A 110221-nucleotide genomic window follows, 5' to 3' on the forward strand; every position below is an offset into this window, starting at 1 on the left:
AGGTTAAGTGCAGTGGCTGGGAAAGCGGCTTCCTGGCTCTGCTACTTATTAACTGTGTGTTTTCCAGCAAGTGACCTCTCAACACCTCAGAGTAACAAATACATGTACGTTGAAAAAATGAACTTGCACTGAATTTCTCAAAATTAATGTAGTACCAATTACATTCTGAGTACAGCCACTCATTCTCATTCTTCCAGTTTCTATTCCCAAAAAGGATACATGGCAACAATTCCTGATGTATCCACGTGCTACATATACCTAGGGTCTCAGCCCCAATGTGCGGGGGACCACAGCCCCTCAGGTACACGTCACAAGAGCTCTGTCCCAGACAGAAGCATCCTCTGCACTGTGAGCTGAAGGTCTCTGGAGGCTGGCACCACCCCGTGTTTCAGGTAGGGCTTATCCACTGCCCTAGAGAGCTTTACCATCCTTGGAACCATTGGATGTGGCCAGCAGAGCAGGAAAGGCATGTGCTTTATCACTGGTCTCTTTTCAGCAAATTCCAACTGTTATTCCACTTTACAGATGAGTAAACTCAGGCACATACAGGACATTTCCATCAGTTGCCCAAGATCATACGACTATAATCTTGTGGGATCAGGTCTCAATCCACAGCCCAAATTCTTAACAGCTCTGCTATATTGAATATTTTATAATCTGTTTTTAACCTTAAAGTTAAGCAAATACAGGCCTCAGAAATGTTGTGGATTTGGTTCCAGACCACCACAATAAAGCAAGTCATGAAAATTTTTTGGTTTCCCAGTGCATATAAAACTTATGTTTACGCTATACTTAAGTCTACTATGTGTACAATAGCTTCGTGTCTAAAAAATGTACATGGCTTAATTAAAAAAAAATTTTTTTAGGGCCACACCTGAGGCATATGGAAATTCCTGGGCTAGGTAGGGGTCAAATCAGAGGTGCAGCTGCCAGCCCACACCACAGCCACAGCCAGGGCAATGCAAGATCCGAGCCACATCTGCAAGTTACACTGCAGCTTGTGGAAACAACGGATCCTTAACACACTAAGAGAGGCCAGGGATTGAACCTGCATCCTCAAGGACACTATGTCAGGTTCTTAACCTGATGAGCCACAACAGGAATTCCTGAAAATTTTATTGCTAAAAATGTTAACCATCACTTGCACTTTCAGCACGTCGCAGCAATAACATCAAAGGCTACTGCTCACAGACCACCAAAACAAATATAATAATGAAAAAGCTTTGAAATATTATGAGAATGACCAAAATGTGACAGAGACACAAAGTGGAAAAACGCTGTTGGAAAAAAATGGCATCCATAGATTTTGCTCCACGCATGGTTGCCGCAAACCTTCCATTTATAGAAAACACAGTATCGGAGTTCCCGTCGTGGCTCAGTGGTTAACGAATCCAACTAGGAACCATGAGGTTGCAGGTTCGATCCCTGGCCTTGCTCAGTGGGTTAAGGATCTGGCGTTGCTGTGAGCTGTGGTGAAGATTTCAGATGCGGCTTGGATCCCGCGTTGCTGTGGCTCTGGCGTAGGCTGGTGGCTACAGCTCCAATTAGACCCCTAGCCTGGGAACCTCCACATGCCGAGGGAGCGGCCCAAGAAAATGGCAAAAAGACATACACACACACACACACAAAGAAAGAAAACACAGTATCTATAAAGGACAGTAAAGCCAAGCACAATAAAACAAGGTCTGCCTGTAGAGCACCTAAAAATTCTCTCAGCCTAAAGCCTCTCTTGGTGGCATAGCGGGTTAAGGACCTGGTGTTGTCACTGCTGTGGCTCTATTCACTGCTGTGGCACTGGTTTGATTGCTGGCTTCAAAACTTCCTGATGCTGCGGGTGTGGCCCAAAAAAATTTCTCTAAAAGTCTATAAGCACCTCAAAACCAAATTTATTTTTTTAACTATGCAGCCACAGATAGAAAATGAAGGTCACCACCTGCTCTGAAATTCGACAGATGGGAAGAAGAATGTTCTAGAACAAAAGTAGAACAGTCTCTGAAGTCAGGGTGAGGTTCCTGCTTCTACCATGAATACCACGCCGAGGGGCCAAGAAATGCAGCTCCGGGAGACAGTTCAGTGACAGCTGACTCATTTGTCTGAGATGAGATGAGCAAGGGAAAGGCTGCACTGACTACTGGTGCCGATGACTTCATTCCATTCTGTGAATGAAATTTTACCCGTTTCCTGCCTGAGATGCACAGATAAGTGTGGCAGAGGCTGCAAGTTGCTGTCCGAACAGCCATTCTCCCCTTCTTGCTTCCTAACGGAACCTTGATTTTATGACAGGTGCAATGTGCCTGGCCCAAAGACTGCATTTCCCAGGCATCCTTGTAGCCAAGTGTGGCTAGTAAAGACTTCGAAGGGGCTAACTCAGCAGGAAGCTTTTGCTCTTTCCACCCCGTTTCCTCCTCCTTCCTGCCTGGAACAGAACGTGATCAGGGGTAAAACTGAGGCCACAGGTCCAGGATGTGAAGCAGAATGACAGAAGCCTGGGTTCCCGGATGACATGAAGCCTCCACACAAACCCCTGGACTGCCTACTGCACCCGTGCAGCTAACCGGTACACACTAGCAAAGACCTGGGTCCTCAGCCCCAATTTCTAGAACCACCTCTCAAAGCTCTCGAGGCAATTTAGTAAATTCCTGTGAGATTCCTCTGTAGGGCTGATGAGCACACTCATCTAAAATAACTAAAAGCAGACTTCCCGTCATGGCTCGGTGGTTAATGAATCCAACTAGTATCCATGAGGAGTTGGGTTCGATCCCTGGCCTTACTCAGTGGGTTAAGCATCCAGTGTTGCCCTGAACTATGGTGTAGACCACAGATTCAGCTTGGACCCCGAGTTGCTGTGGCAGTGGTGTAGGTTGGCAGCTGCAGTGCCAATTCAACCCCTAACCTGGGAACCTCCATATGCCGTAGGTGCGGCCCTAAAAAGAAAAAAGATGAAAAGTAAAACAGCTAAAAGCAACACAGTCTTGTGTTAAGAATGAAAGGAAACCTAAAATGCACCTCTAATATGTTCAGAAGGGGAAAGCTCCCAAACAGTCATGAACGCCAACAAACAAGGTGTTTCCTTTTAAGGTACATTTTCGCTTTAGAGGGGAAATGACACCAAAGTCCCTTGTTTGAAGGCAGCCCTTGATCAGTGGCTGAATGCAGTCTTCAAATGGAGTAAAAAGACCAACGCTGACAGGAAATTGGCAGAGTATCACACAACCCACATGGTGTAGGAGACCAACTGCGGAGAGCAGGAGGTCAGAAGCTCACCTAGAAAAAGGAGACAATGGAAAGACGTGGGAACTCCTTTCAGAACCAGAGCAAGGAGCACCATCGCTTGAGAGACAAGAACACCTCAGCGGGTCTCTGTAAGAGTACTGTGTGTGGCCTAAAAAACTTCACCTTGCTGTATTTTCATTACATTCCTGCCTCAGAGCACCCTGAGAGTAGATTTTTTTTTTTTTTTTGGCTTTTTATGGCCACACCCGTGGCATATGGACGTTCCCAGGCTAGGGGTTGAATTGGAGCTACAGCCGCCAGCCTATGCCACAGCCACAGCAAAGCGGGATCCAAGCCATGTCTGCAACCTACACCACAGCTCATGGCAATGCCAGATCCTTAACCCACCGAGTGATGCCAGGGATTGAACCCGCAACCTCATGGTGATTAGACGGATTCGTTTCTGCTGTGCCACAACGGGATCACCAAGTGTAAAGTCTCTCTTGTTCACCACTCTACCCCTGGGACTCAGGGCTCAATAAAAACTAAAAGTCCTCAGTTACCTACTCTACTGGCCTGTCCCCTCTCCCAACCACTTTTTATCCCATTGTGGCCAGAGTGGTCTTAAAACACAATTCATTTGCATCTCTCCCTTCCCCTCCCCTCCCATCGCTCCCCAGTAATTAGGTCACGGGTGAGCATTAACCTCACTATAATTTTGGTACTTTTTTACTTTTCTGTATCCACCAACAGTCTATAAGGTCCAGGAGGCCAGGACCCTGCTCCTTCCCAGTGCCTGGCACTTAAAAATTCCATGAATGGTTGAAGGGGGCATATCCTGCTACGTTAAATACCTTTTGCTTTTATCATGCACACATATGCTTAAATTATTAACTAGCATGAAGCACTTTGCACTTTTTTGCACAGGCAAAATTCCCTCACACCCAGGAGCCTATGCTTTATTATATTTGCTAGACGATGCACAGGAGTGTAACACTTCGGGGCAAGAAGTTTTTTGGAAAAAGAAAAAAACCCTTTCTATCATGTGTGTATATTGACAGAAATTCCAATACAGCTTTGTGAATGGATTATTCTATCACTGTCCCTTAATGCAAACAGTTTTTGTTTTGTTTTTTGCTTTTTAGGACTGCACCCTTGGCATATGGAAATTCCCAGGCTAGGGGCTGGATCGCAGCTGCAGCTGCTGGCCTACACCACAGCCACAGCCTCAGCAACGCCAAATCCGAGCCACATCTGCGAACTACACTGCAGCTCAGGGCAACACCAGATCCTTTAATCCACTGAGTGAGGCCAGGGACAGAACCCGAATCCTTGCGGATACTAATCAGGCTGGTTACTGCTGAGCCACAATAGGAATTCCAATGCAAGCTGTTTTTAAACTGTGCATCTCAACTCATCAGCAAGTCATAAAACCAACTGTCTTGATGAGCATTAACCAAATAATCGAAAGTATCAGTATCAGAGTACAACACATAGGCATTGGTTTTGTAAAACTTGTTTCAGAATTAGATACTTTATGTGCATAAAGGGTAATATTCTTACTGGTTACCAGGGAAAAAAAGGAAAGCATGCCATCTGCGAAGCGCTGTTTCTATTTGTTGGGATGTTGTTTACCATCAAGTCTCTACTAGGGGGCAAGGGGCATCAAGCGGTTTATTTGAAGGTGCATTTTCAGTCTTTATTTTGCTATTACAGAATTCCATTATTTTACTTCTTTGGTGTTTTCTATCTTTTCCCATTTTGGGTGGAAAATGCATCTTGCCACTCTGCAAATGTAACAAACCTCAATTACCTGGATGCCTAAAGAAATACACCGATTAAAAAAAAAACGTACACCAACAGAGTTCAAAGCACACTAAATTTAACTTTTCTTGATGACTCAGGACTTAGTCATTGGGGGTAAATTCCGTTCAGTACCCGAGAAATCCTTATCTGCCACATTTAAGAGGGAAGGTACTTCATAAAATAAGGGAGCATCCAAGAGGCTCCTTGGGAAGGAAGCCAGTTTTCTCAGGAGCACGTAGGTGTTGCTTCAGAGGCCTGAGAGTCTGCATTTCTTACAAGCTCTCAGGTGATGCTGATGCTGGCTAGAGACCACGCTGAGATTCTAGAGAATCCCAGATGCTGCAAGGATAAGCGGTGATGCCAGGCCTCGTCTACACCCCCTGGACGAATGGCTCCAGATGTGGCTGGTGGGACCCACAGTGAGGACCCATGGGTAGGAAACATTCTAAAACCTCCGGTAAGAGTGAATCTCTCTGAAAATATACCAAAACAGCACAAACGGATCCTTGGTCTCTACCACCTTAGCTTGTGGTGGAATAAGACAACCCATCCCCCGTTCCTCCTTGGCAGGGCTGAGTATACACACCCCACTGCACCAGCAGCCTGGGCAGAGCTGTCTCGGGGGCCCCCCCTCCCAGTCACACACTACTCACTTCGTCAGAGAGTCCCCGCCATCCTCAGGGTGAGCATAAGGGGCAGGAACCGGTAAACATTAACCCAACTCCCCCCCTTAGAATCTGGGGACGGTGCCCACCTACCTCTGCTTCTCATCCTACTGGTGACACAGAAACAGGATGAGATGGTGACAGATGTTTTCTTACCTTCTTTACATGCAGACCCTTGGCAAATGCAGACAGCCACGTTCTCTTACCTCCACATTCCCTCCCCTCATACCTCTGGCACCTGTCACATTTATACAGACGGGTTCACAAAACACTTTTCAAATGTGCATTTCTTTAATTTTTTAAAAATATACACAGGAGAAGCCATGTGTTTTACATAGGAATACACACATTAACAAAGCATTTCTTATAGTTTTCCAAAACTCTATTATATCAGTCTGAAATTTATAAATTAAATACATCAGAACCTTTTAAGTTAAAATGAAATCCCTGAAACTACTGGATATGCTAGATTTTTCTCAAGATCAAATGAACAGAGAATGTGAATATGGTTTGTGTTAAATAAGGTTTATTGTTAGCTTTATTGCCTATAGTCTATAAGATGCAACTTTTATTGTGCCTTTGCAAACAGGGTACATTTCTTAAAAAACTGATCAAAATTTTCCATACATATAGCTCTATATGATAGATTACAGTGCAACACTATTGTTACATAATTATAGAAATACTATAGAACCCAAGAGCACAGGGTAAGCAAAAGAAATACAATCCTGAGCCATCTGAACAAGATGATTTGATGAATTCTTTTAAGTTTAGAAAACATGGATGGGGAAAAAAAATACATGCACACTGCAGTCTTGAGCAAAATACATTAAAGACCTGTTCCTTGCTAGACACAGGTGGGGGTTAAAGGTGAATTTCAGACCCATGCACACTCACTCACGCTGCCATTATCTTCTCCTGCTTCCCTCCCATCCCCAGTACATTCACTCCCACCCCTTCCCCAAAGATCAGGCACTACGTCCTAGTGAACCCCCCATCTGCCTTGCTGGAGAATAGTAAGTGACTGTTAAAATAAGAATGTAGGTCATCAACCATAATATGAAACAAAGCATGTGCTCGAAGCCAATGCCAGCTGCTTCTGCCTCTTTGGAAGTCAATGAAGCAGATACTCACTACAGTTTAAAACTGCAGAGGAAAATGTTTTGAAAATGAACTTGTTTCTCTCCCTGTGTCATGACGTAAAATCGACAGTGGGAAAAACTCACCCTAAAACTAATCTGCCTCATCTGCTATTAAAATACATCTGTCATTCTATTTTTGGTATCTATTCAATTATAGTTTAATAAGAACAGTTCATGAAGCTTGTACTTTCCCAAGGTACACACCACCGTGCTAAACCAAACCTGCCACAGCCGGACAGGCTTATGAAGCACCATCCCTTCCGTGTATCACGCAAGTGTGCTCACATCCCCTCAAGACCACAGCCTTCTAGTGTTACCGAAGGTCATGTACGTAGAGTTAAGTAATGAAAGGTATTTGGTTTGTGTTTTCACCTTACACGTCCTGGCGATGAAATGAACCAAACATGCCTCCAGGCCTTCCCTGAAAAGAACCTGAGTCACTGACTAAGCAGACTGACCAGCCTGATGGTCAATCTACTTCATCAGAGGTTGAGCTGGAAAACCAGAGGGCTAACGTCTACCAGCAGCTTGTCTCGTGCAGATAAACCAAGAGTTCTTGGTTTCTGCAGTATTTACTGTCCCAGAGGCTAAAGCCTCCGAGGCGGAAATAACTCACGGCATAAGACACACTGAACTTAAACTGCACACCCCGCGGGACTACCTGGAGAGAAAAAAGGATCCTCGTTCCCCACATAAAGTGGTGTGAGTTTTAGTGTCTCTGTACACATCAGCTGCTTCAGAAAAAAAAAAAAAATCAAAAGATTGACTTCATAACTTTCTTAGTTTCAATTAAATGCTCATACACTCACAAAATACACACCCTATGAAGATGAGGTGGCTCTTTTCTTCAAAATTTTAAAAATTAAGAGGCACCAATACCCGTTCATTTATGGATTAGAAATGTCAAATAATCACCACTAAAACAACAGAAATGGCATCATCTGTGACAATCACAGAAAGGAGAAGAAAGATTGAAAGACAACCTTAGCCACCGTGCTTCAGACTGTACTGGGAAGCACAGATGCTCTAAAAGTCAGAATCTAAGGATCTGATACGGTTTCATGGGTTTAGCGCAGTCCCTTGGCCTTTGTCCACAGCTGGTAAGTGGCCATGGTTTCCTAACTGGAAATTTAAGGAACCACTCTGAAATTCTGTTTTCAACATACAGTTACGACTGTATACATCTTTGCTCTCTCACAAGCTTTTGCAAGAGGGCAGAGCGTGGCACAACGCCTCCTTCCACACTGCAGACCTGCAGCCTCAGCACTGATGCGGTCCTACCAACACCGGCAAAGGTATTTCTAGGGTAGAAAGGACAGCATGCTGAATTTCAGCATCTTTGGTTAAGGTCTGGCCTCTTCAAAGCCACCTGTCTCCTTCACATTCACATGCATTTAAAGAAGGTCGCAAGATAACATGTGCCTGTTTAACTGTCACATCAGTAGAGTTTCAAATTGGTGGCCCTACCCCTACCCTTGCCCAGTGAGACCACAGAGACCTGGCACAGGAAGCTGTAAAGTCAAATGCTTCAGGTAAAGTATGTTCTTTCTGAGGTTTCATGAACTGCACAGAAAACCGTCAACAGGATTCCCAACACCGGGGGAGGGACACAGCAGAGCTCTCTCAGGCTTCTGTCCTTGAAGGTGGCCTGAGCCAGCTATGTGAAGTGTCTGGCCACCAAAAACATTTACCACCAGTCTAGAGCAATGTCTATACTGTTCGAACCTTACACAAAGCCTAAATGTTGTGTAGGTGTTTGAGGTGGAAAGGTAAGAACAAGCTGTGATTAAAACTAAATCTGGCCTAATGAAAAAAAAAAAAGAAAAAAGGTGTGTGTGTGTGGGGGGGAGATCACACTCTGGGTTTTAATACAAAGGAAAAAATATATAATAAACCGGTCTTACATCCTCAACCAGAGCGCTGCCTGGAATTTTCTACCTTCTCCTTCTGGAGTCCAAGGAGCTTCTCTGCTTTCTTCACTGAATTAGTGGGGAGAGGATTCCACCAGGAAAGGGGAATCACGGGGCAGAAGTCACTGGGCAGCCAAGCCAGAGATGGGGCAGAGCGAGCACTCTGAGCCGGGCCCATCACCCCCTAGCTAAGCCCCATGGCACACGGGAACCTCAGCAGAGGCCTGATCACACACTGCCACCAAACAGTCCCCCCTCCTTCACCAAAAGACGCCCGCTCTCCCAGGTCAATATCTCGGGCTACACCATCCAGGCCTGTCCATCAGAGCAGATGGTTTCCAAATGACTTAGCACCAAGTCTGTTATCTCCCTGCCCGGCAAACCAAGTCAGTCCGCAGTTTGAAATGCCAAGTGTCCCATTTCTCTTTGCTTCAGTGTACTCTTCTCTTTTCATTTTCTCATGGAAGGTTCCTGGATTTGATATTCAGTTCCATGTCAGATGAAATCGAGTAGTAAAGTATTTGGTGATTTCCATAAGACAGGCTTCTCAAACTGAAGTAACTTCATGGGTTTAAGTCAGAATTATGTCCACAGGAGTCTTTTTCCATGCAGTTCGTGATACAGAGAAAGACTCGTACACATGGCTGTTTTTGGACAGTGCATTACATGAAGGTACCTCACAAGAGAAAAGACCATTATCTGTATCCATTAGAGTAATATACAGATTCACAGTCAATGAGATGATACACTTTGCAGAAAAGAGGCATTGAACAGTATATTATTCAAATACAAAAAGGGCATAAACATATTCTGCACTACAGAAAATCCGCTAGCTTCTATCTTCAAGGACTGAAAGCGATGAGTCTGGAAACTGCGTCTTAGGACTGGAACATGCTTCTTCCCTTCCAGATACACAATGTTTGATGCTGGTGCACATATACACACGCGCACACACAACACTGTGTCTGTAGTGATATACAAATGCAGGAGACAGCCAAGTCCTGAAGGCAGATTTCAGAGAAGAGGGGTCACCAAGACCAAGAGAGCAAACAGCCACTGAAGAACATTCTAACTTCGGAATTTGTTTTATTGAACACACTTTTAAAACGAGCACCTCTTGGCAAGAAAAGCAAAGAAACAACGGTACTGCTTCCACTCTGTTCTAGTGGAAGCCTTCTCACGCCGACCTGCTAATAAATTTGTGATGGAATTTTTTAACGGGCAGCCCACTGGGGCTACAGGCAGAGCACAGATGCAGGTCTGCTGACTTCTCGGCGAGAGCTGGAGCAAAGGAAAACATCAGAAAGCAAATGTAGAATCTATCACAGCTTTCTTTCATAAGCCAAAAACAAACAAACAAACAAAAAAACAAACGCAAAAACAAAAAAAAAAAAACCTGGCAAATTCGTTTCAGAACCACAATTCAGTTTTTCAAACTTTTTTTCTGAAGAATTTTCATTTAATTATGTATACGTAACAGGAAATAAAACCTTTCACAAACATCCTCAAGGCTTACAGTTACCAAGAAAATGACAAAAAGTAAAAGCAGGAGAAATATTAAACACATGGCGGGGAGGTCAATTTCTGTTTCTGCTCTTAAAAAGTAAAAAAATCACCATATAATTAAGTACAAAAACCTGCATTGAATGACAACTGCTGGTGTATTTACTTGATCAGAAATGAAGACCAAGAATATAATAAAGCCCTATGATAATATTTATCTGGAGCACACTCCCCTCCGTGTGTACACACTAAAATGTTGGCAAAGTTTCTGGAGCATTAGCTTATATAAACATGGGAGTCCTTGGTTAGCTGCATTAAATGGAACGTTCTCTTCTGAAATGCGCCCTCGATTCAGTTTCACTTACAAATTGCAAACTAGAGTTATTTCTTCAGAAAAATATCTGTTTGGCATCTCCTGGACTTTGTTCCATTGGGCAATATGGACATTTTAATCTAAAGACAAGAAAGAAAACATCGAATCAAGGAACAGGATCAGTACCGAGCATTCAATTTTCATCTAGGTATAGCAAACCTTTAACAATTACACACACACACACACACACACACACACGTCTGTTTTTTCCTTCAAGCGTAAAAAGTGTGCTTTCCCTTAATGTAACAGCCAAGTTTGAATGGTCACAAATACACACTGTCCAAGCAAAACTCTAAACTGAAAGGCTCTTTTTCAGTGGATGAGTGAAAATTATTTTGTGAACAAAACAAAGACAACTGTTCTGAAAATTGCTTTGGGGGTTTCAAAACTCAATCCAATTTTTCTTGTCCAAGGCTTAGCTTGCACCTATCTTGAAAAGACTTTCAGATGCATCGGTGTCACAAGCCACACCCATGCAGGAAATGTGACACCAGCTGCTAAGCCGACAGGGCATGCAGCCTTTGTGCCCCATCGTGGCACACGATGCCCTGGAGTGGCGCACAGAACCAGCATGGTCTGAACCAAGATCAAGCCTGGAGCCTAGGCACCCCACCCCCTGCAACCCCCTGGGTGCTTTAGTACATGCCAGTTCCTCCTCTCAAAATAAAGACTTCACCATAAGGGATGTGAAATGAACTCCAATGTAAAACTGTCTCGCTGTCTAAGGTAGAAATGGCGGGGGGAGTTAAAGCTCTTTTTTTAGAGCCACACCTACAGCATATGGAAGTTCCCCAGGCTAGGGGTCAAATTAGAGCTGCAGCTGCTGGCCTACACCACAGCCACGGCCACAGCAATGTGCAATCTGAGCCGCATCTTCGACCTACACCACAGCTCAGGGCAACGTCAGATCCTTAACCCACTGAGCGAGGCTAGGGATCGAACCCCCATTCTCTTGAATGCTAGTCAGGTCCGATACTGCAGAGCCGTGACAGAACTCCTACAAATAAGGTTTTAAAACTGTTTTGTAAAAGTTGGGTTCCTTACGTATAAAAATCATAAATGTATATACGCTATGAAGTAGTCATTCTAATTCTACAAATTTATAAATCACATATTGGTAAGGTAATTCACTTTACATTAACAAAAATTAAATGTTCATCATCAGGGAACTGGCTATGTAAATTGTATTTCATATGGCAGAATACTCTGCAGCTTTAAAAAAGAACAGGGGCTCTTTCTATATCACAAAGAGGACCTTCAAGATGTATCACAAAGTTACAAACAAAAACCAAAAAAAAAAAAAAAAGATATGTCACTAAGTGACAAATGCAAAGTTCAGAAGAGTATATATAGTACGTTACCATCTGTGTAAGTGGCAGGGGAGGGGCTGGGATGACAATATACCATTCACCCAAAAAGTTAAGAGTTAAAGACCATGCTTATAAATCTAATCAATAAATCCATGAACAAATTTAAGACTGACAAAAGATATACCGCCCACTATGCTAAATGAATAGTTAAATATATTTTTGAATTCTAGCTGCATTTATTTATCCTTATTACTTATCTTCTAAGTTCCAAAGAGTATTCTTTTATACTCATATTTAAAAAGTCAGACACTTACTTGCTACCATTAAACATTTTATTCAGGGCATCTCTTGATATAATATGACCACAGACCAATTTCATGGGTGGATTGTTATCTGTTGTTTGCTGACGAAGAATAGGACAGGCAAATATCGAGTGATACCAGCACTTTTTACCAAGGTCCACTTCAATCTGTTATTTTTTTCAAAAGAGTTAAAAAGCTCAAGTTATATTTCAGAAAACCATCTGCAGGTTAATAATGCATTCTGTAGCAAAGAACATTCATTAAGCCTACTTATCTGAAGGTAACTTTTAAACTCTTCTAAACTAGATGGATGGTCTCAGGGATTCAAAGTAGTAGCTCATAATTCTAAACTAACCCTCACAATTATCTGAAATAACACTCCATAACAACCAAATTCTGATGTCTTAGAGCAAGAGTCAAAAGCAAGGCAGTGCCCTAGAAATCACACACTAGAAAACTCAGGATGTGTGGGAGAGTAAATCCGCCAGATATCCCGACTGTTTTTAGGACACACTTAGCAAGGTGATGCAATTCAGTGTGATAATTCCTTTAAAGGCAGACAAAACATCGTTTACTGCTCTGTGGGCCTCAGATCTGGGTCTCCCATGTTTTCTGTGGAACTGTCCAGAGAAATCACCTGAAACAAGGGCTTTCAACTAAAGTTCAGCAGGACAAGTCACAACCCATCCATCTGAGCCCACCGCACTTTTATCACCTCTCTTTGCAGTGAACAAAACAAAAGCTGTGAAATCATCTTAGCAAAGAGGGTTAGCACGTTACAGAGGCTCCATGATGTCAGTTCATTATTTTTCCTTCTAAATCTAAGATGGCTATTAATATGAAAGACTGTCACCCAGACTCTTTTCTGTGAGTGCTGTTCATCGCTTACATGAGCAGCAGCCACGCAGGGCACTGCCTGTGTCCTGACCTCTCTCAGGACTGGGAACACACCTGCGCCTTTAATCATAACAGATCTCTGAGAAGCTGGGGCAACGCGACAGTTACCAGCTGGCAAGGTAACTACAGACAAAGCTGCGCACAGGGTGGTAGAAAAAAGCAAAAAGCCAAACGCGAATTAGCCCTTCAGGGTCGGTGACACAGTTGTAACAAGAACAGTAATTCCCATTAAACTGTCAGAGGCCCAGTGCAAACACACACATGATGACCTCTGACCTCTGTTATTCCATGTCATGACTACTACTTGATGACCTACTACACGGCCCATATTATTATTCTAAGCAAACCTCTATCATCTCTAGCATTTAACAGCCCCATAAACAGAAGGATGGTCCCCATTTTAGAGATGGACAAACTACTGCTTTGACAAGTTAGAGCTAGCAAGTGACTGGAGCGGATATTTAAAACCATGGCCCGTTCCTCTACAACAGTGGATGCGCAGCACTGGGGGTCACTGATGACCGCAGGTGTCACTGGGGTGATCTTTGACAGCTATATACTTATTTTAATTGGTATTAGAAACATAAAACTGGCACAAACCAATGAGCTCATAAATATCAATGTCTAAGACAAACTAAATCCAATCAAGTTGACTCATCACTTTTAGATTTTAAAAAATTAATGTTACAAGTGTGATTTACCAATTGTGCCGTGGAATATACCACGTGCTCCAGTATACACCACCCTCCTCTCTTCTAATACTCTCCTCTTCCGAGGTTTCCTTTCCTCTGATGCCTGCCACTCTAAGTCTGAAAGGTAAGAAAACTCCAGTACCTCCAGAATGTCCTAGCTGCCCACTTCCATGTTTAATCATGTCTACATGGACATAAAAGAATCCCTGCCGTATGGTTACAATAATGCTCCCTGAGGAAAAGGCAAGACAGACATTTTAAATCCTTAACATCTATTTTCTTCTAATGACAGGAGAGGTAATAACCAATAGAAATGGAACTCACGGGTAGTTCATCTTTCTGGTTCCAAACTCCAGTGCACTGCCTCTGTTCAATCACAGCTTTGATATTAATTAAAGCTGGCAGCGCCACACAACCTGCAGAGAAACTGGGAGGACAGGAGAGGAAATGTTAATGCCAGGCCAGGCGTCAGGAAGCTTGGTCCCAGGACAAGACAATTCTTCCAGATTCCGTGCTGCATGTAGAGGGCCCTGGTCGCTGGACTCAGAGCATCACAAAGCCCCCTGTTTTGCTAAACGAGAGCACATCCATGTGCACACATGCATGTTTACAAAACCACTAGACTGAATAAGCTCTGTTTACCAGTCATTAGTGGCCTTCCTGACCTTCATGCTACTCTGACACATTTTCTTGCCCAGTTCTTTCCACACCCAGATCACCTCTATCCAGAGCAGAAGCACACACTGCTCAGCTCTGCAAGTGCTGGCTGTCAACTCTCCCTGTAGGACTGTCCTCAGTTGAAGACAGAGACCTGACTGGGGTCACGTTCGATGAATGCTCCACACGAGGACACAACTCCAGAGGCCACCACAGCTGCAGAGCTCCCTGGGGTGGCCCAAGGCCTTCGATGACTCATCATAGTCCAACCTGTCCCTCTGCCTGACCTGCAATCCTGGAGCTCGTTAGAGTTAAGGGCACCTGTCTGTCTCCATGTGCAGATGGGCTGCACCTTATTCACCTCTCTGTCCTTCATAATGCCTAAGGTGCAGCAGAGATTCAAAACACTTGAGGAATTAAACGAACACTGGAAAAGTTACTTCTTAAAATGGGGTTTTTTTGTTTTGTTTTTTTGCTTGTAGGGCTGCACTGAAGCACATGGAAGTTCCTAGACTAGGAGTCTAATCACAATGACTACTGCTGGCCTATGCCAGAGCCACAGCAACGCCAGATCCGAGCTGTGTCTGCGACCTACACCACAGCTCATGGCAAGGCCGGATCCTTAACCCACTGAGTGTGGACGGGATGGAACCCACATCCTCATGGATCCCAGTCAGGTTCGTTAACCAATGAGCTACAACGGGAACTCCTTAAAATAGGTTCTTAAACTTTTTGATTTCAGGACCTCTTTAAAGGCTTAAATATAAGGATCTCAAAGAGCATCTGTTTTTGTGGGTTATATCTATCATTATTTATTGTACTAGAAATTAAAACAGAGAAATCCTTAAAATATTAATGCACTTAAAAATCATCAAATCATGTTATCATAAATAACATTCTCACAAAAAACAAGTCTCTTTTCCAAACCAAAATTAGACGAGTGGCAATGTTTTACATTTTCACAAATCTTTCTAATGTCTCCCTTAACAGAAGTCAGGTGGATTCTTACACCTTCCTCTGCATTCAACCCCCTGCAATGTCATCTTTTGGCTGACGTGTAAGTGACAAAAATCTAGCCTCACACACATATGCAGTGTTTTAATCGCCTTTCCAGATAACTGTGGATATTGTTCTTTAATGCCTCACCAAAACTCAACAAGAAGCAGTTTTTCAAAGGTTACGTGCAAAGTGGAATCTGAGTCTTGCCATTGGATTTTTGTACCCTGCTCCACTAAAACCCAACAGTCTTGTTCTCTGAATGAGCCTTTTACCCATGCGTGATCTTCTAAGATCACAATGATTTCCCAAGTGGTAGCACATTTCATTACATAATATAAAATCCAATTTCCTTATTACCACCATCAATCTCATCAGAAATGTTCTAAAGCACTGGGAAGCTGCCCAGCTCACAGAGGTAGGGGGCCCACATTTTCCCAAAGTCTATTTTAGCTTAAAATCTTGAATGTATTACTATGGCAAAAGATACTACCAGCTGCTTTCCCAACGTGACAGGCTTATTACTTTACTCATCTGACAAAAACCTGAATGTGAATAACTAGAGTCTGTCTTTTAGTGGTTTTTCAAGTGAAACCTATGTTCCAGGGAAAAAAGCAACTATTTTTTTAGCTCATAACTCAAACATCATACAGATGCTTTCCTTAAGACAGTGGCCATGCTGCCTCAGGAAATGGCGTGAAGCTTAAGGGCTTCATCTGAACTTCCAATTTGGGCAGAGTATTCAAAAGATGTGTATTCAAAGGCAGAGTAAAACTAAAACATCTGCAAGTGTGTGGGGGTGAGGAATACAGCAAGCTCCTGTGGGGGTTGGGACCACTGCCCCCATCTGCTGAGGCTGAAGCAGTTTAACCCACAGCGTGAGCACAGAGGAAAAGGCTCTCAGAGACCCTCGAAGGATCAGAGACCACACTGATAGCTGCTGCTCTAAAGCTCTGTAATACCAACTGTGACGATCTCTTGAAATACCAACTATACTCTTCCTCGGAAAGACAAATGTTCTACCAGCTTTAAACATCAAGAACTAGACAACAAATTAAGCAGAACTGACCAGTGCGGTGCATATTTCAAGAACGGACAGGGCCAAGCTCCATACCTGACGCTGAGTGGGGACTCCACAGAGAGCCCCAGAAGGGCACAGGCATCCCGTGTGAAGATGTCACAGATGTCAGCCCACTGGTTTGCATCAAGCAGGTGAACATACGGTGAGTTCTCAATCCCTTGTCTCAGGTACACGAGGCTTCCCATCAAAACCTGAATGTCTAAACAAAAGCAGCAGCAATTTGGGGGTGTGAATGTTCACCTAAAATACAACCTTCGAGTAATACACTGAAAAAGGCAAGAATTCCCCCAGTTGACATGGCCTAAAATTACTTCTCAGTAACACCTTTGGAAATTCGGGGGGGGGGGGGCGGTTCTTGGAGTTCCTTCCGTGGTTAACGAATCCAACTAGGAACCATGAGGTTGCGGGTTCGACCCCTGGCCTCGCTCAGTGGGTTAAGGATCCAACGCTGCTGTGAGCTGTGGTATAGGTTGCAGATGCGGCTCAGATCCCGAGTTGCTCTGGCGTAGGCTGGCAGCTACAGCTCCAATTTGACCCCTAGCCTAGGAATCTCCATATGCCACGGGAGCGGCCCTAGAAATGGCAAAAAAAAAAAAAAAAAAAAAAAATTCTGGAGGGGTTCTTGCTGTGGCACAGTGGGTTAAGAATCTAACGGCAGTGGCTCAGGTCAGCGCAAAGGTGTGGGTTTGATCCCTGGCCCAGCGCAGTGGGTTAAAAGATCCTGCATAGCTGCAGCTCAGATTCAACCCCTGGCCCAGGAAATTTCCATATGCCATGGGTGCGGCCATAAAGAAAAAATTCTGGTCCTTGAGCTTGGTTTCTATTAAAGAAATAGCAGAGAGAAAAAGAAGAAGAAAAGGAAAGCACTAAATACTGAACCTGTAATTATTTTATTTTTATACACACAGCACAGTATAATTACCTTTATCTATAGGAGTAACAATTATGTCATAAACGGGGCCATCACATATCTTTGGCTGTTAAACCAGCCGGTGCTCCCACCCTGACACTTGGGGTTAAATTACTGTCACCCTGTTGCACTTTCAGACACTCTGTGGTGACAGTAACAGCAGCATGGGGGCAGGAGGACAAGCAGGGACTTCAATTGTTTGTTTATTAGCAAATATACAGTAGATCTAGTTAAGATAAACTTAAATTCCAGTGGCGGCTATAGGCCTGTTCCAAATATTAAAAACATCTGACTCCAAACTCACCTTTTTGATGATTTAGGGCAAATGGCTGAAAATTTTTAGCATATTGTAATGCCTCTCGCTGATTTGTAGTGCCTCCCATTAACAAGCTAATAAAGTACAGTCTGTGTAGCTTAAACTCCAAGGAGCTGTTCTGGGCTATGAGCATTTCTCGGTTTGATACTGCCCATCTATAAAAAAGCAAAAAAGATTTTAACAATAATTAAGAGCACAGACATGTGTGTTAAAAATGGTTTGAAACCTCACACATACCAAAAAAAAAAAAAAAAAAAAAAAAAGGGCCTAGGCTGCCATCTTGTGGAAGTTGGTGGTATCATCAATTCCCAGGCCGAGACTTGTAAAGAAACAAACTACACTTAAAGACACTCTTTAGCCAGTGAAAAATTATTAAGTTAGATGATAATTATGTATTTAATAAGGCTTTACACCAAGACAAGACGGATTCTGACATATCTGGAACTGCACAAGGCTACACTCTGAAGCGAACATCAGCCATAAGACTAGTCTAGTCCTGTTAAACTGACATGTTTATAAGTGAGTCACAAGATTCTGAAGGGAAACCAGCTATCTTTAAACTTTCACTGGTGTGAGACTTGGTGCTACTTGCTTTGAGGTTACAAACAGTAAACTCAGGTATTTACCCTTAAGGTGCTTTCAGACTATCAGAAGGATAAAGCTATATAAACACCATTTAGCATATCATAAAAAGATTTGTACAAACAGTGCCAATGAGGGAAATACGCAGTTTTGAATGATCCAAAGCATAGTGACGCAGGCCTCAACAGCACAAATGATAGGAATAACCAATCCTGAGCTGGGACTACCAGTTAAAAAGGTGAGCACTAAAGCAGAAGTCTATCAGCCAGCTGTTAAAAGTCAGATTTGTAAGCAAGTGGTAAGAAGCACTGCTTGGAGTTCCTGTTGTGACTCAGCAGGTAATAATCCCAACTAATATCCATGAGAACGTAAGTTCGATCCCTGGCCTCGCTCAGTGGGTTAAGGATCAGTGCTGCCATGAGCTGTGGTGTAGGTTGCAGATGTGGCCCAGATCTGGTGTTGCTATGGCTGTGGCATAGGCTGGCGGCTACAGCTCCAATTCCACCCCTAGCCTGGGAACCTCCATATGCCACAGGTGCAGCCCAAAAAGACGGAAAAAAAAAAAAAAAAAAAAAAAAAAAACAAAACAAAAAACTGCTTTATTTCTCTATACATATTAATGTGTAGAAGATGTTAGTATCACATTCTTCTTTAATCTGATCTTATAAATATTCCCCACTGAATTCAACTCACCAAGAACCCCTCCGAACCTGAACTACTGATTTCCTCCATGGACTCTTACAAGTAAAATGCTTCAGGTTACTCACAATGAACTGGCTGGCTGGTGGGATAAGACTTTACAGAGCTGCACTTTCACTGGATCCTACCCTTCCCCAAAGAGGCCTGCACACCCTTATGAGTATTCTAATCAACTTGTTGATGTATCCACATCTTGGAATCAAATCACGAAGCATCTCTGACCTCAAAATCAAAGTGATTTCTAAAAATACTAATCACTTGGACCTTAGACATTATTTACTGACATTTAAATAAGCCTTGGACCCACACCTAGCACTAATTTAATGATGTTGTTCAGCTGGTAAATCCTTCTGACACCAGCAAAGGGCCTCCAGGGGCTGTCTTGTATGCATGCCCAACAGAAGCCACCAGCACCAAAAGCACTGTGCTTGCGGCAGTCTCCGGTCTGCCAGGTACCTTCCTGACTTCCAGATCCAGAAGTGTCTTTAAATCAGGCCACTTACATATACACACACATATGTATCTATAAAATAGAGATGTAACAAGAACCTACACTGTACAGCACAGAGAAATCTACTCAATACTGTGTGACAACTATGTGGGAAAAGCATGTAAAAAGGATGGGATATATGTGTACCTATATGTAGAACTGAGTAACTCTGCTGTACACCTGAACTAACACAACTTTCTAAATCAACTATACTCCAATAAAATTTAATAAATAAATAAATCAGGTTACTCACCATTACCCCCTCTCACTCATAAAAGCATGAGTATGTTTTCCCACTAACAAGTAAGAAGAGGTGGTGAGCTTTTTCTTTTTTGTTTCTGACATGAGATATGTGTATATGTGTGTATCAGTTTTCAAGAGTCAAAGAAGGGAATTAACAGAGAGTAGCTATAAATTTTAGTAAAGGGCAAAGTCCATAAGTGGGCAATTCACAGAACAAGAAAAAAAATCTATTTCAATTTTAAAGGCGATGTTCATGATAAAATGTTAAGGGGGGGGGGAAGATGTGAAAACAAAAATTTTCCTTCCAGTCATCAGAATTCTTAACAGCAATGATTTCAGGAAAGGTGGATTTCGTGCATCAACTGCTGTGGTGTGGGCTACCACCAATCAGAACAGGGTACCAACTGTTAGAGCAGCACCAACCAAGAGGATGCACCAAGGAACAGCAATTAGTCCAGATGACAGTGATTTTTAAGAACACTGACCTATATGGTTCCCGTCGTGGCGCAGTGGTTAACGAATCTGACTAGGAACCATGAGGTTGCGGGTTTGATCCCTGGCCTTGCTCAGTGGGTTAAAGATCCAGCATTGCCGTGAGCTGTGGTGTAGGTTGCATACTCGGCTCGGATCCCAAGTTGCTATGGCTATGGGGTAGGCCGGTGGCTACAGCTCCAATTCGATCCCTAGCCTGGGAACCTCCATATGCCATGGAAGCGGCCCTAGCAAAAAGGCAAAAAGACCAAAAAAAAAAAAAAAAAAAAAAAAAAAAGAACACTGACCTATAATGGCATATATTACTGTCATACCTAAAAAGCTTAATAACTTTTAAAGCTACTGCAAAAGTAAACAAAATTTCTTAACTTTCCTTTCTCATCAATGAGCTAACAGTAACTGCAAATTACTTTTCCTAAAAGTAATTCAAGCTATGAATACGAGTTCATAGCTTTCCAAGTTATATATATATATTTACCTTGATTTTTAACTTAAAGAGTCATTTATTTAAACAACGTAATTCCTAATTTACTACTTGAATTTATGTTTACTACAATCAGCAAGCTAAATGTAAACATTCAGTTAACTTCACCATGGTTTTTAAAAGAAACTCTGCTCCCAATCTCCAATGTGGGCCACAAGAGAACGAACTGATGGCTTTGGAACCTTGTTTAAAGAAACACTGTAGAAAGACCAAAAAAATGACACCCAGTAAGGTCACCTATGTCACAATTCTCTTCGTTCACCACCACGACTACATTCTCCTAAAGAAACCTTCTGGACCTCTTCCATAAAAAGGCCCCAAACAACACTACTTACGCAGGTGACTAAGTTAGAGGCAACCCACGTCTAGGCAATTATCTCACAGAAACAGGAAGCATTAATTATCCTCACTGTCAGGCCTCCAAAAAGACTTGGCCCTAACAATGCTCCATATTTAGAATTTCCATATTATTCCAAAAATAATTAAAATAAGATTCCACTTTCATAGTTAGCTGTTCTTTCTTCCCCAGAAACCTGACAGCATCAGTCTGTTTCTCCCTCTGCTCTCACCATTTTGCCAGTCTGGGCTGGTGTCTGTTTCTGGTTAACAGTGAATAAAAATGCCTCTTGCCAGTTCCTACAGCACACTCCACCACAAGCTTTCCAGCTTTTTTTTTTTTTTTTTTTTTTGAGAGTTATAAATATCTTGTTTTTTTAGTCTATCTTAGGGCTATCTTTCTTGTGGTTAAAAGCTGAAGTTCACAGGTATGGACTTGGCTAAACATTACTGGTGACCAAACCAAGTGCTTAAAAAATCCAGACTGGGAGTTCCCGTTGTGGTAATGAACAGGATTCAGGGATAATGAACCTGACTAGTATCCACGAGGACGTAGGTTCAATCCCTGCCCTGGCTCAGTGGGTTAAGGATCCAGTGTTGCCATGAGCTGTGGTGTAAGTTGCAGATGTGGCTCGGATCTGGTAATGCTGTGGCTGCGGTGAAGGTCAGCAGCTGTACTTCTAATTCAACCCCTAGCCTGGGAACTTCCAGTTGCCATGGGTACAGCTCTAGAAAGAAAAAAAAGAAAAAAAAAAAATCCAGACTGGCAAAAATCAAAGTGCAGAAAATAAAAATTTTTTTAAAAAAGAAGAACCCTGTAACTTTGCTTTAGGATAGCTAACATTTCATTTCTGATATATTTTTGAGTGGTAATTTCTCAGATAGGAGTTGAGTCCATTGCTAGAGCTACTAGCATTTTACTCATCTCAGAGCTGGGGTGAGTATCTGTCCTTCTTAGATGCTATTTAATAAACCACACAAACAACAGCCTTCACGCCTCAGCTTCACAGGGTCTCAGGAAGGCAGAGCTCAGTATGTGGCCAAACAACAACACATGACAAGTGGTCACCATGTCAGACAGTGCAGTTCCACAGATTAGTGACCTTTTACTGCTGGTTTCCCACCCACAAAATCAAGGGTTTTATAGCCTAAATTAGTAACAGGTCAGCATTTTATAAGAACAAATTCCAGAGTCCCCTTTAGCTCCCCCTCCTGGCCTAGTTTAGCTCCTTATTCTTTTATTTTATTTATTTTTTTTAGGGCTGCACCCAAAGCATATGGAGGTTCCCAGACTAGGGGTCTAATCGGGAGTTGTAGCCACCGGCCTACACCACAGCCACAGCAACGCCAGATCCGAGCCGAATCTGCAACCTACACCACAGCTCACGGCAATGCCAGATCCTTAACCAACTGAGTAAGGCCAGGGATCGAACCCACAACCTCATGGTTCCCAGTCAGATTTGTTTCCACTGCACCATGTTGGGAACTCCCTTATTCTTTTAAATGCTTCATCTCAGGAATAATTTGTTTCAATTTTCCCTTTTTAATTTTTTTAATGGCCACACCCCAAGCATACTGGAAGTTCCTGGGCCAGGGACTGAATCTAAGCCACAGCTGTGGCAATGCCAGATCCTTTAACCCACTGGCCAGGGATGGAACCCACTCCTCCACAGCAACCCAAGCTGCTGTAATCAGGTTCTTAACCCACTGTGCCATAGGAGGAACTCCCAATTTTCCCTTTTTTTAAAAGAAGAGTCTTAATCTCTCTACAGTCATGGCTTGCCCACTCATTTCCCAGGATGCTCAAGTCCTTGGTGAGGCTGGATCCAGGTAAGAGACAGGCATGTTAACCTGCTCCCTGAGGGGTAGCCACTGCCTTGGAACTTCATACACACTCTGGCCAGCAACAAACACAACACAGACATTGGAAAATGATGACCCTAGATACTTTGCTTCCTTTGGCTTGTATATTCTTTTGTGTTTTCTTCTCCACTGGGCCCCTCTCTCCATTTTCAATTGGCTTCTTTTTCACACGGTAGCTCTTCTCGCATGAGACTCAGTGTGTGGGCACAGTGAGTTAAGAGTGGATCCCTCATCTCTTCTGCCCACTCAGAATTAAGAACCTCCATCCCTCAACAAAACCAAAAGAGAAAAAAACAAAGGAGAAAACCCTCACATGGTGGGGAGAACAGTCAAACTTGTTTGAACCTTGGTTCCTTTCCTCCAACAGTCCATCTGTCAGAGTGTTCTTTATTTGGGGGTTCTATGTGGCTTTTAAAACTGCCTGCGTCAGCAAGACTGCCTGCCAGGAAGACGGACTAACAATGAGGGAACACATACCAGAAACCCGCTAATCACTGCCACCCACTTTCCAGTGGCAGTCAAGGCTCTAGGACCAGGCACCTTGGCTTGTTTCCTTCATTTCATTTTCTAAAACCTTTCTCTACTTATGAATTGTGTTCTTCACAATACAACAATTTCTCGAAGTCTAGCAAGCATTTTTTTCTCCTCAGAGAGAAAACACACACACTACTGAGAAATCACACGCACCACCAAGAAATCACAACAGTAAGCCCATGTCACATCCCTCTGTGGTTTTTATTTCCAGCCTCATCTAACAGCTAGGAGACGACTCCTGAGGATGGAGTCCTCTCCTATTTCAACAGCCTGCCTGAGACTGTTCATGGCCTATCCAGTCAAAACTCTTCTCTGGTCGAGACTAACAAAATAGTTTCTCTTCTGTGAAAAATCCTGTAATGTTTCTCTCTCTCTCTTATAACCACTCATTAGTTTCTGTTCCCTTACGGCATTCTACTGAGGCTGTGCAAACAGAACTGCAAACTCCCCTAAACAAGTTCTATGAGGGCACTGGGCCGCTCCAGGTGTTGAAAAAAATCAGCTTTCCAAGTCTGCTAGGTTGAAAGTCAGATCCTAGACTATGGAAACCCACCAAGGCAGTATTACTCTTTGAAACACCTTCAGGAAGGCAATCAACTGGCTGCCCCTCAAGACAGCACTTTCAAAATGTCAATAACTGACACAGAGTTACAAGGACAATTTTTATTTTTCTAATTTTCTCCATCTTCCCATATTAAGTTATTGTTACTTTCTTGTTGACACCAGTTTCTTTGGCTCCTGATTCTATCCGCCATGTGAAGGAGGAAGTCATGTTTGTTCAATGTTCTCCTTCAAACTATTCCATCATTTATTGAGTGCCTACTACAAAATAAGCACTATGATAGGTACCACGAGGAATTCAAAAAACAGACAATGCAGAGATCCCATTGTGGGGCAGCAGAAACGAACCCAACTAATATCCAGGAGGATGTAGGTTCCATCCCTGGCCTCACTCAGTGGGTCAAGGATCCCGTGTTGCCGTGAGCTGTAGTGTAGGTCTCGGACACGACTTGGATCCCACGTTGCTGTGGCTGTGGTATAGGCCAGGGCTACAGCTCTAACTGGATCCCTAGCCTAGGAACTTCTATGTCGTGGGTGCGGCCCTTAAATTAAAAGGGGGGGGGGAAATAGATAAAGCAATCTAGATGAAGAGAAAAATCTGCACACAAACTCAGAAATACAGAGGCAAGAATAAAAGAACAGGAAGAGTCCCAACCAGACCCATATATAAAATTAGCTGTTCTGTCCCCTCTCTCTACCACATCCATTACCATTCTTTACTGCCTTCTTTCCACTGTCTCATTATCTGTAGTTAAGAGCTAATGCTCATCAGACTCTCCTCTCATCCAATCCTCCTATGGCCTCTGTCCACAGCAATCTTTGTGGCTGGCCTCTGCCTCAACTGCCTAGGCTGCCTGGAGGACCTGCTGTGGCCTTTCACCTTCTTCCCTCTCTCCTGGGTGGTTCCATGAGGCTTCCTCCCAGGAGAGGCCTCACATGAAACACGAAAGATATTTCCCCCCTTGGATCTAAACCAGAATTCTCCAAATTCACGCCCCATATCTTTCAACTTTTGGTACAAGTTGAGTACAGTGGATTTTCTGTACCTTGCCCACAAAAGATGTTCAGTAATTACTGGCTTTGCACTCACCAGTAATAGACAGGAGCTGGAAAAGTTTGAGTTGCTGTAATGGAGATTTCTACTAAACTAACATCTTCCAAACTTATGTTTTACAGAACTCCAATTCTGTGAGTTTTAAGGTGTTACTGGGAGTGGGAGGAGACCAGGATTCTTTGGTTAAATATGCAAACACTGGGTTTTATAAAGTCAAATGAGTTTCTTTACTGTGGGACTGTTGATGGCCCATCTAATATGCTACAGTGGTTCTCTAAGAGGAGAGTATCAGGGAATATCACACAAAGCATTTCTTGACTAACCTTCTAATTCCACATTCTTTTCAGGGAACATCTTCCAGGCCTTAATTTCTCCTTTATAAAATGAATACTTACTTCATAGGACTATTACAAGGATTGAATAAGCTAATATATGTAAAATACTTAGAACAATGGTAGGCAAATAATAAGCAGTCAAGAAGAATTAACTGTAATTATCACTAATTTTCCCCCCATGCTGATATTTAACATGGCAATATTCCCAGAAAGGTGAAACAAGAAACTTTTTACTGTACAGTTGGTCCAACGTATCCATGGATGCAGAACCTACGGATATGGAGGGCCAAATGTACCAGGGCATTTTATATAAGGGACGTGAGCATCCATGAATTGTGGTATCCACGGGGCTTCCTGACATCATGTCCCCACAGACACCGAGGCACAACTGTACAGTAACTGCCACTGCTGCTGCCAAGTAGATGGAAATTAAGGCATGAGAAGCACTGCTTGAGGCTACAAATAAAGAAGACATTTAGAGAAATAATTGATAGATATGGTAGAGTTATCAGTAAGACACTTAGATCTTACAGGAAAAGCACAAAGTTAAAAGGATCTTATAAATTTTCTTCATTCCAAAAAGGAAAGGCCTTGAGTATTTTAAAGGCTAAGGCAGTGCAAATACTCAGTACAGTCTCCAGTACAAAGTAAGCACTCAATAAAAGCTTGACAGAAAACCTGAGAGATTAATGGATAAATGAATAGTACCTCAAATAACTCATATATTACTTCTAAATCACTATAAAACAACACTTAGGTGGAAGATGAAAGTAGAAAGAAGGTTGCCATATTCTGTTTAAGAGGTGTTAGAGGCACTTGATTACATTTAATACTGCAGGTAAGTCGCAATAAAATCTGCTAAAAAAAAAATCAAATATACTATAAAGGTAATATTCATAGTACACAATGGTGCTGTTTACATGACATTTATCTTTAATAAACTAAAATAAATTAGTTACCTCATATTTATAATTTATATAGAAATTTGTAATTTATAAATTTACACCGGAATCTATCTCTACCTGTTCACCTGCACTGGTTTTAGAACTTTGCAAAATTTTATAAGAACTGAGAAATATCAGAAACAGAAAACTAAACTATGAATAATTAAATGGTTTAGTGGAAGGAAAAAAATGCATTTTATAAAAATCACCAAGGCTCTTCCCAACAAATTTTTTTCTTGGTAACAACAATCTCAAACACTCCGGGTTTTAAAAAAAAAATCAAAATTCTAAGGCTATGACCTCACAACAATATCCCTGCTTCTGTCTTCCAGCTTCTTCCTTTTGATAACTCTCCTTCCTTCCTCCCCCTCTCTCCTTCTTCCTTTCTTTCTCTTAAAAACAAATAACCTGATAATCTTCACATTAAAAACTTTCAGCAAACTATAGGCCAAGGCCAAATGTGGCCTGCTGCCTGTTTTGTATGTCAGATGAGAGATGGTTTTTTGTTTTTTCTTTTAACAGTTTTAAAGGGTTGTAAAATAAAAAATAAAATAAAGACAAATACGAAATGGAGATCTTAAGTAGCATGCAAAGCCTAAAACGTTTACTATTTGGCCCTTTATTGAGTGCTGACCCTGCTCTAGGACAATATTTAGCAGCGCTTACTCAGCAATTTCAGATAATTCACATCGATGTAAGTTCACAGTGAATCGTTCAGTTTTACAACGGTAATTAGAGTAAAACCATAACAATATTTGTTCTCATCATGTATATCACTTAGTTCCAATAACCAACTACATTTTTTTGCTAGCACCAAACCCAGGAAATTATGGAAGTTCACATACCAGACTCAGACCACCCGGACAACAGTACTTCAGTTATAAAGCTAGTCCAGGGGCTGGGGTATCCTGGACACAGGAAACCCTTTCCTCTCATGGGAATTCAGACCAGCTGATAAGGGAAGTATGTTCTAACCATTTTCTCTTACTGCACATTCCCCCAAATCCACTTAGCTAAAAAAAAAAAAAAATTCTCGATTTCTCTGAAGTCTACCCCAGTCAAGATATGTATACATTTCGAAATTTCCACTGTACTTTCTAATTACATTTTCTGACAGAGTTCTCTCAAAAGTATTCAAGAGAAAACAAACTCAGTGACTCACTCCAGAGCAGGTCTCAGAACTCTGACTTTTAATGCTTCTAATATTCGATTTAACTCCACAAATGGTTCTTTCTGGCTTGGGTCCACAGAAAGACCAGATTCCTGAAAAAAAAACAGAACTTTTGTTAGTAATCAGAGTAAAGAGGTATGGTAAAAGCATATTCTAAAGTATAAAATATGAGGAAAGACATTAAAGATACCTTCTTTTCATGGATATATGCATAACTGATTCACCTGACTATATACCTGAAACTAACACAACATTCTAAGTCAACTATACTCCAATAATTTTTTTTAAAAAACATAATTTCTTTTTAAATGTGTTTCTCTTGATGATTGAGCCCTAGTATCATTCTTCCTCCTTTTTCATAACAGTAAAACCCCAAATTTTAACTGGGCACAGAACCATATGGAATAAAACTGGGCATGGCTTCACAAGGTATTAAGTCCTAGCCAGCGAAATATAAGCATATACTCTTTGCCCCTTCTTGGAATACAGTACAGCTGGAGTTCTGGCTATCCTGGACTATGAGGACAAGGGACACCTGAGAAACAGGAGAGCTACAAGGAGCCTAGGTCCCTAAGAGCTTCATGGCGCACAGCTACCATAAGTGCTGTGGGTGGCGTACTACCTCCTATTTCTATGTAAGAAAAATAACTTCATTTTTGTTTAAGCCACGGGTATTTGGGGTCTCTGTTACTTGTAAAAAACTTAATCCCAAATGACACAGTTTACTTTAGGAAATTCATATAGACACACACACAAAATCCCATAAGATATAGAGAAAGACCCGAGTTCTTTCTTATCTGAAGTGCTTAATATTGAAAAGACTTAGAATAAGTTTGGTTTACACACTGGCTTTAAATTATTTAACCCTTATGGTCTACGTTTTTCTAAAAAGGAAGATACAATAGCACCCAGTGCCTCAGGAACAGAATTTGAAGACACATGAACTGGAACTGAATCTTACTTAGTTCCTCCACTATGGCTTGTAGGTCTTGGGCAGGGGGCTTCTCCAGACCTTAGATTCCTCATCTATAGAGCAGAAGCAATAATTGCTTCCTCTCAGGGTTGCAGTGAGGAAGAAAAGCACAGCTAGGCTGGTGGTAAATACTCAATACAGGGCCACTGCTAATATTCTGATCGCGTGGTATTGGTAAACTGTTCTGAGATCCCTAAGTTCGCATCTAATAGAAATAAAAGACAGATGCTGCTCACTTGAAGTAAATTTTAGCTTTAATTCATTTGAGGAACAATTCTTTCATCTGGGCCAGATAAGAAGAACAAATATAAACCTCTTTGTCCTTTTCTTCATCTTTGCTATACTAACCTTCCCTATCAAAGGGAGAAATGTTTCAAAAAGTATTATCACTTCTGACCCTTCACTGGGACCAGTGTTGTGGGGCAGGAATAAGGACATAATCTGAGTAACAATTTCTAGGCCTATCATTTTCACCAACTTAAAAAAAAAAGAACAATTCCTGCTGTGGTGCAACAGGATCCAACAGCATCTCTTGAGTGCCAGGATGCAGGTTCGATCCCCAGCCTGGCACAGTGCATTAAGGATCCGGTGTTAACACAGTTGTGGATTAGGTTGCAACTACACCTAGGATCTGATTTCTGGCCCAGAAACTCCATATGCTGTGGGGCCTCCAAAAAAGAAAAGGAAAAAAAAGAAAGAAAAAGATATACTTCCTAGTAAAATGAGGTTAGCCCTGGTGATTTAAATACTAAAAATCTACCTATGGCTAGAGACTTAAAAATGGCACAGCTGCCTGGTTTGTTTCAGCCTCTTGAAGTTGGCACTGTTACCTGGCAGAGCTCCTCAGCTACATCCAGCATCCCTTGTCGAAAGAAGTGCTCCACCATCACCTCATTGAGGAGCCTCTGGCTGTCTGCCTGCCAGCAGCCGTCTATTCCCACACTGCTAATGTCAGAATCAAAATTCTGAAAAACAAGAAAGTGAATCATGAATTGACCAGGATACATACTTTATACGTTTTCACCCCACTTACTTAAACAGAAAAAATGGCACGCGTTTCACTCTGAGACACCTCCAGTAAGTACCCAATTCCAATTTATCTGAAGCCTCTGACAGGATGGAATTTTCTCAATGCTCTTTTCTAAACCTTGTCACTCTCATTGATTACTGCTGGAAGAGTAATAAACAGGTGCATTTTTTGAGGGTATTTGGGGAAAATACATAACCTTATTAGTGATTTCTGTGAATAAATTGATTTCCAGGCATTATACGATTGCAGTGTTTTCAGAGGTGTGCAATGATGCCTGTAAAAGCATGTTCAATGCAGCATTGTCTGATAGGGAAAAAGAAAACCCATAATGTCCAGCACAGGATTATTAACCCATGGCACATCCCAACAACTGCAGAGCCCAGGTGGGAGTTGGGGAAAGAGGAATGGCCAGACGGTTAAGAGAGCAGGATCTGGGACCAATCGACCTGGGCCTGAATCCTGGTTTTATCTTATCAGCTGTGTGATCTTGGCCAAATCACTCAAGGTCTTTGCACCTCAGCTTCTTTATATTTAGTAAAGAAAATAACAGTACCTCCCTGTTATGGGCTGAACTGCATCCTCTCACAGTTCTGAGGCTGAAGTTCTAACTCCCAGTACCTTATAAAGTTAAAATGACATCATTCGGGTGGGCCCTCATCTACTAGGACTGGTATCCTTATCAAAAGAGGAAATAAGGGAGTTCCCTAGTGACCCAGCAGTTAGGGATCTGGTGTTGTCACTGCGGTGTGGAATGCTGTGATGTGGGTTCAATCCCTGGCCCAGGAACTTCTGCGTGCCATGGGCACAGCCAAAAAAAAGGGGGGGGGGTGGTTAGGACACAGACAGGTAGAGGGGAGACCATGTGTTACAGACTGGATGTCTATGTATCTCCCACCCCGTCCCCCAAATTCCTACACTGAAGCCCTAAAAACCAGTGTGTATTTGGAGACAGAGTCTGGGAGAAGGTGATAAAGGTTAAATGAAGGCATAAGGGTGGGGCCCTAATCCAGCAGGGCTGGGGCTCTTATAAGACAAGGGAGAAACCCCAGGGCTCCCCGTCTCTCCACCACATGAGGACACAGTGAGAAGATGGTCATCTGCCAGCCAAGAAGGCAGCTGTCTGCCCTCAACAGGAAATATAGTGGTCAGCCACCCTGATCTTCCCAGTCTCCACCAACACGGTGATCCGGAACTTCTACTCTCCAGAACTGTGGGAAAATACATGTCTGTGAGCCACCTGGTGTGCGGTACTTTGTTAAAGCAGCTTTAGCAAATCAACACCTCCCTACTGGTTCCATGAAATGGTAGTTGCTACTGTGCTAGTTTTTGCTATTCACAATTAAAAAGTGAGGCTCACTGCTCTGTATCTACTGGCATGGAAAAATGTCCATAACACTGTAAGTGAAAAAAAGCTACTTCTATATAACTAAATGCCATTTCTCTAAAAAAAAGCAAGAGAGCAAGAAAGAAAAGAAAACTTGCAAATGCTTATAGAAAAAAATCTGAATGAATAAATACACTAAAGTATTATTAGCAGAGATTATCACTGGTGATTATCACTCTCCACACAAAGAGCCGATATTCCTCTTAGGTCAAGCTAAAAGATTTTGTAAAGCACATGTGTGGTTGGTTTAGGTTCCAGGTAACACGGATCCCACCCAGTCTCTCCCACCAGATGCAATTACAAAATCAGGACTGAGCGGATAAGCTATGTGAGGAAACTACAAAGTTAGCAGTATGAAGTGGGTTGGGGAAGAAGGCGAACTGGTGGCGAATTCACTCTTTTTCTCCCTCCAACATCTCTCAGCCTGGATGCAGTGTAGCCAAAACCCAGAACTGGGCGCCCAGAATGCGGCCGGAGAGCTCCAGGAGAAGCTCCAGTTGTGGCACATGGATCAGGAGTGGGTTCTCCTACCAAGAAAGAAGGGGAGGAGTTCTGTGAGGCAGCAGGTTGATGATCTAGCATCGTCACTGCAACAGCTCAGGTCACTGCAGTGGTGAGGGTTCCATTCCTGGCCCTGGTACTTCCACATGCCTTGGGTGAGGCAGAGGGAAAAGGAGGAGGAAGGGACAGAGGGAGGAAGAGAAAAAAGAAAAGAAAAGAAAAGGGAAATCACATGCTTTTTTACCTCCACTTTCTTGCTCAAGTCAGCCTGCAGTTAAATGAGTTTACATTGTAAATAAGTCCCTTCCCAGCAGTACCTAGATTATGTTTGACTAACAACCGGGGGACAAGAATCTTGGGAGACCTTTAGAACTGTCTACACAGCAGGCAACCTAAAACTCTGAGAGAAGGGATCCTTTCTTTCCAGTCAGGGGAGCTACGGTCCCAGGAGGGAGGGACAGGACAGTGCAGTGCTGGTGGGATGGTGGTGAGCTGGTGAGGACAGCTGCCTACCAAGAGCGAGAGACAAAAACCCCCACTGCATATTTTCTGTTCTTCTACCTACCTTGTAGCCCAAAATACACAATAAATGTAATAGAGAGCAGGGGTATATAAAGTCCCAGCCGCCAGGCAGGATGATGAAAAGACAGCCCCAGGGAACTATTAAGTATCAGGGGAGGGAGATCACAGAGAGGAAGGAACTCAGAAAAGTAACCCCCTTCCCCACCTAATGTAGTTTTACTAACTTCTGGGCTCAGCCTCAGATTGACTCTCACACCACAGCCTGAAAACTGAAGGAGGGGACAGACCTAGTTCCTAGGTCCCAGAGTGGCCGCTGTTTGCACACAAACAGGACATATCTCAATAGCTCTGTAATGGCTTTGCAAACGAAGCTAATATTAACATGACAACAGAGAAGACTGATCAGAACTGGAGCCTGAGCCCAACCTGGTCGAGTGCCCACTAAAACAAAAGCACTCGTATTTCTGTAGAATTTAAAGAGGACTCAGAGTCTCAAAACACACTATTAAAAATGTCCAAAATACACTCCAAAATTATTTGGCATATGAAGAACCACGAAAATCTAAATTTATGAGAAAAGATGTTCAACAGACAACAATACCTAGATGACACAGACGTTAGTATCATCAGACATTATAAGTTTATTCAAGTTGCAATTATAAAGTTAATTCAAGAAGGAAGAGCAAACACTTTCAAACCAAAGACAGAAAGTCTTAGCAAAGAAACAAGATACAGAAATCACAAGTAAAAACCCTGCGGATGGACTCAATAGCAGAACGGAGGTGACAGCACAAGTCAGTAAAGACGCATAAAAATTATCTAATCTGAACCACCAAATAAAGATAGGAAAAAAAAAAAAAATGAAAAGGGCCCCAGGGACCCATGGGACAAAAACAGAAGATCATGTCATGTTACTGGAGGGCTGCAAGAAGAGTGTAGTGTTGAAAATTTTTTTTTTAGTATTTCCCAAACTTGGCAAAAGACATAAATCTACAGATTCAAGAAGCTCAACCAACTCCTAAAGGGATAAATTCAAAGAAATCCACAATCAAGACACCTCACAAATCAAACTGCTAAAAACTGAAGACACAAAAAAACTCTTAAAAGTAGTTAGAGAAACATGGCACAAGGCTTACATGGGAACTGTGATTCTTTGCTTTTTTTTCCTTCCCTTTTTTAAGGCTGCACCTGGGGCATTTGGAAGTTCCTGGGCTAGGGGCCTAAGCCACAGGCACAGCAACACCAGATTTGAGCCACATCTGTGACCTATACCGCAGCTTGGGGCAATGCCGAACCCTTAACCCAATAATTAAGGCCAGGGATCAAACATGTGTCGGGTTCTAAACCCAATGGGTCACAACAGGAACTCCAGAACTGTGATTCAAATGACTACAGATTTCACAATAGAAACCATGGAGACCAGAAAAAAGCGGCACATTTTTCAAGTATTAAAAAAAGAACTGTCATCCCAGAATTTTAAATCGAGTGAAAATATCCTTCAGGAACAAAGATAAAAACACATTCTCAGATGAGTAAGAGCTGAGTTTGTTGCCAGAAGATCTGCTCTAAAAGAACTGCTAATGTTCTTCTGACAAAAGGGAAACTGTACTAGAAGTCAACCTGAAGGAGTTCCCATTGTGCCTCAGAGGGTTACAAACCCAACTAGTATCCATGAGGATGCAGGTTCAATCCCTGGCCTCGCCCAGTGGGGTAAGAATCCAGTGTTGCTGTGGCTGCGATTCGACCCCTGGCCTGGGAACTTCCATATGCCTCGGGTGCAACCCTAAAAAGAAAAAAAGAAAAACAAAAGACAACCTGAAATATCAAGAATGAAGGAATAACCTCATGGTCTCAAAGTTTTCCCTGTCCAATTTTACTTCCACCCCATTATCTTTCATAGGCATTAATCCCCTTAAACCTCTTGCATTTCTTTTTTTTAAGCATATAAATTTAATTAGATGAGATCATTTATATTTTAACTGAAGTTACGATCTCAGATGTCACTGCTTAAATACAGCCCAAGCAATACATGGTTATTTTAAAGCACCTACAGAAACAGGCAGTAAGTAATCTGTAGTAGAGATTACATACTACCTACCATTTACAATCACCACAACGCAGGACAGCTCTCCTCTCCAAAATTTGGTACATTTTTCTTTAAAAAGCTATCTACTCTTAGATGTCAAGTCAGTAGCCTAAAACTAAATATATACATTAACATTTGGAATTGCTCAGACAAAAATGAAAATGCAAAACTCCTCCCAGAGTCTTAGTTTTTATTCATTTTCTTTTGACAGACCCCTTTCTTGGCCTCGTACTTTAAGAATGGAAATGATACACAGGACCTGGATGCTAAAGCAATAATAGCACCCATGCCCTCAATGAAGAGACTGTATCTAGCGTGGAAGAAAAGTCAGAATTGCTAGGATAAGGTTTGCTTATCAGATTCTGCTGGCTGAGAGATGACTTTTTAACAATCAACAATTATTACATCTTTATGCCGCCTATGACAACTACAACACCAGAAGTGAAGACGGTGCTACTTTGCTTCTCTTCTGGACTAGGACATAGGCACAGAAGGGTGATTGATGTCACAGATACTCTCCCACATTTTATTCCCCCAGACAAATGGCCATTCAAATGAATAAAGGAATGGGTTTCTAAAGATGACAAGAATTTATTTCAAACTCAAGAATCTGCCTATAACTCTCTGAATGTCTGAATGTACCCGATAAGCAAGAATCATTGAAACTAATTCAGATTCCTCCCTGATCCATCAACCTCATTCAATCCAAATACAACCTTCAGATTTCTACTCATTCATTTCATGATTATTCCCCTATTCCATCAACTCCCAACAAATTCATCAGTTGTCCATTCTGCAGGAAAGAAACAAAACAACTTTGGAAGACACAATGGTCAGCTCAAAGCACAGAACATATTTTTTTTTCTTTCTACATTAATTTTTAATTTTTAAATTTCTATACAATTTTTAAAAAGTTTTTGTCTCCCAGTAGTTTTGTTTTGTTTTAAGAGAAGTATTGAAGTATGGTTGATTTACACACGATTTTAAAGGTTACAGGACACTCAGAACAAAATGTTGGCTATATTCCCCATTGTACAATACATCCCTGTAGCCCTTACTACACTGAATAGTTTGTATCTCCCACTCCCCACCCCATCACCCTCCTTCCCACTGGTAACCACTAGTTTGCTCTCTCTGTGAGTCTGCTTCTCCTGTTATATTCACCAGTTCATTGTCTTTTTTTGATTTCACATATGAGGGATATCACACAGTATCTGTCTTTGGCTTATTTCACTTAGCATAACACCTTCCACGTCCATCCATGTTGCTGCAAATGGTATTATTTTAGTCTTTCTGTGGGTAATATTCCATTGTGTCTATGAACCACATCTTCCCAATCCACTCCTCTGTCAATGGACATCTAGGTTGCCTCCATGGCTTGGCTACCGTGATCAGAAGCACAGACCATATTAAGACAGACAATTTTTTTGGCAGTATATAAATACTGTTCATCTAGAAATTTTTTAAACGTTAAGAGTCTAGCATTTAAACAAATTTAAATAGTTTGGTAATAATGCTCTTCATGTAACTTTATTTCTATAAAGGGTTCCAGAGTCACCACAAAATAGGTGCTAAGAATAATCAAATACCCTTACACTTAGGATATCACTACTACATTCAAGTTTTATAACTTATTCCCTAGTATCAGAAAATACAACTAAGCAGGAATAAGCAAGGCATTAGATGAAAATTTCTGAGCTCCCTTCTACCATTCTGATTTTCCCATTTAAACCACTGAGGTGATAAGTAAACTTTTTCATAGCTTATTTTCTGCTCACATGTAGTAAAAATTAAAGCTAAAATTTTATAAAAAGACGTTGAAGAAATGCAGAACAGCCTTTTGATATAACTGCACGTTCTTACTGTTGCATCAGAGCAAGGATCAGTTCCAGCCCATGTTGCTAGGTGACCAAATTCATTTTCGTGGCTGCCCAGGAAACTGGCAGCACAGCACACAAGCAGCAGCTAGTAAAGAGAAATATCTGACTAGTAGCACTTCTGTCTTACTATACTTTTTCCTTTACATATTACACACAATTTTTTTTTTTTTTTTTTTTTTTTTTTAGGCTGTACCCACAGCATGCGCAAGTTCCCAGCCAGGGACTGAATACCCACCACAGTGACACAAGCCATAGTAGTGACAATGCCAGATCCTTAACCCCTCCAACACCGACGAATTCCTCTTTCCATATTTTTAGACCAAAAAAAAAAAAGCAAATATGTTCTTAAATGTGAAGACAAGATTCAAAAAACAATCAAAAGCAAAAAAAACACACATTCAAAGGTATATCTGCCTAGAGAAGATGTTTGAGCTTAAGACGAGAAATCCAGGAGTTCCTTGGTGGCTATGTAGAGCTATGACTCTAGTTACAACTGTGGTGCGGGCTGGATCCCCGGCCCAGGAACTTCTGCATGCCACAACCGAGGCCAAAAATTTAAAAAAGTTAGAGGAAGAGGAAGAAGAAGAGGAGGAAGAAAAATCCAGGACACACAAATTCATATAACATCTCATATACTTTTAGTATCATTCACTTTGTTTTTTGCTTTTTAGGGCCACATGTGTAGCATACAGAAGTTCCTAGGCTAGGGGATCAAAACAGAGCTACAGCTGCTGGCCTACACCACAGCCACAGCAACACAGGATCCTTAACCCACTGAGCAGTGCCAGGGTTGGAACCTGCATCCTCATGGTTACTAGTCAGGTTTGCTACCGCTGAGCCACAACGGGAATCCAATCATTCACATTTTTGATGGATTAAGTTTTTTTAAAATCTGAAAGCTAGGCAGAGAAGGAGTAAATAAAACATTGTCATGAAACTATGAAATCTAAACAAACTATCCTACCTCTTTGCCACATCATGAACATGCTTACAAATTGGTTAGGATTTAAGGACTGGCCATCATTGTTCACTATCCAAAACCAATCCATTTCTGAAATACATTTTATGAAGCTGTAATTATTGGGCAGGTAGTGATAAACAGTACATGACAGAACTCAGTATTTGTTTTATTATTATTATTTTTGTTGTTGTTGTTGTTGTTGTTGCTATTTCTTGGGCCGCTCCCACGGCATATGGAGGTTCCCAGGCTAGGGGTCGAATCGGAGCTGTAGCCACCGGCCTACGCCAGAGCCACAGCAACGCAGGATCCAAGCCGCGTCTGCAACCTACACCACAGCTCACGGCAACACCGGATCGTTAACCCACTGAGCAAGGGCAGGGACCGAACCCGCAACCTCATGGTTCCTAGTCGGATTCGTTAACCACTGCGCCACGACGGGAACTCCCAGTATTTGTTTTAATTCCTAGGTGACAATTCTTTACTAACTGTTAATTTTTTTTAAGACTTTTCCATCTATTTTTGAAGAAAAGTTGGCATGTGAACCTAACAATGTACCTACCAGGAATCAATTTCCCTTCTAAACGTCCAATGAATCTGGTTTAGCAGTGAGAGGCAGACTGCAAAGAATACTTAACAGAGGAGTTCCTGTCGTGGCTCAGTGGTTAACGAATCTGACTAGGAACCATGAGGTTGCGGGTTCGACCCCTGGCCTTGCTCAATGGGTTAAGGATCCAGCATTGCCGTGAGCTGTGGTGTAGGTCACAGATGCAGCTCAGATCCTGAGTTGCTGTGGCTGTGGCGCAGGCTGGCGGCTACAGCTCTGATTAGACCCCTAGCCTGGGAAACTCCATATGCCGAGGAAGTGACCCTACAAAAAGACAAGAAAAAAAAAAAAAAAGGAATATTTAACAGAGAACAAGGAGACCTGGATTCTGGTTCCCTGCAGCCTGGGAAAAGATAGCTACTTCACATACAATCCAGGAAAGATTAGTATCCAAAAAGGTCTTATTTTTTATTTTTTTAGCCGTATCCACAGCATACGGAAGTTCCTAGGCCAAGGACTGAATCTGAGCTGCAGCTGAGACCTACACCACAGCCACAGCAACACCAGATCCTTAACCTAACACTGTGCCACACTGGGAATTCCTAAAAGAGGTTTTTAAAAAAAAAAAAAAAAAAAAATCCCTGCTGGAGTTCCCAGTGTTGCTCAGTGGACTAAATACCTGATGTAGTCTCTGTGAGGATGCGGGTTTGATCCCTGGCCTCACTCAGTGGGTTAAGGATCAGGCAGTACCACAAGCTACAGCATAGGTCGCAGTGGGGCTTAGATCTGGTGCTGCCATGGCTGTGGTGCAGGCCTCAGTGGCAGGTCTGATTTAACCCTAGCCTGGGAACTTCCATATGTCTCAAGTGCGGCTGTAAAAACAAACGAACAAAAAAAATCCCTACCAATCTATAAAAACGACAAATAACCCAGGAGAAAAAAATGGGCAAATAACCAAGAAATTCACAAAGGGGAAAATTCTAATGGCCAAACATATGAAAAGATGCTCAACCTCGAAGATGACGAAGGAAATGCAAATTAATACAACTGGATACTATTTCACATCCATGTGATTTGACTGACTTTTTTTTTTTTTAAGTCTGATAATACCAAGTGTAGGCAGGAACTGAGGAAATAGAAACTGTCACATATGTTCAGTAGGACTGTAAATTGCTACCAACCCTTGGGGGGAAAATGCTAAATTTTTACTAGCAAACTTAGTAAAGGCGATGATGAGGCACATGCCTTATGACAAAATCATTCGTATTTAGGCATATACCAGAGAGCAGTGCTTTGTCAACTATGAGTTGGAAAATAAATGCACTAGTGTCCAATAATCAGCATTTACAGATGTTGCTCCCTTTTGACACATTCCAGTCTCTCCTCTGCACCTCTGTTTTAGATGTCAAAAGTTAAGAGATGTGTAGATTGTGCCAGATCAAGGAAGGGGCAGGGACTTACCCACCCTGGTAAGTCCTTAATGTCATAAATAAAGGGGAGTAATGTCATATGGTCAGACATATGCCAAACTACTCTGCCGGGCTTTTAAAAATTTTTAAGATCCTTAAAATGCCCCACAATCTATCCACCTGTCTATCTCTCACAATTATTTTAACTATTATTTCACCTACCTTTCTACTCCCATCAAGCTGCTTCCTCATCTGAACCAGCTACAGAAATCTGCGTGATTATTTTACCAATTCTCCCAAAGACAGTGCACAGCTCTTACAATTCCAGACACACAGAAGAAAAATCCATACATACAGTGGGTGCCCTTAGGGCACTAGAAATTAATTCTTTCAAGGAACTCTAGTTGATAAAGGCTCCTCACAGTCTTAAAATCTGGGCTTTTATCCCAGCTTTTCCATCTGCTTTCCAGTTCTGTGACCCCAGGCAGGTTATCTAATAAGTCTTAGTTTTCACATCTATGTATGCCGACCACAAGCACTACCTTATGAAGTATTATTGCTCAAGACTCACCTAAACAATGTACATGAAAATATCTATCAGTACCTATCCCAGTGGTAAGCTTTTGATGCACACTTGCTGAATCTGAGAGCCAAGCCATGCCCCCAAACCTTCTGATTCCACATTTAAAAGAGCTTCATTTTAAAAATTTTATTTATTTTTTTCCCCACCTGTGGCATGTGGAAGTTCCCGCGTCTGGGATCAAACCCGCACCACTGCAAAAACCCAAGCCGCTGCAGAGACAGTGCCAGATACTTAACCCACTGTACCACAAGGGAACTCCAAAAGAGCTTCATTTTAGAAAACATAAGTTCAAAATCACATTAAAAGAGGATTGGGGGAAGACGGCAGAGTAGAATGACTTAAGCTCACCTTCTCTCACGAAAACACCAAAATTCAAACTAACCACTGAACAACCATCAACAGAACAGACTAGAAACTACCAAAAAAGATATCCTACACCCAAAGACAAAGAAGAAGCAGGCACAACAACAACAAAAAAAGGCAAAGAAAAATGAGCCCTCTCTATTTCTTGTCCCTACTTCTCTCAGCATGTGGGTTTTGTTTCCCACAAAAGACCAGATTCTTTCCATGTGGGCTCACATGTTTCCAGCCCTTTTTCCATAAGTGCCCTGCTGAGAAAGATGCTAGGGAAGAAGAGTGTTAAGGTATCCACCTGGAGCAAACAACGGTGACCAAGCTGGATGGGTCAGACTCATCCTCAGACCATGTGCTGTGGGCAGAGTAGACACGGTACTGAGAATACGGCTGCTCATATTCAAATCACATGACTTAAAAAGGAACGTCTTCTGGGAGTTCCCATCATGGCACAATGGTTAACGAATCCGACTAGGAACCATGAGGTTGCGGGTTCGACCCCTGCCCTTGCTCAGTGGGTTAACGATCCGGCGTTGCCGTGAGCCGTGGTGTAGATTGCAGACGCGGCTCGGATCCCGCGTTGCTGTGGCCCTGGTGTAGGCCAGCAGCTTCAGCTCCGATTAGACCCCTAGCCTGGGAACTTCCATATGCCGCGGCAGCGACCCAAGAAATAGCAAAAAGACAAAAAAAAAAAAAAAAAAAAAAAAAAAGGAACATCTTCTATCCTGACCACAAAAATATGAGATTTTTATTGAATGCCTGGCTAGCAATTCGAGGTGGGGGTTAATTTGATATATATTTTAAGGAATATGTCCCTAGCTGCTTCTTATTTCTGTCTTTTTATGACTGTTTACCATTCCTTTTCAGTAATTCACCCAAAATATAAATCAAATTTTAAGTCTATTATTTCAGAATTCAACTTAGTTCTATTCCTGTTCAAAGTAAGTTTTCTACCCTTTTTCATGTCCTTTCTTCCTTCATAGTAACATCTCTCTACTACATAAAGATTTACCCATGACATAATAAGAGAACTTTACAGCTAGTACTTATCTGACCTCACCCACTCTACTGAAACTACTGTTAAAGGCTAACCTCCCAAAATTATCTCCTTTTCTCCTCTCATACCGCAGTCATACCTACAAAAGAGACAGTTCCAAATGGCTCACCTTAAAATATTCTTTATTGCACTTTTTATAGCCTTATTCCATTAATTTTTAATAGTCACCATTTCACCTCATCTATGAATGTAGATGCTCCATCTAGTGGCAGAAGATTGGCTTAGGCAATGCGGTTTCAAAAAAAATTTTTTTACCATTATTTTCCCCCTTAAAGCAATACCACCCCTAGTATAGCACAGTGTTTAAGAACAAAGTCTCGAGTGAGACCGTTCCCCAAACCTTGACTCACCACTTCCAAGCTGTACACCTGGGGTATGTTACTCAATATTTCTGAATTTTAGTTCCCTCATATGTAAAATGAGAATAATGTACCTGCATTGTGGGCTATAAATGTATGCAAAGCTCTCAGTTCAGTACCTGGAACATGGTCAACACGCAATAAGTGAGAGCTATTTATTTTCCTACTCTTGACTTCTCCTTAATCTAATTTCATCCTATTTAATGAGGGCAAGCAAATCCTCAAATGCTTTTATCATTCCCCAGCTTTCCCCTGGATCTCCCTGGACCAAATCCCTAGGCTTTCCATCACCTGCCTTTCCCCAGCCTGGTCCTGCCCTGTTCCTGACAGGGCAGCCGCTCCAAGCAAGTCAGTCTCCGAGAGACTCCACTCCAGACCCACAGAAGATCACACCTCACAGCTCTGCTGCTGGAGATCTTACCCATTCTTTCTTCTAAGTCAAATTTAAAATATCAACTCCGACTGACAGAACATTGTAAATCAACTACACATTTTTAAAAAATTAAAAAAATAAACTGTCAGCTCCACAAACCTTAACCAAAAGTACCATGATCTTCCTTTACTCTTGAGAATAAGCAGAGCCCAGCCTGTGCCAACTTATTTTCTGTTGCCTCAGAATCTTCCCAGTTCTTCTGTGTACACGAAGCACTCTTACCCAGCCAAACTAGACCATAATCTCTCAAAGAACATGTGCTATGATTCACCTTCAACTAACTGTCCCACAGCAAATTTTAGACACTAAAATCTTAGCACTCTTTCTCTCTCGCTCTCTCTCTCTCACACACACACAAGTCCAAAGCTGCAACTGTTTTAATTGACTTTTCTTACTTAGGAGTTAAACTTAAAAAAAAAAAAAAGTCAAAAAGACTACATAAAACACTAAAAAAAAAAATACTCTAAACAGGAGAGAAGTCTAGATTTTCTTAAAATAGAGAAAGAAATAAATAATCCAACACATGATTTGTTTTTACTAAAAAAAATTTTTTGCCATAGAACCGTAGGGTCGGTATTACGTATTTTAAATTGCGATTTTACTCTGGGCATCTGAAAACAGTCAACACATTAAAGCAGAAATCTTCAATAACTCTTTATGTTTGCAACAATTAAAAGCCAGAAAATGTCTTGGCTAAGGTCATAAACTTCTTTTCTGCATGTGTTTTCAGGGAAGTGATGACTGAAGAGCTTTCAAAGAAGCATTCAGACACTGAAGGAAAAAAATAAATCATTTAAGCATGTCGAAAATGTACTGAAGTTCCTTACTCAAAACCAGCTCATACAAGAGTCACCAGCTTCTGGACTGTCCTCCTCTCAGCAGGGTGGGAACATGTGTCCATGACACAGCACTCAGAGGCTGCTAGACGGCATTCCAGTTTATTACTCAAGGCTGTTCGCTTGTGGTACTTAAAGGCTTGAGCCACAATGGCTTGACCTTTATCCTGTTTGTTGACAATCCACACAAGTCCACCCAGCCTTTACATAGGTGGCCCAGGAAGCCTGCACAAATTTACCAGGTGCAAACCAGAAGAGCAGGAAGACTTTCCCAAGTCAATGGAGTCTTAAATGACAATGGCCAACACAGAATCCCTCATGTGTGTGAGACGCTCATGAACAAGGTCTAGGTAGTTCTGAGGGGTGAGAGCTTCCTAAGTAAATCCCACCAAAAAAAAAAAAAAGAAAAAAGAAACAACAAAACAAACAAAAATAAAAACAAAAAAACTGGAAGAAAAAATGCACTGAAAGATGTCAAGAGACCTGGGCTAAGACAACCAGGCTTTCTGCTGTGGCCTAGGACCATAATCCAATGAGTACCACCAGTGTCAACTTAATGATGTAGTTTCATATGACAGATCAGAAGAATCTAGAATCCAGGTTACCTAGAACCTCAACTACTTTCAAAGGAACATAAAACTACCAAAAAAAAATTACTTGAAAAAGCCCTTAGAACTTCCAAGTACATGAAAAATGTCTTCGAAAGAGAAATGAGTAAATTAAAATATCAGCAACATTCACCTCAAACACTGACCCACCAAAAGAGCCAGAATGTAGATTTCTAGGTGTTGCCTTGTTATCCATTCTCAAAACAAACTTCCATTTCTAACACCGAATACACTTACATGCTTTGTCTCAAAGAGTAGCCAAAATACTCGACAATCAAAGACTTGCTGGATGGGCGGAAGACTTGCTGGATGGGCGGAAGACGTGCTCAGCAGGTCACCAGCAGCTGGGGGACAAGAGTAAAAGACTGCAGAGGCCCATCCCCACCTATTCGCAGAATCTGGGACCTTTCCTCAGATATTCCCTCTGACCAGCTGCTTTGGAAGCTTCAGCTGTTCTCACTGTCAGGGCATCTTCTGGTCCTGCTGTCCCCATGCTCTGCCATACCGGAGGCAGCCTGGGGTCTGAACCATCACTAGAATGCCTCGGTCACTGTCAGCCACCAAAAATCTGAAGCTTCCTAAATACCAGCAGTGGTGACTTCACCCTAAAGAAACTGAGGGTTTGTCCCCCACAATGACTTCAGATCATCTCTGAAGTGCCCCCACCACCATTCCAGGGGGTCCTTAAGCTAGTACACACCAACAATCACTTCAGGTATTAACTGGAAACATCCAGTGCCACAGGCCCCAAAGGGCTAATGCCAAAGCCACTTGCAAAGTTGTGTTCACCCTCTTGGAGCTAACAAGCAGGCCTCACCATCTCAGAGCTATTTCAGGAAACACTCACAGCCTTCCCAGCCTTCGCTGGCAACTGCCTTTGCTGAGCCAAAAATGGGGCTGCTGCCACCAACACCACTTCTCTGGCCTCTTTTGCTCAGTCGAAGCCCTCAGCACTATGGCAGTGGTGAGAGCTCTCCAAAAGGTCATTAACACTTCTGAAGGCACAGTGACCCAAACAGTCCCCAGAGCCCTGCCACTCAACATCCCGCCACCCTGGACCTACTGGTTAATGACATCTCCCTACAAGCACATAGTTCTCACTTCTGTATTCCATTAGTTTCTATCTATTTACAGCTGTTGTTCTCATGCGTACAAATGAAGCAGCTCCTAAGCCTGGTTTTGCTACAAAGAGCTCTCCCTGGGAGTTTACAACGTGTGAAGAAAAACATCCATAACCAGTAACAAACTCCCCGATGCCTGAAACAGCCAGAGGTATCACACAGGAACTTTAAGCCACTTCTCTTAGACCCAACTAAGACTATGAATTCCAAGGGCCAAAGTGGCCTGGTGTTAAAATGGTAACTGCTTTAAAGTAAAGCACTAAGTCAAAGATTTAAGAGATGTCACAAGAAAAATAACCCATCACAAGTGACCAGCCTTGGTGGCTAGCAACCAACCCACTCACACACAGAAGGCAGCACTGGAGCAAAGTGACCAGCATGCTCACAGGAAGACTGCAAGAGTCAGGATGACACAGGGGAGATAGCTGCAAGGGTGTTACCCTAATCACCCCACAGCAGAGTCCAGGTCACAAACCAGGGAACTACTCAGGAAGTAGGAAAAGTTACTTCTGTAAGCAAATCCCCCTCAAAGGACATTAAAATTTCTTTGGAAATTTACTCATCCTGACACTGGGAGCAGTAGTCACATAAGCAAATGGGTACAAACCAAGGCTGTAAAAAGAGAAGGCTTTTTTGTTTTGTTTTTATTTTTGTTTCTTAAGGTTAAGACGGACAGGAAACTTTCAGAATAATACAGTAAAACCAGATCTGCAAAAGTTATTAAAAGCAAGGATGAAAGGAATAGCATAAAATAACCCGCAAAAGCTCACATTCTCAAACCAGTGGTAGGAGATGAAGGATGCTGCTAAAGCCAGTCACACACTTCCTTCAACACCATACCTTATCGATGGCTTTTCCAACCCGAGAAACGCTGCTGTGGATGTCTTTGTGGTCTGAGGCCAATTTTTGAACAGTGTCCTTTATTCTTTTACAGCATTGTGTCAAAACAAGTGAAAGTGTCCCTGATAATTCAGCGTCTTGGCCTGTAAAAAAAGAAAGAAGACTGGTTATTCACAACAGCAAACCTAAAGACAGCAAGTTTCAAAATCAGCCCTTGGGACATGAAAGATGGAAGAAAAGTGAAGAAAACTCAACGTCTGCTTTGAAACAGATGGTCACATTCATAGATAATATTTTTCAAGTGAATACTAAAGAAAGCAATTTTAATTTTTTTATTGTTTGGAATAAGTTTTAAAATTTTACTATGAAATAAATCAATTTTATAATTAGTAAAATTAGAATAGACTGAATAATAATAGTGCCAAGGCATTTTTCGGAAAATATGTCTAAGTGAATAAACTCGTGTCATCAATTCACTTACACTGTCCAAGTCATTCTCAAAACATTTTGATTACTAAATTTTCTAAAGAGAGATAAGTCTAAATGCTTTATATTTTACATAAAGAAGAAAAAACAAACTTGTTTGGATACCATGATGGAAATAGTGAGCAGAGGAGAAAAGGGGGACCATATCCACACCTGAAAGAAACAGCGAGGCGTTCTTACCAGTTAAGAATGCTGGGAACCCCCTTGCCCCAAAATCCAAGTTCCCAGACACCAGCCAAGGACCAGCCTTGCAAGCAGAACTTTCTAAGGATTAGCAGCCTCAAGACTGCCAGCAAGGTTGGTTCTTGGCTGGCATCTGGGAATTTGGATCTCAGGAGGGGTCCCACCACCTGAACTGGTTAAAAATGGCTCACTGTGCCTAAACTGTATAATGTGATTTATGCTGAACAGCTTCCTTCTGACAGTCTGGCATTTTTGGTATCTACAAGATAGGGGGTGCCTACATGGCCAGTACCCAGTAAACACCTGAATACTAAGTCTCTAATGAGTAGATAACACCTCACACTTGTTACAATTTGATTCCAGAGGAATTAAGCATGCCCTGTGTTGACCCCTGGAAGCTTTCTCCCGGTTTCCTCTGGACTATGCCCACGTGCCTTTTCCCTTGGCTGACTGTGCCTTGTACCCTTCTGCTATAATAAATCTTAGCCATGAGTATGACCTCCTGCTAAATCCAGTGCATCCTCCTAGTAATCACTGGAACCTAAAGGTTGTCTTGGGGACCCTGGACACACATGATCAACCAATGAAGTTACCACAGTTTATATCCTCTGTCCCTGTGCTACTCCTCAGGAAAAAGGGAGAACAAAGAGAACAAATTAGGTTATACTTGTCAATTACTTCAAATACCTACACATCCACACCTGTAAGCAACAGACCTGGCTCCATAAATCCTACTCAATATTATACAGCAGTAGTTCTTAAACATTAATTTACATCAGAATCACCTGGAGGCCTAGTTAAAACAAAGTAGTTGAAGCCCTATCTCCAGAGTTTCAAATTCAAGAGGTCTGGGATGGGGGCCAAGAATGTGAATAAGAACCATCCCAAAAGTACAGTAGCCCTAGGATGTTCATTCATTCAACTATTTATTGAGCACTCAATTATGTGCTAGGTATAGCAGGGTCCAGGCAATAACCCCTGCCCTAAAACTCACCTTGTGGTGAGCAAGTAAACAATATACAAAATAAGTCAATTAGACAGTATGACAAAAGACGATTTGGCTGCTGGCAGGGGTGGGACGAAGCCGAGTCAAACAAACAGGGGCGGGGGCTGAAGGCTGAGCAACTGTAATCTGAAACAGGTGGCTGTGGTAGGCCTCCCAGAGAAAGTGACCTTTGGGCAGAGACTTGAAAGAAGTGAGGGAATTAGCCATGTGGGGGTGAAGGATAGCAGAATATGCCATCCCAAAATAGCTTCTTTGGCATAAGGATTATTTTGAGCTGATTGTTTTGAGAAACAGCAAACACGGGAGAAGATGTGAAAATAGAGTAGAAATTACCCTTTTGTAAGAGAAATTTAAGTTTATAAAACAACACTCCATTTGAAGGGTGTCTCCCTCTCTGAAATCATAAGAAATTTTTATCAATGATGAAAGCTTACACTTAGATTTGCATAACAAGCCTTACTCCAGTTTACTATGCTTCTCCCGGTGTCTCCCCATTACTGGCCTCTCCCACACCTACCTTTCTTTTGTCTTTGGCTGAAGATGGTATTTAAGCCTGAATTCTAAGCCACCTCTTTGAGTTACTCATTTTTTCTTGGCAATCTCCCACATACACATGAGGTACACATGTTAACAAACTGTCTGTTTTTCTCTGATTAATCTTGTATTATAGGACTCTAAGACAAGAATGTGAAAGGGTAGAAGGAAAATTCTTTTTCCTCCCCTACAGGGGAAAGCATTCCAGACTAAGGGAGACAAGGCCCTATTGCAGAAATATACCTAGACTATTCAAGAACTAGCCAAGAGGCCAGAGTGGCTACAGTAGATTTCTGGCAAAGGAAATCAGGAGGAGACAAAGTCTAAGAGACAAGTGGGTCCAGATCTTCCAGGGCCTTTCTGGCATGGTAAAGACTTTGCCTTTTACTAAGTGCAGGAATATCCACTGCAAGACCGTGAGCAGAACAAGTACATAAACTGATATAACATTTTAATACCGTCATTCTGGCTGACAATAGGAGTCAAAGAACAGAAGCAGGGAGATGAGTTAGGAGGGGTTGTGGCAGCAATCCAGACTAGAGGACAGAGGCTCAGCCCATGGTGTTAGGTGTGGAGGTGGTGAGAAGGTGGATTGGATTCTGGATATATTCTTTTTTTTTTTTTTTTGTCTTTTCTAAGGCGGCACCTGTGGCATATGGAGGTTCCCAGGCTAGGGGTCAAATTGGAGCTACAGCTGCAGGCCTACACCACAGCTCACGGCAACAATAGATCCTTAACCCACTGAGCGAGGCCAGGGATCAAACCTGCATCCTCATGTTTCCACTGAGCCACGAGAGGAACTCCTGGATATATTCTGAGGGTAGAGCTAACACCATTTTCTGACTGGATATCGAGGAAGAAAAGGAATCATGACTCCAAGGTTTTCAGCCTGAGGCAACCAGAAAGATACAGCTGTCTTCAATTAAGATGAAAAACATTAAGGGCTAAGGATGTATGGGGGGGGAGCGGGGGAAGTGAGCTCGAGTGCTCAATCTGGGGCTTGCTAAAGCTGAGATATTGAGGAGTAACCCTAGTGCATATGTGGAGGAATGAGCCAGATATATAAACCTGGAATTCAAAAATAAGGTCAGGGCTGCACATACAAATGTGAGTTACTAGCGTATAGATGATACTAAATGAAATCAACAAGAGAGTCCTGAAGACACAAAGGAGTAGTAAAGGAGGGAGTCCTGGGAACTCCAAGTTTAAGAGACGAAGATGGAGCAGAACTGGAAAAGGAGACTAACAAAGACTACTGAAAGGCCTACTGTGATGCAGGAGGAGAATCAGGGAAGTGTGGTGCTGGGGAAACCAAGTGAGAAAGCGTGTCAGGGAGGATGGTGTAACCAACTGTGTTCTACGCGCTGCTCCGTCAAGTAAGATGTGGACTGAGAGCTGATCACTGATCTGCAGTATGGAAGTTATCAGTGACCATGACAAGGATAGTTCCTCTAGAGGCTCAAGAAAAGAAATCCAGAAGGTTGCAAGGACTGTGAAAATAAGTGTTTCATCCACAACCACTAAGAGAAATAGATATGTAAACAGAAGATAGTGCTGATAAAGTGCCCAATTCAATGTGGGGTGGCCAAAACAGAAACTGCCCTTATTTCCATTTTTTTAGATGCCTACAGCATGTAAATGTTTCCCGGCCAGGGATCAAAACTGCACCACAGCAGTAACCAGTGGCACAGCAGTGCAGCACCAGATCCTTAATCCTCTGAGCCACCAGAGAATTCGGAAACTGCCCTTATTTCTAAATACAAGTGCACAAAGTATCTCTCAGATGCCTCCAACTTCTAATAACAATTTAAGCTAAGAGAATACTTGGTAATTCAGGAAAATTTCAAAATCTGGCTAAAAGGTATTCCATACATACTGTGGAGCAAAAGATATGAATCACTTCAGCAAGCTCTGTTCTGGCTATTGCTGGTCTTTCTGTAACTAGACCTTATCTAACCTCTATGAACTTCTCTGCCTAGACTCAGTTTTCTCAACACCTGATCAACTCTTTCCTTTCACACTACTCCTCTGGCACAAAATCATATGGAATTTAACAATCTCGTAAGACGCAAAGGGAAGTCAAGTTCTTACTGTAAACTGTATAATCCACAGCCTTATCATATGCCTTGCACATCTGCAGGCACTATTAATATAAGTATTTGGACTGATGGTAAACAAAGCAAGTGAAAAATAAAAACAGTCAAAAAGAAAGTCATATTCAACAAATGGTGCTGGGATAAGCAAAAGAATCATACCAGAGAGAAAAATTAACTCAAAATGGAATGAAAACCAAAATGTCAGAGCTGAATTTATCAAATTCGTAGAAGAAAATGGGTGTATTCTTGTCCTTGGCTCAGGCAATGCTTTCCTAAATATGACACCAAAAGCAAAAGCAACCAAAGAAAAAATAATTAAATTGGACTTCATCAAAACTAAGACAGTTGTGCTTCAAATATTACCAAGAAAGTGAAAAGAGAACCCATGGGAATGGGAGAAAATATCTGCAAATCTTCAGATAAGGATCTGGTATCTAGAATACATAAAGAATGCCTATAACTCATCAATATCAAGATGAATAACCCAACTAAAAAATGGACAAAGAATTTGGTAGACATTTTATTCCAAGTAAGATATATAACCAATAAACACAGGAAAAGATGTTCAACATCATAATCAATAAGGAAATGAAAATCTAAACTGCAGTGAGAAACTGCTCACATCCACTGGGATAGCCATAATGAATAGACAACAGTAAGGGTTAACAAGGAGGTAGAGACTTTAGACCCATATATGTTGCTCATGGAATGTAAAATGGTGCAAGAGCTGTAGAAAACATTCCTCAGAAAGTTAAAGTTACCGTATGACCCAGAAATTCCATTCCTAGGAACATACCCAAGAGAAATGAAAACATATGTCCACACACAAACTTGTACATGTTCATAGCAGCATTTAATAGCCAAAAAATGGAAACAATCCAAATGTCCAAATGATGAATGGATAAGCCAAATGTGGCAAATCCATACAACAGAGTTATTTTTCAGCTATAAAAAGGAATGAAGCACTGATACATGCCACAACATGGATGAATCTTGAAAACATTAAGTGAAACAAGCCAGACACAAAAGGCCACATATTGTTTGATTCTACTTCTATGAAATGCCCAGAATAGGCAAGTAGATCCGTGGTTCCCGGGGGCTGGGGGACAGGTGGAATGGAGAATGAGCTGAGGTTTCTTCTGAAAATGATGAAAATGTTGTGGAGTTAGATAATAGTTATGGCTGCATAACTCTTAATATACTAAAAGCTAGGAATTACACACTTAAAAAGGGTGATTTCTGTGGTATGTGAACTTTAAACTCATTTTTTTAATAAAAACCTAAAAAATGCAACCCTAACTCCCATCCATCCAGACATGTCTGTCTCTATACTCAGTAGACAACAAAGTAAACCAAAGGTTAAGACACAAAAAAGCAGAGCCCAAGCTGTAGAGAGGTCATTGGAATTTACCTACTTGAACTTTTATGACCCAATCTCAAAATTCATTGATATTTTCAAACCTTAGCAACTTAGTTTGCTAAGTTTATAAATGATAGATACTAGTAATATAAGGTCAATTAATTAACATTCAGAGTTCGGAGTATGCCCCAAGGAAAAATAATTTCTATAAAGTATTTGGAAGCACAACTATAATGGAATAACATGAAAAAGAATGCTGGAAAAGCCCTGTTCAGAGAGAAAGATTCCACTAATGCATTTTCAAATGGATTCAGTGGAAAGCAGCCAAAGGTAAAAACAGGTCTGAAAATCACTATAATAACCAAGCTGACTGAGATCAAACATCTAAGTCCTAAAGGGAGAGTCCTAATGTTCTTTTGATTTATTTGTCTGAAAACAAAACCTGCCTCTAGGAGAACCCTTCTATGAAAGAAATCTAACTGGATTCAGTTCCTAGAAGTAAAGCTGGGCAATTCCTGGGATAGCCGTCTTTACCATAACCAAGCCAGGTTTGAGGGTAAACACGGAACTGAGGCTGGCCACTGGAGTGGTCACTTTTTACCCAGGATGAAGCCCTCTGCCAACTGTGTCTTGCAACACAATTAACGTCCCTGGACTCAAGACCCATACATAAGCATGGAAGAAATCGTTCTGAGACAGTGCCCATCATTTACAGTCACCACGAGAACCTTTTTTTCAAAGACTTTTTTTGGGGGGGGGTGGGCAGGCCTACAGCACATAGAAGATCCCAGGCCAGGGACTGAACCCAAGCCACAATTGTGACCTGAGTCACAGCTGTGGCAGTGCCTGATCCTTAACCCACAGCACCACAAGGGAACTTCTAAAGACTATTTTTTTGAGAGGAGATTTATGTTTACAGCAAAACTGAGAGGGAGGCCCTGAGCTTTCCCATACATACCTTGCCTCAACCCCTAGCCCCCCATGTGTACAGTTTGATAGCTCATTTCTTTTTAGTCCACTGTCTGGACATAACCACACTTCATTCACCCATACACCTACCAAAGGACATCTTGGTGGTGTCTAAGTTTTGGCAATTACAAATAAGGCTGCTATAAACCTCCATGCAGGTTTCTGTATGGATGCAAGTTTAACTCCTCTGGGTAAATACCGAGGAGGATTGATTGCTGTATGTTATGGTAAGAGTAATGTTTAGTTTTCTAAGAAATCGCCAAACTGTCTTCCCCAAAATGGCTGTACCATAAAGGTACCTTTGTTTTTTTTTGTTTGTTTGTTTTTTGTCTTTTGTCTTTTCAGGGCCGCACCTGTGGCATATGGAGGTTTCCAGGCTAGGGGTCAAATCAGAGCTATAGCTGCCGGCCTACAGCACAGCCTCAGCAGTGCCAGATCCGGGCCGCGTCTACAACCCACACCACAGCTCACGACAACGCCGGATCCTTAACCCACTGAGCAAGGCCAGGGATCAAACCCGCATCCTCATGGATGCTAGTCGGGTTCGTTAACCACTGAGCCACGACGGGGACTTCAAGGTACTTTCTTTAAAGGACACTTTTATTATTGGACTTGATTCAACAGGTAAAATAATTAGCATGTCAGTAAGAGATTTTAAATGCAAGCAAAGAACCAACACACACAGTTGATCTAAGTTAAAGATAATTCTTCTTTCAGTGCAATAGAATAGTAGCTTTTATAAAGGAATGTTAAGAATGATATTCTCAGAAACTGGAATAGTAATGATCTCCTCCAAAATCAGACATGTGCCAAACCAAACGAAATATATTTGCATTAACTCCGAAACTGTTTTTATAGAGCCCAATTCAGACTTCAAGCTCTGCCCTTCAGGTTCACTGCCTAGCCATTTCAGGATTTACGTCCATTAGTTTTACAAAAACAGTAAATTAGAAAAATGTTTGTTTGCACAGCTTCCTGTACTTCTCTATCAGGGTTTCACACTGCATTGTAAATATCTATCACCCCCACGAAATTACTTGAACATAGAAAATGATTGTTTAATCTCCTGCGTTTAGCATCACAACCAGCACATATCAGGCATTCAGTAATTATTTACCAAATGAATAGAAAAATAATAGGTCATGTATTACAGTCTCAATTTTAAGCCCAGCACTGGAGACTCTGGCACCACTTCACTGTAAACCAGTGCCCTTTCGCTGCCACCACTTCACACTCAGCCACTCCTGGGTACTCTGTTCTTCCCCAGGTTGCTTAAGGTGTACTACGCAATAGCATCACACCCTAAATTTCCCAAACACCAAATAAATACATCAGTCAATACACACACACCAATTTTCAAAAAAAACAAATTCACAAAATAGTCCCTGCCCCAGTTATAAGTTCCTTCTCTTTTTCAAGTAACACCCACCCCACCCCCCCTGCAAAACACAAAACAAAACAAAACAAAAAAACCCTTAAACATGTAGGTGAAGATCTGGAATAAGAACTCAAAGGCTTGTGTTTTGAGCCAGTCTCCCAAAGCTTGTCAAAGAAGTGAAATACATCTTAACTTTGGTACATAATGTATTCCTATTACAGTGTACCCCAAGTCAGTATGAAGAAAAGTAGAACAAATTACACATTAAAAAGGTTATCTGGGGACTTTCATTGTGGCACAGTGAATTAAGGATATGGCGTTGTCACTGCAGCAACTGAGGTGGCTGCTGTGACACGCGTTCAACCCTGGCCCAGGAACCTCCACCTGCAAGGGCACAGCCCCCCAAATTAAAATGAATAAATAAAACTAAAAGAGTGTCTAGCTCCCTCGAAGCAAAAAAATTACAAAATTCTCAATTCACCTAGGTTTTACAAATAACTTTCAACACAGTTCTATCATTTTATTCATATATTTGTTCCATTATTTTCCTTCATCACTAATCACATGGCTTAAGGCAACCAAGTGTCTCCTTTTAAGACTTACTCATCATTTTGGGCCACTTAATACAAGCAGGACAAAGATATTTTTAACATGGAAAACTAAGTTTTCATCGCTACTCAGTGTTTACATTTTCAATTTTATTTGCCACTTCTCTTTTTGGAACCCTGGGGGGAAAAAAAAAAAATCTCAAAAAATTGTACCCACACTGCTAAGGAAAGAAAAGTTTAGTGTTGCTAAAACTAAACAGCTGACTGGTAGGAAGCACTACAATGCTGCTGCTTGATACGTCTGCTCCTTGGCAGATAAAGTTTTAATTTAGTCTATAAAAGGCCCTTTGGAAGGGTCAATGACACCACAAAGTACCTGCCGCCTAAGAGTCAAACATGGGAGAGATGAGACTCCTGATAACTGACAGCACCCTATAAAAAACGGCAAGGCACGACACAGGAAGGTATTGCTCTGATGGTGATTATTCACATTTCCCAAAAGGTGAGCACCTTACCACCTAGAAGTAGAACATTTTGGTAAAAATAAATAGTACTCACCTGAAATCACTTGGAGGAAATAAACAGGCCTCACCAGAAATCACTAAGATTTGACTTAACATGTTTATGAGTATCATGGAGGCTAGAAAAATTTCAGATATCCAAGTTTATAAATGTTATATATACTGCATTTGAGCTCTTGAGTTATTAAAAATAACCCCAGGGAGTTCTCCTGTGGTGCAGTGACTTAAGGATCTGGCGTTGTCACTGCAGCAGCTTGGGTCATGCTGTTGGCTCAGGTTCCATCCCTGGCCCGAATTTCTGCATGCCATAAACACAACAACAAAAAGTTAACTACAGTTTCATGAAATGGACAGTTATCTTAAATTTGGAATTAAGTGGAAAGCAACATGTCACATGAGTTTTGCTATACAGAGAAAGAAGTCCACTGCGTAAACATAATCCTAACTGTACCTAAATGAAAACTCAGACCTCACAAAGCTATACTCCAGAATTCATTCTAGATTAGTTCCTCTAAAAAAGTAACTGAAATAGAAAAAGTCAAAAGGAGACTACTGGAAGAAAAAAAAAAATCTACATTATCCCACTCTTATTTAAAAAAAAAGAAACTTGGAGTTCCTGTTGTGGCTTAGTGGTATCAAAACCGACTAGTAACCACGAGGATGTGGGTTCTATCCCCGGCCTCTCTCTTCAGTGAGTTAAGGATCCAGCATTGCTGTGAGCTGTGGTGTAGGTCACAGACATGGCTCAGATCCTGCATTGCTGTGGCTGTGGTGCAGGCTGGCAGCTGCAGGTCCGATTCAACCCCTAGCCTGGGAACTTCCATATGACACAAGAGTAGCCCTAAAAAGCAAAAGCAAAACAAAACAAAAAACCCTAACTGCCTTAAAATAAGCACAATGAAACCAAAGACAAAACAGGAGGGGGAAAAAAAAAACTAACATCAAAAAGGGAGGAAGAAATTATGACATTCAGATCCAACTAACATTTTTGGAGCTCTGAGTGGCCTGCGTCAGCAGAGTTTTGTGTACGGATTAAGCGTCCTACACAGATTAAGAAATTCGGGATGCAAATAAAAGGAGATGAAGGCTAAGAGCCCAATATTGATTCAAAAGTGGTTGACAAGATGAACATGGATGTACTTGCAAGATACTAAAACAGAAAAGCCTGGAACTTGAAATGTTTAGGTTGGTATTCAATACAGTAACAAAAGGACTAGTTCATTCTGTGAGTAGCAAACTAGACTGTGGCCTATTGAAGTTTTCAGCTTCTTATGAGCTACCTCAGCCTAGGACATAGCAGTTGCTCAACAGAGAGTTACTCAGAGAAAGAAGAAAAAGGCACAAATAGAAAACACTCATTTTTTTCTAGAGTCAGACACACTGAAAACAAAACAAACTTTGTGGTATATTAGTAGCTGGCAAAGGTACAAAGAATAGTATTTGCTGGTCAAGCCCTGACCTTTCTGAATAGATTTATAGATTCACGGAGAGGTGTTCTGACCCACTGCACCAAATCACAGCCCAGCGTACTGCAAAACCAAGCACAAGAAGAAACAAAAACACAGATCAGCTTTAAGAGCTAAGTGACAGGGCCAGGTGCTCCTGGAGCAGAGAGCTAGACCTAGTGATGGCAGAGGGGAAAGAGGCAAAAGCAGGATGTGAAGTGAGAACCGGCCAGCGAAGGGGAGGACAACGCAGGCACAAAGTTTTACATGTCTGCTAGAACAGTCCCACTTTAGAATTGGTTTACTCCCAATTCGAAATACAGAGAACTAATCTCTAGACATCCAGGTATCTCTGAAGTGAATGGCTGAACTAAATAAGTTTTCTTTCAGCATTTAAATGTGGGCTTCGTATTTAAAAATCAAACGCTAATTTCTACCTTCCTCTCTCCTAACCTTCCAATTTTCTGCCTGGTTCTATAATTATCTCCTGTCACTCAAGCTCAAAACCTGGGATTAACCTTTGATTTTTCCAACCCTTCTCTCCCACTGTGCACCAAGTCCTGGTAATCTCTTCCCTCAGGAGATCCCATGCAGGGTCTCTTTACAACTCTACCACCTCTAACCCCAAACAGGTCCCTAATTTCATCGCTCAAAGTTAAAAGGGACTTTTAACCTTAACTTGTCTTGTCTCTAACCAAACCTCAATCCCAACTCCAATCAACCTAAATGCTAATTGGTCTCAGATCATGACCCTGCCCCTTCCCTGTTCAAAATCCACCTGCTTCTCTGTCATTCAGTATCTTGCCAGTCTACCACTTTCTCTGATATCCATGACTCTTTAAAACCTGATTGCAATTTAATTTTCATGTTTTTATCCCATTTCTCCCCGCTGTGGTCCTTCCCTGCTCCCAGGTTAGAAAAGTCTAACCTGGTCTCAAATCCTACCCTATCATCAGTACCATTCAATCAGCGTTTGGCCAACCCTATACATATGGCCATGAACTGTAAAAACACATCGGGCTCATCTCCCTAATGAGACAGAAAGTTCTCCGTGCATAAGGACCATCACTTGTCCCCTGTAACTCTCACAAAATTTAGTCTAGTTCCACATGTAATTGACCATTAATAACTAGTGACTGAGTGCTCTACAGTTCCACTCAAACAGCTGGCCTTCAAGCAGTTCTAAGGGCTCCTTCTCCCATTTCTCTGAATTGCTAGTATTTATACCAATCAGAAGCACTGCTACATATTTTTTAATTGTGTATTGTGCCCTGGCCATGGTTTTTTCCCTTCTCAAATGTAAAAGTCTGGCCTCATTATCCAAATAAACTTCCTTGAAGACTCTGTCTCTTATACCTTTTGAATATTCCTTACTGTGTTAAGCAGACCATTGGGCAGTTAACATACACCAGTAATAAAAATATCTAAAGAGTAAAGGTGTCTCAAAATTACAAGACTGCTTAATACTGCTTAAAGGTACAGACCTTAAAAATAACAAGTAAGCCCTGTCTTACTGATTTCAAAGCCAGTTCATATTATCTATTTAACTCCTGTAACTCTGTAAGTTACTGGTTTACTGAAGAGGAAGAGAGGCAAGCAAGACTATATAACCAATGAAGTGGCAGAACAAGGACTCAATCCAGATCTGAGCTCAAGGACAATATTCTGTGCTCTTCTCCACAAGGGCAGACTCATCATCTTATCTCTTCAACTAGCCTCTGAGTTCCCAAGCATTGGGGCCATGTATACAATGTTTCTTTTTAAAGAAGCATCTCCTTATCTCCTCCCAAATGTCTTCATATACAAAGACTAAGATATTAAATCTGTATGGATTCCACAGATACAGCAAACTCATCAAAGATAACACACTGTGTCCCAGGCCTCCAAGTGGAGAAAGACCTGGCCTCATGGAGACCTCAAACCATGTTCCCTAAAAACCACTCTGAGCTTAGCATACAACCACTACACCCAAATAGGGTGAAAGCCTCAAGTTCTGCTAGAGATTCTAGTCTCTGATCTTGGAGGCTTTAGACCAGCACATAATCTAAGACAAAGGCCAGAAGTTTCTGCCGCTTTTTTACAAACTGTTAGAGCTTTCAAAGAAATGCCCAGTTAAGAGCATCACCTCCTGGTATGCATCAATGTCTGGGAGTTACATGGAGTACCACCAGGGCTTCCAGGACACAGCTCAAAGCCAAGGCCCCCCCTCACCATTCTCCCCTCAACTGCACTTCGGGGTCATTTTCAAAGATTTTACAGATGAGGAAGCAGGGCCCCAAACAAAAACAAGTCACTTTTAATATCCCAAGTGAGTAGTAGTTTGCTTAAAGCACCACTTTCACAATCCTAACTACTAAGAGACTAAGACATGAAAACAAAAATTTCTCTATTAATTCTAGTACTATAGTATCACAAGTGTTGTTGGCAAGTTTCTCCCTTACTAATGTTCTAATCCAGAGTTAGAAACTACGTAAGAGATAAAATAACCTTAGGAAAATGATTTTACTATATCAAGCATTACAGCAATTTCATATAGGTTCCCAAAGGTAAAATGAATCAAGCTGCAGTCTCTATAGATTAAATCATACCAACAACTCAGTATTTGAATTATATGAACATTACAGCTAGGAGCTAAGGCAAAAGCTGAGAAATGAAGGCTGGGCTTGTCAAGAACACTGTTATTGATGTAACCTGCAGCTGCTCAACTACAACAGACATCTATCACGTCTTTCTGGGTACAAGTCGTCTTTTCTAGAACTCTCTCTCTGAGCAACAGTGGATCACATGGCCATACATCTGACTTTCAGTAGCCCAGCCTAAGGTGGCTAATGCACTCCATGCCACAGCCCCAGTTACTAATTCAGGGAGAAGCTTATAACCCAAACCAAGACAAAAAAGACAGTCTCCGGTAATTCTGCTGGCATGATTCTGTCTCTGGGATCACAGGCAGTATAAGGGTGACATGAGTCCACTGGCCATCTGGACTTCCATGTGGCAAAAGCTCTGCTGAGAATGAAGCTAAGCATGGCTGAGAGACGAAGAGAACAAAACCAATCCTCATGACACCTCTGTGTCCCTGGAGTCAGTTGGCCTAACTTCAGCCTATTTAGTTATGAGTCAACAAATTCTATTGTAATTGAAACTATTGTGCCACCTGCAACCAAAGATCCTGAGTAATATACTAGTTTGATGAATAAGGTACCAAATAACAAAGAATCATCTCCTAGATGAGCCTGGAAAGGAATGGCTGACAAAGTTAAATCTACTTCTAAACCCAACTGGAAATGCCAACACTAACCTCTTATTATTCTCACCATCTACAAAATAGCCCAAGTAGCTTGGTAGTTGGGAGATTCTCTTCTTTGAGTATCTGAACAATGGCTATCTTGACCCACACAAACTTTTCCGACCTACTCAGATGCTACTTTTCAGACTAGATATTACAGGTAGGTATCAAATTTTATTCAATTCAAAACTTTAAAGTCTTTATCCTCTTGAGTGTCTTGTTTGTATTTAGCAAAAGTTTGCTTAACAAATGGGAGACCATGCTATGTAGCATATTCCACATAACACCAAAAACTAAGGCTGAATAATTAAACAAACCACTATTCCATTGAACCCTGATCTTTTTACATTCATCCAACACAATATATTCAACACTGGTAGGCTCTCAAAAGCAGAGTTTATAAAGAAACATACTTTTCAATATGTATGTAGTATATACAATTCAAATTCTAGGATGGAAAGTATACCTAACTCACCACCCCTAAACTGCTGGGTTTTGTCTACTGATGCAATACTATATCACAGAAATCAGTTTAAAAACATAACCATCTAATTTGTTTTTTCTCTTATGTTTACTTGCCTCCTTCTCAATTGTCACATTCAAATTAAAAAAAAAAAAAAGCAATTTTGCAAGTAGTAATTCTCTTTGATTCACCAAAGAGATAATAAAGGTAGACGATCATGGCTTAAATGAGTTTTATTACTGGGAGTCAGACTATACATACACACACACAGAGTTTAAGGTGGTAATATGTATTGATCACTCCCACAAATGAAGCTATGCTCACCAACATGCAAACTGAGATGATACTAGGCCTAAAGCATAATAAGTAGAACTACATGTCCAATACTTCAGGAAAAAGCAATGATAAATTATTCTTTCCTTGAATTCTCTTAAAATTTTTTTCTGGAAACTAGCATCTTTGGTTGCAAGGCAGGCAACTAGGTGGTCCAGGAATAAGAAAGACTGGGAGCAAGATTTTCTTACTGGGTATCCTTTTAATCATTTGACTTTACACCATTTAAATGTTTTATCCACTCAAAATAAACACAATTTTAAATTTAGAAAATTCCTGGAGAATCAATTTCAGAAACTATATTAGAACTTTTAATAACAGCCTAAAAACAATAATTTTTAAAAATATTGTACATCCTTAGTTTTTTCAAGTACACTACATACAAGTCATAGAACTGTTACCCAATTGTTTCTAATTTTCTACCACCAAATGTTAATTTAGCATATCAGCAATACATGATAGTTATTTTATGTTCCTTCTTCCACCACAGAAATGTCAATGAGAAAACAGAAGCATACTTGACAAAAAAAAAAAATGATAAACAAAAAAGCTAAAAATAATTAATCACAAGTCAAAATGTATCCATACCATTTATCTGTTAATCAAGGGCTGTCCACAGTGTGGCTGCCATACCATTGATGTGAATGGTGACTTTAACTGTATGTGAAATAATATTTAATAGATAGGAATTTATTTTTTTTAATTTTATTATTATTTTTTTAACAGCCACATCTACGGCCTAAGGAAGTTCCTCAGCTAGGGGTCAAATGAGAGCTGCAGGTGCCAGCCTACACCACAGCCATGACCACAGCAGATGCCAGCCAGTTCCAAGCGGCATGTGCAACCAATGCCACAGCTTATAGCAACGCCAGGTCCTTAACCCACTCAGCAAGGCCAGGAATCGAAGTGCATCTTCCCGGACACTCCATCAGGTTCTTAACCTGCTGAGCCACAATGGGAACTCCATATATATATATATATATAAAAAGACTATATATATATATAGTCTTTTTAGGGCCACACCCAAGGCATATGGAAGTTCCCAGGCTAGGGGTCAAATCAGAGCTGTAGCTGCTGGCCTACACTACAGCCACAGCAATGTGGGATCTAAGCCGAGTCTGCGACAGCTCGGCTGTCAGCCTACACCACAGCAATGCCGGATCCTTAACCCACTGAGTGAGACCAGGGATCGAACCTGCATCCTCATGGATACTAGTCTGATTCGTTTCCAATGAGCCATGACGGGAACTCCTATAAATTTATTTTTAATAAGTAGTTTATTATACCTAACATACCAAATCTACAACTTCACAAATATCATTGCTTAGAATGAGGATAAAACTACTTAAGTAAAACTGTGAAAAATAAGAGTGCACATGTGTGAGTGAGGTTTGAGAAGAACCCAGGCATTATCTAAATTAGATCAAGGGCACACTGGGAAAAATCACCAAGCAGCATCAACTGTATGGAATCTCAAGTTAGACCAAACCTCCCGCTGACAGGGAAACTCACTGAAAGGCTGATACAACTAAATGACAAGAGCGCTCTCCTCTTCCCTCAGAGGTGGGGCAATGCCACACAGAGGCAACTGAGAGCAGAAGAAAGAAGTTTCAGGGCTCACTGCAGGACTACTTCCAGGCCAGGTGCCAGACAAGCCCCCCATGAGCAGTTTTCACAATCTGGAGTAAGGATGGTAAGCGTGGACTAGGGCTGTCAACGGCCTCACTGAGCATGATGGATATCTGGTCCACTTCTACCACAAACCATCCTGACTGTCTCCACCTGGTATAGCTGTCTACTCACAACTTTAGAAAACGGAAATTTAAACATAAGAAATTGTAATTCAACCGCAAAAACTGACCCGATCCCTTGGCCCTCACCAAAGGACACTTCTGGATCAGTCACGCACCATCAGTGTGGTGCAACGTTGGGGGACTGGTAAAGTGCCCAAGATTCTACTCTATTGATATCACATTCTCACAAGAATGTCACCACAAATGAGTGCAGAGAATGAGATCCAAAGCCCTAATAGAGGGTCCCAGGTGGCGCCCCTCCCTCAGGTCATAGAAGCCCACGAGATCACTTGCCCAGACAGGTACATTCAAAGCCTTGGAAATTTCCCATTACACTTGAAAATGGAGTTCCAAACTCAGATTTCAGTAGATATAACTTTCAGATGGGTATATCTCAGATTCAGCGTAATACCCACACTGCCTGCAGAGGATTTTATCTGCTTTGAAAATATCATAACCCAGATACCAAAACCTGATGTTTACTGACTTCGTACATAAGAACACCATAAGGAAGGTTTTATTTTGAAAATGAGACTTGGCATTTAAGCAGTATTTTTTTCATATTTTATAGTTGCCTTTAGTCATGTCATCCTATTAGCAAAGAATTGGAGAAAATCAGAGATATCAATATAAGACTGCAATTTGGTAGACAAAGTAAAAAGCAGGAGGCTGAAAAGAAAACATGAGCAATTCATCACATCAGACTTTTTAAACAGCCCAGCAAACTCTGTGGCTAATATCCTACTGGCTGTAAATTCCTTGAAAAGTTCCCCAATAACAAGCGAGGAGGTCTAAAATTCCCACTTTAGCAATTTCTCCAAATTATTTTGTCCACCCGGGATGGACCCCAAATCCCCTACAACAAGGTTCACAACCACATCCCCCTTCAATTAGCATGCCCTCTATCTCTCTCTCTCTCTCTCTCTCTCTCTCTCTCAGGGAAGAAAGGGATTTTACTTTCCATCTTCTCTCTCTCAAGCTCTGCCTAACCCAGCCCTCAATCTCTGACCTGGTCAGTAAAACTGAAATGTTCCTTCTGCCTCTCCAAGTCTACACCCTTCACTCACTCCTTCCCTTTCAGTCTTTAACAAGACCAAGATTTCCTCCCCAGTGGAGGGGGAGGGGCACTCCTTCAGTCCCTTTACTGAAGCAGCCCCCTTCACCTTGATCTGCACATTCTTCTTACCTCTCTGTCACCTAGTTTATTTTAACAATTCTATGAAACTGCAAGTAAAGAGGGTCACTGACTCCCAGCAGCCACAAACCTTGACCAACCTCTCTTTCTCTAAACCCGTCCTTTCTGCAGGCTCCTCCTGGCCTTCCACGCTTCAAGGCTATGCTTAGATCCTAAAGTCTTTCCTCCCTGTGGCCTAAGGGCTCTCCTTCCCTCTCCCGCAGAAAGGACACCAGGAAACCACCCTAGACCTTACCTCCTCCCAAACTCCACCTATGTATCTTCAGCCACCAGAAAATATCACTGAGCTCTTGACTCAATCTTCATTAGCCCTTCAGCTTCTCACTTGTCCAAAACCAAGTTCACCAGCACCTCCCCATGAGTCCCACCCCACTCTAGGTCTACTTCCCCTTCAGAAGCACTAACTCTCAGGATAAAGCAGTCTGGGAAAGGAAGGTGTGCAAGAAAGAAGGAGCGGTGGAGAGAGGCTCAACTAGGACCACTCTCCTCAACCTCACCTGCCAGTGTCTACACATCCCCCCAAACCTTCCTTTTCAAAAAAATTCTGTTCTGCCTCCAAGTTGAAAAGGCCTCCGAACAGCTCTTCAATAAATCCATCACATAAAGTCCTTTACTTCTGGCTCAGAAGGAATCACCACTGTGGATATTTAAATTCAAACATCAGACGTTGAATGTTATTTAAAAAACAAAACAAAACAAACCCTTCCCAAGCAGCTTCCACAAATTAAACTTTGGCAAAGTATCTGCCCCCAGGGTCTAGGGCAGTAACCATATAGGAAAAACACCTACTATAGAAAATCTGTTTTCTGAAAGGAAAACAAGTTAAAAACTTGACCAGGTAAGCAAGTTAACTACCAACTTGTGCCACAATGTGTTTCTGGAGAGTTCCTCCGTCTCATCACTGGCTCCAGGAGGAGAGCTGAACAGTTTGGTTCAGCTAGTTTCCTAGCAATCAAGTCAGTGCCGCTGCCGAATTAAAGAAAAACTGCTTCCACACAGAGTTAAATTATGGAGTTGCAGAAGCGGCTGTTCTGTTAACCCACAGCTAAGAATAACACTCAACTTTCTAATTTAAAAAAAAAAAGAAAAAGAAAGAAAAGGAAAGACGACAAAAGTAAGTCTCTGCGCTAAGAGTTTGGGGCAGAGAAGAAAGAGGGGGCTCCCTGCACTGACTCTCTGTTTACCCAGAGCCTTATGCCCAAGGCAACTGACCAGGGGAGCCCAGCCCGGGAGGGCGGCAGTTTGCAGGTGCGACGGACGGCCCCACCCCCGTTTAACCTGGGCTGGAGCCCCAGGCTTCAGAATTGGTTTTCCGGGTGGGTTCGGGCTCACTCTTAATTAACAACGAGGTCGGGGTAAGTTGGAGACAAAACCGGAGAGAGAAGCAGGAAAAAGCCAAAAGGGCCGCAGGGAAGGAGGAGCCGAGGCCCCCGGAGGCCACCCTTCCTGGCCCGCCGAGGCCTGGCCCCGCGCGCCCACCCGGGCCGCCCTACCGTGGCTCTGCAGGATCTCGTGCTTGAGGCCGCCCGTGTAGTCGATAAGCTCCTCCAGGCCGCGCTCGCACAGCTGCCCGTAGCCCGAGAACTTGTGCAGCACCTTCTCCAGCTCGCGCTCCACCGTCACGCACTGATCCATCCCGGAGGCGGTGGCGGCAGCGGCGCTCGGCTGCCCAGCGCCCGGGTGTCCGCAGCCGTTCGGCCCGGGCCCGGCCGAGGCCGCGTCCTGCTCCTCGTCCCCCAAGCGGGCGGCACGGGAGACTGAAGAGGCGGACGCGCTAGCCCCGGCGCCGAGGGAGCTCCGCGCAGCCCGCGCCCGCCTGCCCCATGGCGCCCCGACCCCGGCGCGTCGCCGCTGCTCCCGCTCGTTCTTCCCACCCGACCCCGAGCCCCCGTTCGCCGCGTTCGCTGTCCGACGCGGCGCCGCCGATTGTTTTTGTTTTCACGGGAACCGACCGATGACCTGGTTCTCCCGGGCGGCACCAAGCGCCGCCGACCCGAGGGGGGGCAGCCACCCCAGCGAGGGATGGAGGCGGCGGGGGCCGTACCAAGCGCACGCTCGTGGCGGGGGGAGGCGGCCGGCGAGCGCGGGCGGAGGAACGTGACGAGCGTCCGCTCGCGCCGCCGCTCTAAAGGTGTGGGCCCTACCACGCGGGAGGCGTGCAAGGGAGCGGGAGAGGGCGGAGCAAAGATCCAATTGGGCCGAGGAGCTAAATAGGGAACTTTGGAGCCAGCCCCAGAGCTCCGAGAGCGCTACAACTACGCGCTCCGTAAACAAGAGGGTGGAAACCGCCCGTCACCACTCCGCCCAGAAACGGAGAAAACGAACCAATAGGCGCCGAGAATACGTAAGGAACGAACGTCCTCCAATCCCTGGCCGAGGCCTAATCCTTCAGCCAATCTGGGACTAGAGGCCAAACCAATAGTCTCGCTGTTGGAGGGGGTGATTTGGAGAGCATCCTGGGAAGCAAGTCGTTTCTGGAAAGCCGTGAGGGAAAACAAGGCAGAAATAAAAAGGCCTATTTCCCATAGGACTTCGCCCCAGCCCTGAGTTATTTCATCTCCCTGTCATTCCTGAGGGTACTGTCTTCTCCAAGTTTTGGAAAGCAGACTCGCCGCCCCGAGGAAAAATCCAGCCAGGCCGAGCGGAGTGGGTGGTGCTGCGGGCGGGGGTCGCTAACTGGAATAAGAAGAGGGGGAATTCTGAGGTGGGAGAAGGGGGCTGCTTGTTGGCCGGGCGTGGCCCGCGATCCTGCCTCGATTCTCGCTACACCGGGAGGTCACAAGCCTTACACCTCCACCCCCACCCCCGCGGGCCTCGGCCCTTTGGCCCCTGGGACTCTCCTGACGGGTTGCCTCACCCCGGGGGCAGCATCACGGAAGGGAAACTTGCGTCGGACCTCGGGGCAGCCTGGCTCCTGCCTCTTCGGCTCGTTATTCCATTGCTTCCGATGGAGTTACCCCCTTCGCGTGAATCCTTCCCCTGACTTGCCATGGCGCCTCCTACCTTGGCCTGTACCTACTTGCTCACTAAGCTGTGACTGCCCCGACCTTAGCTTAGCGTTCCTCCTAGAAGCCAAGTTGATGCTTGCCTCAGGACCTCTGTACTTAGCCTTTCTTTGGACTAGAAAACTCTTCCATCGTGTCATCCTAAAATTTTCGGCTCACTTGTACCACAGAGGGTCCCCCCCTGACCACATTCCCTCCTCCATTACTACACCATATTTATTATGGTCAATCATAGCCGTTTTACTATTTTCTCACCACTTGTTATCTGTTTCAGTTATTTTCATTCACTTTTCTGTCTGCACTCCTTCAATAAAGCGCTAAGGCAGCCCCCTGGCCTCTGTTTTCTGTGCCCAGAACAGTGATTGGCAACATAGTACCTGGTCTTTTTATTATTATTATTATTAAGGTAAAACCTTTTTGAGCCTCAGTGTCTCTTTTTATAGTTTGGTAATAATTAGAACTAATAATACTTCGATCTATTGTTAGGAAAATGAAGATAATTTAGGTAAACACCCAGTAGCACATGATAACTACATGATAAACAGTGGTGGTTGCTACTAGTGTCAGTTCCCAGGAGTAAATATGAGATGGCAACTTAAAAATCATGGAATCACGTTGGTCCAGCACCTACCTAGTCGTTTTATTTAGTTCTCCGTGATACTCAAGGGCAGCCGCACTGTTGCTCTTACACATGGCCTTTCTCTTCCCCACCTAACCTGTTTTCCTTTCTCCTCTCTCCCTTGACAGGTGGCCCTGATTCCTCCTTCACTGAGAAGGTAAAAAACATTCAACTCCAGCACCTTCTGTCACCCTTCTCAAAGTGTGTCCATCTGTTGTATCCATTTTATGAACTGTTGTCAAGTACCCAACAGAAAAGGCGTGCCTTCTCCCTTTTTAAGTGGCCAGCTGACCTGAGGATGTGGGGAGAGCCTTCATTCAACCCTCCTTAGGCTGTTTCCCTTTTCTGCTCAGTCTTTTCATGGCCAGGCTGCCCGAAAAAATCCTCCACTCTTGTTCCTCCTGTTTCTCCAAGGATCTTCTTGATAAGCTCTGTCATCCTTTTCTGTCTTTTTTTTTTTTCCCCTTGACCTCACTGCTACATTTGAAAGTTGTGACCCACCATCACAACTTTAAAATTCTTCCTTGACCTCCAGGGCATTGCCACGGTATGGTTCAGTCACCCCTTCTCCCCTCCTGGCTCTTTTCTCATTTAGCCACCTTTGTGGATCGGTATTTGCCCCAGGTTCTGAGCTCAACGTTCTCTTTTCTCTTTACCTGCTGTCCTTGGAGAACACATTCAAATTGCTTCTCTCTAGCCCTGATCTGTCTCATAAACTAGTTTCACATTCCTCCCCCCAACTAGCAAGACATCATTATTCAGAGGACTCCTACCTCCAGTCAGTTCCTCAAAAACAGAATCCATATTTCCTTTCCCAAACTGACTCCTCCTCTTGACTCGGTTTTGTTGGCATTATCTTAACTCTCCCATGTTCCTCTACCACTGATTCTTCCTCAGCTTTCACTTACCTGTAGGATTCTTGATAACTTTTTCTCCATTAGATTCCTTGACTCCAGTAACCTGTTTCCAGTGCAAACTACATCCTTCTCAAGATCCCTTTACCAAGTCAGTTGCCTTCAACTGAATTATTGGTGCTTCCCAGGATTTTGTCCTCATCGGTATCTCTAGGGATACAAATTATCTCACTCCCTTTTCCATTCACCCTCCACGTGTTCTAATGAGTCTCATTACTTAATGTCTTTTTTTTTTTTCCCCAAACCCTCAGCATGCAGAAGTTCCCAGGCCTGAGATCAAACCCATGCCACAGCTATATCCAGAGCCACAGCACTGACAACACTGGATCCTTAACCACTGAGCCATGAGGAAACTCCCCTAATGTCTTAAATGAGGCTTTCAAGCTTCTACATTCCTCACCTTCTTAGTACCTTTGACATGTTTCCAAGATTGCAATTGCTTCTCTTAACCTGCCTTTATCTCTTACCTCTACAGTGCCACCAAAGAATCTTCATTCCCCTCAAAGGGTTTTTGTAATAATTAAGTCAGACAACCCATGTAAGGTGCTCAATATAATACCTGGTACATGATAAGAGCTATTCTACTGATAGAAATAATCAAGACTCCCCATTACCTACAGCTGCAGATCCTAATTTCTCAGCTGCATGGTCTGCCCAGCATAGCAGGGCATCCCAGTCCCCCATCCAAACACCAGGCACTTTGATACTTTCCAGGTGAGTTGAGCACAGCTTATTCATGCTTTTCTTCTAGAATGCTTTATCTCATTTATCTTAGCTACTCAGATCCTCCCCAAGTCCTATTACTATTGATACCTTCTAAGTCCTGGCCTGCCTAATCTTCAGTATGGTAGTCACCAGCCATATGTAGCTATTTAAATTTTAAATTGAGAAAACTTGCATTCATTTTCTCAATGGTGCTAATAACCACAGTTCACCTACTCAGTAACTGCACGTGGCTAGTGCCTACTGTGTTAATCAGCAGAGAATGAACATTTCCATTATTGTAGAGAGTTTGGTTGAATAGTACTGATCTAGACCATGTTCATTGTAGTTACCAGCTGTAGGACTTCCCTGTTAAGTCATTTAATGCTGAAGTGCATACTGCCCCCATATTTTTCATTAACTTTTCAAATATGTACCTTGTTTACCAGATTGTTAGCTCTCAGGTCAGGACTGACTCTTCTTTTCTCTCTCATGATTTAATCAATGCTCAAGGTATTTCTTAAAGAAAAGAGAATAAACAAAGGAAGAGGCCTCAAATTCAACCAAGAAGAGAAAAATAGAACTTCTAAAGGCAGAGATCTTTATGTTCCCTCCTTAATTTATATTGTCTCTTCCTACCTTCTGCACAATTGCTTTAAGCCTAAACCTTGATTTCTCAGAGAAGGGCGTGTAGAAGCAACAGAGAAAACTTCCATTTTCACAACAACTGCAGATTATTATTCTGTGATTACATTTTTACCACACAACAAAGAATTCATTCACGCACAAATACCAACCAACCAGCAAACAAAACCCCACTCCAATATCAGTGCACTCCTGCCTCCATATTTTTTCAGTCTGGAAAACCTTTCATTTGTAATCATTCTGTACTTTGCACTGGTCCTTCCCTCTACTCCAAATTCCATTCTCCCTAACATTTAAGAAAAGAAAGGGAGGGAGGAAGGAAAGAAGGAAAAAAACCTTTGTCTTCTGGCCAAAATACATATTCATCGTAAAAAAATTAGAAAGTACAAATAGTATACAGAAATAACCATCCCATGAAATCTCATGAAATCAAAGACCCAGAACAAAATTCATCAGTTTAAACATTTGGGGTGAATTTCCAGAGTTTTTTCTGTGTGTACACACAGACCCATATGTGCAATTTATAAGGTAGCTCTCATTATATATAACTATCTTGTAAACTACTTTTGTTGCCTACTTAACTTAACGTTTCTTTAACAACAACAAGAAAAGTTTTTAGAATTGCTTATTACATCTGTTTGAAATGTTTAATAGCTGTTATACATAACTATAGCTTATCACTCACCCTTATTCAGTATATCTCATGTATTCTTTTCATTTTGACTTAAGCTTAGAAGCTTGAAACTAAACAGAGGCAAGATAGAAAAAGTCACAATTTCATCTTTCCGATTTGAGAATATATTAAAAAACTGCTTTTAAAATATGTTTTTATGCAAAATACACGTTCAGAAATGGGTAAGAAAGACTCTAATTATAATTGTTTAAAAAAAAAGACCTTGTGAAACAGGCCTTGCTAATTTACTGACTATTCTAGCTGACAGTATGAAAGTAAGGTTAAATTGACAGAATGTGTTATTATGAAATACTGGATTATGAAAAATAACATTCCTTCTCATCATTTCTTTAAAAATCAATTTTCATCATTTTCAAGCTAAAAAAAAAAATCTCCACATGAGACATTTCTGGAAATTGCTGTTAAGACTAATTTAAGAAATGTGTGAAAGTGTAACTACTAGCAAAAAATATTGATCTGAATGTTTTTCACTTCTTTTATATCTCCTGTGTGGTTTGGGGCATTTTGCCTCCTACATGCTTGTTTACTAGCTGGCTGGATGATACTTGCCTGCCGTTATCACTAATTATTAGGGATTGGAGAGGCAGTGCAACAGTAATGCCTTTCCTTTCTGTCCATCATTGCCTTCTTTCAGCACCATTAATATCTGTAGAAGATAGCCTCTCTCACCAGCAAAGCCCTCCCAACATAGCCTTCACCCCTCCTGAGGCCAGGGCACTTCTCCTTGGTTGCCCTCTAGTTCAGATACACCCTTATAGATCTCTATGAGGATGATATGCAGTTATTGCCCTCGTGTATGATGCCCTGTTGGGGAGGGTACTTAACACCTTTTAAATCTGCTCCCTCAGGTTTTATTGGCCTGAATCTTTCTTTCTGGAATCTAGGTTATCCTCTATACTTTTTACTTGCTTACTCTTTTGTGTCGTATACCAGGTGTGGCAGGAAGGGTGCCAGAACTCTAACTCTGAAGTAATTCATTCAACCCCTCCCAATCTCAGTTTCCTTATCTATAAAATGAGAAGCTTGAAATAGATGACCTTTAAGTTCCTTCCAGTTCTAAAATTACAGAGATGCCAGTATCTATTAAGCAACATGTGAGGTACTATACAACCAAACAGGAATGGATGGATGTATCCTCCTTGCTTTTAAAAGCTTTGAGTCTGAGTCATTACTTCCTCATTATGGAAATGCAATGGGTTTTTCTTTTAATTTTGGCTTTATTTATCCTAATAATAATAGTAGCTACCATTATTGAGTGGTTACAACATGCCAGGCATTTTACTTTTGTGTGTGGGTGGAGGGGGTTACTTTTTGGGCCACGCTCCCAGCATATGGAGGTTCCCAGGCCAGGGGTTGAATTGGAGCTACAGCTGCTGGCCTACATCACAGCCACAGCAACGCCAGATCCCCAACCCACTGAGTGAGGCCAGGGATCAAACCCACATCCTCATGGATACTAGTCAGATGTGTTTCCACTGTGCTACAACAAGAACTCCCAGGCACTATTCTTTAAATTTGTGATTATCCAAAGCAGTCTTTTGAAATAAACATTATTTTTATCCCTGTTTTACAGATGAAGAAGCTGAGGCACAGGGGTTAAGTAATTTTTCCAAGACTACACAGCTAATAGCTCATATGCCATGGAACTTTGAATTTGAATCTATCTGGGTCCCAAACCCATAAGCCATTGAACCTCAAACAAGCAAAATTATGCTCCATGATTACTTATTAAACATGGGATTTCTAATTAAACAAAGGATCATTTACCCTATCTTGTGTGGTAAGGTAGCAGGAGTCTAGAACTAAAATTCCCCAAAATTCTAACACTTCTACTTACCAGCTTTTCAGACTTAGGCAAAAACCTTAACCAAACAGTCTTTTTTTTTTAAAAAAATAACTATCTATATAACAATACCTACCGTGTAACATTGTTCAATTATATACATTTATTTGTAAAGTAATATAAATATATTTTATATAGTAAATGTATACATTTAATTAGTAAATGTATTATATGTGTATATATATGTAGAAAGTGCTCTGTAAACCATGAAGCCCTGTAAAAATGTAGGGTGCTGTTATTTCCTATTATTACATATGCATTTGACTCATCTGTTTATGTAACTTACTGTGCATCTATTCAGGGCAGAGTCTAGGTTGTAAATTGCTGAAATACAAGATTCATGACTTTTGACAACCTGAGGGAGACTTCAGGTAGTAAACTAAGCAAGTGCTTGAAAAATGGCCTTTTAAGGAGACTTACAGTTCCATTAACATGAAATAATGCCATTCCTCCAGATTATTCCTTTAAAAACAAACAAACCAAAAAAAACCTAGACATAGCACAAAAAACAAACACAGGAATATTTTGAAAGGTAGAAAGAAATTGGGCTGCATGGGGATCTTGGGACTTGAGAAATGGTGGTAAGTTCACAGGTTTCCTCTCATATCTCAGATAAGGCATTGCGAAAAGCCTCCAACCCAGCACCGCAAATAGACACAGAAAATAAAAGCTCCAAGAAAAGCCTGTTTTCCCTAACCAAAGAATGGAAAAAAGGATGGCCTAACCATGAAAACTTTGTTGGCAATATCCATCCTACTCCACCCAAACACAGAAAAACAGCACCTTCTCCCCACAGCGTGGTTTCAGTAGAGCTGAGCAGGGACTTAATTTTCTACTCAACCGTCCCTTAACCCACGGACACAAGAGGCAGTAGTACACTTCCTCTGCAGGATGGATTTAACAGAGCTAAGTGGGGAGCTGACCTTCCATCTCCTGCCTGGCAAAAGCAGGTGGTGCTCTAAGGTAGTATCAGCACATTGAGCAGGGAGCTGGGTTTATACCCCCATTTAGAGGTGACAAGGCAGTGGGAGCTGGTGCTCTTCTTTCACTGAAAATTTGTCAGTGGAACAAGGAGAGGGTTGAACTCCCACCCTACCCATCTGCAACAAGGCAATTCAAGTCAATGCTCCACTTTTGCCAAGATGGTATTGTCACAGCTTAGAGAGAAGCTACACATACATACCTAGTAGCCCAGTACTAAATCTCAACAAGGGATTGCCTGCATAAAAAAAGTAAAAAGAAGATTAAATATGATCCACAGCTTTGTAATATACTATCCAGAATGTTCACTATACAATTAAAAAAAAAAAAACACTCATCTTACAACCAGGAAAATCACAGCATGAGTGAGAAAAGACAATCAATAGATGCCAACAATAAGATGAATCAAATGTTGGAATTATCTGATAATTATTATGTTAAAGCTAGCATAAAAATACTTCAGTCATTTACAAATTTTCTTGAAACAAATAATTCAGCAAAGATAGAGAAATTATTATAGAAATGAAAAATACACAAAATTAAAAACTTTGTATTTTAACTTTGTATTAATAGAGTGATAACAGAGGATAGAATCAGTGAACTTGAGGCACAGACCAATAGAATTTACCCAGTCTGAACAACAGAAAGAGAATAGTCTGGGATAAAATGAACAGAGTCTCAGGGCCTGTGGGATTTTTTTTAAAGTAACAAACATGTCATTGCAGTCACAGAAGGAAAAGAGAATGAGAGGAAGATTGACAAAGTATTCAAAGAAACAATAGCTAAAAACTTCTCTAATGTGACAAAAGATATAAACCTACAAATTCAAGAAGCTGAACAAATGCCAAATAAGATTTCCACATATGACAGTTGAACTTCTAAAATATAATGAAAAAAAATAAAAAATAAAATATAAAGAAAAAGAAAATATCTTGAGAGCAGCCAGAAACAAATGACACTGTTATGTATAGGGAAAAACCAATATAAATTATAGCAGATTTCTCACTTGAACCATGGTGGCCAGGAGGAAGTGGAACAACATTTTTCCTGTACAAAAAGAAAAGGATTAGCAACCCAGATTTCTATGTCCAGTGAAAATATTTTTCAGTAATGAAAGAGAAATCAAGGCATTCTCATTGAAGGAATTAAATTAAGAGACTTTGTCACCACCAGACCTACCAAAAAGAATATTTTCCAAACAAAGAAAAAAATACATAAAATTGAAACACCAGGAAGAAAAAAAGAACACAATATACAAAAATATTTGTATGTACAATAGATTTTTCTCTTCCTCTTGAGTTTTCTAAATTTATAAATTGACAATGGAAGAAAAGTTATAATACTAACTGATGTGGTTATAAATTTATGTAGAATAAATATGTAAGACAATTATATAAACGGGAGGGGCAATGACATAAAGGGAGGTAAGTTTTCTGTACTTAACATGAACTGGTAAAATGACACCAGTAGGCTGTGATAAATATATATATAATATAATACCTGGAGCAGCCACTAAAAAAATTATACAAAGAGTAAAAATAAAAATACTGTAGATAAGAGGGAAACGGGGAGTTATTGTTTAAGGGGTGCATAGTTTCTGTTTGGAATGATGAAAAATTTTGGAAATGGATAGTGGTTATGGTTGCACAACATTTTGAATGTACTTAATGCCACTGAATTCCATACTTAAAATGATTAAATATAGTAACTTTTTAATTTTTATTTAATTTATTTAAATCATTTTTGCTTTATAGGGCCATACCCACGGCATATGGAGGTTCCTAGGCTAGGGGTGGAATCGGAGCTGCAGCTGCTGGCCTACGCCAAAGCCACAGCAACGCAGGATCCGAGCTGCATCTGGGACCTACACCACAGCTCACGGCAACACCAGATCATTAACCCACTAAGCGAGGCCAGGGATCAAACTTGTAACCTCATGGTTCCTAGTTGGATTCATTTCTGCTGTGCCACAACAGGAACTCCTAAATATGATAAATTTTATGTTTTGTATATTTTACCAAAATATTTAAAACAGGTAATTAAATCCACTAGGTAAAAAAAAAAAAAAACTGTAGCAATGGTAATCATTTTGCAATATATAAGTATATCACATCAACAGTTGTACCCATAGTATGGCTGAAAAAAAGGAAACTAGAGAAATAGAAAACAAAGAAATACCACAGAAAGCAAAACCTAAGACGGCTGACTTAAGCTCTAACATGTCAATTACATTAAATGTAAATGATCTAAATACACCAATTAAAAGACAAGATTAGCAGAGTGGATTAAAAAAACATGACCTAACTGTATGATGTCCACAATAAATTCATTTCAAATATAATCATAGGCTGAATGTAAAAGAATTTTAAAAGATAGCCCACAAACATTAATCAAAAGAAAGTAGGAGCAGCTATATTTGTATCACATAAAGACAACTTCAGAGCAAAAAAACCACCAGAGATAGAGATAACAAAAGAGTAAATCCATCAAGAAAACATAGCAACTTGAAATATGTATACACCAGGGAGTTCCCTTTGTGGCTCAGTGGTAATGAAACCAACTAGTATTCATGAGGGTGTGGGTTTGGTCCCTCACCTTGCTCAGTGGGTTAAATATCTGGTGTTGCCATGAGCTGTGGTGTAGGTTGCAGATGCGGCTTGGATCCTGCATGGTTGTGGCTATGACATAGGCTTGCAGCTGCAGCTCTGATTTTACCCCTAGCCTGGGAACTTCCATATGCCACACATCGGCCCTAAAAAGACAAAAAAAAAAAAGTGTATACCAAACAACAGAGCCTCAAGTTTTGTGAAACAAAAACTAATAAAACTAGAAAAAAATATAGTTTCACAATAGTAGTTGGAGACTTCAACACCCTTCTCTCAGCAATTAATAGAACAGCTAAGCTGTAAAAGAAAATAGAAAATAAGCAAGGATATAAAAGAACACAACACTACTGACAGCCAGAAGGATCTGATCAACGTTTGTAGATACTCTACACAATAATAGCAAAATATACATTCTTATGAAGTATCCAGATAGATATATCAAGTAAGATCATATCCTGGTCATATCTTGACCATACGACAATCCTAAGTTTAAAAGAATTGAAATTCTACTGAATATATTATTGAAGTACAATAGAATCAAACTAAATATAAATAACAGAAAAATAACTGGACAATCTCCAAACACTTGGAAACTAAACAACACACTTATAAATAATATATAAGTCAAAGAAAAGTCTCACCTCAAGAAACTAGGAAAAGAAATGCAAAATAAACTGAACAAAGAAAATAATAACTATAAAAGCAGATATCAATACAATTGAAAATAAGAAGACAGTAGAGAAAATCAGTAAAAGAAAATTAACAACCCTCTAGCAAGATTGATCAGGAATAAAAGAAGTCACTAATTACCCTTATCAGGAATGAAACAATATATCATTCCAGACTCTGCAGACATCAAAAAGATAAGAGGAGTTCCCTTCATGGCTCAGATGAAACGAATCTGACTAGCATCCATATGGATGCAGGTTCAATCCCTGGCCTTGCTCGGTGTTTTAAGGATCAGGTGTTGCCATGAGCTGTGGTGTAGTTTGCAGACAGGGTTTGGATCTGGCGTTGCTGTGGCTGTGGCATAGGCCAGAGGCTACAGCTCCAATTCAACCCCTAGCCTGGGAATCTCCATATGCTACGGGTGTAGCCTAAAAAGACACACACACACAAAAAAATAATAAGAAAATACTGCTGTAACTCTCTACATATAAATTTAACAGCTTAGATGAAATGAACCAGTTCCTTGAAACAGACTACCGCAACTTGCTCAATATGAAACAGACCATTTAAATAGCCTTAGAGCTATTAAGGAAATTGAATCCTTAAATGTTTACATTTCATAAAAGAAATCTCTAGGCTCACATGGTTTCTGAAGAGAATTCTTCCAAACCTTTAAAGATCAATGAACACCAATTATATACAATCTCTATCAAAATATGTGAAGAGAGAATACTTCCCAGTTCATTCTATGAAGCTAGTTTACTCTGATACCAAAACCAGATAAAGACAGTAAGCCAAAAGAAAACTGTAGACCAGTATAACTCATGAACTTGATTGCAGAAATACTCATGAAATAATAAATTCATTCCAGCAATGTGTAAGAGATTTATATACCATGATGTACAAAGCATACAAGGCTGGTTCAATGTTTAAAAATAAGATAATATAATCCATCCACCAAATCAGCAGGCTAAAGATGAAATATCATATGATCTTATCAATTGATGCAGAAAAGGCATTTGACAACATCCAACATCTGTTTGTGATTAAAAACCCTCAGTAAGCAAGGAATAAAGGGGAACCTCCTAATCTACAGCTAATGTTATAGTTACTGGTGAAAGGCTGAATGTTTTTCCCCCAGGTATCCTAGAATGCCCGCTATCACCACTATAGTAAAGTGGCTGCAAGTTCTAGCCTGCTCAATAAAGCAAGAAAAAGAAATAAAAGACATGACATACATATTAGAAAGGAGGAAATAATACTGTTCCTATTTGCCAATGACATTTGTGTCTCCATAGATTATTCCAAGAAATCTGCACACACACACTCTCACTCACACAGACTCAGCCCCAGAACTAATAAGTGAGTTCAGCAAGACCTAAAGATACAAGGTTGATGCACAAAACCCAATTGCATTCCTATATTAACATGTGGAAACTGAAATTTAAAATGCAATGCCATTTACGATTGCTTCAAAGAAACACACTTAGGTATAAATCTAATAAAACTATGCATATCTGTATTCTGAAAGTTAAAAAATATTTATGAAAGAAATAAAAGAAGACCTAAACAAATGGAGAAGCATATTGTGTTCATACTTTTCTCAGCATAATAAAGACATCAGTTCTCCCCAAATTGATTACTATGGATTTAATGCAATCCTGATCAAAATCTCGGCAAAATATTTTATAATATAGACAAGCTTGCTATAAAACTTATACATGAAAGTCCAGGACCTGGAATAATTTTAAGTTTTTTTTGAAAAAAAAAAAACATTAAGTAGGAGGAATCACAAAACTATATGGTATTGGCACAGGGATAAATTGATAGTTCAATGGAATAGAATAGAAAATCCAGAAATAGGCCCACACAAATATGCTCAAGTGATTTTTTAGCAAAAGTATAGGAAAAATTCAATAGAGCAAGGATAGCCTTTTCAGCAAATAGGGTTAGAGTAATTGGGCATTCATAGGCCAAACTAAGGTGAGCCTCAACCTAAGTTTCACGCTTTTTACAAAAATTATCTCAAAGTGGATCATGGGCTTAAATGTAAAACAGGTAATATAAAATGTAAAACTTAAAAAAAGAACACCTTGGCAAAAATCTTTGGGGCATAGGGTTAAGCTAAGTATTCTTATATTTGACACTGAAAGTATAGTCCATAAAATAAAAAATTGTTTATTGAACTTCATGCCCTGTGACAGATCTGTGAAGAGGATTAAAAAAAAAAAAAAACTATAGACTGAGAGAATATAATTGCAAACCACATTTCTGACAAAAATGTGTCTAAAATATATAAAGAAACTCTAAAAACCTAACAGTTTAAAAAATTCCAGTCAAAAAAAGGGCAAAGGACATGAACATACATAGCACTGAAGAGGATTTACAGATAGCAAATAAGCAAATAAAAATCTGTTCAAAAATCATCAGCAGTTAGCACATGTAAAGTTAAAACACAATAAGAGCTACCACTAAATACCTATCAGGTTGGCAAAAATAAAATGTTATGGTACACCAAATGCAGTGGAAGATGCAGAGAAATTGGATTACTCACACATTGCAGGTGGGGATGTAAAAAAAATATAGCCATTCTGGCAGTTTCTTACAAAACTAAACTTGCTACTTACCGTGTAATCCAGCAGTTGTACTTTTGGGTATTTACCCCAGAGAAATGTTCACACAAAAACCTGTACACAGGAGTTCCCATCGTGGCTCAGCAGAAACGAATCTGACTAGTATCCATGAGGATGTGGGTTCAATCCCTGGCCTTGCTCAGTGGGTTAAGGATCCAGCGTTGCCATGAGCTGTAGGGTAGGTCACAGACGTGGCTCAGATCTGGCCTCGCTGTGGTTGTGGTGTAGGCCAGCAGCCACAGCTCTGATTTGGCCCCTAGTCAGGGAAGCTCCATATGGGGTGGGTGCAGCCATTAAAAAATAAATAAATAAATAAGTACCACCCCTGTACCCAAATGCTCACAAAAGTTTTATCTATGATAACCCCAAACAGGACACAACCCAAGTGTCCTTCAACAGGTGACTGGTTAAAGAAACTTGTACATCCATACCATGGAGTATTACTCAGCAGTTAAAAGGAATGAACTATTAATACATGTGACGACATGGATAAATCTCAGGGAATTACACTGAGTGAAGAAAAGCCCGTCTCAAAAGGTTATTTTTATATACATTCTTGAATGACAAAATTATAGAGATAGAGAACAGATTGGAGGTTGTCAGGGATTGGGAATAGTAGGAGGGGCAGGGGTGACTCTACAAAAGAATAACATGAGGGACCTTTGTGATAGATCTTTTGTATCTTGATTTTGGTGACCAAATGAGCCTATCTGTATGATAAAACTGCATAAAAGTAAGCTCGAGCAGCTTGAGCATCCTCTCCTCCCCGCCGCCACACTATATAAATTCGAAGGGCTCTCCCAGTGTTAGTGTCCTGGTTGTGATATTACACTGTGTAGGATCTCTCTGCATTATTTCTTACAACTACATTCATCTTAAAAAAAACCTTTACCTGGCCTTTTGAGGATAATTGTGATAATGAAAGGAAAAGCAACCATTCTTTATATCCCTAATTATCATATCTATAATCTTTTCTCTTTGTTTTTAGGTTTACCTGATTACTTTTTCCAGGGGTTAATTCTGTCTTCTCCATTTTTCCCATCAAATACCCAATAGGTTATTTGAGACTGATGCAAAATTATTTAAAGTTTCTTTTAAATATGGAAACTATGATCCTCTTTCTTAAACTTATGACTGATTTTCCTTACTGTCCCAAGGACAGGGAGAGCATTATACTGTTGGGCACTCCCTAGTGAACAGCATGTGGGAAGTATGTAAACTGAGCTTCTGTTGCTACCAAAGACAAATGCCCCCATTACTAATCCTCTAAATCAGCTGATGTGCTGAAACAAGTGAGGGGATTTTTTTTTTTCCTGCTCAACTCATTCTGAGCTCCTGCCTTTGCCTTTGGTCAAGAACCAGGCATTACTCTTTTTGAAAAAGACTCAATTTACTAAAATTCCAAGAGGATAATATTTACTGATAAAAATCAAGGTCAGAATATAAGGAAGACCGCATAACTGATTATAAAATTTGAAAGGAAGAGTAACATGTCCTTGGCAGGTACCATGTGGTTTTGCACCCCAGACCTCAGCATTTGCCTGCAATGCCTTCTTTCCATCTTTTGAATCCTGCTTAGGTGTCTGAATCCTTCTGACCCCTCTCTTTACCCTACAGGTACAATCATTCTCTGTGCTCTACTGCCTCTGTGAGGTGTACATACTTGTGTTGTGGCATATAAAATGGAAAGAAGCTGAGCAACACAGTGATTAAGAACTTGGACTCAGGCACCATACTGAGTTTAAATCACAGTTCCACTAGCTGTGTAACCATGACCAAGTTATTTTACCTCATGTCGCCTTAGTGTTCTCATCTATAAAATGGTGATAGTAATATTTACGTCACAAAATAGTTGTAAGGATGAAATTAAGCAATGTATGTAAAATGCTTAGAAAAATACCTGGCATATAATAAGCACTCTGTAAATGTTAGCTCTTCTTTATTTATATATTTATTTCATGTGATTAGACCAAAAGGTTCTTGAGGGCTGTGTAAGTTATCTATTGCTATAGCCAGATTATTCCAAAACTAAAACAAAACGTCTAGTGATTTTGTGGATCAGGAATCTGAGAGCACTTGAGTGGGTCCTCTGGGTTAGGGTTTGTCACAAGGCTATAGTCAAGGTGTTGGCTAGGTTGGCAGTTATCTGAAAGCTCAGCTAGGGGAGGATCATGTGATCATTGGCAGGATTAAATTCCTCATGGATTGTTGGGCTGAGGTCTCAGTTCCTCACTACTCATGGTCAGAGTCCATCCTCAGTTCCTTTCCACTGGCCTCTCTATAGGGCAGCTCACACCATGGCAACTGGCTTCCACTGGATGAAGAAGCAAGAGAAGGTGAGCAAAAGAAGTCATGCTATTTGTATAACCTAATCTCAGAAGAGACACCCCTCCTCTTTCCTGCATTCTGTTTTTTAGAAGCAAGTGACGATGTCCAGTTCACATTCCAGGTGAGGGGATTACACAGGAGCAAGAGTAGGAGTCAGGGCTTCCTGGGACCCATTGTAGAGGCCTCTCCCCAGTGATTCACATTCCTCCCACATGAAAAATACACTCATTGCCTCTGAAAGTCTCATCTCATTATAGGCAGGGACTCTAACTACAGACAGACAAAAGGTCACATTCTTCTTTGTTGTGGAAGAAAAATACAGGCTCTCTTGTCACTAAAACTTAAGCTATATGAACAAAATTCTATAAATAAAAATTAATAAGGACCAAGATTTTTCTTAGCTGTTATGTTGAATGCCCTGAAATCTTTTGGAGAATTTGATAACTACACAAATTATAAGCATTCATCATTTTATTTCATTTCCATGTTTGGTTTGAGTGTGAAGATATTCCAAGAGATTAGGAGGTAAAACTTTATTTTACATCTTAAATTTCAATAAGCGCATCCATGTAATGCTTATCCTGTCTATTTATAGTTGTTGGTTTCATAAGGCCAAGGAATGTAGATCATTTAAACTCCTTTTTCCAAAATAACTGCTTGGTCATGGTTGTCCAAGACGGTACAACAAACTAAAACACAGTAATTCATTCAAATAGAACCCTTCTCATTTAGCCATCTCTAGGGCATTTCCCCAACCTAGCTGTAGGTCCATTCACCTGTGTTATGAAAGAAACTCCAAGTAGGTATATGCCATACTTTGCTCTCTATCCCTCTTCTTATGAGACCTATTTTCCAGAGGCATAAGCAAAAGCCACCTGTTTTACCGTGGAGCCTCTGGTTGGAACTATAATAGCTGGTTGGAGGAGGGTGTTTGGAGAAAGGGCAGAGGGAATGGGATTTCTCCTTATGAAGAGCTGACTTCAGTACCCTGAGACAAACCAGAGGAATTGAACCTGAAGCTGACAGGTCTGCTCAAGGGGTATATGTTGATAGCGTAATAATTAAAATCTATTTTTTTGTGTTCCCAGTCCAGTGGGCCAGACAACTTTTTTTCCCCTGTTTTAAAACTTTGGGATTTTAAGACAAACTTATAGATTTAAATTGTCAATATAAAAGGAGATTTTTCAAGTTCCTTCATCTATCACGGCTGAAGATCCTGATACCCTGTTCTTATTTACTTCTGCCAAAATTATTATTTTATTATTCCTAATAAAAACCTCTAGGAATCTTCAGAATAGTAGCTTTATTTTTCCTGAGAAGCTATGAAAGATATAAATTTATTAAAAAATCAAATTTTTTTATAAATAATAAGTGGTTCTCTCTGTGGACCACCTGTCTCCTGAAATAGCACTTCTAGGGATCTCTGAGCAATGCCCACTTACTAAATCGAGTAACCTTCCTATCCTGCTTGCTACTTACTCATTTGTTCTCGAAACTCCTTCCCAGCATGAGCCTCCAGTTCTTATCTAAATCAGTTTCCTCATTTTCTCTGCTCACAGTGTCCTTGCTTCTGCCCCCACCCACTGCTAATCTAATGCTCTTTTCTCAGTCCCCTAAAGTCTGACCCTACCCCTTAGAGCCCAGCTTCCAATTTTTCCTCAAAGCTTCCCCACACCATGGGCACCATCTTGGGTCTCTGCCTTCTGTGGATTTCTCTTGCAGATAAAATTTGTCACTGCTCATTTGTTTGTTTGTTTGTTTTGGGTTTTTGTTTTTTGTTTTTTGTTTTTTGTCTTTTGTCTTTTTAGGGCTGCACCCACAGCATATGGAGGTTCCCAGGCTAGGGGTCGAATCAGAGCAGCAGCTGCTGGCCCACACCACAGCCACAGCAACATGGGATCTGAGCCACATCTGCAACCTACACCACAGACCACAGCAACGCTGGATCCTTAACCCACTGAGCGAGGCCAGGGATCGAACCCACGTCCTCATAGTTATTAGTCGGGTTCATTAACCACTGAGCCATGACAGGAATTCCCTTATTTGGGTTCTTAACCAAATAAATATTCTCTTTTTAGTTATCATATAACTTTTTCATGAGTGAGCAATCATCTCAAAGCTGTCATATCATGACATTTTTCAATTTTCAAAGACCTGTGGAGATGAATAGGTTGTAAAGTGGGAGTTATTCCTACGATGCTGTACAATGCTGCCAGGTGTTGGTAAACAATGCTGCATATTCTTGAGACTAAAGGGTGCAAGAGCAGAAGAATGTGTCTTTCCTGAATTAAGTGGTGGGTTTCTGCCTAAAATATCAAACTTAGATGTCCAAATCATGGTACAGAAATAAACTCAAACAACTTCAAATTTAGCGGTCACCTAAAGCTGATCTTCTTTAGAATATCTTACTAAAAATATGATATGTGTACATGCACATACATTTGTATGTCTATGGATATGGATTCTATGATATATATGGAATTCTTTCTTTGTGGTTTCTTAATTTCTGAAACTCTAATTTTCAGATTTTCCTGAATCTTTACTTTAAGTCTTTTTATGTGCAGTTGGTCAAGTTTACTACTTTTACTAGCAAGAATTTTTTGAAATTTTTTTTTTTTTTTTTTAGGGCTGCACCGGCAGCATATGGAAGTTCCCAGGCTAGGAGTCGAATTGGAGCTGTAGCCACCAGCCTACAGCACAGCCACAGCCACACCAGATCTGGGACACGTCTGCAACCTACATCACAGCTCATGGCAACACCGGATCTTTAACCCACTGAGCAATGCCAGGGATCGAACCTGTGTCCTCATGTATGCTAGTCAGATTCATTTCCACTGAGCCACGATGGGAACTCCAGCTGGCAAGAATTTTTTATATGACTCCTGGGCTCAAAAGTAAAACCTCTACATGCTTCTGAACTAAACTGTAGTAATGGTAACATGTTTTATTCACCCTTCTTGGGAAGCTTCTCACAGAATTTTCCGATTTCTCTCTTACACTTTGCCCTCCAGTCATTTCTCCATATACAACATATAGGACACTGTTTTATAGTCAGTGGACAAAACTTAAATATTTTCCACTAAACAGAAGATAGTATTTAGCCACTTCAGAAACTTCATCTTAGTTTTACCCTCTCCCATGGCTATCTTACACAGGGAGTCCTTTTGGCAATTTTTATTTACTGACCTCAGTTACCAATTTAAGAACTCTTTCGCCAGTTTACTTTGTCAAATTATAGTGTGTGTGTGTGTGTGTGTGTGTGTGTGTGTGTGTGTGTGTTACAATGGTTTGCTTCGTGTTATGTTTAAAGTGACCATATCCCTTTCAGGAAACAAAAAAAATCTGGCTTCATCATACTCCATAACTAAATTATAGATTTTGCTTTAATTTTCTCTTTCCTGGACCTCTCCCAGCTTGGCACAAGTGTTTAAGTAGTATAGTGCATAGTACTAAATTAAAATTCTGTTTAAAATTCAAAAATTAGAATCTGTCAGGGCACTACTACAAAAATTTCTAGTCCTCCTCCTATGCCATTAACATTTACCCCAGTGTTATAAATTTCATTTATTGGAAATTTTTATTTTTAAGACTAATGATAATTAGCAGTTTAACAAATTACATTTAATATTTGTTGATGAAAGTTTAAGACAGTGAAATTGCTTAATTTCTCAACACATTGCCTTTATACACACACAAAAAATGGGAAAAATACTCTCTGTAAGAGACCCCATGTGCTTGCTGTGATCAGAGTCCTGGTTCCCTCTTTAGAATTAAGGGAGTGCCTAAAATCTGAGACTTAATATATTATAGGAGAAGAAGTGATAAAACAATGATCCAACAACTCCCAGGAATGAAAATTCTGTAACAATTTCCTGGGTTGGTCTTCCTCTCCCATTACTCAACCTTCTGGACTCAGAAAGAATTGGGAGGAAATGTCATGATAGAGTTGCTGTATTAGTTACCTATTGCTATATAACAAATTATCCCAAAATTTAAAAGCTTAAAACAACAAACATTAAATATCTCGTATAATTTCTAAGGTTCAGGAAACCAGGTGGGGCTTAATTGAGTGGTTTTAGCTTAGGGTCTTAAAAATATATGACTCATGTTCATACAGGTATATATAAATGTATATATGTACATATAGATTAATATATAATTTATATATAAAATTCAAACAAGTGAACACATTTTGTTTTATATGAACATGACTTTTTTTTTTTGGCCCCAGGCACAGCATGCAGAAGTTCCCAGGTCAAGGATTGAACACGTGCCCTAGCAGTGACAACACTGACTGCATCGTTAACCTGCTGAGCCACCAGGGGACTCTACATGAACATTACATTTAACCAGAATGTGTCATGTCTTTCATTATAATTTCAATTGATTTCTCTGTCTCTCTCTCTCTCTCTCTTTTTTTTTTTCCCAGCTGCATCCATGGCATGTGGAAGTTCCCAGGCCAAGAATCAGAACTGAATCATAACTACAACCTATTACCATAGCTGCAGCAATGCTGGATCCTTAACCCACTGCACCACAGCAGGAATTCCTGATTTTACATTTTTTAAAAGCAGCTTCTAGAATGTGGTTCTGAGAAAGGAATTTGAGTATAGTAATATACCATGTGCCCCCACAAAGCAGCATTTAATTTAACTGTAATATACATGTAATTATTCTTTACATTTTACTTTAAATTCAACATTAATGAATTAATCAATAATACTAGTTAATGGATAATTGTGATACTCATGGTGTTGATGATAATATATGTCATTTGGCCAGTATTTTTTTTTTTGTTAAAAATTATTTTCATGTTCCTTTTTTTTTATTTGAGCTTACATCAGTTTTGTTTACAGTGCCTGGTAAGAATCAGTCATCATAATAGGGAAACAGATGTTTCACTACTTAAAGTCAGATCAGAATCACCATTCCAATTTTTACTCATGACCTACTTTACGTGATAGTTTGTAATTTATAAGCAGGAATGCTCTGTAAGGAAGATAGAATGAAGATGAGTGTTTTGAGAAAACTCACTAAAGTAACAATAGGAATGTAGAAACTCAGCAAAATGAAATTAAGACTTGAATTAACAAAGCAAGGTGGGGATCAGGGGAAAGGTCTTTTTATCCTTTTTATCGTCCTTTTTCTTCCTTTATCCAAGGAAGAAAATTTAAAAAGATCTTAATCTAAAATGTAACTGATAAAAAAATCTATAAATGTACTTTCAAATGAAAAGACTCACATGAATCCTTTATAAGAACTACATGACTGAAGTTCTCCTGTGGCACAGCAGGTTAAGGAAGTGGCATTGTCACCGCAGTGGTTTGGGTCACTGCTGTGTCTCAGGTTCAATCCCTGGCCCAGGAACTTCCATATGCTGCAGATGCAGTTAAAAATTTTTAAAAGGAACTACACAATAAGCATAAAGAATATCAATTATAGGAGTTCCTGTCGTGGCTCAGTGGTTAACAAATCTGACTAGGAACCATGAGGTTGCAGGTTCAATCCCTGGCCTTGCTCTGTGGGTTAAGGATCCGGCGTTGCTGTGGCTGTGGTGTGGGTCGCAGACACAGCTCAGATCCCATGTTACTGTGGCTGTGACTGGCTAATACAGCTCTGATTTGACCCCTAGCCTGGGACCCTCCATATGTGCGGGTGTGGCCCTAAAAAGAAAGAAAGTATTAATAAATTCTTAATAAAAAATTAAAAAAATATTATTTTCCATCACAGTCTATCCTAGGACACTGGATATAGTTCCCTGTGCTTACGTAATAGTTTTTATCTATTAACCCCAAACTCCCAGTCCATCCCACAGCAATATATTCTTTGGTTCACTTCCTTGAGGTGAAAACAAAAATAAACAAATAGGGCCTAATTAAACTTAAAGGCTTTTGCACAGCAAAGGAAATCATTTTTTTGAAAAAGACAATCCACAGAATGGGAGAAAATCTTTGCAATTGAAGCAAACAGCAAGGGATTAATCTCCAAGATATCTAAACATCTCATGTATCTTTATATCAAAAAAAGTACAACTGGAGTTCCCATCATGGCTCAGTGGTTAGCAAATCCAACTAGCATCCATGAGGACATGGGTTCAATCTCTGGCCTCACTCAGTGGGTTAAGGACCCAGCATTCCTGTGAGCTGTGGTTTAGGTCGCAGATGAGGCCCAGATCCTATTTTGCTGTGGCTCTGGCATAGGCTGGCGGCTATAACTCCAATTGGACTCCCTAGCCTGGGAACCTCCAAATGCCATGGGTGCAGTCCTAAAAAGATAAGACCAAAAAACAAACAAACAAAAAACCCCATACTATCCAATCAAAAAATTAACAGAAGATCTAAACAGACATTTCTCCAAAGAAGATAGACAGATGGCCAAAAAAAAAAAAAAAAAAAAGAAAAAGAAAAAGAAAAGATGTTCAACATCACTAATTGTTAAAGAAATGCAAATCAAAACTGCAATGATACCACCTTACACCAGCCAGAATGGCCATCATCAAGAAGTCTGCAAAGAATGAATGCTGGAGGGGATGTGGAGAAAAGGGAGCCCTCTTACACTGTTGGTAGGAATGTAAATTGGTGCAACCACTATGGAAAACAGTATAGAGATTCCTCAAAAGACTGAAAACAGAATTACCTTTTTTTTTTTTTTTTTTTTTTGTCTTTTTAGGGTTCCAGCTGTGGTATATAGAGGTTCCTAGGCTAGGGGTCTAATCGGAGCCACAGCTGCCAGCCTATGCCAGAGCCACAGCAATGCCAGATCCAAGCTGCATCTGTGACCTGCACCACAACTTATGGCAACACCGGATCCTTAACCCCCTGAGCAAGGTCAGGGATCGAACCTGCAACCTCATGGTTCCTAGTCGAATTTGTTTCCACCGCACCACGATGGGAACTCGAGAATTACCATTTGATTCAGCAATCCCATTCCTGGGTATCTAGTCAGAGAAAACCATGACTTTGCAGAACAATATACAATAGCCAAGACATGGAAGCAACCTAAATGTCCATAGACAGAGGAGTGAATAAAGAAGATGTGGTACATATACACAATGGAATATTACTTAGCCATAAAAAGGAATGAAATAATGGCTTTTGTGGCAACATGGAGGGGCCTAGACATTATCCTGCTAAGTGAAGTTAGTCAGACAGACACAAACATCAGATGCTTTCACTTATATGTGTAATCTAAAAAAATGATAAAATGAACTTCTTTGCAGAACAGATACTGATTCACAGACTTTGAAAAGCTATGGTTACCAAGGAGACAGGTTGTAGGAGGAGGGATGGGCTTGGGGTTTGGGATGGAAATGCTATAAAATTGGATTGTGATGATCGTTGTACACTATAAATATAAAATTTATTGAGTTAAAAAACATATTTAAAAAATCTATGAGATATCACCTCACATGAATCAGAATGGCCATCATCAAAAAGTCTACAAATAGGAGTTCCCGTCGTGGCGCAGTGGTTAACGAATCCGACTAGGAACCATGAGGTTGCGGGTTCGGTCCCTGCCCTTGCTCAGTGGGTTAATGATCCGGCGTTGCCGTGAGCTGTGGTGTAGGTTGCAGACGCGGCTCGGATCCTGCGTTGCTGTGGCTCTGGCGTAGGCCGGTGGCTACAGCTCCGATTCGACCCCTAGCCTGGGAACCTCCATATGCCGCGGGAGTGGCCCAAGAAATAGCAACAACAACAAAAGACAAAAAGACAAAAAAAAAAAAAAGTCTACAAACAATAAATGCTAGAGAGTTAGGGAAAAGGGAATCCTCCTACACTGTTGGTGGGAATGTAAATTGGTACAACCACTATGGAGGACAGTATGGAATTTCCTTAAAAAATTGCCACGTGGGAGTTCCCGTAGTGGCTCAGTGGTTAATGAATCTGACTAGGAACCATGAGGTTGTGGGTTTGATCCCTGGCCTTGCTCAGGGTTAAGGATCTGGCGTTGCCATGAGCTGTGGTATAGGTTGCAGACACAGCTCAGATCCTGTGTTGCTGTGGTTCTGGTGTGGGCTAGCGGCTACAGCTCTGATTCGATCCCTAGCCTGGGAACCTCCAAGTGCCGCGGGAAGCGGCCCTAGAAAAGGCAAAAAGACAAACAAACAAACAAAACCCAAAAAAAACTTCCATATGATCCATCAAATCCCACTCCTTGGCCTATATCTGGAGAAAACCATAATTCAAAAATATACATTAGCATGTTCATTGCAGCTCTATTCACGATAGCCAAGATATAGAAGCAACCTAAATGTCCATCAACAGAGGAATAGATAAAGAAGTTGTGGTACATATGTAGAGTGGAAATATTACTCAGCTATAAAAAAGAATGAAATGATGACTTTTGCACCAACATCGATAAACCTCAAGATTATCATACTGAGTGAAGTATGATAAAGACAAATAGATCACTTAGATGCAGAATCTAATTTTAAAATGATACAAGGCAACTTGTTTGTAGAATAGAAACAAACTCATATATTTCAAACCAGTCTTATGGTTGCCATAGGAGAAACCATTGGGTAGAGAGAGGATTTGGGAGGATAGAAGTAGCATATACACACCACTGTATAAATAGTGTAGATAATTAGTAAGAACCTACTGTATGGCACAGGAAAATCTACTCAGTAGTTGGTAATAACCTATATGGGAGAAAATAGTAGATATATATATTCACTTTGATTTTCTGATTCACTTTGCTGTATACCTGAAATTAATACAACATTGTGAGTCAAGTTTACCCCAATAAATTTTTTTAAAAGAGTAACAATTCTATAAATGACTTTATACAATTAAAAATAACTTTTTAAAGTAACTAACCATAACAGAAAATTGTAAAATCTTATTTTTTTAAAAAGATTTTCTTCGGGGAAGAAATACATGGTATAATAGTGGATTTTTAAATTAGCTGTTTTGAGGTATACTTAATATACAATAAACAGCACATATTTAAAGTGCAAAATTTGTCAATACTTGACATATGTATACACCCATGAAAACATTACTAAATCCACACAATGAGTACATCCACCCCTCTCAAAATGTTCCTTGAGCCCCTTGGTAATATCTTCCTGCACTGCCCTTCCTCCTGCCCATCCACATCATCTACTTTCTGTCATTAAAAATTACTTTTCATTTTCTAGAGTTTTACATAGTGTGTACTCTTTTTGCCTGACCTCTTAGCATAATTATTTTGACATTCATCTATGTTATAGCATGTATGAATAGTTCATTCATTTTTGTTGCTCAGTAGTATTCTATTGTATGGATATACCACAATTTGCTTATCCATTCACCTGTTGATGGACATTTGGGTTGTTTCTACTTTGAGGCTATTATAAATAAAGCTGGTATGAATATTTGTGCACAAGTCATTGTATGTATATATACTTTAATTCCTCTTGGGTAAATGCCTAGGAACAGAACAGCTAGGTTATATGGTAAGCGTATGCTTAAATTTTAAGAAACTGACAAATGGTTTTTCAAAATGGATGTAGCATTTTTCATCCTTACCAGCAGAATGTAAGAGTTACAGCTTCTCCACATCATTGCCAACACTTGGTAGGGACGGTCTTTTTTTTTTCCTTCTCACGCCCATGGCATGCAGAAATTCCTAGCCAGAGATGGAACCTAAGCCACAGCAGTGACAATGCCAAATCCTTAACCTCTAAGCCACCCGGGAACTCCTGACAGTTTTTTTAATTAAACACATTGTAATTGGGGCATTGCTATATCTCAATGTGGTTTTAAATTTGCATATCCCTAATGCTAATGATTTTTGACCATCATTTCCTAAGCTTATTCGGCGTTTGTGTACCTTCTATAGTAAAGTGTCTTTTTTTTGCCAATTTTTTATTGGGTTATCAGATTTTTAAAAAATTTTTATAAGTTCCCATTGTAGATCAACGGGTTCAAAGCCCAACTAGTATCCATAAGGATATGGATTCAGTCCCTGGCCTCACTCAGTGGGTTAAGGATCCAACATTGCCATGAGCTGTGGAGTAGGTCACAGACATGGCTCAGATCTGGCATTGCTATGGCTGTGGTATAGGCCAGCAGCTGCAGCTCTGATTTGACCCCTAGCCCAGGAATTTCCATATGCCACAGGTTTGGCCTTTAAAAAAAGAAAGAAAAATTAGTGGTTTTAAGAGTATTATATATCCTGGACCCAAGTCTTTTATCAAATATTGCTCCAAGACTGTTTCTTCTGTTTTCATTTTCTTACCAGGGGTTTTCAAAGGGCAGGAGTTCTTGATTTTGATAAAGTCAATTTTTTTCCTCTATGGATTGTTCTTTTGGTGTTGTTTCTATGACATCTTTGCCTAACCCCAAATCACAAGATTTTCTTATAGAAGATTTATAGTTTTAGGTTCTATATTTAGTTCTATAAACTAACTTCAGTTTTTCTATGTAGTGTGAGTTATGGATCAAAGTTCATTTTATTTTCCTCTTTTTTTTTACACTTGGATATCTGATTGTTCAAGCAAAATTTGTTAAAAAGAAATGGAATTTTTTTTGACGTTTGTAAAAAATCAGTTGTCTATATATGTGTGAGTCTATTTCTGGGCTCTGGTTTCTTTCCATTCGTCTATTTGTCAATCTTTATGCCAATTCCATATTGTCTAGATTACTATAATTTTACAATGTCTTTAATCCAAGTAGTGAATGTTCAACTTTGTTCACCTTTCACAGATTTGTTTTGGCCTTCTAGATACTTCGTATTTCCATATGAATTTCATAATCAGCTTGTCAACATTTACCAGAAAAGCCTATTGGGATTTTTGTTGTGATTGCATTAAATATATAAATCAATTTGGGGACAGTTGGCATTTTAACAACATTAAGTCTTCCAAACCCATGAACAGGATATATCTCTTCCTTTATTTAGGTCTTCTTTAATTTTTTCAGTAACATTTTATAGGTTTTAGAATACAGCTCTAGTACATTTTTTTTCAGGTTTACCACTGGTTCATATTTTTATGCTATTATTAGTGGCCTTTTAAATTTTTTCCAGCTTCCAGTTGTTATTTGACCTATGGAAATAGAATTGAATTTTGTATATTGACCTTATATCCTACAACCTTGCTTAACTAGACCTCTAATCACTTTATCACTTCTAACATCTTTTGTAAATTCCATTGGATTTCCTATGCGATCATCTTGTCTGCAAATAACAGCAGTTTTACTCTTTTCTTTTCAATCTGGATTTACTCTATTTTTTTTCCTTGCCTAATTACACTGGCTGTACTAATTGTCCCATATGTATTTTGTTCTTCATTTTCTTTGGATTGAGTATATTTTATGATTCCTTTTTATATCACATGTTGGTTATTGACTATTAGTTTTTTGTTCAGTGGTTGATTTAATGTTTATAGTATATTTTCTTTAGTGTATCACAATCTACCTTGAAGTAATATTATGCCACCTTATATATAGTATACTAACCTTATAATAGTATACTTCTATTTCTTACCTCTTGACTTTTATGCTGTTGTTATGTATTAAGAGTTATACATGTGTTAGAAACCCCACAATACATAATTGCTCTTATATTTCTTGAACAGTCAGCTGGTCTTTTAAAGATATTTAGAGAAAAAAAGGAAAATATTTACCCATATTTTTACTATTTCCAGTGTTTTTCATTCCTTTACATAGATCTATACTTCCATCTGATGTACTTTTCTTTCTGTCTCAAGGAATTCCTTTAACATTTACTTTAGGCTATGTCTGCTGGTGATGAATCCTTTCATTTTCTATACATATGAAAAATTTTCATAATTGCCTTGTTTTTGAAATGTATATAATTGTTGGGTATAGAATTCTAGACTGACAGATTTTTTTCTTTCAGTATTTTAAGCATGCTGTTCTCTGCCATCTAACTTGCATGCTGTTCTCTGCCATCTAACTTGAGTACTCTACCCAATGCATCATAAATTATGAGGCTATTCAACTCATAATTCTAACTTGCATTGTTTCCAAAGAGAAATCTGATGTTTCTTTGTTCCTTTCTACGTAAGTTTTACCATTTCTCCGGTCTCTTTTATCATTTTTTTTTTTTTTTTTGTAAACTGATAATGATGTACCTTGGTGTAGTTTTTGCTATATTTCTTGTGCTCGGGATTTGTCAAGCTACTTATCTTTGAATTTGTAATTTTGATCAAATATGAAAAAAAGTTTGACCATTGCTTCTTCAAATATTTTGCAAAACCCAATGCTACATCTATTGAAGATTCCAATTATATTTATATTAGGCTACTTGAAGTTGCCCCCAAAGATCACTGATTTTTCTATTGCTTTTTTCTTGAATTATTTTTTAAATCTATGCTTCAATTTAGATAGTTTCTATTGCTATGTCTTCATGTTCACTAATCTTTTCTATGTCATTTATAATCCATTATTAATGAAATCCAATATATTTTTCATACTATACTATATACTATGTGTGTATGTGTGTATATAAATAGTGTATAGCATAGTATATACTATACTATAGTATTCATCACTATAAATTCAATTAGGTGATTTTTTTAAATGTATTTTATGTTTCTACTAAAGTTTTTGGTTATATGGAATACAATTATAATAACTTTTAATGTCATTGATCACTAATTTAACAGCTGTATAAGTTCTGAGGGGGTTGTTTTGTTTTGTTTTTTGGCTGCACCCATCGCATGCAGAAGCTCACAGGCCAGGGACTGAACTGATGCCACAGCCGTGGCCCAAGCCACTGCATGATACTTAACCTGCTAAGCCACCAGGGCAGCCCAGTTCTGATTTAGTTTTGATTTATTGATTCAGTCCTCATTATGGGTTATATTTTCTTGTTTCTTTGTATGTCTTGTAATCTTTGATTTGATGCCATATATTGTTAATTTTCTCTTGTTGGAAGGTGGCTATTTTTATTCCTATGAATATTCTTGAGCATTGTTCTGGAATGCAGTTAAGATAATTGGAAACACTTTGATCCTTCCAGGTCTTTTTTACAATTGTTAGGTGAGATCAAAGCCATGTTTAGTCAAGGGTTAATTATCTATTATTACTGAGGTAAGATCATTTTGAGTACTCTACCCAATGCATCATAAATTATGAGGCTATTCAATTTGGCTAATGGGAAAAAGCCCTATTCCTGGCTCTGTGTGTTTTCCTCTGATCCTTTCAGATGGTTAATTCCCAAACCTTGAGTAATTCCCTTACACATATGCCCTGATTAGTACTTTGCTCAATACTCAAGGGGGACCCTCTATAGATCTTCAGAGTTCTCTCTCTCTCTCTCTCTTTTTTAATATCTATGGTACTCTATCCTATGATGAATAGCCATCTTGGTCTCTCCAGACTCTGTTCATTTTCTACATCCAGGGAGTCCAGTGACTCCACTTGAGATCCCTGCTTCCAATGCTATAGACTGGAAACACTCTAAATGCAGAAATCTGGAACAGTTATACAGCCTACCTCATTTGTTTCTTATCTCTCAGGAATCACCTTCTTTCATTGCCAAAGTGCAGTGTTGAAAATTATTGTTTAAAATACTTTGTCTGGTTTTGTTGTTATTTCAGGTATGTGTATGTGGGGGGGGGGGGAGGCGGTAAATCCATTTCCCATTACTCCATGTTGACCAAAAGTCAAGTCCATTAATCTTTTTTTTTTTTTTTTTGGTCTTTTTTTTAGGGCCACACTCACAGCATATGGAAGTTCCCAGGCCAGGGCTTGAATCCAAACTGCAGCTGCTGGCCTACACCACAGCCACAGCAAAACCAGGTCTGAGCCACACCTGTGACCTACACTACAGCTCATGGCAATGCCAGATCCTTAACTCACTGAGCAGGGCCAGGGATCAAACCGAAGTGCTCATGGATACTAGTAGATTTGTTACCACTGAGCCACAATGGGAACTCCCCATTAATCTTTTATAAGAACTACATAATAATCTTAAGCTTAAATTATACAGAGAATTATATATTTATACATATATATAAACATACTAACATGAATAAATGACAAACATTATGTTAAAAATAACTATTTTCAGAGTTCTTATCATCGCTTAGTGGTTAACAAATCTGACTAGCATACATGAGGACTAACCCCAAACTCCCAGTGCATCCCACTCCCTCCCCTCCCTCTCCCCCACGGCAACCACAAGTCTGTTCTCCAAGCCCATGAGTTTGTTTCTTTTTTAAAAAAAACTCAATGAATTTTACTACATTTGTAGTTGTACAATGATCATCACAACCCAATTTTACAGCATTTCCTTCGTAAACCCTCAGCCCATCCCCCCACCCCCAACCTGTCTCCTTTGATAACCATAAGTTTTTCAAAGGCTGTGAGTCAGAATCTGTTCTGCAAAGAAGTTCTTTTTATCCTTTTAGATTACAATATAAATGATGGGATGTGACATTGGTGTCTCACTGTCTAACTTCACTTAGCATGACAATTTCTAGGTTCATACACATTGCTACAAGTGCCATTGTTCCATTTCTTTTTATGGCTGAGTAATATTCCATTGTGTATATGTACCACATCTTCTTTATCCATTCCTCTGTCAATGGACATTTTGGTTGCTTCCATGTCTTGGCTATTGTATATAGTGCTGCAATGAACTTTGGAATACATATATCTTTTCAAGTCATGGATTTCCCTGACGAGATACCCAGGAATTGGATTGCTGGATCAAATGATAATTATGTTTTTAGTTTTTTGAGGATACTCCATACTGTTTTCCATGGTGGTTGCACCAATTTACATTCCTATCAACAGTGTAAGAGGGTTCCCTTTCCTCCATATCCTCTCCAACATTTATCATTTGTAGACTTTTTGATGATGACCATTCTGGCTGGTTTTGTTGTTATTTCAGGTATGTGTATGTGGCGGGGGGGGGGGAGGCAGTAAATCCATTTCCCATTACTCCATGTTGGCCAAAAGTCAAGTCCATTAATCTTTTTTTTTTTTTTTTTTTTGGTCTTTTTTTTTAGGGCCACACTCACAGCATATGGAAGTTCCCAGGCCAGGGCTTGAATCCAAACTGCAGCTGCTGGCCTACACCACAGCCACAGCAAAACCAGGTCTGAGCCACACCTGTGATAGTAGTTTTGATTTACATTTCTCTAATAATTAGCAATGTTGAACATCCTTTCATGTGTTTTTTGGCCATCTGTCTGTCTTCTTAGAGAACTGTCTGTTTAGATCTTGTGCCCATTTTTTTGATGGGGTTGTTTGTTTGTTTGTTTTTGTTATTGAGCTGCAGGAGGTGTTTATATATTTTGGAGATTAATCCATTGTCTGTCATTTCATTTCCAATTATTTTCTCCCATTTTGTGAGTTGTTAGTTTATGGTTTCCTTTGCTGTGCAGAAATCTTTAAGTATAATTAGGTCCCACTTGTTTATTTTTGTTTTTATTGTCATTACTCTAGGAGGTAGATCTGAGAAGATATTGCTGTGGTTTATGTCAGAGAGTGTTAGGCCTGTGTTTTTCTCTAAGAGTTTTATAGTATCTGGTCTTATATTTATGTCTTTAATCAATTTTGAGTTTATTTTTGTGTATGGTATTAGGGAGTGTAATCAGAGCTAATTTCATTCACATGGATCAATACAGATAAATCTCATTAATAATGAGTAAAAGAAGCAAGTTGCAAAAAGATAAATACAGTATGAAATCAATTTATTAAAAGTCTTATATTCTTGGCTCAGAGTTCCCAGGTGGTGCAATGGGTTAGGGACCCAATGTTTTCATTGCAGTGTCTCGGCTCACTGCTCTGGCATGGGTTCAATCCCTGGCCCTGGAATTTTTGCATGCCACAGGTACAGCCAAAAAAAAGTCCTCAAAACCCGTAAAATAATGTTGTAATTTAGTTATGGATAATACCTTCTAAATGAAAATACATTAGCTGTTTGGGAATGACATATTGCCACCTTAGGACAGTAGTTACCTCAAAGTAAAAAGGGAGGGAAGTGAGATCAGGAATTCAAATATATTAGTAATATTATATTTTTAAGAGAAAGAGAACTAATAAAAAATGACTTTTTGCCATTAATTAAAACATTGAAAAACTAGAAATTATCATAGTGATCAACCATAAGAGAATCCAGCATTCCACCCATACCTGTGTTGCTGAAATCTTCTGGGACAAACCACATCACCAAGCAAGGTGGTGTCTCTCAACTTGATGATTGACTCTTTGAGGGGAGAGGGTCTTACTGCTCTTCCTTCAATCTGTCTCTCTTCCTATCCAATCTCTCTGTCTCTACATATAATCTCCATTTCCTATTCCCAATTCCATGATCCTGTTTCATCAAGTATTGCCTCCCTCTCATGTGTCTTCAATTTCTTGCTTTTTTTTTTTAATGGCCATATATGGGAATTCCCAGGCTGAGGATCGAACCCACGCTGTCATAGAGACTAGACTGGATCCTTAATGTGCTCTGCCATAGTGGGAACTCCCAATTTCTTGTTCTTGATAGCCTGTAAACATTCTCAGATCTCTGTCAATTTCAAAAACTGACCTTGGCTTTCATATGTCTGTCATCTTTCTTATCTGCAACTAAATTTTTCAAAAATTAAGTCTAATTACTAACAACTGTTTTCTCAGCTCTGGAGCAGCAATCTGGAGCCCACTGCTAACACTCTTTTGAAGCTGCTGCTATAGCAAACTCCCCAACGACCTAGTTTCCAAATCCAGAAGTTACCATGCAGTCCGTATCTCACTGACCTCTCTGTAGGTACCCTCCTTTTGAAGAACCACATCTTTCCCATTTATCTTGAGCTGCTCTTCTGCAGGCTTCTTCTTTGGATTCCCTTCCCATTACCCACCCCTCCACCTCAATGAGTATCCTAGCTAACCCTATCTACTTTCCAGGCTCTTCTTCTGCCTATGTGCTGGTGATCTCCCAAGTCTCCACCTCTAGGAGGACCACTTCCAGAACTCCAGACCTATGTACCCAACTGACAAATAGTTCTCCCCACTCATATTTTTTCCACAAATAGCTCAAATTCAACAAATCCAAAATGAACTCATCTTTCCTAGGATGCTCTCTTCTCCCACTGCCCATTTGTATTCCTTGTCTTAGTCAATGCATCTACCGCCAACCTAGTTTCCTAGCAGTTAGCTCCTCCCACTTTCTCATGCCCAGAATATCAATACAAACTGCTATTGCTGCTAGATTAGTTCAGGCCCAATTCATCTCTCACTTGTGCTAGTGTCATAGTCTTCTGCCTAGAAATCTACCTCTAAGCTTTCCCTCAAACCATCTATTTCTTCTCTACCGCCAAAGTCATTTTTCTAAAATGCAAGATTGATAAGTTCCCTCTCTTGCTTCAGATCCCTCAGTGACTTCCCTCTGTCCATGCCGCAAAGTTCAAGTTCCTGAGCATGTCTCTCCAAGTCCCTCATACTCTAGCCCTGTTCATTCATTCAGACTCATTTCTAGTCCCTCCCCTGTTATACCACAACAATAATTAAAGAAATTGAAATACATCTGAGATATCAACCCACATCTGTTGAACTATTAAAATAAGTGGGAAAAGTTTCAAGCACTTTGTTTAACATCATCAAACTGAAATTACTTAAATGTTTATCAAATGAAAAACGAATAAAGAAATTGTGACAGATTCAAGGAATAACATTACAAATAAAAAAGAATTAGCCTCTGTCACACACAAGAATATGTATCAATTTCACAGATGTAATGATGAGCAAAAGAAGATAGACACACAGGAGTACAATCTGCATGATTCCAGGAGTTCCCATTGTGGCACAGTGGGTTAAGAACCCAACTAGTATTCATGAGGATGTGGGTTCAATCCCTGACCTCACTCAGTGGGTTAAAGGATCTGGCATTGCCACGAGCTGTGGTGTAGGTCACAGACATGGCTCGGATCCAGTGCTGCCATGGCTGTGGTGTAGGCTGGCAGCTGCAGCTCCAATTCAACCCCTAGCCTGGGAACTTCATATGCCACAAGTGCGGACCTAAAAAAAAAAAAAAAAAAAAAAAAGATTGGACAAAACATATTTATGGTTATGGAAATCAGAATCTGGTTACTTTTGGGGGTGGTGTTGACTGGAAAGGAGCACAGGAGAAATTTCTGGGGAGCTGAAAGTGTTCCAGATCATCATCTGGGGTGATTCAGGGAGTCTATCTCTTTAACTATATCTATATCTGTCTAGTATCTATCTTTCTATTTATCCATCTCTGTAACTATTAATCAAGTTACACAGTTAAAGTTTGCATACTTTATTGTATACATGTTACATCTTAATTTTAAAACTCCTAAATATTTACAAAATTTTCTAAGTGTATATGGGGAAACAGCTATATTGCTGGCTGCACTATAAATTGATAACAATCTTTTGGGAAGCAGTTAGGCAATATGTAATGAGAATAAATATTTGACATCATTTCACCCCCTAATTCCACCTTTTGTTTAAAAAAAAAAAATTCCTGGAGTTCTCTTGTGGTGCAGTGGGTTAAGGATCCAGTGTTGTCACTGCAGCAGCTTGGATCACTGCTGTGGTATGGGTTTTTATTCCTGAACTGGGAACTTTTGCATGCCACAGGTGTAACCAAAAAAAGAAAAAAAATTCCTAAGAAAATAACATGGAAACATTTAGAAACCACTTGTAAAAAGATGTTTAGAACAGTATCATCCATAAAAACAGAAAACTGTGTACAGACCAAATGTCCAATTATTAGGAAAAGCTTAAGTAGACTGTGGTAAAGGACTACAAGAGAATTGTGTCCAGGAATTTCAAATTATTTTGCAATTTGTTCAAATACATAAAACATTATATTCAAAATAGTGATAATTTCAAAATTAGGATGTGAATATTATGTACCCATATTATTATTATTATTATTATTATTATTATTATTATTATTATTTTACAGCCATACCTGCAGCAAGCAAGTTCCCAGGCTAGGGGTCGAATCAGAGCTGCAGCTGCCAGCCTATCTCACAGCCACAGCAACACCAGATTCAAGACACATCTGCAACCTACGCCACAGCTTGCAGCAATGCCAGATCCTTAACCCACTGATAGAGGCCAGGAATAGAACTTGCATCCTCACGGACACTATGTCAGGTTCTTACCCTGCTGAGCCACAACAGGAATGCCTCATTATATCAGTTATCTATTATTCCATATGAACTACCTAAAGTTTAGTGGCTTGAAGCAGCCATTTCATTTGCTCACAATTCTGTGGGTTAGCAATTTGGACTGGGTTTAACTGATCAGTGTTTAGCTGGCCTGGGATCACTCATGTGACTGCAGTTATCTGGCAGCTTGACTGGGGCTGGATGCTTCTCAGATGGCTTCATTCACATGGCTGGAGTTTGGTGCTGGCTGAAGGGTGGGCCTTTCACCCTACATGGTATCTCAAAGCAAAGAGGCTAAGTCAGGCTTCTTCCCATGATGGTGGCAACATTGCAGAGGGCAAGGGCAGAAACTACAATCTCTTGATCAAAGCCCATCACAAGGCCAACCAAAAATTCAAGAGGGGAGACAGTAAACTCCGTACCTTGATGAGAAGAACATCTAGGTCACATTACGGAGGGCATTATGAACAGGGATGCTGGAATATGTGGTCATTAAACAACTGAGGCACCATTTCAATGATTCACAGCCAGTCCCACAAGGAACATTTTAATCATATGTATGTATACCGATAAAGATGGAGAAAGAGCCAAAGAGCTGTAGCAAGTTATTTTATATGTATGATTTTTTTTCTGTAAAATTGTTAGCAAATTTTTTTAACCTGAGGAAAGAAATTTACATACTAAAATATATTCATTAGAAAAAAATTTTAAATAGATTCATTTGACCACATTAAAAGAGAACACAGAAGACTGTTCTGTGTACAAGCAGTGCTTATAAAAGTTATCAGAAAAGTAACTCCGGCATTTCAGATTCTATATCTAACGACAGAGCAGACATGGCAGGGACCAGTTCAACTTTCCAGGAAGCTTCAAAAAAGATTTTCTGAAAGATTTCCCACAGTTTGTTATAGAAGAAGAACAGCTAGAACTTCTTAGCAGCGCTGCCCTCCGCTACTAAAACAGGTCCCCCACCCATTATGTCAGATATCTTCTACTCAGTGAACACATGTCCTTACATTCCTATTTCCAAAAATGTTGTCCTTTATATCAACATTCCTTTGATACCCATTATAATATTTATTTTACCATTTTGTTCTGATTTCTTCTTGCCTTGAGAGACACCTAGGATTTCTCCTAGCTGTAAGGATGTACAGCTCCTAAAACTTAGTATGGCTAAACTGAACTCACTCTTTCTGCCTCTCTGGGTTAACAGCATCTTCCTCATTCTAGGTACTTCCAGGCTCAAAACTCTGGAGCCACCTCCATCTGCTCCCCCTCCCTCTCCTGCTAACATCCAGTTGGCTCCCTCAGTCAGTGGAGCTGACCTTTAAAAAAACCTCTTGTGGCCGCTTCCACTCTAATCCGAAAGGGCCCCCAGGTCAGGCCCTTATCGACTCTTGCTTAATTATAGTTGCCTCTCATCACGTCATGATTTTTCTCCATGCTTCATGCTGACCTCTGTATTATCTTTATAAAATAGACCAGTTCAGTTACCCTGATGAGGAAATTCAAGTACCACTTTTCTTCTAGGTCATAGGTCCTGTTCTTAGCAGCCAAGGCTTTGTAAAATCAAAGTTAGGACACCAGGTTTGAGCTCTTGGAGAGTTAGGAAGAGAGGCTGAGGGTTGAAGATGAGGTGAATCTAAGATTATGGGGTAAGGCTTTGTGGATCAAAGTGTGGTCTAGGAGTCCCAATGTGGCTCAGCGGGTTGGGAACCTGACTGGTATCCATGAAAATGTAGGTTCGATCCCTAGCCTTGCTCGGTGGGTTGAAGGATCCAGCACTCCTGCAAGCGGTGGTGTAGGTGGTAGATGCAGCTCAGATCTGGCTTTGCTGTGGCTGTGGTATAGGTCAGCAGCTGCAGCTCCAATTTGACCCATAGCCTGGGACCTTCCATATGCTGTGGGTGTGGCCCTAAGATGGAAAAAAAAGAAAAAAGAATCAGACTGTCAGGGCTTAGGTTGCTGCAGAGGCATGGGTTAAAGGATCTGGAATAGGTCAGAGCTGTGGCTCAGATTCAGTCCCTAGCCCTGGAACTTCCATATACCTCAGGTGTGGCCATTAAAAAAAAAAAAAGAAAGTGGTCTAGGAGTTCCTGTCATAGCTCAGTGGTAATGAACCTGACTAATATCTGTGAGGATGAAGTTTCTAGCCCTGGCCATGCTCAGCAGGTTAAGGATCTGTCATTGCCATGAGCTGTGGTGCAGGTCACAGACATGGCTCGGATCCCGAGTTGCTGCAGCTGTGGCATAGCCGGCAGCTACAGCTCCGATTAGACCCCTAGCCTGGGAACCTCCATATGCCGAGGGTGCAGCCCTAAAAAAAGGCAAATAAATAAATAAATATTAAAAAATAAAGAGACCACACACACACAAAAAAATGTGGTCTACACAACAGCAGAACCAGCAACAACTGGGAGTTTGCAAAAAAAGAATTTCCAGAGCTACCCAGACCTACCTCCAAGTCAGAATCTGCATCTCAGTGTAATGTGTGTGCACCTGAAAGCCTGGGAAACATTCTAACGGACATGCCTTGTGCACCACTTTAATCCTCTTGGCTTCACTTCTTACTCCAATGGAGACTCCTGGAGTTTAGTCTGGCAAAGAAGTGTATCCCACAAAGGTTGCCAGCCCTCAAGGCAGGGCCAGCTTTGTGGGCTCAGGATGGGTCTGTGCATCACACACAGAAGGGCCCCACATTTGGTTTAATGCTCTGCTGTCGCCATTTTTTTTTTCTTTTTGCTTTTTAGGGCTGCACTTGTGGCATATGGAAGTTCCCAGGCTAGAGGTCCCAGACCTCTTATACGATTCTAATGGAATTGGGAGGGTGGAGAGAAGTGCTCCCACCACCCTCATCCCCAACGGAACTGATTTTTTGCCAACTCTGACAAAATAAAGCAAATTTGATTGGTTTTAGTTTTGGAACACAAGAGAATGTAACAAACAGTACTTGCATTTCAGGTGTTACAGAGTAAGTTCTTACCCTTTCCATGAAGACTTTACTATGTCGGTCTTATGTTTAAGATTCTGTGGCTCTCCATTAGCCTCTCCTACTGTCCAGTAAATAATTTCTTGGACCTCAAACTCTAGTTCCAGGATCAAGTCTTCCCTCCATTCCTGTCCCCTGTCCAACCAGACCGCATACCTGACTCCAAATAGCCACCCCCTGATATTAGGTTCTTGTGAGTGTACAGAAACTTTAAACACTTACACAGGTAAATAATATGTACTTTGTTTTCCTTTTCTTACATAAAAGGTAGCATATTGTACTCACGTTCTCATCATTATTTTACTCATGCTATTGCCCTTGACCTGGAATATTTTCTATCTTATCTCCGTCATTACGTCAAGTGATCTTCAACACTCATGGCAAACACCTCTCCTGGGAGCATTCCCAAACCCCACTAGTTGCAATTAAAGACAATTAAAGATTATATTTCTAGGAAATTAAAAAGGAACCTTATAACTTAACTGTAACTAGCTGTTTAATATCTCAGAAAGTGTCTTGATTTTAACTTAAAAATGCAATTCACATAGATAATCAGATTTAAATCTAAATAGAATTTGTCTTGAGAGTTCCCGTTGTGGCTCAGCAGTAACAAACCCACTAGTAACCTTGAAGATGCAGGTTCAATGCCTGGCCTCGCTCAATAGGTTAAGGATCTGGCATTGCCACAAGCTGTGGTGTAGATCACAGATACGGCTCAGATCCTGTGTTGCTGTGGCTGTGGTGTAGGTCGGCGGCTGCAGCTCCATTTCAACCCCACGGAACTTCCATATGCCACACATGTGGCCCTAAAAAGCAAAAATAAATAATATAACATAACATAAATAGACTTTGCCTTCACTTCTACAGATTTCTATAAGATTCTTTGCTTACTGAGAAGCATAGCATTTAATGACCTATATTCTTTTATTCCAACACTTCCCATCAATATTAACCTTGTATGAATCTAAGTCTTTCTGGGTTTATAAGTGTCTTTTATTTCTGTGTTACAAGTAGCTCTTCCTTAAGAGTAATGACTTCTTTCACTAACCCAGTCTTTATCACTAGTACATCTTGCACACTTTATTTTTTTTTTTTTTTGGCTTTTTAGGGCTGCACTTGTGGCATATGGAGGTTCCCAGGCTAGGGGCTTAATCAGAGCTACAGTGGCTGGCCCATGCCACAGCCACAGCAACACCTGATCAGAACTGCACCTGCAACCTACACCACAGCTCAGGGCAACACCAGATCCTTAACCCACTGAGCGAGGCCAGGGATTGAACCCAAAACCTCATGGTTCCTAGTGGGATTCGTTTCCACTGCGCCACCACAGACACTCCAACTTGCACACATTCTGATTAACTTTACAACCCAATGCTTTGATAAGCAAAGCATAAAGTCCCTCAGACGTTGTAGCTGGCAGTCCTTCCAACTTTTTTTCTTCCGCTCTGCTTGGAGTTCTGGATGAGGTTGTAACGACAGTTGGCACGTCATGCAAATTGTGTTCTCTAATTAATCAATTACCTCATAACTAACTCAAGTTAGGAAAACCTGTGCTAAAGACCTTCTCTTCAGGAGTTCCCTTCATGGCTCAGCAATTAATGAACCAGATTAGGATCCATGAAGACAGGATTGATTGATACCTGGCCTTGCTCAGTGAGTTAAGGATCTGGCATTGCCATGAGCTGTGGTGTAGCTTGCAGATACAGTTCGGGTCTGGCATTGCTGTGGCTGTGGCATAGGCCAGCAGCTACAGCTCCAATTTGACCCTAGCCTGGGAACTTCCATATGCTGCAAGTACGGCCATAAAAAAGCAAAAAAAAAAAAAAAAGACCTCCTCTTCAGATGGACCCTCCGTACCCAGCAGGGAACCTGCCCTCCAATAGTTCTGGGAACAGTTCTGGACCCACAGCCACAAAATTCGATGACCAAAATGGAAGAAAAGAAGACCAGTCCGGTCAGAAATTGTTTGGATAAGACTTCTGATTGTTCTGGCTGGGTTCCTATGCCCATCCTTGGACCAGTCACTGTGGCCAGGAGGATGGAATAATATTATTTTCCCACTGCTATAACAAGGACCAGATTATAAAAAGAAGAAGCTGGGGAGGTGAAGCCATCCAGTATAGCCCAGAACACTAATTTCTTTTTAAAAAAATTTTATTGGAGTATAGTTGATTTACAAAGTTTTGTTAATTTCAGGTGTACAGCAAAGTAAATCAGTTATATCTCTACATATATATCTGTTCCTTTTCAGATTCTTTTCCCACATAGGTTATTACACAGTACTGAGTAGATTTTCCTGTGGTCTAGAGTAGGTCTTTGTTACCCATATATTTTATTTATTTATTTATTTTTTGTCTTTTTGCCTTTTCTAGGGCCGCACCCGCGGCATATGGTGGTTCCCAGGCTAGGGGTCCAATCGGAGCTATAGCTGCTGGCCAGAGCCAGAGCCACAGCAATGCGGGATCTGAGCCACGTCTGCAACCTACACCACAGCTCACAGCAACGCCAGATCCTTAACCCACTGAGCAAGGCCAGGGATCGAACCTGCAACTTCATGGTTCCCAGTCAGATTCGTTAGCCACTGAGCCATGACGGGAACTCCACCCATATATTTTATATATAGTAGTGTGTATGTGTCAAGCCCAACCGCCCTAACTTATCCCTCCCCCAACATTTCCCTTTTGGTAACCATAAGTTTGGTATCAAAATCTTTGAGTCTGTTTCTGTTTTGTGAATAAGTTTTTTTGTATCATTTTTATTAGATTCTACATATTAGTGATCTCATATGATACTTATCTTTCTCTTTCTGACTTACTTCACTTAATACAATAATCTCTAGGTCCACCCAGATTGCCGCAATTGGCATTATTTCATTCTTTTTATGGCCAATTAATATTCCACCATATATATGTACCACAACTTCTTTATCCAATCCTCTATTGATGGAAATTTAAGTTGCTTACATCTCTTGGCTATTGTATATAGTGCTACAGTGAACATTGGGGTGCATGTATCTTTTCCAATTATGATTTTCTCCAGGTAATTCCTGGAAGTGGGATCGTTGGATCATATGGTAGTTCTATATTTAGTTTTTAAAGGAACCTCCATACTGTTCATAATGTTCTCTATAGCAGTTGCACCAGCTTACATTCCCACCAACAGTGTAGGAGGTTTCCCTTTTCTGCACACCCTCTCTAGCATTTATTGTTTGTAGACCTTTTTTTTTGGCTGCATGAATTGCACATGGTAGTTCTCAGGCCACAGCTGTGACCTATGCCACAGCTACAGCAATGCCAAATCCTTAACCCACTGCGTGGGACTGGGGATCAAACCCATGCCTCAACAGCAGCCCTAGCCACCACAGAGACAATGCTGGATCCTTTTAACCCATTGCACTGCTGCAGAAACTCCCTGTTTGTAAACTTTTTGATGATGACCATTCTGATTGGTGTGAAGTGATAACTCACTGTAGTTTTGATTTGCATTTCTCTGATAATTAATGATGTTGAGCATCTTTTCATGTACTCTTTGGTCATCTGTATGTTTCTTTGGAGAAATATCTGTTTAGATCTTCTGACTATTTTTTAATTGGATTGTTTGTTTTTTTGATATAAAGCTGTATGAGACCTTTGTATATTTTGGAGATTAATCCCTTGCCAGTCACTTCATTTGCAAAAATTTTCTCTCATTCTTTGGGTTGTCTTTTTGCTTTTGCTTATGGTTTCCTTTGCTGTGGAAAAGCCTTTAAGTTTAATTAGGTCCCATTTGTTTTTTGCTTGTTTGTCTTTTTATTTTCATTATTCTAGGAGGTGGATCAATGTCAATGTCAATGAGTAAGAACGATAATTTCCACTCCATGTTAAATTGAAGCAGATCCCCCTACCTGAACCTCTTGTGTTATATACAGCATAACTCGTTTTAATTGTGCTTTGTAGATAATGCATATTTTTTTAACAAATTGAGGGTTTGTGGCAACACTGCATTGAGCAAGTCTATCAGCACCATTTTTCCAGTAACATTTGCTTACTTCATGTCTCTGTGTCACATTTTGGTGATTCTCACAATTTCTTCATTATTATATTTGTTATGGTAAACTGTGGCCTTTGATGTTGCTATTTTAGAGTGTCATGAACCATGCCCATATAAGATGATGAAATTAATAAATGCATAACTCTGACTTGTCCATTAACTGGCCATTCTCCCCACCCCCATATCTCTCCCTCTCCTCAGGCTTCCCTATCCCCTGAGACACAGTATTGAAATTAGGCAAACTAACAACCCTACAATGGCCCCAAGTGTTCAACTGAAAGGAAGAGTCACATGTTTCCCCCCACACACACTTTTTTTTCTTTTTAGGACCACCCCCACAGAATATGGAGGTTCCCAGGCTAGGAGTCGAATCAGAGCTGCACCTGCCAGCCTATGCCACAGCCAGAGCAACACAGGATTCAAGCCATGCCTGTGACCTACACCACAGCTCACAGTGACCAGATTTTTAATCCACTGAGCAGGGCCTGGGCTTGAACTCGTGTCCTCATGGATTCTAGTCAGGTTCATTACCACCGAGCCACAACAGGAACTCCTCATATCTCTCTCTCTCTCTCTTTTTTTTTTTTTTTGTCTTTTGTCTTTTTAGGGCCGCACCCGTGGCCTGTGGAGGTTCCCAGGCTAGGGGTCTAATCAAAGCTAAAGTTGCCGGCCTACGCCAGAGCCACAGCAACGCAGGATCCCAGCCACATCTGCAACCTACACCACAGCTCACAGCAATGCCGGATCCTTAACCCACTGAGTGAGGCCAGGGATTGAACCCACAACCTCATGGTTCCTAGTCGGATTTGTTTCCACTGACCCATGATGGGAACTCCATCTCTCACTTTAAATAAAAACCTTGAAATGATTAAGCTCAGTGAGGAAGGCATGTAGAAAGCAGAGGAAGGCCAAGAGCCAGGCCTCTTATGGCAGCTAGCCAAATTGTGAATGCAAAGGTAGAGTTCTTGAAGGAAAGTAAAAGGCTACTCCAGTGAACACTGATGAGAAAGCCAAACAGCCTTAGTGCCATGTGGAGAATGTTTCAGTGGTCTAGAGAGAAGATCAAGCCAGCCACAACATTTCCTTAAACCAAAGCTTAGTCCAGAGTAAGTAAGGCCCTAACTCTCCTCATTTCTGTGAAAGCTAAGAGAGGTGAGGAACCTGCAGAAGAAAAGTTGGAGGCTAGCAGAGGTTGGTTCATGAGGTTTAAGGAAAGAAGTCATCTCTATACCATAAAAGTGCAAGGGGGAGTTCCTGTCGTGGTGCAGCAGAAACGAATCCCACTAAGAACCATCAGGTTGCCAGTTCAGCCCCTGGCCTCGCTCAGTGGGTTAAGGATCCAGCATTGCTGTGAGCTGTGGTGTAGGTTGCAGACGTGGCTGGGATCCTGAGTGGCTGTGGCTGTGGCGTAGGCCGGTGGCTACAGCTCCAATTAGACCCCTAGCCTGGGAACACCCATGTGCCGCAGGTGCGGCCCTAAAAAGACAAAAAAAAAAAAAAGTGCAAGAGGAAGCAAGTGCTGATCTAGAAGCTGCAGCAGCTTATCCAGATCTAGATGAGATCATTCATGAAGGAGTCTAGACTAAACAGCAGATTTTCAGGTAGACAAAACGCTTTCTATAGGAAGAAGATGCCATCTAGTTTCATGGCTAGAGAAGGGCAAATACGGTCAGAGTATAAAATGAGAAGATGTGTTTTTTGAAGACACACCTCCTTTTCCAGAGGGGCAGACTTACCCACAGTGGAATATTGACTTTAGCTGGCCTGAGACAAGCAGGTGAAAAGGAAGGAAGGGCCAGACATCCAGGAAGAATCCAGCAGTGCGGTCACTGGCTGGAGAAGGGAAGAAACAGGGAGGACAAATGAACACAACATATTTGAAGGTTTTCTTGTAGAAAAGAGATTACATTTATTTTACATAATAAGTACTTTACAATTATTTACAGGCATATCTTGGAGATATTGTGCATTTGATTCCAGACCACTGCAATAAAGCAAATATTGCAATAAAGTGAGTCACATAAACACTTTGATTTCTCAGTGCAAATAAAAGTTATGTTGGAGTTCCCTGGTAGCCTAGTGGTTAAGGATCTGGCATTGCCACTGCTGTGGCTTGGGTCACTGCTGTGGCGTGGGTTTGATTCCTGGCCCAGGAACTTCTGCATAGCACAGGGGAGGCCAAAAAAAAAAAGTCATGTTTACACTATACTGTCATCTATTAAGAGTTCAAGCATTATGTCTAAAAAACAATGCATATATCTTAATTAAAAATATTTTGTTGATAAAAAATGCTATTATCTGAGCCTTTAGCGAGTCATAATCTTTTTGCTGGTGGAGGGTCTTGCCTTGTCATTGGTGGCTGCTGACTGATCAGGGTGATGGCTGCTGAAGGCTGGGGAGGCTGCAGCAATTTCTTTCTTTCTCTCCTTTTTTTTTTTTGGCTGTATCCACAGCATATGGAAGTTCCCAGGCCAGGGATCAAATTTGAGCCACAGCTTTGACCTACACCACGGCTGCAGCAATGCTGGATACTTAACCAGCTGCATCACAGCAGGAACTCCAGCAGTTTCTTAAAATAAGACAACAATGAAATTTGTCACATCAATTCACTCTTCCTTTTCGGATCTATTTCTCTGTTGCATGCAATGTTGTGGTGGTGGCATTTTATCCACAGTAAAACTTTCAAAACTGGAGTCAATCCTCTTAAACCCTATTGCTGCTTTATCACTTAAGGAAGAGCTACTTGTAACATAGAAATAAAAGACAATTATAAACCTAGAAAGACTTAGACTCATACAAGGTTAATATTATTGATGGGAAATGTTGGAATAAAAGAATATAGGTCATTAAATGCTATGCTTCTCAGTAAGCAAAGAATCTTATAGAAATCTAAAGAGGTGAAGGCAAAGTCTATTTATGTTATGTAATTTATTTTTGCTTTTTAGGGCCACATGTGCAGCATATGGATGTTCCGTGGGGTTGAAATGGAGCTGCAGCCGCTGACCTACACCACAGTCACAGCAACACAGGATCCGAGCCATATCTGTGACCTACACAACAGCTCATGGCAATGCTGGATCCTTAACCCATTGAGCAAGGCCAGGCATCGAAACTGCATCTTCAAGGTTACTAGTCAGGTTCGTTACCACTGAGACACAATGCAAACCCTCAAGACAAATTCTACTTACATTTAAATCTATCTGATTATCTATTGCCATTCTTAAGTTAAAACCGAGACACTTTCTGGGATATTCAACAACTAATTACAGTTCAGTTAGAAAATGACTTTGGGAATAGACAAGACAGGAAGAAAATTACTTTAGCCAGGGTAGCCAGGAAAGGCTTCTCTGAGGAGGTGACACTTGAGCTAAGCCGTGAAGAAGGAGACTCAGCCAACCATATGTATTAGTTACCTATTGCTGGGTAACAAATTACATCAAATTTTAGTATCTTAAAACAACAAACTTTTATTACCTCTGGTTTCTTGGCTCAGTGATCCAGGCATGGCTTGGCTAGTTGTCTCTGGTACAGGGTCTCCCAAAAGGTTAAAATCCAGGTATGCTCTGGATCTGCATCAACTCGGGGTTCTAATGGGGAAGATCGGCTTACAGCCTCACTTATGTGGCTGTTAGCCTGAGACATCGGTTTCTTGCCATGTTGGCCTCTCAGTAGGGTACATCCCAGCAAGCAGCTGACTTCCATCAGGGTAAGTTCATCAGAGACGTGGGGGAGAGAACATATATTCAAACGGGAACCATCTTCTTTTTTGTAACCCCTCACGTGTACTGAATTCTATTTGCCAAAAGCAAATCACTAAATCCGAACCATAGCCCAGAGAA

General features: G+C 40.8%; 1 protein-coding gene and 1 long non-coding RNA gene across 8 annotated transcripts; one reads left to right on the forward strand and one right to left on the reverse strand.

The window, feature by feature from the left end:
• Window positions 1-5956: 5956 nt before the first annotated feature.
• On the reverse strand, window positions 5957-65639 carry RMND5A (required for meiotic nuclear division 5 homolog A). 7 transcript variants are annotated; one of them, XM_085018738.1, is made up of 10 exons: window positions 65535-65639; window positions 45043-45185; window positions 29365-29499; window positions 27553-27653; window positions 17762-17928; window positions 16581-16746; window positions 14138-14240; window positions 12237-12391; window positions 10605-10692; window positions 5957-10017 (listed from the first exon to the last, which is right to left on the reverse strand). In XM_085018738.1, exons 3-9 carry the CDS (start codon window positions 29419-29421, stop codon window positions 10629-10631), a joined length of 813 nt encoding a protein of 270 aa, XP_084874864.1. In that variant the 5' UTR covers window positions 29422-29499; window positions 45043-45185; window positions 65535-65639; the 3' UTR covers window positions 5957-10017; window positions 10605-10628. The 7 variants fall into 7 exon arrangements, 6 of the variants coding, with proteins under 6 accessions (XP_084874864.1, XP_084874863.1, XP_020942938.1 ...); XM_085018737.1 differs by having other exon boundaries at window positions 65496-65639; XM_021087279.2 differs by lacking the exon at window positions 65535-65639 and adding an exon at window positions 64132-64572.
• LOC110259986 (uncharacterized) lies at window positions 65077-85989 on the forward strand. Its single transcript, XR_014841516.1, has 4 exons — window positions 65077-65137; window positions 66391-66419; window positions 80234-80285; window positions 84509-85989. It is a non-coding gene; the product is annotated as an uncharacterized LOC110259986 (long non-coding RNA).
• Window positions 85990-110221: the final 24232 nt, after the last annotated feature.

Source organism: Sus scrofa, chromosome 3 (genome assembly GCF_054392235.1).
Source record: "Sus scrofa isolate SSC_HxYL_T2T_F1_AM1 chromosome 3, Sscrofa_HxYL_maternal_Yorkshire_Landrace_v2.0, whole genome shotgun sequence".
NCBI lineage: Eukaryota > Metazoa > Chordata > Mammalia > Artiodactyla > Suidae > Sus > Sus scrofa.

Bases quoted from the DNA above. Each gene is read 5' to 3' on its own strand.
- RMND5A (XM_021087279.2), bottom strand. From the start codon at position 64,273: ATGGATCAGTGCGTGACGGTGGAGCGCGAGCTGGAGAAGGTGCTGCAC. The intron at 27,654-29,364 runs GTAACAGTGCCA...TTTTTTTTTCAG, and splicing joins TAGCTGAGGAGCTCTGCCAG to GAATCTGGTCTTTCTGTGGA. The intron at 16,747-17,761 runs GTGAGTTTGGAG...GCTTTTGTTTAG, and splicing joins TGCCCTAAATCATCAAAAAG to ACATTCAGGTTTTGATGGGA.